This window comes from Athalia rosae, chromosome 7 (assembly GCF_917208135.1).
Source record: "Athalia rosae chromosome 7, iyAthRosa1.1, whole genome shotgun sequence".
Classification (NCBI taxonomy): domain Eukaryota; kingdom Metazoa; phylum Arthropoda; class Insecta; order Hymenoptera; family Athaliidae; genus Athalia; species Athalia rosae.
The window spans coordinates 2,970,090-3,091,985 of record NC_064032.1 but is presented as its reverse complement, the minus strand read 5'-3'; the positions used below and the strand labels follow the sequence as shown (position 1 = coordinate 3,091,985).

Sequence of the window (121,896 nt, the reverse complement as noted above, 5' to 3'; positions counted from 1 at the left end):
TTTGTAGAGAGCTCGTTTTCGAAGGTAGCGAGGCTTCTAATCCCCGACAACGAACGGCAAATTGCAACTTAATTCCTCCACTTAAACGTATGAAGTGGTATTATTATCAAAGCGACGGAAAGCTTTTCTCACGATTTAGTGCCAGGGGCCGGGTTAATTTCGCGGTGCGAACGTTTTGGAAATTTCTTCATTTTCTTTTCTTTTTCTTTTTTTTTTGCAATAAAACCATTTTCGATGAAATTATCCAACGAATTTCGACGATATAAGTAGGGTACATAGTTGATTTTCTACGTATATACATATACCTGTAAATCGTTTATCAATTTAGCATATGTTAATTTATAATTATCAACGTTGGTCAAATTTGAATTAATTGTACAGAATAATTTTCATAATTAAAACGACCCCAGAGCATGTTGTGAATATCGATAAATGAAATTTATAAACATACCTACCTCTACACACACAACGGTTTTCCTCTGCTGGATTTTGCCTAGAGATAAAAAATTGAATCTTCGCAATCCTAGCGAACCATATTTGGTTTTCAACCCTCGTCTCGAATCTATATTCACTCTCGGTAATAACCGGAACGAGTGAATCCAAACCCGAATCCATTCGGATTCCGAAAACTCGAAAAAAGCAAAAATTAATACTCACCCCCGCAGACGCGGACACGGTGATTACCTTTGAGAATTTTGAATGTGGTCGGGCACCGACCTTCGATCCGACGATCTCGTCCAAATAAATTAAGTTCGACGTAAGCAATGTTTTCGCCCCTTTGACGAAAGTAAAAAGATCGGTCGAGAGTCTGGAAAGAAAAGGGGATGAGAGACGCTGGAACGTATCCGCGCCCACTGACAAAATAGTTTCTCATGTCCCCCAAGCGCGCTATTCGCCAATAAAGTTTGCAGTTGTCAGCGTAGAAATTGTCTTTGATTGATTGTGTTTTTCTCTCCACTCTAACCCGACGACGCCGACCAGACGACGAGGACTAAGTACCGAGATGTTTTTCTCACGCGAAATGTTACAACTCGCATCACACGTGACGCTCTTTGCCCGCGAATTTCTTTCCTTTTTTTTTTTTTTTTTTTTTTATCCGCGTGCATTATTTTATTTTGCGATCGGCTTCGTCTGCCTTTTAAGTTTTTTCGGACTAAAAAATCTTCTCCGACTATCGTCTTTTTTTTCTTTACCTTTTTGCGTGCGAACGAGCCCGATTTTATGGTGACCATAACCGGGAATAAATCGATATTCGGCGGATGGTAATAAGATTCCGGTATTGTTAAATTTATCGGGGTTATTATTTATTCGATAATATCTTAAGGAAATTCTCTTTGGCAGGAAAATCATCGCTGGTAGTCAATTTTTCTTTATTTGGAAGGAGAGCCGTTCCGAAATTTTATAATCCGCTGTAAAAAAAACTTCGTTAATTCGTTGTCCCGTGCCTTGCGTTCGAATGTCCTGAAAGTATTCTCCTGAATGAAAATTCTAACATTCGAATAAAGTTGGATGAATTTTATTGAATTAAAATAATTATACATGTACGATTGAAAAATTTTATTTCAATTCATCCGACACAATTGAACGAAGCCTTTCTCATTTTTTTTCTTTCCGTTATTATTGATATTTTTTTTTTTCTTTCTTTACATACAAACGTGAACAATAATAATATCAATTAATTAATCGAGAGGAGATTTCTAATTAATACTATTTGCATTTTTATTAATCAAAGAACAGAACACATGCCTTTGCAATTGATGTATATAATTGGGTTTTTTTTTTTTTTTTCCGTTCAGTTTCTTCCATCGACTTTGCTGTAATTCTTCAACTCGTTTTTTTCTACTTATCGGAGAGGTGGTTAACGGTTTATTCGTTCTCGCGATCCAACTGACTAAATACGATCGAACCTGCAGCACGTTGAATCGTACGTGGCAATATATATCTCAAGTTCGATTGATAGTTTTATTTGTTTATTTGATTTCTGTTTAAAATTGCTTTACCATGATTTAAAATTATTCCGGCACTCGCTTTCGTTCGGCAATTTTTACTAAAAACTGTACAGAGTAAGGCTGGCTCAAATTTATCTCTTTATTTTCTTCAAAAGCTGCAGCACTTACGTATGCATTCATATACATATATATATATACCCCTTGGGTTCACCTACTTCTTGGCAGAATTCTGAAACAAAAATTAACAGAAATTCCATCAGCGGAGAGCGAATTTTTGATTTTTTTTGTTTGCGAACAAAAAAAGCTCAAATTTCGGATCGATAAAAAATCCTGAAAAATGAATCGATTTCGGATAATTTTTTTCTTCTATCGGTTAAAAACTAGACGAACAAAGCTTGCAGTTATTTTTTGGAAAAAACCGATATAATGTCTCTGTAAAATTTATACAGATATGAGGTATTGAAAAATTGTCTGAAAAACATTATAAGCAATATGAAAAGCGAGACCAACCTGCAGACTGCAATTTAAGGATATTATTTTCACACCCTATCAACGTTATACCGGGGGATGAAGGATTATTATTCATTCAACTTTTCAGAGTTATTACACCAAGGAAAATTTCGGATAAATTGCTTCGCTATAAATTGCCTGCCGCATTACTACTTCGTAGGAGTTTCCCTTGATGGCACAGGTGTCCGTCAAGGGAAACAGGCGGCCGTTTCGTTGGGTTGATCTTTTTTTTTTTATCCGCATCTCTCTCTTCATCCCCCCTCTCGCTCTATCTCTTACCCCTTATAGGCCCCCCCGTATGAATTGCAGCTGATACCGAAACGTGGTGAGAAAATGTAAGACGTCAAAACGTGAGGTGAATTTTATGGGAATTATTATATACCTGAAGAAAAACATTTCCAACACGACGATCGCGTGCGCATAGGCACGTGTATGTACGTACGGTATTCACATAAATAAAAACGTACATGAAAATATATATCACGTGTCATCGCGATGCGCGGTGCAGTGCCGTTAAATTTTTTCCAGAGGAAATTTCCCTTTTTTCTCATTTAATTCATTGATTTATTTATTTTATTTATTTTTTTTTTTACTTCGTTTCGCGCTTTACCTCGCCGGAATCTCCACCGCCCAGAAATACTAAACCAGCGGCTCCTGCGTGGGCGATTAGCGTGTCCACGGCCTGCTGAGTTTCTAATAAAATTCTAGCCTCGTTCATCCAGTCGTTTGCCACCGCCCTCGACGCGCCCTTCAACAGATTCATGTAACGAAGGGTCATCTTGAAATTACCGCGGTCCACCCAGTACCTGAAACAGAAGTGGGTTGTGTCTCCCTGAAATGAAATTCCGCGACGGAGGACACAATAAAAACAACAAAAAAAAACAATGTATCGACAGAAAGAGCGACGAGAAATTTGAGGAAAGGAAAGGGAGGGGAGGGATTGAAAAAAAAAAAACCTGCTACTACTCCATCTATTTGCTGAGATAATTTACTCCCTGTGTAGCCGTGTTGATTTCATTGAAAATAAACCCTCGTTTTATTAGATGTAATGAAAATCGACCCCCTCGTTCGGTGAGATTATCCGTTTCATTCAATAAACGATCGCGACGGGAGCTTTTCAATCGTATTCGTATACCCTTACCATCCCCGTCCCGTGCCTCTCTAGCCTTTATCTTTACATTCTTTCGTTTTCCTTTCACTGCAGGTGGGTGTCAATTGATTGATCGCGCCCCCCCCCCTTGTTTAATCTCCAACGCGGCATATGTTTCTATTCAAAAATTTATACGAACTTCGCGAACATCTTGGTCTGGGGTGAAGAATGGAACATTTTATTAATTTTCTCTTCCTTTTTTTTTTCTTCACCTTCTTTACGTTCATCGTAAAACGGCTGGAATAGCCAGCCACGTGAGGAATAAATTTTTTATTTCAGCGAAACAGGTCGACGAAGTCGAGTGGAATTCGATAAAAATTTGGCGACGATTGGCGTTAATGAATATGGCGAAAGTGGACATCGGAGAGCGATATCGAGCGACGTGTGTACATAAAATATAGACGCGATAACAAACAGTGGGAAAACGAGGGGAAAATCGGAAGTTAAAAGTTTGATAGTTTGGCACCGAATCTGGAATAGCCGGCGTTATTTTCTGGTTTTACGAATCCCGGAAGACCATGCGGAAAGTTTCAAACCAAGCGAAAACCGTTGGAAATAAACGTAACATGGATATACAGCCGTATGTAGAGTCGTATATAATAAGGCACGTAGGTATATGTATATAGGTGTACGTTACGGCAGTCCAGGTTTGACTTTGGCTTATTGTTGGGTAATATAGTTTAGAAACAAGCAGAGTAGGTAGCTAGGCTGCGGTTAACTGCACCGGGTCCACCGTTACCGCTGAAACTATTTACGCTTTATTGACCACAGGCTGCGATAACTCGATGGAGAAACGCTAACGAATTCTTTGCTCAGGTTTTTCACTTGTTCTCGTTTTGCCAATTTTTTTTCAAATTTTTCATTCCTCGTTTTGCCCGAAACGTTCGCGTCTGACGAGGCGGAACGACTAGCGTACAAAAAATCAAGTTTTTCGGTACAGGTATTCTCATCCCGATCGTCAAATTCTTTTTTATTTATTTTTTTTTTCAAACTCCGACCTTCTACACAGGGTAGCGTGGATACGGAAAAAGCTCTTGCTGCCGCGGACCTCGACTGAATTCTTATTTCGGATTTTCTATTTCTCTGAAAAATTGCTTTGCCTCGGAAAAATATCTACCCAAGTTGGCGAAGTGTTCGAGAACGTATATATCCGGCTACTGAATTTTTCAAATTCTTAGCGCACTGCAGAAGTATCACACCTCTCTACAGAATTTTCGACGCACCTACGAGAATCAACGGCAAAAGGAAGACATCCTCTTTCACCGGTCGTACGAGGTGTGTCCTCGCAGTATTCCGAGGTAAGTTTTCTCGCGCTTGCAATTAGTAGATAATTAGTTTCAATAATTGATCAATCATCAGTCGATGGAATCGTAAAAATTTCCAATGCAGAGTCCTCTTTCCATGAAGTATTTTTATTTTATACATAAAAATACGCGGTAAATTTTTCAGCCACGTTATTTTTTCATTTTTCACATTTCAAAGGAGTTTTCCGCGGTCCGGTTGAAAATGCGAGAAACAAAATTGAGGGGTGGGAAAAAAAAACAAAAAAAATAAATGAAATAAAACAAGGGTAAGGATAAAACTAAATTATGCAAAAGTTGTGTGTGACGATAACCCGACCTGTGGTTTAAGCGTTCATCTCCCTTTTCCTTTTTCATTTATTTTTTTTTCTGCTCTGCTCGGATTTTTCCTCAACTATACCAAAGAGGCAACGACTCAAAAAAAAAGTTTCTAGACCAGAACGTTGTTTGATCACAGTTCGCGGAAAGTATTTTGGATATTTCATTCCGGTGTAGAGAGTTGAAAAGTGAGGGAGAACGGCGAGCAGAGATTGCCAGTACCTAGCTATACCCTACGCTATGCTGGAATGTTCATATTTCCCCAGGGGCATTTGCGCCATCTTTTCTTCTTGTTCTACTTCTCCCTCTTCTTACTCTACTCCTTATACTTTTTTATCGTGATATATACGGCGCACGGAAGCTCACCGACAAAATGGAATTGAAGATTTTTAATGGATACTTTCGTGTCTTCCATGTGTAGCACACATCGCGTTATTTTTTTCTCTTTTCTTTTCTATTTTCTTTTCTTTTCTATTTTTTTTTTTTTTTTTTTTGTTCGCGTCTTCTGCAGCACGCGATTAGGTGATACTTTATTTAAGATACATTTATGTGCGCTGTATCGCGTTCAACGTGAACGTGAAATAGGAAAAAAAAAAGTACAAATCCACCACCCTCAAAAAACGAGGGCTAAAAAAAATTACGAACAGACGAAGTGAGAAAACGAACCAAAAATGAATTTCGAATACGATCGAGCGGCGATATTTTCTTGCCATAAACCTACTCCACCATGTGTATATGCATAAACTGTACATAATTCGCGTTGCGGATAAAGAAAGAGGACTGAAATTTACCTACCTCATATATTTCCCATCTTCTCGTGCATTCTTCTTCTTCTTCTTCTTTTTTTTTCCAACGGGCGGAAAATGGAGAACCGCGGGGTAGGAACGGGGAGAAAGAAAGATTGCGGTACTCTACTTACCTAGCTCGCTGCAGGACGTCGTAAGTGGTGAGCTTTTCGGGATCAATGGGCTCGTCGTCAAGCTCCGCCTTGGGGATCGGGCCGATCGCCTTAACCAGGAGGAAATTCTGAAGGTAGCTGAGCAGGTAAATTGGTAAGGATGCGCCTTCTTCCGGTACCAGAGCCAGCCTCCTCGCCATATGTTCTACCTAACCGTTCGCAATTTTTTTTGAAACAGAGAACAAGAGAAAGAAAGCACAATCAATTATTCGCTTCATATTGTTCAAAACTCGCAGCAAGTTTTTCGAACTTCTCAAACAAGAAAAGCGATTTCAAAACGGGGCGCAATTTTTTTTTTTTTTCAAGTAACCGACCTACATTTTTCGCAACGAAACGAAAAAATATACTCTCTCTCTCTCACCTTGAGGAACCTCTCCCGAAGGATGTCCTCCGGGAAGACTCCTCGCTTCGAAGCTTCCTCGGGGATGCCATTGATAACCGCTTTTACCAGAGGATCAGAACCAGCTGTGAATTGAAATTCAATTAATAATACTTTGGTGCTGCAGATTCTCAGCGCGTGTGAAATGCTCGACGAGCAATCGTACAAGGATAACAAATATTCGACCGCAATTTTTGACATGGTTTTTTTGTTCAATCGTTGTCAACTCACATGCGGATTTTTCCACTGCTCTTATCTCGGCGTTTAACGGCCTGACGACGTCTTCCGCTTTGGCACCAGGTGGTGCGACCTTAACCGCCCTTGCGAGGGTCTGGCAGGCGCCCCAAAGCAGTTGGGCGTTCGACGATGACTTTTCTTGCTCTATGCGGGCTGAAACGAAGATGAAGAAGAAGAAAAAAAGTGAGGTTTTAAATACCGGAGCGTACTCGAGTTACGAAACGACACGTGCAACGCTTTGAAGCTTTTGGAGGAAAATTAAATATTTACAAAACGTAAAACTCGCGGGTTTATATATCTGGGGGGAGGGGGAGGGGCAGGGAGGGGGAATAGGGTAGTGTGGAATGACGAAATCGCATGAAATTTGCCACGAGATGTTAAAACAAAGCCCCAATAGGAGGCTCGTACCCCTCCCCCCTTTCTCACCCCCATAGTGAATATGCAAAAATGCAAAGTGCCTTATATATATATAAATATATTTTTAGAATTCCACTCGCAAAGGTCCCAGAGTTTCGCATTTATGCTTCCGTTTATACGGGGCGAGGGTGGAAAAAAAAGAGAATAAAAAAAAAAAGAGAGAAAGAAAAAAAACCACGAGAAAAGCAAAAATAAAAAAAACGAAAAACAGCTGCCGCTGTTGCTGGTGAGGTTCGCGTTGCTAAACTCCTGAAGGAATGAAGTTAAAGTTGACGGTGTAAATTTGTATAAATTTATAAGTTTCCTTTATACATGAAAAATCGAATCTACGAGGCAAAAGGAGGGAGATAAAGAAAAAAAGAAAAAAAAACCGTACGCTACAATTTGCCATCGACGGTGTACATGGGAATAAAATATTGACGATCCCGCCGACAACACGTATACACAGAGACGAAATTGGTTTTATTTGCCTTTCCGAATCAGTGTGGAGTTGAATAATTTAACAATGTTCAACGAAAATTGATGTTTTTGTAACCCGTATTTCTCCCTCATCGAAGAACGGACGTCAACCCGTTTTAGCTGCCTATGCACGTGTATACCTACCGCGATGAGCTTTCGATCGGAGATGGTTCTATATATATATATATATATATATATACACGTTATATATTATGTTATATAATATAATATGAGGTATATATACACGTCATCAAATTATCTGTTTTCCTAACCAGATTGCCCGATGGCCATAAACTTCTCTACACAGGGTTACCGTACTGCAATATCAGAGAGTGGAAGGGAAGGTTGCCACGGTTAATTTTGAGTGACATTTTTGTCAATTACGATCGTCCAGGCGAACGTTGTTCTTCGGTACATGGTCTGCCGTGTACGTACATAGGATGGTAAATACGTTTATAAATACATTTATATATATACATGTATGTGTATACATCGATAAAACCGTTGCAATGGTAACGTACACACGGAACATTGGGATCTCTATGCGGTTATAATTCAACGTCAAAATGTCGGTCGCGAATTTAGCGCTGATTTAAATACACAACACAAAAATCACTTTTGTGGTGTAGCCGATTATAATTGTAAATTTATCCGCGGATAAAATGTTTAAAAAACTGCCAGACTTGGATATGCATTGATTCGTCTATGAACATATTCATTGTACGTTATGTACGTACGTATACGGATACGTATGTATATATATATATATGCAATATCTCCGCAGAAATGCACCAGGTATTATGTAGTCGCAGTCGATATTTGACAACGGTATTAATTTCGCGTCGCGTTCCGTTCACAGTCCGCCTGATTTAAACGGATGAAAACTAATCCCACGCTAATCTCGAGCCTCGTAGAATATACAGGGAGGACAAAAACTGGATTAAAACAGCTGGCCAAACCTCTATAGCGTAGGACAGTTAATAGTTATGTTCAAATATATACCATGTACAAGGTATACACACAGTACATACGTTATATTATGTACAAAAGTGTTTATATATATATATATGTACTGCAAATACAATACGTGTTAAATACACCCACGGGACTTCCTGCTCTCTCGCTCTTCGATCGTATTTTGCATCTTTTTTTTTTTTTTATTTTTTTTCCTCTTTTCTTTCTCCTTTTATAAATTCATCCCTCTCCCTCGCGTTGCACCGTTAATTTATCGCCGCGTCACATATCCCACGGGGTATTTTATGGTTTATATTCCCGTGTTTTAAACGATACCGCGGCATCGCCGTACCTACGTGTACTCATTTTGGTTTTTTAGTTGTTTTTTTTTTTTTTTTTTTTTCAAAACAAAACCAAAAGCAAAATAAACTATTTTGAAATTTTCTTTTCTTTTTGTTTTTGAACACTGTTCCGTGTACGCGTAATTAATTACAAAAAACCTATCGTCCCTATATTATATAAAAAAAAAAATATCGATTACATTAAATATATTGCACGGGGTGAATTTTTGATTCGTGTAAGGTGGTGCTATAGGTGACGTAATGTTGGATATTTTCCAAGCCAAAATTTTGCGACATGATGTTACGTATTTCTATTGATATATATCGCTTAAATATTCTATACAAAGATACATTCGGGCACGTAAATTTGATCGCTGGATGTGAATGGTTGTAGTTCGTTGTACGGGCTACCGGTATTTGTACAAGTTCGATGTTATACGAACGGACGAACGAATTTATCCGCGTATCAGCATCATCGGAGGGGGCGCGAATTTGACCGCAATATAAATTGTTTCGATCAATCAGCTGCGCCGGATAATTTTCGCTATGCACGCGCCCTTTATCCGTGAAATTCAAATAGGACTTGTAAATATAATTGCACACGTAGAGGTATAGCTGTCCGTGTGCTTTTTCGGTGTGCACAGTTGATTGATTATTGATTGTATCGTTATCGTTATTTATTTTCTCAATCCGCGCTGACGAGATTCACGCGCCGTAAGATTATATCCCATTCTGATACGAGACGAAACGAGATGAGAGTCACGGTGATTTCTAAATTCGTGCGGCGAAACGAGCGTGCGAAATGTGCATTATCACAGCTTCGCGGAAAAAAAAAAAAATAAAAAATAAGACGAAGGAAACGAATCGAAAAACAAAAAGCCTGATCGATTTCCACTCGTGTTTTAGATAAGATTTTTGAATGGATGTTCGCGAATACACGAGATTCACGTTAAAGGATCCATCTCAATCTCGAGTCTGACTGGAGATCTTCGTCTTCCTTTACCCCTACAAGTTGAAATTCCGATCCCGATGGTTATGTCCCGAACCGTAAACAAGGATAAAACCAAATAAATACGATTTCATATCCTCGAAATCTGGCGCTCCTCTTTTATGGGGCGGATTTCTTCGACTCTGATCTTCAAGCCGCACCTAGACGCATGTTCTCGAAGGAGACGATTTTTCTCATTTTTTTTTGAAAAATAAATAGATAAAAATTCTCCCCCAAAATCTCTGCGAAACTACGGTATCTACGTTAGTCAGGGGGGCGGGGGGGGGGGGGGGGGCGGGAATTGCATGCCAAAAAATATACACAACTATTCACTGTATATACCATATTTGTACAACATGACAAAAGAGGACGATGGGAAGGAGCTTGCAGAAATTAGTTCGTTGAGAGCCCGAGGGACTCTTACTCCCGTGGATGACACCCTTTTTCCCTTATACACCCTTCCGCGCTACGCCCTTCATTCTTATCACATGTATACGCGTACACATACACACGTGTGTTACACGTACATACGAATAAGGTACGTAGTGTACATATAACACTAGCCAGCAGCATCATCCGCTCGGAGCAACGGTGCTTCGCTAATGATACCTACCCTGGCGCTAAGATAAATGTTGAAAGTTATAATTGCAACACATGCTGCATACATTTCACCCTTTCGTATCGCCCCCCCTCGCGGGAAGCACTAGCTCCCGAATAGAAGAGTTTACTATACAGAGTTCCGTTACTACATCTAGTTTCAAACTTTGGAACACAAGAATACAAAAAAAAAAAAAAAACAAAACCAAAAAGAAATAAACGCGCCACCAAAAAAAATTAGTACAACGAACGGAGTGCAGTGGTGCAGCAATTATCGTCATCGACAAGGTTCGCTGCTGCAGCACATGCAAGTTCGGCAAAAAATGATCTTTGAAATTGCCGTTAGCGATACGATATTTACATCACTTTTTTTCGATCGGATCTTTTCCTTTTTTTTTTTTTTTTTTCGACAAGTATTCGGCAGTGTGTGCGAGTGTGATGTTTTTCTTGAATTTCTGTACACGGACGACCGGTGAACTCGTACTCGATCTCGTTTCATTTTTTATAAACGAGAAGAAAGAGGAAAATGGAGTAGCTCGAGACAAAATAGAGGAGAAAAAAAAAAGCGTAGCTTCGAGTCGCACGTATATCGTCCATTATTATATTACCACCACTGTGTATCGCACGTTACAACTATATACCACCTCCGGCCCAGGGGGACAACTAATTCAATAGTTCCCAAGGGATAATGGGGAAGATCCGTTAGGGGATTCTCCAACAATTTTCCGAGGATATACGCGCCGCGAATTCTTTCCACAATAAGGTAAGAAATGCCGCTATTAGATGCAGAAATTCATCACTTCGCGTACACAACGTTGTTGTTTCGGTGCGAAATGCACGGTGAATTCATTTTATCATTTTTCTTTTTCTTTCCTCACCTCATTTTCTCCATCCTTTGTCAACTCTCCCACCAACGAGACGCCGACTCTTATGCGTTGAAATATCATTTAAAAAGGGAAAAAAGAAAAATCCTTCGGTCCAAAAATCTTTAAAAGCGATATCGTACGGATGAAACGATGATGATAAATCGGGAGTTGCGCGATAATTTAATTAGCATTCGGCCGAAGAGATGGGAAAACTTGGGTAAAAATTTCCCCGCTTTTTCCATAAAGCGTAATTTCTGGGAAATCCTTAGCGCCGACGGATAATCAATCACGATCTTATATATATATACATCTGGGGCGGATAAAAGTTTTTGTTAAAACTCACCCTTGAGTGCGGCGTCGAGTCCTTGAAGTCTACCGACTACCGCGGCTAGCTGTAATTTGTATTGGGCAGCTTCCGCCTCGACCCGTTCGTTCAAAGTTCGATTGATCAGCCTCTGGGTTTCCACGTTCTTCTGAGCCAACGCATCGCGCAAATGATCGGCGTGTATTTGCGCCTGCAGTTTCAACTGCGTCCTCAACTCCTCGTTGAACTTCCTCTTCTCCTCGAGGCTCTGCGACGAAAGGACGAGAAAAAAAAAAAACATACATGCATTCCGATTATTTTCGACCAGGTCACGATCACCTGCAATTTTTATGCCAGAGAGAAAAAAAAAAAAAAACACAGACAGGGCGACGCGATCCCCCGTTTTAAAATGGGACACCCTGTGCGCCAGCCGGCGGATGTGGATGTAATTTTCTGGCGTGGATTCCTTGGTGTAAGGGAAGCGGAGAGGGAAGAAAAGGGAAGGGAATAGAATAGGGACGTGGATGTTAGAGCGGGCTACGGTACATATAAGGGTATAGGTATGTACAACTGTTGGGAACCTCGCTTGGGGAGTTGCGAAACACGCACACGGTGTTAACTGTTTACACTTGACCTCTGTACACACGGGGGTCATCAGGGGCTGAACGGGGGAGGAGGAGGAGGAGGGGGGGCGGGTGGTATCAGTCGAGGTCCGTAGAGGCAGAACCGACATGCCTCTGCGTCGCGGCGAACGGTGTCGTGCACACAAAATACATCACTCGGCCGCAGAATAGGGTTCGAGGGCGACAGAGGAAGGTGAAGAGAGACGGAGAACTAGATGGAGTGTGGAATGAAAAGGGAATGGCGGAGATAGAGGCGCGGAGAGAATCCGGAGAGAGAGAGGGAGAGGGAGGGAGGATTTCGCCTGGGTCACTTACCAACGAGGGCAAACTTGAGCTCCGTGCAGCACAGATTGGGGGGGTAATTAATCAAAATTTCACTCCGGTCTCTTATACCTCCGCACGTTATCTAATTTCACCGATCTTATTATTACAAAGTCGCGTCGAAAATTTTGCATTCGTCTTATTATCGCGAGTGCTCCCCTTTACGGCTAACGAATATATATATATATATACATATGTGCGGATCGCGCGTATATACCCAAGTAACACATACATATATACGTATATATCAGGTAACTTGAGTTATGAACTCTGTAGATTAATTTCTAGAGCTGAATCTCGTGATCGTCGAGCTGCAACTACAGAGTTTATCGAAGTGTCACCGTCCCGGCGTTTTCTCCATTCTTCCATATTCCGTATGCTAATTATCCAGACTTTCAACCCTTAGTTTTATTACTATTTTTCTTCTTACTTTATTTTCATAAAAACTTTTACCTCCACACGCCCTTTCCCTTGTATTTTTACGTACCTACCTATACACGTACACTTGTACACCTCGAAACTTTGCTACCCCGTAGGTTGAAATTCATCCCTCGAAGTTTCTTTTTTTCGTTATTACTTGGACTGACCCCAACCCCTCGGTGTAAAAAAGTGACAGATTTTTCGCCGCTGAAATTTTCCTCTCTTTTTTTTTTTTCTCTCTCTTCCCAATTCTTTTTTGATCGAAATTTTATTTAGTCCGTTGACAAAAATCGCGCAACATTCGGAGAATGTTATCCGAGCGCTCGTTTAAACTATACGTACGTACACGCATAACACACGTCGTACGTAATGTAATATGTACTTTGCCATTTGCGAGGAATTTGCAGCTTTATCATTAGGTATACGTATACACGTGTGTGTGTCGTATATACGTCTAATATTTTACTCGCACCCGGGGTTAAAACAATTCTGCAGTAATAGCAGTGCCACCCTTATTAAATTGCCGCTATTTCATAAACGGGGTATTTAACGTGGAATCAAAATGACCAATTAATTATAATGAGGTCAAATTGATGTCGTACTGAACTGAGTAATTTTTTTTTTTTCTTTTCTGTGCGACTTCTGATTTCGAGGAGAAACTATTATTCATGAAACAAAAATTCTACCATGTAGGGAAAGTCCGGGCACCCCGGGCAAATTGAAACGTCATTTTTTTTCTCGCTGATTCTTTTTCATCCAATCAGTTTTGATTTTATTTATATATATTTTTTCATAGTTCAGATAGTTAGGATATAACGGAGACTATTCACTTTGCCCCGGGGTGTTCGCCGTGCCCGAACTTCCCCTATTTGAGAATCGCGTAACTTTGATGCAACGGTCAATTTCACGCGGAATGACCCATATACATACGATACACATAGTATACTTATGTATTCGACGTGGTAGTACATATCTGCACACATGTACGCGGTGCTAAATTGCCCCACGTTATTACACCCATCCCTTTAACGCGTACGCAGGGCAACGGCACCCGGAATCTGTGAACATCGTGTCCCTCGTTTTTTACCCATCGCTATACGCGCACCGATTCTTTTTCGATTTTTTTTTTTTGTCTAGCATTTTTTGAAAATTCCTTTACTTTTGAATTCCGGGTAGATACGAGCGCGCTATTCCGAATAGTGGCGGCGTAAACCGTAGCCGATTAAATTTCCAAGTTGGTGTATTATGCGATATTTTAGCGATCGGAGTCGAAACGCAGCGCGAGCTTTCGATCGTCGTAAAATAAGATATACGAGCGGCGCGTATAACTTTAGATAATTTTACGCGCAGCCGTTTCACATTCGATCCATTAATATAATCGGTATATTCGGTGGGGCATAATAATAATAATAATAATAATGTACATCGCTCGCGGTACACAGCTGCCCTTTAATCTACGTTTGATATTTTGGAAGTCCTTTCTTTTACGGATCATCGTTATTTCGTTCTACTTTTTCTTTCCTTTTTCTTTCTTTCTTTTTTCCCTCCACTTTATTTCATCCTTTCGACACACTATCGGAGCTTAACGATCAAATGATATTATCACTTTTGTCGGATCCCAAGCTTTGTACGCGTCAACGTTTATTGGATATGCGTCGAGAATTCCAATTTTTTTTTTTTTCTCATTTTTTTATTATATACATGTTTTTTTCACATTCTGGCCCACCTTATATTTACCGTTTCATATATGTATGTACATCTGCAGGCAAGTCTGCTGCAGCGACTCGACAACTTCAGGAGATAATCAATCAACCGCCAAAACTTGAGATTATTCAGTTATACCGTACACACATAAACTTCGATCGACGTAGCGGAATCTTTTCAATTTTTTCCTCTCTTATCGATTCGCAAATAGAAAGAAACTACTGTACGACGATACTTTCCAAGTGACAAAAAGCAACTGAGTAAAAAAATGAAAGTGAAAAGAAAAAGAGGGCAAGAAAAATTTCCTATCGTAAGACTATGAAGTAACGAACATAAATAATTAAAAGTTTCCGTAAGAAAGTGTCGTAGAGGTACTTCTTGATCGTCTTATAGGTAAAATTCTGTCCAAGAGGACTTGGGGTATAAAGTTTTACGATGCAAATACTAACTGGTAACGGTTGGTTGGTCGAGGATCTGCAGTTCGAAAGTCCTTTGGCAAGATGTACCAACGGCTTCATTAGCACTGCAGAAATACAAAGTTGTTTGCTATTTTGTCGGACGTCATTTGGGGAAAGTTGTCGGAAAACCGCGTAAACTATCGTCGTGTTTCACGAACCGATTTCCCCGTGACGTTTATCTTGTTTCGAAGGATTTTCTTGCTAAGGGAGTTTGCGAACGGAGAAATAGCCGTGCGTTTTATTCGTTGAATTTTTTGTTTCGATATTTTTTGGCCACGTCAACGTGTTTGATGAATAAGGAGAGCGGAAGAGCTGATAGAAGCGAGGGGCGACTCCAGGTTTTTGGTTTTTCTGGATTTGGGAAGGAGGGATCGTAGGGAGTCCCTGGATATTTAGACAATTGATGGCCTACAATCGCTGAATGCAACCTGCACCCTGTGTACTTCTATTAGTTGCTCTATCAATAATAGAGCTCGTGGCTCTCCTGGGTCCACAGGATCTCCGGAACGGTGAACTTTTTATCTATTTCCATTTGGCCCCAGGCCAATATTCCGGGAGGGTGGGAACAGGGAAGAGAGAGGAAGTGGAAAGGGGTAGGAGGCAATATTATCTCTTTCGGCAGGAAGGGGGGTTTGGCTCAGTCGGCTGTACCTATGGTCTCTTCCCTTCTATCTATACTCTTTGTAATATCGTCAGCTTGCAAAAGGCTACAGGACGACCCTGTCTGTGTCTCTCTATGCCTCTGTGCTTCGATCCCTCCGCCCTCGCCGCTCTACCCTCGTCCGCCCACCTTTTCTATCGCTCGCTGCGCGGAGTTGAATTGCGAACCGTGTAGCCCTAGGTGTAGGAGATAGTGCTCTGGGTTTATGAATGTTACGTTTACGCGGTATGCCGATGATATTTTACTCGCGATGTTATTTTTCCACGATTTATTGTTAGTTTTTCCAAGTTTCCTTCTATGTTTTCATTCACTTTTCTCATACCCTTCTTGCGCTGTCTGCTGATAAACTATTTCCAGTAGACGCTCCGTTTAATTAGACGACTATCGCGTATTGAATAACATTCGCTTGAACCGACGCGAGGAAAATATTAATAAAAAGAAACAACTGGAAATATCCTGCACTGCTAAATCGAATTCTTATTCGTTTCTAATTTATTTTCTTAAGCAAGAAGGCGGGTGAAATCAATCGCGTATGTTCTCGGTTGAATACACGTAGAAACTAGCGATCAAAATAATGGCAATGACTTTAAAGGACAGCGTGATGTTGATAAACAAGCTCTAAGCAAAATTATGCGAGGGCTGCTAACGACCGTTTTGTTTTCCCTGTGCCGGATCAGGGAGGGGGGAAACCGCAACAGTACACATCGGAATTCTCATTTCATTTCAGTAAAATAGCTTCGATTTGTTTCCTTCTGTCGAAATCAACTTCTCCGAGAAATCTGCATTTCATTGCATTTCATTGCGCGTTCGCACATGCGATTTTTATATTAGAAAATTAAATGGTACTCACCTTCTTCGAAAACTCTTCGTGAAGGATGCGCTTTTGCTTGTTAATTTCGTTGTTGATTTGAGCCTCGATCTTCGCCAGCTCGGCCTCGTCGCCACCCGATCTCAACGCCTGGGCCAATTTGATGTCGTTTACAGTCTGCAAAATAGAAAACACAAAAATTTCTGAACGTGAGTAGACGATCCTCTGAACAACTATTTTTCCTTTGAACGAAAAGTAGAAAAGCGGAATAAAATTGAGAACAACAGCGAGTAAACTATCATAAGAATAATTCATTCGAACACAGTTTTGATTGCTACGTATTGTTTCTCACCTGAAGTCTTTCGAGTTCCTTTTGAAGCATGTTCACTTTGTTGTACATGTGCAGAACGAATAAATCAAAGGACTCCGCGTCTACGGAGAATTTTTTCTCGGCAATATTAACGTTGGGAAACAGGATTTCGAGCTCCTCTTCGAACTTACTTCTTGCTTTCGCTACTTGCTGCCAGTACCGCTCGGTGATATTTGAGCTTTGAACTTCTTTTTCGAACTGTTGCTTAGCCTGATCTACATCGTCGACTATTGTCTTGATATTTCGCCGTGCGACTGCTTTCACAACTGGCGTAGCTTCCAAACTCGGATCATCGATTAAGCTGTACATAGTTTTCAGAGACTGCAAAGCTTCTTCGGCACTTGATTCCGCCACTTTCAGCGCCTCTTTTCTTTTGTTAGTTGCCTCCTTTAATCTATTGTAACGAGAGGCGCATACGTGAATACGCGATACCAAAGTAATTTTGAAATAGTTTTAATGTGGAATTCTCTTTACCTGTCCCAAACTTGTCCTCCAACCATGTTTCCAGAATTTTCGACAATTTTGACTACTTCTTTGTTATAGTCTTGAATGGCACAAGCTGCTTTTTTGTAGGCTTCGATTGCCTGCGAAGCTGACTGCCCGCAACTAGCTTCTAGTTCGACAAGGTTGGCCGGCAATAATTCAGTCCGGACATCCTTGGGCGGCGGAGCAGGCTTCTCAGCAACTGGAAAATAGAACATTGGATTACTAACAGGTGGTCACATTATCCTGTGCAAGATTTTAGGTACCTTCCGATCAAAATTTCTATAGAAACAAAAATATTATGCGGTATTACACACCGACTTTGATTTCCTCTCCAAGTTCACTGCTCAAGCGTATTTCACTGTAAGGTTCATTGATCGGCGGCTCCTTTTTACCAACCAAAGGTTCAAAAGCTGGTTTTGGTGCTAAAGCAAACGCAACACACAGAGTTATGGATCAGTTGGAGCTGTTATATAGTGAGCAAATAGTCACGTCCTTTCAAAATTGCTAATTAGAGATTATGAATATTAATCGATTATGGGATGTTACAAGTGGAACTAAAAAGGATGGGAAGAGGGGCTCACGTGTATAATTTTCTATCTGTTTCTTACAGTCTAATCTTGGCTTGTCCTTCGGGGTCTCTTTTTCTTCGCCAAAAATAGCCCCTAGTAACCTGCAATAAGTTTTGAACAAATAGTTGGGTAAATTTCTAGTAGAAGCCACAAAATATTCGAGAAAGATAGATAAAATAATTATATAGAAATTACGTTTGCTTGAGCGATTCGAAGAACTCAAGAAGGAAGTTCAAGTATGAATCTTCCTCCTGAAATATTATTCGAATCGCCTTATTTGTACCAGGTACCCATTCTTCTAAAGTTGCTCTGAATGATGGGTCATTTTTTGCATATGCTAGGATTCCCAGTGTACCAAGAGTGAGAGCCCCTAACGTTACTAGACCACCTGACCCTCGAGTTTTCTCGCTGTGAGGGAAATTCAACAGTAATTATATGATCTGGTGGAAAATATAAACTCTGTAATAAAAATCAGGTAATTAATAATTCTAATGTTGGTTATCAGCATGGTACCATTTATTGCAGTGAACAAATTGAATATTTGGATGGGGTGGAGTCAAACATGCATTGACAGACCAATTCTAAATACCTTTTTGAAGATTCGGTCGAATACTTAGGTCCAGAAAGTCTGGACATAAGTTTTACGTCCTTGAGAAGTCTGAAATAAAAAACTAGCCATTATGATCACAGTGCCAAAGAAAGAAAGCTCTTTCGTACAGATATTAGCGATCAGAGTATCGAATCAAACGTATATTAAAATTTAAATAAACCCATAGCAGTTGAGTTGAGTAGATTCAGACAGCAGATCATATATAATTCGATTACTGTATTGATTCAAAACTTAACCTCCAGTATCGAAGTGACATGTCGAATGAATAAAGCAATGATAAAATTGACTCACCTTCCTTCGGGTTCACATTTTATGCGTACTCGTGTTTCGTAGTACCTTGCAGTGAGGTAAAGTCTCGATAAGCCTTGTTTTTTTACCTGAAATAAACCGTTGCAGTACATATTCAGTAGTTATTAGGTGGATTGTTATTATGTAAGCTCTAAATAGACCGAATATTTTGTCAGAATTCAACGTCAAATCGACTCAGCGAAGAATTTCAAAGATTTCACAGACTCTATTTTATTACCAGTGATCTCAAAGCATGCAGTCACTGTCAGAAATAAAATACAAAGTCCGAAAGAACAAAATAGTATGGTTAAATTTTAGCTGTCGACAGAAGGACGAGAATGGCTGAGCAATGTACAACGACGGTTTTTGGATTTTAATAACACGAATATTCACCAGAATTTATTTGTAGCTGTAAGTAGTAATGTCAAATCATTTTTCGTACCTTACATGCCCGATTTATACCGTTGCACGGAAATTTTAACCCAATTCGAAACATTTTCAGGTGGCCGGTCGGGCAGCCAAGGGAAAAAGGGAACGATGGTAACAAACAGCTGATCACAGACGACACAGACGGAACTGAGCAAGCAAGGAAAGAATGTTGCGCATTGTTGCTCCGATATTGCGAGGTAAATATCTGAAAATTTATTGAACATAATCCATTCGAGACAAGTTGAATCGGTACATAATTTCTGACTCTTGAAGCTTACGGGTGAATCATGGCCGTTTCATTCCAAGCTTAAAAGTTTGAATCCTTTTGCTTTGGTTTTTTGGTTAGACGAGCTATTAAATCTCCATTTTGATTATTTTCCAGCAGCCGGAACGGCGCACGCAGTTGCCACAAGCGCGAAAAATTTAAACCTTACTAAGCTAAGCAGCTTTGCAAATTTTGGGGCAACGCAATCCAGGTGTTTCAGTGTACTTGCACCTTATATTCACACTCGCAATAACACCATTTCCTCTGTACAGTCAACGCTTCTGAGGTAAGAGGTTTCTTAAATGATTGTGGCTGTTCTATTTTTTACACAGAAAGTCTTTTCACTCATCCGCAGCGAACCATTCACCAAAAGGATCTTACCTGCCGCTCTCCAACCCCTTCAAACTCCAGTTAGAACAGTGACGAAGTTTTCACTCAAGAAAGGAAAAAGGAAAACTGTGAAAGCTGTTGTGGAACGATTCTTCAGACTCCACTGGTAACATTTGATTTCATCTGATTCCTGAAGATAGGAAAGTCGTATTCTTTGAATTAGAAACAATTAATATAAAATTTATCTCCAGGGGTGGTTGGATCCGAGTCAGAGCGGGGCGTCACAAAAGACTGTGGAAGAAATCGCCGGCATTGAGAAGACGATTGAGGCAGCATGTCTTTGTAAACGCGACACAGGCTACATTATTGGATAAAATGGTAACTCAATTTTGGCGGAGAGAAAAACACTACATAGACGATCCCTATGCCCCATATCACACACGGGAAGAATTTGTTTTCACCAGGAAAAAGCCTGCGCTGGAATAATCCTCTAATCACAAATTTTAACTTATAGAAACTGTCATACGTTATGGAATAAATGAATAAACGCTAATCAGCTCCATTTTCCTCCCCATCCACGCGTGAATTAATTTTACCATGGATAAGTAATTTTTTGCGATTTTCTCTCAGAGCAAAAAATACAGCTTCAAATTACTGCAGTTTTTCACGTCATGATTAGATCCTACGAATAATATTGAGTAACGTAAAGAAGCGATACGAAAGGATGAACTATCGACTCGTCGGTGATTATCGTCTCTGAAAGTTGCGTAACCCGCATTTTAGAGCAGAAATAACTCAGTGGAACGAGTGCCATGCTATAGCTACGGTAATTACCTATCGCATACATTACTGTGGATCATTATTTTCGCTTTTAAGATTTTCAAAGTGTACACGTGATTGAAACATCAATAATGACATCGTTAAAATGCAGGACAATTACCCAGTAATGTCTGTTTTCTGTTGTCGCGGTAGCGCAGATTTTTCAAAACCGGTATAATTATCTCCTCTGCACGGTATTTGAAAGCACGGAGAAGCATATTGGAAAGTATGCAGCAAAACTATAAGAAAAACTTGAAGAATCTTTTAAATTTCACAAATTAACATCTGCGGATCGCTATACTCAGGTGTGAATATTTTCTTTACACAAAATTCGTCTGGTTTAGCGCGTTGCACTATCGCGTGAATATATGGGCGTTGCATCATATAATTTTCGGAGTTGTTAATTAGATAACAGAAGACTCATTTCGTATCTAATTGGTTTTTTTTAATTGCAGTATTTATCGCTCTCATATATAATCGTCTAAGCTTTCCCTTCTCTCCTCTATACTCTTCCGAAACACCTATTCTTTCGCCAGCTTCTCCTTCGAGCCGGCCGGCTGGCTCTGCCTTACCACTTACTGCCGTTACTACTGCGAGAGTTTTCAGTGAATTCAGTCCGAGTTGGTCGGGCACAGCGAGCGCGTCTCAAATTATATTTAAATTGGGATTTCGATATTCTTCCCGATAAAAAAAAGGTACGACCAACGGACCGGCGAACGATTCGCGTCGCGCAATTACTCGACAAAATAACTGTACTTCATAAAGTATTAATACAGTGCAAAGATCAGAGAAAAAAAAATATTGAAAATAAAAAAAAGTTGCTAATAAATATTGTCATGCCACTTAAAGGTACGGTAAAGGTGATAGCCAGGGCGTGTCTTACATCAAGAGCATCCAGTGGAATAGATAAGAATAATATGACTATTAAAACATCAACGACGCATTTTCTCAGAGTTGCTAGCAGAGCTTTTTCGACCAGCGGATCACAGAATATGAGGTAAGTGAGGGTCCGTAGGCGCAAAGTGAATCTCACACTTACTCCGTTTCACGTTATCACAAAATAGTGTGTTAAAAAATATCAGCGTTATTATAAACCCATAAATATCACGAGGATGATTCACATTTCGCTGAACCGATTATATTTATTGTTTCATCAATGTTTTTCTCGATAAATTTTCAATCTTCACTCTCATCTTATTAACTACAGTACGTTCTAGGGTTTCGCTTGCATTAAAGCATTAAGAGCTGCACAGAAAAAAAAATATCCAAAGGCTGCATCGTATAGTACAAGAATATACGCACCGGACAATCATACTGCGTATAGTTTGAAGAAAAGCTCTCAGCTCATTCGAGGGAAAATTCGTTTATATCTTCTATCTTTTTTTTTTTTTATAATTCATCCTCGGATAAATTTAATACGCTCGAATATCGCGTAGTTTTATTGGCCACAACTGGTCAAACACGTTCATTTTTATTCCGAGAATCGTATGTGATGTCATTTTTGGTATTCATTTACCAAAAGAGTTTATCTTTTTTTAGTTTTTATTTTCCATCTCTCCCAACTATTGCCAGAGAGAAATTGACCCTTAGAGCGATCAATAACGCTCCCCTCGTCGTAAAACCCACTGGCATGTAATACAGGTAGTTTCAAAAAAGAAAAAAAAAAGTTATCGTATTGTTCCGCAAGAACAAGACTTTATGAAAAAATTTCAAAACCAAAGAACAGTCGAGACGTAATTGCTTAGATGTATTTTTTTTGGCGATGGGGGAAGTGGGGGATTTTGGGCAAAATTCCAAACTTGCACGGTTCTGTTAAATTGTCAAAAAAAATCGGAGCTATCTATATGAACTCAACGTAATCGGATGATATTTGTGGTCGTGAGTTACGGCGATAATGATTTTTTTTTTTTCCACAATATTTCAGGTTTGTGCAATTCGTGAACAAAAATGGAGGTCCCCAGCACCTCGGGGTCCAACTACGACCAGGAGGCGATATTACGGATGTTTCAGCGGTCGATTCAAGAATGCCGAACAATCTGAAAAAATTTTTAGAGGGCGGTGAAGATCTCTTGAAGAAGGTGAAAAGGTGAATAAAATATTATACTTGATCTAGTCGTTCTTAAGAACACGTGTACAAGATTCAGTATACATCAGACACCTGCGTTTTCATAAATATTGAAAAAAATTAGTATGATGTTTAATCAATTGCTAAGTTTTCTAATGCTTTACAGACGTGGCTATAAAGTCTATAAATAGTACGGGGATCTAATCACTTCACGTGGCGATCCATTAGTTAATTTGGTAGACTTATAATTCGTGTAAGTATTACATGGATTGTTTGAAACTGATCGCTATGATTCACATTCAACCGACAACACACAGTGACTGATAGCCTTACGCAATTAAATTAATCAATAATTGTTCAACTAGTTTTAATTAATTCAGTCAAGTTTTCCGTCGAATTATACAAAAGTAAAATTGAAACTCTGGCTGTTGAGCGGAGCGTTCTTTCGTTTTATTTTTTTTCAATGAAAAAAAAAAAACCAATTGAGGTAAACTACAAGTTTTTTACTCTCTGGATTAATGAATGGAATATTTGCAATATTGCTAGTTAAATATTTTGATGGATTTATATTATTTGAATGGTACTTTTGTGACTCGGAATTTTTCAGCAGCACGTATTTTAGTGATCGCGTTGGTCGCGTGTAGGAAAACCACGTGCGACGTTCGTATAGAATAGAATTTGTCGTCATATCCAAACCTTGAATTTAAAATTGCGATAATATAGATATACACAGCCGAGAGACTTGAAACAACAGCTGTACATGCTGTTAACTTTTCCACACATGTGCTGCCTTTATAGAGGAGAAAAAAAGATATTATTTGATTCTTTTTTTCTGTCATATTGAGAGAATGATCCACAGATCATACCATATACATATATTATATAATAGATAACTCACAATCTACAGTTCGGCTAGGATGGTCCAGTTTTTTTTTGACATTACTAATTCGCGATTTTAATTTACAATCAGACACAAGAACCATTTCTCTACGTACCGTTACGCGAAATCTTTTCTCTTTATTTTTTAAACATTTTTTCCTCTCAATCTATTCGTCGAACTTTTTCTGATATCACGACAACTAATTTAGATAACGAGCTCCGTCCGTAAAATATTACGCAACTTTTATAACGTAAATTGATAAAATAATGTACATATAAGTGTAAGTCAAGCCATTATTATTTTTATTTTTCTATTTATATAATTATTTTTACTATCATGATTATTCACAGAATGAAACTGTATTCTCTCTGAAAATGATTGTAGTATATGCGACTATGTATCTATATCATTGAGTATAGCGTTGCGTAAAGGTTGGTGATCTTCCCTCGTTATTTACCAGAGATAATTTTATCACTTTATCTAAATTTGATCTCTGAAAGCTTATATACATTATAATCTTCGCAGCTGCAGGGGACGTTACAATCTGATTTTATTTTTATTTTATTTTTTTTCTCCACGTCGTTAATTATTTGTTTTTTTTCTCTCTGATTACAAAAGCGAATGAAATAAAATTTCGAATTATACATTTGAGTTATTTTTATCTTTACCTCGGAATACCAATTTCAACCCTCATCAGTACGAACAATATTATGCGTATATTTGTATTTTCTTTTCGTGTATAAAGTGCATGACAAGGTCAAGTTCTTTAACTCGGATTCAAGCGTGCTTTGACTATGCTCTTTTAACTTTGGGCTATGGAACACAAGGTCATAATTTGAATAAAAGTAAAAGTAAACTGCGCCCATGGCGAAGAACAGACCGCATAACAGTTTATTTTTATTATTTTACTTTGTCTGAATGAAAAACCTCGAATAATTATTCATTCATTATTTTCGGCAGTCTCCATTCTGTTTTCCATCGGTCTACGATGTTGTAATAAAGATTTTTAATCTGTTAAAATCCGATTGTCCCGAATTTCGATTCTTTCATCGACAATTCCGATTTCTAAATTTGCTGTACAGTTGATTTTTTTTTTTCAGGATAGTCGTCGAGGGTCGAAGCATTGTGTCGGAGGCTGACGTAAACTTTTTAGCTCCGGTTACACGAATGGATAAATTGGCTTGCATCGGTTTGAACTACAGGGGACATTGCAGCGAGCAAAATCTTGAACCCCCTAAAAGTCCCGTAATTTTCAGCAAATTTGCAAGCAACATCGTTGGACCAAACGACAATATTGTGCTGCCCAGCATATCTGACGTGCGTTGATATCGAGCTTTTTTTAAAACTTTTCTGGGATTCTAAAAATTTTTGATTAAAATCCTAAGCCTTATCTCATTGAAATTATTTTAGAAAGTTGACTGGGAAGTTGAGCTTGCGATAGTGATAGGAAAAAAAGGTAAATCGCTCAACAATCACGAAGCGGAGGATTACATCTTCGGGTACACAGTTGCTCAGGATATTTCAGCGAGAGATTGGCAAAAGGGAGGAAGGAATGGGGGTCAGTTTCTCCTAGGAAAGGGAATGGACACTTTCTGCCCTTTGGGGCCAGCGGTTATTACAAAAGAAGCCATATGCGATATCAATAATCTCGCAGTAAAATCCTGGGTTAACGGTCAGCTCAAACAAGACGGTAATACCAGCGAGCTTATCTTCAAACCCCACGATATAGTTGCCTATCTTTCACAGTAAGTCACAAGAATCAATACATCGTTTTTTCATCCAAGCTGATAAAATCTTTGGAGCATATCTCAAGTGAAGATTTCACATTATAAAATTCTTCTAATTTTAGATTTGTAACTTTGCTACCTGGTGATGTAATTTTGACTGGTACACCAGCCGGTGTAGGATTCGCGCGTAAACCACCAGAATTCTTGAAGGTTCGTATGATGAATCATGACATGATTTTAAAAGAAGCCTCGTTGTGCGTCGATATTTATTCCCTTTATTTAATACCTCTGCAGTTTATTTAATTTTTTCATATTTTATAATATTACAGAAAGGAGATATCCTCGAGTCCGAAATAGAAAGTATCGGCCGACTCCGCAACACAGTAGTTTAATCATAAATCATCGATTGATTTTTATTGATACAATCGGAAATGATTTTCGTTAAAGAAATCATGAAATTTAAAATCGCCACAAGATTGATCACTACTACGCAATGCTCAGGAAGTTTGAAAAACATTTTATGAAAGGAGAAGAAAATTGGAAGAAACAGTAAGCAAAGAGACCCAGCCTAATTGCATATGTTAATGCAAATATTGATATAGATATGAATTTTAATAATTAACGAGTTGAAGGTTCCTTTGTAAAGGACCCGAAGAAATTTTAATAGAAAAAAAAAACGTTCAAACCGAAACTGATTCGTACCAACGATGTATTTATTAGTCGTAAAGTTCCGAGTGCCGGACTGGGGTGCAAGTAAAGGACGAACTGTAAGTTCCAACTATTATGTATAGATTTTAACGTTAAAACTAAATAGGCAAGAGATTTTTACATTTTATTAGTTACTTAATTTCTGTATCTTCAGTTTCCTAAACTAGGTATAAATCCGTCGTCGAATGTCGATCATTTATGTATTTGTTATAAATTTTCACCGATATGTTGCTACATAAAAACATATTTCTATAGAAAAAGCACTGGTTTTTTACTTACCTGGGACATAAATCGGAGATTTTTTTTATAACTGCGTATAAATCCCTTGAGATCCATATTTCCAGGAGAGGGAATTGAGGAAAAGGTCGGAGAAATGGGGTTTACTTAATTACTTATCCAAGAAAAAATGACGTCACAATCTGATCGTAGGATAAAATTTTATTTGCGATACACCTACGACTGTATTAAATTTATGTACACAGTTAAACTTAGGATTAGTTGGGTTCACTGTAGATTCGTTATTTCAGCCTTTGCCGACATCAAGATTGGCTCCAGCTGTTACTTGTCGTTATCAAGAAGGCTTAGATCGAGTTTTCCCAACAGATTACACCGCAACGGTTTCATCTCTGAAGAACTTATCGTATTTCAATCGGTACGAGCGTCTGGGAGAAATGTAATATTCTCCCATACATCCAGCCACTACTTGCAACAGCTGCAGAAATACAGCTTTTTCGTTGTACAGTAACAAGTTCGATCACTGATGTAGGTTTATTCTGTCTTCGCCAGCGTTTTTAATTCTAAGTTTTTTAGAAGGGCTTTCGGATTTGGATCTCTCCCTCTAAATTTCCGGAATAATTCACTGGGATGACAACCACCGCCGGATGACAAGAAAGTTTCTCTATATCTTTTGCCAACAACCGATTGCTGTTCTTCGTTACCAGGTGGTAGTTCTTGGAACGCGCCGTAAACATCCGCGGCTACCATACGCGCCCACAAATGGCTGTAAAATGTAATTGAAAACATTTGTCATTGTGCTCGAACTCTGTACAACTGTGACTCGGTCGAATACCCGGTGCTGGAATTATTCTCGAATAAATAGTGCAGTTGGATACCTGTAATATGCCGCACCCCAGTCTCCGCTGAATATTTCACCGAACGTACAGGGATGAGCATCATAATCGTAAATTGGAAATCCTATGTGTTGCGGCCAGAGATCTCGTATGATGTCTCGCCAAAATTTCTCACTGGATCATACGGTAGTACCGTTAAATCGTTGGGAAAATTTATTCGGTGTTAAATATTTGAAAAATGCTCACGTTGAATGCAACTCCATGTCGAGTCTCCCCAAATAAATTTCTTTGCAAAGCGAAAAGCCGGCCAAGTGAGATCTGATCTTTGTCAATCCGTCGATTACCTCTTTGGGCAATGCTTCTCCCGTTTCGTAATGAGCCCCAATATCTTTCAACGTCGATGGTTCGTACAGCCTAGAGATCGATTTTCTATAGAAATATTTGCTTAGATTTGTGCAATTAAATGAAAAGGTTAGATTTTTACCAATTCAACATGAAATTGCTACTTATTTCAACGGCATCCCACTCCACGTTTGATAATCCCGCAACGTCGGAATAATTTGCTCTGGTTAGCAAGTGTTGCAGGGCATGGCCAAACTGCAAACGAAGACAGATTGAACTCAGAAATCGCGCAAGGATTACACGGAGAAAGAAACAAGCTTCAAATACCTTAGAAAATAAAACCTGTAGATCTTTAAACGAAAGTAGACAGGGTTTTCCCTGTTTGGGGGGTTGGAAGTTAAAAATTAAAGCTGCCAGAGGGTTGCTATGTGTTATGACACTCTTATTTCTCATGGCAACCATCCATCCAGAATTTTCTTGAATTCCCGGCTTTTCGTTCGGCCTTTCGTAAGGATCTAAATAAAAACTGGCCACCGGTTCTGAACTGTTAGATTCTAAAATGTCGAAAAGTCGGACATCCTGGTTCCACACATCGACTGTTTTTCTTTCCACGAACTTTACGTCGAATATTCTTTCGCTCAGTCTGAAGAGACTAGACAAGACTTGTGGTAGGGTAAAGTACTCCTTCAGTTCTTCTTCCTTCAAACTATTTGGATACACATAAAGTTCGAGCAGTCACAGAATTAGAATGCTCGTTTATATCAAGTCATTAGGAAAAATAAAAAAAACGAATGCCGTAAACAGTGAATTCATAGCTACCTGTATAATGTACGTTTCTGTTTTCTGCCCCAGTATGGTACATCCCAAATGTTGAGGTCACCGAAAAAACCTCTGTCTATCGCGAATCCTTTCAGATCGTTCAATTCTTCAATCTGAGCAGGCTTTGCTGAAAAAGTCCATCAAACGGGAGTTGCGATTTCGATTCAGGAAGTTATTTGATTTCTAATGAACGTACAATCAAAATCTGCAAACACCTTACCTATTTCGAGTATCGTATCGAAAAAATTATAGACGTTCTCTATGCTTCCTGCCATTTTAGTTTCCATGCTCATGTGGGCGAATGATTTATACCCTAAGAATTCTGCCTTGCTTTTACGGTAGTCTCTGATGTGTTCCAGAGTTGTGCTCGTTTCTAAGAACCTGTCGTTGAAATGTGCACACCGGCGAACGTCAGCCTTCCAAACAGTCTGTTTTAGCACACTATCAGGACAGTATTCTGAAAAAGTTAAAGTTCATGTTAGAAACTAACAATCGATTTAAAAAAATGCAAGTATAAAGCAAAGACAGTTACGAAATATTCAGTTATTACCATAGAAAGTTTCCTTTATATATGGCTGTAAAGTTACTGTCCAAGGACCTTTCTGTGGTTGTGATGGATCTACAGCTATGACTTTTAAATACTCTTCTGGGAAGTCTTTCATAACATTGGGATCTCTGATTTTCTGGTTAAATTGCCGGGTAGCAATCTGAAAAAGTTGTAAAATTAATTTCCATAATAATAATTCAAAGTATAACTGATATGATCTTATAACGTTAAACGTTAATTCACGAACTTCAAGTTTTTGCGAGAATTCTCCCTGTCTATTCGAGATTTGATGGTTGCCCTCCACAAATGCTGGCATTTTATCGGTTGGAGCAATCTCAGCACCATTCAATTTTCCTTCCAAGACATATTTCCTGATAAGTCTTCTCTGTTCTTCGGTCAAATTGAGTTTCTTATCTTCCATGGCATTTTTGAAGGCTTTATAGATTGCCAGACCTCCATACCTCGAAGATTTTGCAGCCTTTGACCTATTGTGGATATTTGAGTAACATTTTGGTGGCATCAGACTCTGGTTACCAAGATACAGGGCCTTTGCCAATCCCCATGTGGTATCCAAAGGAGCCGTAGCCTCTTCCAATGGAATTACCACATCCTCAAATACATCGGTATTTTCTGATTCTGAATTTACAAAAACGATTTACATTTAAAAAAATATTAACTATCCAGAATGCTACGAAACCCACGTAAAGGAAATTATCTCACTTCCAACAGCCTCATCTATCAATCTGATACGTTGCTCATATTCAACTGCCTGGGTTCCCACCCAAGCTACCCATTTTTCAATAGTGATCCGATTGAACTGGGGGAAACCATCTTCTTTTAGTAATGGATTTTTCTCAGGTAGATCTTCTCCAAATTCAGGTACTCTGTTTAAATGACATTTGAGGTAGTGATTTAAAGGGACTATCAAATTCATTTCCATGGTTTACAACAAATCAGAATTATTTTTTTAAGTCATAAAATTAGAAGAATTCATGAGAAGACTGAAATCGTTAGATTTTGAATAGAAATTTTTTAGTAGACATGTAAAAGGTCTATTATTTATCAGGTGCAATAGAATAACCTTAAAAATATGAGTGCCATAAATTTGTAAGAATAAATCACTCACAATACGATGTATCCATTTCTTTTTGGAGTTCTTAGGAGACTAGATCTTGTCAGAATCAATCTTTTACCACAAAAGGACACTGCCATTTTCAATGATCAAACTATTAAAAATTTTTTAAATCAATCAGTTTTCCAATTCATTTTCAACGCCGGTAATTCAGTTTCTTCGCCTTGGTCTTCGTTCTTTTTTATCAGTCTTAAAAAACAGAGCTGAAAATTTACACTTGTTTGAGGCATCGACCGATCGAGGGCGTACCATAATTGTGCACTACTGGTGCAGTGGATAAGGCGGTTTCAAGTTCGAATGAATCAAATGCAACTACTTTTTCTTTCTGTCGTTTTTTTCAATCAGTTTTTCGTTTTGCTTTGGAAAAAATTGGAATTTATCATTGAGATCTGACGGATAATAAATAACCTATTGTTAAAAATTATAAATTAATCGTCTTCACATAGAAAATCGATATGGTTTCGAATGCCGTTCTGCGGGCATTGATGTCTCCGGAAGATCTTTCCAAATTCGCGAAATGCACTACCAAATTCATCGCTACTTGCATGAGAAAAATAATGTAGAGTCTATAGATAATTCTCTATAGTTTTCTAAAATTTTTGTTCGAATTCTCCTAATTTTCTCCACTATGTTTTCACATACGTTCTCAAACCGACATTCTAACGCAAAAATTTTGAAAGTATTTAAAAATCTTACAGATTCAGAAACGGCAGTATTGAATGTGAATGCCTCGAATGCAAGCAAGATGATTACTATGTGATTAATACTTACTAAATTCAGCTGTGTATTTAACAAAGGCTTCATTTTCCAGCAGCAACAGATTTAAGCAAAAAAAATATCTGATGGGCGCAGATATCTTGGACTCTCCAGCCGACAATCGTAGCATGAAAGAATATCGTTCTAATAAAGAGTGAGTCCTTCGAATTTATTTAAAAAATGAACATGCTCGTGAAATTTAGTTATCACTTTCTCCCTTTATTTGAAGATTGCAAAATCACCGGGAAGATAGGGTACAAAAAAAGTAAGTCCATAATTATCAACCTTGACAAAATATTAATCAGGAGAAAAACTCCTGTTTCTAATCAAAAGCTTTTTATTACAGTCAAGAGACGGATTCCGAAAAAAGTAACGATTCAACGTCCAAGATTTTTAAGAATAACCGTCGATCGAACATCACGGACGTGTACTGTTTCACTTACATTCTCTACGTCGTTTTCACTTTTATTCTGCATCTGATTGCAAGATTTTTTCTTGACATAAAGCCGTGTTAAATTATATTTCTTGTGATACGAATACGATCTCCAAATTTATTATGAATTTCATAAGATCTGGTCGTATGCCTGGAAAATCTCTTGGGTTACTACAAATACAAAATGCTTTTCCTAAACATGTTGACGTCTGGAGAACGAGTCTGTGGAGTGAGTTGAGCTAGGAATGAGCCCTATTAGAATACATAAAAAATTTCGGCCAGAAGTCGCAATCTTACATTAGCGATAACTCATCATTTAATAATTCTGCGATTTGATTTAATCCGCCAATCATTAACTTTTTTCTCTTTTGTTACAGAAAAAAACTTGGCAGCTTTGGAGAAACTTCTCCCTGCAACTAGAACACAATACTCGTTGGTGCATCTGCATGATTATTTATTACATTTGTGCATCTAATGGAAATACATTCATTATCTACCATTTAGTCATACATCATGTACTTTCTGGAATAATTGAAATCGTCATGCAATGAAGAACCTCTATGAATTTTTATACTAGCGTTTTTGTTGTAAGAGAACATTATTCTGTAGGAATAAATCCATAATATTCGTAACAATGCGTTGAAATTCATTTTCAATCCATCCCTGAAAATCCCCCCCCGAATTTAATGACCATTGAATACATCATCAGGATTCTTTATGAGCAACACATCACAGCATCAGGCCCTGACTCGGTGAGCCTCATTATACTAGGTGTTGTATGTCTCCATCGTACGTTATAGAAATAGGACTGAATACACAGGATTGAATGCATGCACATGATGAGGCACCAAGTTTCGGACCACCTCCTCGGGTTTCCTGTTCTCCTGATACAAATCTCCACTTTTCGACAAACTTTCAATTTTCAGGGCCGGCATTCTAGAGCTCTGCATTATCGGTTCCGGTTTGAAGCATGATTGAACGATCAAAGGCACAGGCATGCATGCAATCAGTCCTGCAATGCATCAGTTGCTCTCTCTTTCATACTAGGAATAAAAAAACAGGGTGGAACGCAGGCACATGATGAGGCACCAAGTCTCAGAATACCTCCTCGGTTTTCCTGTTCTCCTGATACCCAGAAAATTTTTGGGCCTAAATTCTAAATTCCGAAATACCTCCTTGGTTTTTCTGTTCTCCTGATACCCGGAAAATTTTTTTGCCTACATTCTGAACTTCGGAAACGCTGTTCTAAAGCTAGAAATTATTCTTTTCCTCTTGTATCTACGATTTATTGAATAAAGAAATACATAGACAGGCATATAAGTAGTCCTGCAAAGAATCAGTCGCTCTCTCTATCAGACTAGGAATAATCATGAAGGATTGAATGCATGCACATGATGAGGCACCAAGTTTCGGACCACCTCCTCGGGTTTCCTGTTCTCCTGATACAAATCTCCACTTTTCGGCAAACTTTCAATTTTCAGGGCCGGCAATCTAGAGCTCTGCATTATCGGTTCCGGTTTGAAGCATGATTGAACGATCAAAGACACAGGCATGCATGCAGTCAGTCCTGCAATGCATCAGTTGCTCTCTCTTTCATACTAGGAATAAAAAAACAGGGTGGAACGCAGGCACATGATGAGGCACCAAGTCTCAGAATACCTCCTCGGTTTTCCTGTTCTCCTGATACCCAGAAAATTTTTGGGCCTAAATTCTAAATTCCGAAATACCTCCTTGGTTTTTCTGTTCTCCTGATACCCGGAAAATTTTTTTGCCTACATTCTGAACTTCGGAAACGCTGTTCTAAAGCTAGAAATTATTCTTTTCCTCTTGTATCTACGATTTATTGAATAAAGAAATACATAGACAGGCATATAAGTAGTCCTGCAAAGAATCAGTCGCTCTCTCTATCAGACTAGGAATAATCATGAAGGATTGAATGCATGCACATGATGAGGCACCAAGTTTCGGACCACCTCCTCGGGTTTCCTGTTCTCCTGATACAAATCTCCACTTTTCGGCAAACTTTCAATTTTCAGGGCCGGCAATCTAGAGCTCTGCATTATCGGTTCCGGTTTGAAGCATGATTGAACGATCAAAGACACAGGCATGCATGCAGTCAGTCCTGCAATGCATCAGTCGCTCTCTCTCTCATACTAGGAATAAATAAACAGGGTGGAACGCATGCACTTCATCAGGCACCATTTTTCGGAATACCTCCTCGGTTTTCCTGTTCTCCTGATACCCAGAAAAATTTTTGACCTAAATTCTAAATTCCGAAATACCTCCTCGGTTTTTCTGTTCTCCTGATACCCGGAAAATTTTTTTGCCTACATTCTAAACTTCGAAAACGCTGTTTTAAAGCTAGAAATTATTCTTTTTTCTCTGGTATCTACGATTTATTGAATAAAGAAATACATAGACAGGCATATAAGTAGTCCTGCAAAGAATCAGTCGCTCTCTCTATCAGACTAGGAATAATCATGAAGGATTGAATGCATGCACATGATGAGGCACCAAGTTTCGGACCACCTCCTCGGGTTTCCTGTTCTCCTGATACAAATCTCCACTTTTCGGCAAACTTTCAATCTTCAGGGCCGGCATTCTAGAGCTCTGCATTATCGGTTCCGGTTTGAAGCATGATTGAACGATCAAAGACACAGGCATGCATGCAATCAGTCCTGCAATGCATCAGTCGCTCTCTCTCTCATACTAGGAATAAATGAACAGGGTGGAACGCATGCACATGATGAGGCACCAAGTTTCGGACCACCTCCTTGGGTTTCCTGTTCTCCTGATACAAATCTCTACTTTTGGGCAAACTTTCAATTTCCAGGGCCGGTATTCTAGAGCTCTATATTATCACTTCCGGTTTGTATTGAAGCATGATTAATCGATTGAATGCACATGCACGCATGTGATCAGGCCTACATCCCAGTATATGATATCTTGATGATTCAGCGAATGAGGTGTGGAGGGTTGTTTCAGATAACAAAGTAACAATTGTGCATTGGTAGTAGTCAATGTTTATTGATAAATCAACTTTAAAAATACATGTTGGGACATCGTCATGCCTATAATAGCTGCATTCTTACAGAGACATTCATCCTTGTATGAGTATAACGACTTACAATAGTGTGGTTTACAATACTTATACAATGATATTTGAAATACTTCTAACATAGATATACATAAATATACTTCTTTAATTAACATTAGATTTATAATCAGATACGTGTAAATCAAAAATCAAAATGTATTCAGCATGTTCGTATGTAGGTATATCATAACTTATTCATCATTAATAGTTTTCAACAATACTTCTGTACTAATTAACATTTCATTAACAATTCATCTATTTTTGACAACAAAAGAGTGCATAACTCATTTATACAAATTTCGTGCACCGAACATACGATGATAGGCCTTGCAGATGCTACGAGGATAGTCCTGTATACCTCATGAGAACCCAAACTGCTTCGTAGGTTGTTTTCTCGTCTCCTGAAAAAAAAAATCAAACGGAGGTGATTGTACATGATAAACGTAAAATAAAGCTGCAGAAAAACGGAGTCATTTCAGGAAATACTATGCCTAGTTTCATTCGCCAGACAAATTCATGTTCCCCAGGTCAACACCTTTGATTTCCCTCTCGAAATTTGTACCAAAAATTAACTATCGTTTTCACAAAGATTAAATGCGGTGTTCTCATTTGTATCACTTTGTCATGAATATACGCTTAAATTTATGCACCTGAATATGGCAGATGTTGGTCGTTAATAATTTTCCAGTCGCAAGCAAAAAATTTTATAGCCCACTATGAAGTACACATCAAATGCGTATGTGTCAATTATTTCTACAAAAATGCGACGTTTAATCTACCGTTCGCGATTTCTCATGATCAAATTATAGTCCCAGATGTCCAATATCAAACTCTCGTAAATCGGAGAGAAATCTAAAACGTGTAAAATTAAAATCGAAAAAAAAAAATAAATCAAATAATAAATCAAATGATAAAATATGCGGGAAATCGGTGTCGCAATTTAACGCCATTCCACACGTTCCTGATATTATCCCTTAATCGGACTAAAATTCTATAGAAATATGGAGAAAATTGAAAGTGAATTAAAGATGAATGAATTATCTAGCTGCATGGATAATGTTATGGCAATCTATGCGTGGATCGATGAAATTCCTTTCTCAAGACCAAAGAAAAATCTTTCGCGGGATTTTTCTGACGGAGGTAAATTACAGCGAACCCTCAATTGATTCGGTGTAATATTCGAATAAAATTTTCAATTTCAATAACTCTGTGGAATTGATTTTTATGACCAATTGATTACAGTTCTCATGGCAGAAGTTCTCAGGTTGTATTTTCCGCGTCTCGTCAACGTGCACAACTACATTCCCGCAAGTAACGTAGCATCAAAAATAGAAAATTGGAATACCCTGAACCGTAGAATACTCTCTAAAATCGACATGAAACTCGGCAAAGAAGTGATAAATCAACTAGCAAACGCGCAACAAGGAGTCATCGAAAAAGTTCTCATGGATTTGCGAAGAAAAATAATCGCGAAAGACTCGAACGATTCCAATAACAGCCTCGATGGAAGCATCCGAAAATTCATTCCGAATACCGAATCGCGAACTTCGCAAAATTGTGAAACAGAAAAAACGTCAAGTTCTCAAAAAACTGGTATCGTAAAATCAAACGACGATAAAAACCTGCCCGGAAAAGCTCACGGTTGGTTTCCAGGCTGGATGTGGCCGTTCGGAAGCCATTCAAAAAGTTCTTTGAATCAAGGATCCTCACCCGGTACCCAATTTCCTTTCTACCCCATTTCGGTATAATCAGAATAAAATTTACCAAAAACTTTATCGTCGTTCCAAAAGCTTCGAAGGATCCGGTTAAGAAGTCTTCATCCCATCCGATCGGAGCCGATGTGGACGACACGGATGACTCGAAGGAAATGATTTCTCGTCACGAATTCAATCAGCTGAGACAAGAAGTGGCGGAAAAAAATTTGGCCATCGGTATGCTCAGTAGAAAGGTGTCGTGTTTGGAATCTATGATGAAACTTAAGGACCAGAAAATCGGTAGCTTGTCTGCCAAAATCTCCTCATCGGAAGCAGCGCAGAGTTTACGTCCTCACGTCATGGGCTCGAGTATGGCGAGGCTCCGACCACCGAGCAAAAAAATGAATAAGGAGTGTAAAATTTGATTTCAGGTGCGAAGGAAAAATGAAATATTTTTTCATATTGTATGCGTAAATTCTAAATAAATCGGTTAACTCGCGCGTCGCAAGTTTGTGCGTTACCCTCCACCTTTCGTGTGTCGTTACCCCCGTCAAAAAAAAAAAAAAAAAAAAGAATTGTAGAAAGTAAGACTGAAAAAAAAAGTTCTCCAGGAAGCCGAGTAATTAATGATAATTTTTGAAGAGACGCCGTTGCCACCGAATTCCTCTGCGTCGCTATTTTAGCCGGATTTATGAATAACAATCCAATTTCTTTCACTGGTTTAATAATATTGTCTGGGAGAGATTGATTTTCAAGGTCGAAACTTTCGAAGCATTCATCGCATCCATTTGCACCGGTACCGGTAGACGTACGCGAAATATATAGGTATGCTTTACCTACATAAAGAGAGATGCTTCGAAAGTGGGGACTTCGAGAAGACCGAGCTCTTCAGTCGTCAAGAAAATACCGTACGAAAAGCAACGGAAACGAATTCAACAAGGACAAAAAGAAGGTCATTCCTGACAAACGATACATGTGAGTAAAATTCACCGTAGAAAATTTTAATCTAAATTGAAAAATTCACGTTTATTCAAAGAGAAGAAAAAATAGAGAAATTAATGAAAATAAGATGTGAAAATTCGAATAACTGCGATAACCAGAGCATGTACGGAAACTGAATAATAAGGCCATTTTTTTTTTTTTCAATTATAACACTTACACTGCATATATAGTTTAGAAATTTAATTCTCTCTTTGCGTGAACGCCGGTTAGAATATTCAGGATTTTTCAATAGAAGGAAAATGCACGTAAATGGATAGCGTGGAAGAACGAAATTATAGTTCTAACTTTTATGCACATATCAATTCATGTGATCGCCTTGTTTGTCTCAACGTTTTTTTGCAGGACACTTAATCGATGAGTGGTAAACCTCCACGTCAAGGGGTCACGGTTAATTTCATTATTATTCTGCTCAGATTTCCGAAAGACAACGCGACATAATAAATAATCGTAAAAGTTTCAAGTTATCTCGACTCGGTGCAGTTTGATAAAAAAAGAGAAGGAATAAAAATAATCCATCCTTCACAAGGACCACGCGAAATCATCGATGAATAATAATTGTATTTGAAAAACTGAAAAACCAATCAATTCCTATGAAAAACTGAGGTGATTACGGTTATTCATTTTTCGTTTATCAAGATAGTGTAAAAATAGCTCATCCGGATCGCTCGGGGCGACAATTTTGAAATGAATTTCAGACGAAACACATTTTCAAATTCTCCGTAATCCGATGTCCGTCCGGAGACAAAATTCTTGAAATGAAAGTTCTACGGTTGTTCTAAAACCGGTGGAAAGAAGAAAAAAATTTCACGTTACAATAACTTTGCTTCACCGTTAAAATTTAATACATGCGTATATCCTCGTGCCGATATACCACGCAGTGTAATTGTTACGATCTAACTGAAACGTAGAAAAATTCGTTTTACAACAAAAAAAAAAACTCGTTTTAATGTAATTACAGATAATGACCTTCGCAATTTTTTCCTGCCCCCTCCTGTGCTGCTTGGCAGTCGGGGGTCTAATTGTCGGAGGTATTTTGCTGCTGTTGCTTATCGGACTGCGAATCTTCGCTCGTCTGACGCTGGGCACTTGCAAAAGTAAGGCGAAAATGGAGGGAAAAGTAGTGATAGTTACCGGATGTACGTCCGGCATCGGAAAAGAAACCGCGAGGGACCTGGCGAAAAGAGGAGCGAAGCTTATCATGGCTTGTAGAAACGTGGACAACGCTAACGCAGTCAAAGGTAAATGGAAATGAAAATGAAAATGAAGCAAAAAAAATAAAAACCGAACTTCATTTGCATATTCATCGATGATAATTCGCCGTTCAGACGAGCTCGTTAAATCTACTGGCAACAACAAAATCGTGGTGAGGAAATTGGACCTATCGTCATTGAAATCGATAAGGGAATTCGCCAAGCAGATCAACAGGGAAGAATCGAGACTCGACGTCCTCATTCATAACGCTGGGACCGCCGAAACCTTTAAGAAAACCGTCACGGAAGATGGACTGGAAATGACCATGGCCACCAATCACTACGGGCCGTTCCTCCTGACTCATTTGCTGATCGGTAACGAGTCGTCGTTATTTTTCTATTTTTTTTCGCGGAGAACGAAACTTATTTCGCTATGGAAAAAAAAAAAAAAAAATTGGAAATCTTGGTGCTTTTTTTGTACAGATCTTCTGAAGAGATCGGCGCCGAGTAGGATCGTCGTCGTTGCCTCGGAACTCTATCGGCTCTCCTTTTTGAACCTGAACAATCCGAATCCGACGACGACGTTGCCCGCGTATTTGTACTACGTTTCGAAGTACGCCAACATAGTTTTCACCCTGGAATTGGCGCGCAGACTCCAGGGGACCGGAGTGACCGCGAATTGTCTTCATCCCGGAATGATCGATAGCGGAATCTGGAGGAACGTGCCGGCTCCGCTTTCCTGGGTGTTGAATTTGGTGATCAAAGGATTTTTCAAGACACCCGAACAAGGGGCGCAAACTACCATTCATCTGGCTGTTTCGGACGAAGTCAACGGCGTCACTGGAAAATACTTTCTCGATTGTCACGTAAGATTTTTAAATCGGCTGCAATTTGATCTGTGATTTTTATTCCGTGACAAGAAACTAGTTTCTACGTTTGTTCTCTCGTCGACAGGAATTTCGACTCTCTCAAGGCGCAAAGGACGAGGCGAAGGGAAAGAAACTGTGGGAACTGAGCGAGGGATTCGTGAAATTGGAATCGTCCGATCCGAAGATATGAATGAATCAAAATAATTGTGACTAAACTTAAAAAGAAAAAAGAAACGTTGTAAAAAAAATACAGGCAACATTTTTAAAAATCTTTTTCATCGCTATTGATGATCGAAAACTTTTTTCCGCTCTTGAAAAAGCTTCTCTTCCAAAACCAAAACGAAAGTTATCAATTAACTAGAAAAATATTCCACGAATAATTTCAATTGCTTTCGTAGTTCGATTGCGGTGCCGTATACAACTGCTTAGAAAGTCTTAGATTTTCATAGACTCATTGGTCCGAAGGTCAACGACAAGGTATTACAACCGGTCTGCCTTGGGTATTGCCATTGGTTGAAAAACGAAAAGTGGGGCTAGAATTTCGAAATATCTTAGCAGATCGTAAATTAATAAACCATAAATGCACAGGCTTTTCGTACTTCGTGTGCAAGAAATGATGATAATTTATACAAGACGCGTTGGGTGGAGGATATTTCCGTCTAACAAACGCCGCAGTTTCGATCAGAACTTTGAGAAAGAAAGATCAAATTTTCCGGTGCCGTTTCGAGTGGGATAAAAAAGAAAATCAAATAATGTAGAGTTCCATTCGTGGGTGTGATTTTTTTTTTTTTAAAGCTGTAGTGAAAATTTCACGTATACCAAAGGATCGGCGAGTCTTCGAATCTTCGAAGAATAATGGAAACTAAAACCGTTCTGATAACCGGCTGTACCTCGGGTATCGGTAGGGCGACAGCCGAAGGGATAGCAAAAACTGGTGCTAAGGTGATAATGGGTTGCAGAAATATCGAAATGGCTAATAGAGTGAGAGGTTTGTGAATTTTGTCGAAAATCCCCGTCGAACGCGAATAGATTGAAGAGTTTCATTCCGCTTTGCAGATGAAATAAAAAAATCGACCGGTAACGGAAAAATAATAGTGCGAAAATTGGACCTGGCGTCCCTGAAATCTGTCAGAGAATTCGCAGCCACTATCAACCGAGAAGAAAATAAATTGGACGTTCTGATACACAACGCTGGCATCGCACTTTCCCTTTGGAAAAAAATATCCGAAGACGGTCTAGAGCTGACGATGGCCACGAACCATTACGGCCCTTTTCTTTTGACCATTTTGCTGATCGGTAACAACGAAAAGATTTTTCCACAAATTTCCTGAATTATTCACGTTTCTATTACTTCGTTTTCGCGCCTTCGCGATTCTATAGATATTTTGAAACGTTCGGCACCGAGTCGCGTGGTGATCGTTACGTCGAAATGGTACCCCATGGGAAACGTCGATCTCACCAGCAACGCGAATCCCACCCAATTTTGGAGGGCGCATTACAATTACTACGTTTCAAAATACATGAACGTTTTGTGGACGCTGGAATTGGACAGGAGATTACAAGGATCTGGTGTCACCGCGAATTGTCTTCATCCGGGCAAAGTGTTCACCAATATTTGGCAGGCCAACACGCCGAGGGCCTTTTATTTTTGCATGAGTCCCGTGCTCGAGAAGCTACTAAAATCCTGCGATGAAGGTGCGAGGACCACTACGTACCTCGCGACTTCCGACGAGGTAGCGAACACCTCCGGTGCCTACTTTAAAAATTGTCGCGTGAGTCTTACGATCGATATCTATTTCACCTGTGACGAAGAACCGGAAATTAGCCGATCTGATTTTTCTTATTCTTGTGACATCCAGGTAGCCGAAATAGAGCGGAGTGTTAAGGACCCGGAAAAGGGGGAAAAGTTCTGGAAATTGAGCGAGAAGATGGTAAAATTGGGTCCCACTGATCCCCGAATTTGAGAACCGATTGCCCTGAAAAAACTAATTCAGACGAGTAGGCCAGAATTTTGAAGAAACGAAGCGTCTGATTCAACTGTTCGATTCAGAATTTAAATACCATAGACGAACTGTCAATTCAAAATTCAAAATTACATTAATATCAACATTTTTGGCTAAGCGATTCGGCGATCTTTGGAAGTCCAACAAAAAAAGAAAAAAAAAAACTATACATTAAAATGATTCCGGCGATTTTAATTTACTGAACAAAATTTTGTATTCCGTTAATAAATTAATTTATTACAACCACGCGTACGTTTCTTTGAAACTCTTCGAGCATGCCTGCACGATGGAATTTAATTGAATAATTTTTTGCGATTGAAACTTGTCGAAAAATCGGTATCGAAAAATGCCACCGAAAACTGCACCTGCGACGAAAACCAAGCCCGCTGCATTGAGGGGGGTGAAGGGAAAAGGAAAAGGGAATAAAAAGTAATTAAATTAATCTTTCAATTTCATCGAATTCCCTGCGAATAATTCGTCGTTTTTTACGCAAAGCAAGCAGAAAAGGCACAAGCTGAAATTGAAGGGATGGTTGAAAACGGCGGCTGATTGGGCGAGATTTGACGCCTGGGCGAAGGTCAATGCCTTGCCGAGAAACATCCCCGAGCCAGAACCGATCGTTAGTACGAAATGAGCACGGATTTTCCAAGATTTTAACGAATTCATTTTCACTGCGTAACGATACTTCAGGTTCGAGTGGCAAAACCGTTGAGTCACTTCAAGAAACGATTGCTGGTGATATCGCAGCCAGCGGTCAAGTCCGATCCCGGTTTATTGTGCAGATTGGACTTGAGCGTTTCGAAAGCAGCGCTGAAAGCTAAGCCGTCAAAGCGAACGAAGGAGCTCGCGAAGTTTATATGGAAAGACGAGGACTGCGGAAGAGAATTTCCCACCCCTATTTCGAAGGCCGCTTTAAACTACAACCCGAGTCCGCGGATCTTGGAAATAGCGGAACCTCATGTACGCGAAACACCGAGCTGTCGAGGTTTGGAAATATCGAAAAATGCTCTCAACCACAAAACAACTAAGCGGGAAAAGAAAATGTCACTGGCAAAAAAAGCACGCCTGTGTCCCGAAATGCTGACCGATGAAGAAATGGCCAGACTTCTGACCCCGGACGGCGTAAAGAAAAGCGCTCTCAAGTACAAGGCGAGCTTGCCTTTTTTAATCCTAAGAATTTGATTCTTATTTTACTTACGAATGGCGTTTATCTCCTTCGCAGATCACAGATTGGGTTTCGGTCCTGGCGATACCTTCGTACAGATTTTTGAAAGATCGCCGCGACTCGGATGCCAAGGAGATGAAAAAACGGCTCGAAGAAAGCGACAGCAGAGGTAAGAAGGTCCTCGAGGAACGGCGCAAGAAGGAGGAAGAGGAGGCTGAAAAGAAGTCCAAAAAAAATAAGAAGGATCAAAAAGCTGGCTCAGGGGATAAAGCCGCTGAGAAATCGAGCGACGACGATGGAACCGGTAAGGAGAAATCTGATGAAGACAAAAAACGCGAAGAGCAGGAAGCAAAAATGGCCGAAAAACGGAAGAAATGGAGGAAGGAACCGGGACCGTGCAAATTAAATATAGGCGTTTCAAAAGCCGCCCTCAACGCCACAGGTGCTTGACTCGTTATAAAACTTGACATGGGCGCAAGGATGTTCGAATCGACGAAATGAAATAACATTTCTTGATCCGTTTCCAGCGTCCTCGCGTACGGAGGAAATCGCAAAGCCTCATATTCACGTCGGCAAATCGTGCAGACAAAATGCATTTGCCGTTAAAAAAAGCGCCCTCGGTGCTTCCGCTTCCGAAAGGGTTGCGAAACTCGCGGAACCCGCACATCCATCTGATCCCGTAGAAAGACCGCCGCCACGAAAAAAAGACGCCTATGGAATGCCAATTTTTCCGAAACCGGTGCGTATACTTGGCAGTAATTTTTGAATCATTTGATTGTTTGTTTCATATATTTTTTTTTTTTTTTCGATGGCCTTCCAGCCCAGGTTACGTAATCCGGTCTGTAGTTTTACGGACATTACAAATGTTCATGATTATTCATCAGTTTTTATCAACGGCTCTTTTATTCATATCCACGAGCAAGGCGAACCTGTCGCTAAAGTTTTTGATCGATTCGAGATGACCCATATTCCTTGAATTCGGAATGATATTTTTTTTTAATCTTTCAGAAATACGGGAAACGATTGCCCAAAGCGAAGCCTTACAAACAAGCGGAATGCAAGGATGAAGATGATGAAAAAAAGGAGAAAGAAAAAGATGCGGAGAAGAGGAAGGAAGAAGCTAGAAAAAAGAAGTTAGAATCCGTACCTCTGTTTCCCAGCATAGATCCGATCATCGATCCGAAAGGGGCGAAGAAACAGGCGGAAGCTAGGAAAGCTGCCGAAGAGAGAAAGAAAGCCAAGAAAGAACAGAAGAAGTAACCTCAGGGTCTGCATTCGCTGAAAGAAAAACGAGATCAAATAATGAATTGTAATCGACCACCGTTGAATATAAAGTAACATATCGTAAAGCTGATTTTAAATTATTCAATCGTGAAGATAATGAACTTGTGGACGGTGAGACATTTGAATAAAAATCGCATAACTGACCCGATTGATATTTTAGCTTCCCTGCAGAATTATGAACCCGAGAAATGGATTTTTTGAAAACTTATTTCTTAGAGCTCCATGACACCTGAAACAAATCCACCGTTTAAATATATTTTGTCGATCTCATGGTCATTGCTATTCCGTAAACCGCAAGTTTATATGTATGAATGGAAATTGCAGTCTCGTTGGAAGAACATATATTATTGTGTGGTTTTTCAACAGCTACGATCGAACACACGATGTTTATTTAAATACGCCTGCAATAGATTCGCTGTTCTACGTGCATTGAATTTGTTGTAATACCTTGGTGCGGTATTACAAATGGAAATACTACACTACAGCGAATACTGCTGGCTTGGTGGGAATTGCCGCGTACCGGGGCAATAACAATCAAGAATACTGAGAACAAATAAATTTCTTGGTATCGTATAATAATTGCGAGCTGTTAACGCGCACTTTCCTGCTTTCGATAAGGTATATATAAACGCGAAAAGTTGATCGTTTTCTTAGTCCGTTCCTAGCACCGAATTGGCTGGCTTGCGGTTTCTCGCTAATCCACACGTTGTTTTCGACGCTCGAAGTTCTTCAAGTTGCGAATAATCCAGACACAGGGACGATTCGTAATAAACGATTATGAAGGTCCCGATTACCCTTATTTTATTCGCGGGCTTTATCGCCACAGGATTTTCCCAAGATGTGCAAAATCAGGAGGCGGAAGTCACAGCACCGATCGGAAGAATTAGGGGTAGTTTCGCTGAATCCAGATTAGGAAGGCGATTCTTTTCCGCACGGGGTATCCGATACGGCGAACCACCGATTGGAGAAAATAGATTCCGAGTAAGCAAAAGATCGGCGATTAATGTATCGTTACACATGTATTTCAAATTGTTATTCTCTGGACGTATCGCAATCGTGTAATCTTTTTTCGCAAAACAACGTTACGATTCTATTCTAAAATTAATAATCATGACTCATGTGGGAAAGGATTAGTCATAACAGATAAAGCACGAGAGAATTTCAATTGACGTGTTCTTTTTTAGCAAGCCATTCCAGCGATACCATTCGACGTATTCGATGCAACGAAAGAAGGTCCATCGTGTCCTCAGCCCGGAGGAGTTCTCCAGTCGGAGGACTGTCTCAGACTGAACGTTTACACACCGGAGGTAGAAATTGGCTGCTCGATTAATTCGGACTAGGTTTTGCGATGTGATTTTCAGTTGATTGTTTTCATCTTTCGATATAGCTTCCTAGTCCTGGAAAACCGGATGTTGGGAAACCGGTGCTTGTATTTTTCCACCCCGGAGGATTCTACGCGTTCTCTGCCCAGAGCATTAGTTTTGGTCCTGAATATTTGATGGACACCGATATCGTCCTCGTCACCGTCAACTATCGACTCATGTCCCTGGGTGAGTGAAGGATAATCTGAGGGCGAAATTGCGGTGTTACAAAATTTTTTCTCAACTCCCCAATCCACTCTTCAGGGTTCATGAGCACCGGAGACTCCCAAGCACCTGGGAATCTGGGGCTCAAAGATCAGGTGGAGGCTCTTCGATGGATCCAGCGAAACATAGCTGCCTTTGGAGGAGATCCAAATTGCGTTACGATATCGGGATACAGTGCAGGTGCATGGAGTGTATCTCTGCATTTGGTTTCACCGATGTCCAAGGGATTATTTCACCGTGCGATTGCGATGAGCGGTTCGGCGACGACACCGGAAAATCTTGGTGGACACCAGAGACACTTGGCTGTAAAACAGGCTGAGATTCTCGACTGTCCTACGGATACGACGGAGAACATGATCGCTTGTCTCAGAACGAAACCTTTCGAAGAGTTTGCAAACTCTTTGGGAAAGTTCTTCGTGAGTTTTATGAGAAATCGAAAAATGAACGGAGTTCGTATTTTTGCATATGAATCCAGGAGGGTACTTTGAATTCTAGGAATGGTACGGCCTCCCGATACTTATTTGGTCACCAGTCGTTGAACCTGTGGTACCAGGAGTTGAACGTTTCCTTACCGCAGAGCCTACAGAATTGATCCGACAGGGTAAAGCGGAAAAAGTTCCTGTGATGACGGGAATAACGAAAGATGAATTTGCGGGAGTGACCGTCTGTGAGTTATTCGCTATTCGAATCGATCGTAATCGGTGTAATTAATTCGAACGTGCGAATTATCTACCGTTCGATTTGTACAGTTTGGGTGGAGATGTCCAGAAATGGAAACAATTCGCATTTCGAGGATGTCGACGCTAACTGGGAAGAAATTGCTCCGATAATATTCCAATATCAGAGGGGAACGCCGCGTTCGAAAGAAATTAGCCGGGCTCTGAGAACGTTCTATTTCAAAGATCAACCGGTATCTCTAGCCACAGTCCAGGGACTTGCGAACGTGAGTATTTCATAATAACTTGGCAAAAATTTTTTAATCATTGAATGTTATTCTAATTAATTCTTGGGCGATCCGTTCAACTTGTGCAGCTGTTCCGCGATTCGATTATTGGATTTCCCGTTCATCGTTTCGCAAAATTGATGTCGGAAGTTTCACCACAGCCAGTCTACTATTACGAGGTGACTTATCAGGGACGATACAGCCACAGGGTATGGAATGATACCCAAAAGCCATACGGTATGATTATTTTCGCATTATCATTTCTATTCCGACGTAGACAATTTTAATATTAATTCAGGACGTATACCTATTTCTACAGGTGTTGTGCATCACGATGACTTGTTGTACCTATTTTACTTGAAATCAAACTTCCCATACTTCAAAGTAGACGACCCCGAGTACCAGACGGTCAAGCGAATGACGACGATGTGGACTAATTTCGCTAAGACTGGAAATCCGATCCCTGCGAACAACCAGGACTTTGAAAACGTTACTTGGGAACCGTTGACACCGTCAAATAAAAAATACTTGGAAATCGGAGATAATCTCACTATGAAAACCGGGTTATATGCAAAGGAGAACGAAGAGTGGGACAGATTATTTCCCGTAGCTCCGGCGCGTAACACTAAAACCTCAGTTAAGCATTGAAGAATTTCAATTGCATCTACCTCAGTCATAATTTTGAAATTCTAATATCATCTTGTAATATTTATCTGCAATAAAAAAAAAATCTCTCCTAAATCGGCGCTGTTACTGAACCAAACTGATCCAATTTTGAAATCAGAAAATAATGAGAATTTATTCAACAAATAATTACAATAAATTGGTAAAAATGTATATATTTATTTTTTAGAATTCACGCTACAATATTCATAGCGCTCATTTGTAAATTTACGATATGAAAATTGATTTACAAAACTATGTAATTATTCTCTTACATGTTACAAATTGTCGATTTGCTAGTGTTCTCCATCTACTGCATGAATAAGTCACAATTGGTATCCATTCATCACTTACTTCGATCATTATTTTCATCCCTAAAGCATTAAATTGCCAAATCACTGATACCTTGAAGTTGTGCTCATAATGTGGTTGATGTAACAGCGTTGAGACCGTGGACTAAAATAGTCGGTGGTAAATTCGTCGTCAACGTAGTTAGTGCCTGAAGATACTGAGGATAAATCGTATCCTCGTTCCAATTGTTAGAATCAGGCGGTGGAGAGAGATAGATAAAAACTACCGCAGTGTGTTCGGAGTTTTGCCGAATAAGCTCGTTAACGCTGTAAGGATCAAACGATAAAAACATTAGCCACGTCAGTTGAGCAGTGTATAATAATTTTCGTGCTCACCTCAACAAATAGGATTCGGGTATGTTTGGGGCAGAATCAGTTTGCCCCATAGTTGGTGGGTAATCGTTTCCCGTAGATAGGGACGTCGTTGAATTATGTTTCAGCTTTTGAACTAGCCTTGACCAATCAGAGATTTGATTTATCGACGCAGAAATACGAAGCATGTTCAAAAGAGCTCTCAATTTCGGTTCGTTTGACGACCTTGGGAAATCTGTTGTAGAGCCAGAGCTCTCTGCAATGCTCAAATTTGAATCACTTTGCGAAGTCTCGCAATGGAACACTCGGAGATGTAGATTCTTCCATACCGGTACCATGTTTATAATGCAAGCCAACTGAAGCATGAATAACGACGATGTATCGAAGGGATCGCTATCGGTTGGTTGGAAAAAGTTAACCGGCCACACGTCGATGTACTTGATATTAGGATTCCTGTGAACGAAAATAAGTTCGGTCGGAATATCATCACATTGATTTTAAAATACCCAATCATTAATTTTACTTACTTATGAATGCTCGATTTATCTAGAGTGTGGAAATTTCTGCAGAGACATAGATTTTTCCTCATTTTTAGAACATCAAGGCACATTTTTACATACTGGGTTTTATCCAGTGTTCTCGCAGTGCTGGTATCCCTCAGAGGGAAAAGTTTGATAGTTGTCATTGAAACGACACTATCAAACATTGTCGTAGCATATTGTGAGTTTTGAAAGAAGTCCCGCGGCTCTTGCTCATCATAAAATCCGAGTATTATGGTATTTGGTTTCATCGCACCCATACCTGATAGTCGGATAAGCTGGTGGAGTCCCTCGCGAACAGTTGGCGCAATAGTCATTTCTATGAACGCTTTTACTTTCATGTGATCGACAAGACTCAACCAATGTGGATATTCTTCTATGGTAGAATCTGATCTTTGCGTAAAAAAATCTCCGACTTTCACGTGACCGATCACGTACAGTCCCCCCTTTTTCAAATCATTTACAAACTCTATCAGTGGACATGCGGATCTCGGTGATGCGGTCATCAATAGTATTTGTGGTCGCCAGAATTTCACATGGTCCTTTCGCGAATCCAACATCAAAAGATATTTCCTGACTTGATGGAATATTAGAGCTTGCGAAATGCTACCCCAAGGTGCATTTTTACTGGGCGAAAACAAGTGCAGAACAATCACCAAAATCAGGCAAAGTATTATGCTGCTTGACGCATATATGCTGTTTATAACGAACATCATGACTAGGGTACCTAGGAGCCCTATCGTTGCGGTGTGCCAAGTGAAGTAAGTGAAAGTTGGCCTGAAAAAAAAAACAAATTTTACGCAACCGACGTAGTTAATCATACAATTATATTACCTGAAATTCGGAGCACTAGCCAGTTCAAGACCCAAGCAGGCCAAGTTTGTAGCCAAATAGCTAAGTAAAAACAAAACAGAGTTTATCTGCGCTATGGTATTTAGAGATCCAACTAGTAGAATAATCTGTACTAGGAGCCAGGATGTCAAAACTGCGCTTATCGGGTTGTTGCGCCAAGTTCCCTGTATGACATAATTCAATCCAGACCCTGAAAGGTTTTATTAAATTTGTAGAAAAAGGAATTCTCAGTAGCACAATGATAACGCAATGAAACTAATATTTTTCGTTACCAAATACATTGTCCTTTGCCAATGCTTCTAAGACTCTGCTAGAGCCAATTAAATTGCTGAGACCCGCGCTGAATGTAGCAGTCAAAATACCGATGGCTACAAAAGGAGGCCAGATATTAACGGGCATCAGATATATGAAATTGTTCTGTAATAGAAAACTGCTACTTGTTGCCGCTGTTAATACAGACAGTAGAATGTAGCACACAAATGTGAAAAGAACGGCAGATAACGTTCCTCTCGGTATATTTCTACCCGGATTTCTCAATTCACCTGAAAAAATGTGGGATATTATTAGATGAAACCTTTGAGCAGCTTTACGATTCGTAAAGATTTTTAATTACCACTCATATTCGCTCCAGCCATTATTCCGGTAACACCACTGAACAACACACCAAATACGCTGGCAAAGTCCGCGATTTTGCCATTGCTGGAGTAATCAGCCGTATAATTTGCATATAAGTTCTCTGCCAAAGTGGTTGACAATAAACCTGTGTATGTTCCATTTACATGTTCAGTAGCATTCTGAACCAGAGTGTTTGCCGCTGGGATTGGTACCTAAATTTAAATAGCTTCTTTTACCATATCGCGAAAGTTGAAAATGTCAAAGTGGAACGCAACAAAATCAGTCAACCCCAAGGCTTGTCTTGGAATTTGTCTGGGCATATGAAGCATTATGAAATTTTCAAACAATGATAGAAAAAAAAATTATTCAGCTTTCAAAGCAAGCCTGTTCAAAACAATCAAGGCATTCTCGTGCATGCAGTATAAAACCCCAAGCTATAGAAGATATTCTATAGATTAATGTCATAGGGATAAGATCAACTCAATTTACTTCAATTTTTGGTTTTATACATCCACTCCTCTTTTTCCCAGTTTAAGTCTCTCCCGATTTTGTAGGAGTTTTTTCTCGCATTTAGGTACCTCCATCTCCAATTTGTATATTAACTGTGAATCAAATAGTAAACATTGTACCTTGGTCAATGTTTCATAACATTTCAAATTGAACTTTGACTTGATGACTAAATGACCATATATAACATTATGTTCAATGGCAATTATATCACAGAGCATTATATTCTATTCTGGAAGATTGAACAGATAAATATCAGTTGCTGAAAATTAGATGATTAAGAAGCTGGAAAAGCTTCTAGATAAACAGGCTTGCTTTCAAGCTGAGTGAAAGTAAAAAATACGTTGATCAAAGATAGTGATATCACAAAGTGTGATATTTAACATATGTTGTAATTATTTTTTGAAGTTACCTCAAGCTCACTTTGTACGAAGAAGCTGATAAATACGCTGCCGAGGCAAATGCAAACGACTGCTAATATCACTGCGCTAGTTTTGGCAAACATAGCTGGTCCGATTAGGCAGATGAATAAATTTGCTGTGTTGACTATAGAGCAGTAGAGAAATCTCCACCATCTTCCATCAGGAAGAAGGCCAGCCTCGTTTACCAGATAACCAGCTGGCCCGAAATTCTCAACCAAGCCTTCCGCAAATCCGGATATGCACAGCCCGCTTGAAACGATATTTGCCAGAAAAAACAGTGTGCCGATTGACCCACCAAACTCTGGACCTAGTGTCCTGCTTATCATGACTATTTTTTATGTTCAGGAAAACTTGTAGATAATGTATTTAATATACAGCCATCCAAATGTCCAGCTCTAAAATCGAAATAGGTAAAAAGAATCAAGGATACAATAAGCTCCACCACCTTCAACTGCGCCATTTGTTGAAATTGCACAAACAGAGGCAACGGTGAAAAGTAAAATTCCATATGCAATTACAAACTGCGTCAAAGTTATCAGTAAACCTGCATTACCCACTATGTAGCCTGAAAATGAGATACACAAATAAAAATAAGAGCAGATGTTTGGTTGAAAAATGTATCAGATATTTTTTGTGAAATCTGAATTAATATAGTCACCAATTCGGATGAAAACCAAGGCACTGAACATGGATAATGTAACAGGGCTGAATACACCAGCAAAAGTTCCAAGGGTACGTCCAGTCTGTGGTCCCAATGTTCCAAACTCGACATACCCATCACTTGTTCCTTGAGGAGATCTTTTGAAGCTAAAGATTCCACCGAGTCTTTGAAATACTCCTCTTCCCCTAATGAGTGGTACTTTTTCATTTTTGACATGAACATGCACTCCATCTGGATTTATCGAACCAACATCAGGGGCTATCATCTTCCATAAGTTTCTCCTGGAATATAATAACCTGTTGGGGATCAAGATTTTACTCCCACATTAGATACAAGCAGTAGAGACTGCTGTAGTTTCACCACTGACGTGGCTAATTTTAAGTAATTTGAGTCGACTAATGAGCAGACTGGAGTACCAGGGAATTAAAACTGAATCACTGATATGCTGTGGATTATTGAAACCAGTTGTTATAACAAAGGTTGAATTAAAAATGACGTTTGATAATTATTTTTATAAATAACGGAACTATAATTACTGCCTCATTTTAGCTTACCAAAGGATACAGCCAGCTGGAAGAAAGAATCAGTTTTCAGAATGAACTGTTACTGATAGAGAATCGATGAAGTCACAATTTGACAGTTCTAAACGGTGACACATGCACCAAAATGTTGACATTTACCTAAACCTCAACGCCCAGTGCAATGCCCGCCAATGTCCGCGTGCAACACGAATTCTTGAATGCCAGTGATAGCTGACATCTGACGAGCAGCTGAAACAGCTCCAGTGGGAGGAGGATTTGAATTTTTATCAATTTGTTCTAGCAATCCTCGATTAACGCTTCAGTGAACGCACTTATTGCATCAAGTTCTATTACGACAGAAAATCTGTTACTAAAGAAATCAAAGTGAAAATAACAACAATCTTCAAAAATGAAGAAGGGTAGTAGGGATGGGAGTAAAAAAAACAGCGGTCAGTTGATTACAAAACTTAATCTCATTTTTTTTCAATTTGTACATACAACAAACTGAGGAACCCTTTCGCAGTTCAATTTTAGAGCCATGGCAGTCAAACAGTCATTTTTGTACACTACATATCCGCAGTACTCCACTTATAGGCTTCTTCTTGTACAGCTTTCCTAGCATTCTGTGCATCGAACCATTTCTTCTCATATCCATTACTTCGGTCTACTCCGTCCCACCGATACCCCGGACGTATCCCAAACCGGTTTGGTATTGATGGACCATTGTACTTAGGCTTTTCTGTAATTTCACATTAATAATGCTTGTTTCGATAACTTTATACATGACTTGAAGACTCACAACTCAAAAGCAACCAAGGGATAAATACCTGGTTCCTGTTTTCCTTCTTTCACTTGCTTCCGTTTCATGTAGGCCAGCATAGGGTCTCCTTCTCTTTCCTGCGCCTTGAGCTCTCGCTCCAAATCTGCATCATCTGCGTACCTTGCAAGGGGCTTGGTCATCTCGTATAAATCTCGATCCAATTTCTCCTGGCGATCTTCGACCTGCTTTAATCTAGAAGTAACGGAATTGCAATCTCATGGGAAATCAACATTATCTATGATATATTATTATCGAACAGCATTAATGGTGATGAATTGTGAAGCCCGGGTAATAGATGTACTAACCCTCTGCCCCACTGAGCATATTTTTCCTCTAATTCCTGTTGTTTATCGTCTTTTTCTTTCTTCTCACGAGCCTCTGCAGCAAGATCTCGTCTCCTTCCAGTTTTACGATCACGTAGTACCGGAGCCTGTCCAAATCCGCTCGATTCTTCTGTCATCTGGAAAGTAATCAATGTCCAAATGTTGATATAACATTAACAACAAAATATAACAAATTTGGTGATCAAGGTGAGTTGCAGTGCAAATTGAAGTGTTATCAATAAGATAGGTACCATTTGATAGTTCTCGTTTCTCTTCGGGGGAAGGCTGAAATCCGAATCAGAGTTCCTAGATTTTTTCTTCGGCTCTCTAGGGGGGCTCAAATCGGAATCAGAGTTATTCTCAACTCTCCGGGAATGCTTGGTTGAGCTTTTTTTTTCCTCGCCTTTTTTCCTATCTACTAATAAGCCAGATTCATCTCTACGGCCACCTCTATCTTTACAGTTTGCAGAATTATCAATATTTTTCCTTGATCGGTCATAAATTCTATCATATTCAGTTGGATTATTCCCACTGCCATATTTGCTTGTTCTGTGCGAATTATCTTTGCCCCTTTCTGCAGATCGTGAGACAGGCGACGTTCCCCAACGAGTCCTGCTTTCATAATTTTCATGCCGAGAACTCTTAGAGAGGTTTTCACGATCTTTAGAATGTTTGCTTTTTAGTTTTCTTTGTGATTCAGAATTAGAATCCTCACGATATTTGTATTTCTCATTTCCCCTGTGGAGATCTGGATTCTTAGATTGTCTAGGAGGACTCAGATCAGAGTCAGAGTTTTTCCTGGGTCTGCGTGGTGGACTAAAATCATCGTCCTGAGAATTAGAAGGTTTTCTACCAGTGGCACTACTTCTGTGTTGATGTTTTTTTGAGGAGGCTTTGATTCGACCTGATTCATACGTGTCAGAATTTTTTCTGGGTTTTCTGGGAGGATTGAAGTCGCTATCTTCAGAGCCAGAATGGATTTTGACAGGTTTGGAATTATTGTGTTGACCTTTTTTTGACGATCTTCTAATATTAGAATCATCTGAGTCGGAATTTTTTCTAGACTTTCGAGGTGGGCTTAGGTCACTGTTTTCAGAATCCGAACGATTTCTGGTAGACCTAGAAACTTTACGATATTTCTTGTTGGAAGATAGGTTTTGAGGATTCGCTTCATCAGAGTCAGAATGTTTCTGAGGTTTTCTCGATTTTCGTGATAGGCTAAGGTCACTATCCACAGATCCAGACCGGCTTCTAGAAGCCCTGACTACTCTACGATGTTTCTTTTTTGGAAGCGATTTTTTACAGCTTGGTTCATCGGAATCAGAATAGTCATTTTTACTAGAAGCATTAACCCTGCTTTCCTGCTTAGATTCATCAGCAAGTTTTCCATTTCTGCTAACACTGGTGACGGAAATTTCGCCAAATCCATCATCGGTGATGATTTTCCATCTTTTTTTGTCTGAGAAATCAACAGGGCCTCGTTCATCAACTATTCCTGCAATTTGTGGCCCATCTTCTGCGTTAGCATAAATATCAAATTCCCCATCTTCAATCGCTCGCATGTTTTTGAGATCAATATCATCATCGATGATTTTAACACTAGAATAAATCAAGATGGTCAGATAATGAGTAAAAAAAAAAATTACAATCTTCTTGTATTCAAATAAAAATTTCATCTGCAGAACATGCTCATCAACGTTGTATTAAAACTTAACCTATACCATACGGATTCCAAGTATATCTACGCCAAAATAGTTGTATAAAATAAATATTCACGTTTTAGCTCCCACATTAATCTTCTTTTTTTTACTCTTTTTCTTATCCTTGCCAGATGAGAGGTACTTTTTTAAATAATCCTTCTGATTTATAACTTTTTTCTCCATTGTAAGATCGCAGCTACAGGTTATTTTGTAAATAATATATAACCACAAAGACGACCCCCTACGGGACACTGGCAAATGAAACTGAATCGTTGCCTGCACGATAAGAAATTCGATTATTCGATACTATAGAGATATGGATTCAAGGTATGAAATAATGAGCGTATATCTTTTTGTTATCACTCAATTAATTGTGAATTATTTTTTATTTGGTAAAAGTGATAGCCAAAATATTGTGCTGTATTATGCGTGAAGGACTCATTTGCCAAATCTCTATGCAAGTCTCTCGAATCAATATTGTGGTCAGATTAGCGATCCTAATGACTAGAGAACTCAGCTTTTATTCAGATGGCATCAGTATTTAATTTAAGATAGTAGCGATTATTATCACAGTTATGGTGCCAGTAAACAAATCCAATGATCAATAAAACCAACAATATCAAGACTAGCACCAGGGACGTCAATACAGCTGAAAAAAATAAGAGAAATTTGAAAATAGTCAGGAAATCATTCATAATAAATAGCAACAATTATAGAACAAAATGAATTCACAAACCAACAATGGACGATGTGTTAATACTGTGTTCATATTCTTTCCAATTCAAGAGACACTCTTCTTCCCAATTATCAGGGATAGTATCTTTAGTTAACTTCACAAATTGTTTCAGAGGGCATGCTACTGTGCAACCGGGCAGTTTCAGTAGCCTTGGTTCACCAGATGAATTCTTGTAGGAAATCTGAGAAAAAATTATAGCTTACATAGAAATGAGAGTTATTGTGAAGCAAATAGTTTCAATATTTCATTTTCGTTTTCAAGAGTGGTATGAAATTGGTTGCCTACCGTAACAATATGCTCTTTGAGTAAGTTTACTCTCAACTCCACAAGCACGGTCGCCGCATATGGAGGACTGTGAGGTTCAAACAAGTTGAGACTCATTAAAAAATTTGATATTGTATTATCATGAGCACTGTAAATCCAAACTTTTCTATCAGGGGTTAATGTATTTTGTGACTTTCTCACAATGTGGTCCACCATTTCACCTATCAATAGACCTATTACAGGGAAAAAAGATGACCTTAAACCAAGCCTTAAGCATATACATCGTAGGGTATAAAGGATATTCAATAATATTTGAATGCTCAATTTGCACTTGCCTGATCTTAGCCGTTGTAGAATTTTGGTGTGAGCCTCTAGGGTAAAAGACAATTCTGCAAGAGGCTTCATTTTCTCTGGGTATACAGATTTCGTCCATTCTGGCAATGTGAAATTGAACAGCTCCTAGAAATTCATCAAATCTATTGGTGGAGGGATGACAATAAATGATGATCCATGTCCTTGCTAGACATAGCTGTGTAATACAATAATATGCTATAGAAAAAAGTAACAATAAAGATGAACATCGCAGAATAGCATAACAGAAGAGTTGAACATAGGGGTGGGAAAATAATTAATTAGGAGAAGGTATGAAAGCAGGAGGGAAAAAATCTATCAATTGAAGATCGTTTTCTAACAGTTGCTAATACCGTGGCAGAAACATTCAGTTCTGTCACCAAATCAGACCAATATTCAAAATCTACAAATATTTTAGTGTAAAACAACAGAGGACACACTCATGCGTAAGAATTTCTGTACTAAAAGTGGAACTGATGTGAAATTTGATTTGAAAAACCAGGGTAATAGTAGGGATGACTGACATTGAATGAATGCAAGCTATGAAGAATGATGAGAAAATCAAATTAATCAGCGTATTACTTTTCATAAAATATCGTTTTGATTTCTTAATAAATTGTGTCTGGACGGAAAAGCTTTTGTTTTCTTTATTCACGACATTGACACGATGCCTTCACTCGTGCGATATCTGTAGCACGTGTTTCCTTGAAAAGGTTATCAAGTTCATTCAATTCTGACGTGCAATAGTGATTCGCGCACATTGACCATCACGAGTAAGACATGATTCAAGAAATGCAATTACACTCAAAGGTTGTCGATTGTACTATGCCCGCTGCATGTGTATCAGTCAACATTTTTTTTTTTCACAGCGTTTGTATTTTTACTCATGGATGAAGAAGAGAGTGGTAAGCTGAAAATAGAAACCATAGGGGCCGTTTCTTTTCATTGATTATCGATTTGTAGTTATAGCCAAAGGAAAAAATATGCATGATTCAATTTACTAATCGTAATATTCTTACAAATACCCTCCAACTGGTCCTGAACCTTGATAAAAGATCCACTCTTTCTGCATAAGATAGTTTTATTTCGATCAGTCATTGACATACATAGAAGCTCCATGAAATTCTCATTATCCACTTCTTTTTCATCTGCATAAATCGTAATGAAACTTCACTGATCTTTTTAACAAAACTTTCTTCTCTGTCACTCTACCTGAAATATTATCTTCAATTTCAGAATACGACATTCATTTTTGTTGAGCTTATTATTTTTTATGTATATCAGCAAGGTAACTCAAATTTCGCAAGGTGTTCTTTAGCTGAGATACTGTGTAGTGCCTTTCAAACTAGGAACGAATTCCACATATACATACCTACATTTGCTGGTTAGTAAATATAAAATTTATCTACTTGAGTACCGTGTACCAGCTCAAGTAATTGAATGAATGATAAGATTGTCTTTTTAGTGCATATGTCTCATATCTATTATGCTCTGATTCAAGATTAGTAATGTCAGATTAGCAGCAGATAATGTGCAAAGGTTTAAAATTAAAGAAGGAATGACCAAATATTTTCTTGCATTATAATTAGTCGTTAGAGCTTCTATGTGGTTTGCTTTTATTACAGCTGATATTTGGCAATGCTAAGAAATTGTTTAAAAAAGTAATAAGGATTGTCTTCACATGATGGAATATTAGAATCCCTTTATCTATCCTATATGAAATTAACATTTCGTGCAATAACATTACATGATGAGCATTATCTACCCGGGCAATATTAAACTATGAAATAGAATGGGAGTGTTAGATGATTAGTGAGTTCATGATCTGAGCTGATGATCAAAGTTTGTGACTTTGTAAAGCAAATTAAAAAATGGTGCTTAAGTAGAATAATAATAAATCAACTAATGATTGATTTCCAGCAATGTATGAAATATGTACAGCATACAGCAATTCAAACACAAAAAAAATAATATACGTCACTAGATCACACGGGTACATTTGGAAATAGAAAAAAGTGTCCCAAGCATGCATCATCATTCCATACCTTCTAACAAAAAAATTAAAAAAAAAAATTGGTGCATCAAGAAATAGATTATACGTAATTGGCAATTAGTTACCTCAATGAAAAGCGTATCATACACCCTTTCGATGTCAAGAATTGATGTAATGAGATTTCCACTATTTTTAGTAACATACTCATAGAGGTCTTTGTTCCTTTCATTAATTTCTCTCATTTCTGGTGAGTTTACCACTTTCTTGAGCTCAAGATTATACCTAGGGCACTCTTTCTTGCCAGCTAAAATATTATCTTCCAATTCTGGTACAGTGTGCACAGGTATGGGTAACCATTTCACTTTATCCCAAACTTGATTTCCATAAGGTGGATAAAGACCTGCTAAATTAGCTTCGGCAGACATTAAGGTCCTATCAACGTCTGTACTCCTTACATAAATGTCGTACCGACTATAGGTCTGGGGCAGAAGATGAGAGTAACGTTCTCTGAACGAGCGGCCTAGCAAAAGATGTTCTTCTTTTCCTAACTGAAACATGAGTAGAATATAATTTTTTCAACAGGTTGTAGGTAACATCTTTTTATACACATACAATATTCAAACTTTCAGTTTCATGAATTGCTACCATCATGTTTTATTACAAGAAATTCAAGTACTCACATTTGTCAAATCGCCGAATGGCACAGGCCACAGTGATTCATTAGCATAAGGATCAGTGGAATAAGGATCAACGGGTGTCCTATCGCCATGCCTGAACAACTAGAGTTAAAACCAATACTATCATGAATTTCTGGAGTTCAAAATTTGACTAGTTTACTACAAGTAATATGTTGAAATATTTGCTTACAATATTTGCAAAGATCACACTTCCCAGATCAATATGTTCTGCGAGAGATATTCCCAATGCACAGATTATGATAACAAAACTTTTCTGAGACATCATTGTACATAAAAATGACAAACTGAATGCTCTAATATCTACCAGGTTTTACGGAGTGAGAGCAGTTATCCGGAGCTGCTCATTTAAAGCTAACTACTCATAGAGTGAATGAGTAAAGGCAACGTAATTTGAAGTTTGAAGTCGTTGTAAGAGAACCAGTGATATTTAAATTTCTTTGGAAGGGTCGAAGGAAAATCTAGAGATTACCACACACCAGGCTAAGAATGATGCAAAAAATAGAGTATATAAATACTTTCACTACGTTGGTTCGGTGCATAGGCAAGAATTCCGCTAGACTAAGCCCCGGAGAAAGTGAATTTTTGGAATATGCAACTCTGACGAGGTGATACGATTGTAGAACCGATAAAACTAATAAAATGCTTCAGAAAGTGACAGTTGTTTGTAACCAACACACCGCTTTGTTACCGTAACCAAACCGTAACTACACAAACACATTTCATATCTCACCGAACATAAACATACGCTACGCGAATATCATCATAAACGCGATATCCCGGTGTAAAATCGCTTTATCAAAATGGTAATATTCGATTACATTGAAATAAGTCATGTATTTAAAGTCTACTGATAACACACTACCGCAACAACGATTCGCACTTCCAACTGAGTAAACATTTGGAGTAAATAACATGAAAGGGGCCATTGCCAACTGTGTAACAATATAGATATAGTATAATGTTTGGATCAGTTAGGACATATTAGGACATTAGGAGCTTATCGACTGGAAAAGTTTGAATAATTTACAGGATTCGGTAAGTTCTACGGTTCTTTTAGGATCCATAAGGTGTTTCATTTATTCTTTATTTCTTGTTAATCAATATTGCAAGCGTTGCATCGGAATAAACATCCATGAACATGTTCTGTGGATTGAAGTTGTAGCGCATCGAGTAACTCATGCAATATCTTCTCCATGAATTAGATGAATTCATATTTTTTTATAGGCGTACACTTTGCAATCACTATGCAAGTCTTTCAATTATCTTCTTGCTGCATTTGTAGCTCTCGCAAAAGTTGCGCCCTTTGCTTCTCCAATTCATCTTCAGATAATTCGTGATGATGTGCACCCTCATTCACCGAACCAGTTTCACTGTGTGCAGACGTTCGCCTGTGCTTCTCTTCCTTCCGTCTCCTGTCAGGGGATTCTTCAGAAGATTGGACTCTGGAATAGGAACACTAAATACAAATATTAGAAAGAGTTCAAATGAAAATCTGTTATTGTATTTGCTGATAGTTTACTTACAGAACGACTGCGCCCCCTTTTCTTCTTACTTTTCTTGCGTTTAGATTTTTTGATATCAGACTCGGAGCTGTCCGATTTACTTGGGGGACTAATGGACCGTGATTTCTGAGCCTTCTTTTTCGCTCCTTTTTCACTTGTATCAGATTCCTAGAAATTATTTTCATTATTTATCATAAGGATGGGGAAAATATCGCACGAAAAATTACGACATTGATGTTCTTACGCTGTGTGATCGCGATCGAGATTTTCTCTTGGTCTTCTTCGTTTTCTTTTTCTTACTCCGGATATGATGATGGCTACAGCTTTCTTCGATTTCATGTTGATACTCTTTAAAGATTCTGACTCTTTCGCTTTCTAGGGTTATCGCTTTGAAATCTGATTCACCTTCAATCTTAACCCTTACATCTTCCCAGGACATCTGGTAGTCCACGTCCAAGGTTTTAAGCAAATTCTTGAAGCCAGTTTCTAGCTTCTTGAATTTCCTTGTCTCCTCTTTAATGCGCTCTTTTTCTCTTGCCTCTGCTTTTTCGAGCAGAAGATTGAACGTCAGTTTTACGTTCCCAGCATCCAGAGTCGCGGATTTTCTGTCCTCACAAACTACAGTTGCAAACTCTTCAAACGTTGTGTTCACCTGGACTTCAAAGTTTTTACCCTTCAAGATTTCTCTAATAATCTTTTTCTCATCATGGAAACGGGATTTCAAATCTTCCACGTAAAATTTAAATAGATCCAAAGGTGTCGATCCTGGTTGACCAAGCATTGCTGAAAATCTTATGTCTGCCGACAGCATGGGGTAAAGTTCCACCCAAAGTGACATAGACGTCAGTTTTCCTTGCTCGTGTAACTCATCTAACAGGCTCTAAAAGAAAAAGGTAAGCAATAGTTTGAATCAACGAAGACTTTGACTTCGAAGAGTACATGAATTTAATAGACGAGGTCTTACAATGAAACCATCTCTGTTTTTTCTCTCTAGACGTTTTCTACGCTTCTTCTCTCTCTCTTTTTCCTCCTCTTCATCCTTTTCTAACTGTCGAATATGATTTTCAAACACTAGCAGAGCATCCTCTTTGTCCATGGCCAATAAATCAGCATCCTCTGCAAATGCAGAATGCTGTATGAGCAGCGCTTGTGCCTCTTGCCAAGTAGTTTTGTAAGTCACATCGGTCATTGTGTCTAAAACTTGGGCCAGTCGTTTCGTGTTACGCTTTTTCATAACCTTTGCCTCTTCTTTTTCGCGTTTGGCCAAATTAAATATTACATCCTCATAAATATCCCGGCGATCTGAGTCTCCAACCGATCGCCATAGTTCCAAATTACCATAGAGCTCTTCGCACTTGTAATACTTAGTGTTACTTGTCATCCTATCATGGGTGAGTAAAAATTGTTCTAAATCCTCTTTTGCTTTTTTGAGTCTGGAAACGAAAGTAATTTGTTTCAAGTTAATTAAAGACGAATTACGAGAACTCATATATTTAGACTGTTAGTGAGATACTGAATTATGATTTCTACCTTAGCCTTTCCTGTTCACGTTCTTCCTTGAGTCGCTGAGTTTTGTAAGCATTGAAGGCCTGTTTTCTTTCATTTAATTTTTTCATTTGTGGATATCTTTGGTCATTTTGTATCATTTTGACTGCTTGTTCCCATGTAGCATTGGAGGGAACTTCGCGCTCTTTTAATAGTTCTTTGAAAGCTTCGATAGCTTCTTTTTTATCCTTGTACTGAACCTTTGGTTCTGGAGTGCTATTACGACTGCCATTAGCAGATCCTTTTGTCGAATTACTATCATCATCTGGCTTTGACGGAGGGGTAGGAATATTAATAGCTGCAAGTGTGGCTGCCATTGCCTGTTCAATAGCAGACTTGCAACTGGGCTCAGGTGTAGTAGCCTGTGGCATAGTTATATTGGGTGACACGACTTGAAGGGCTGGTGAAACAAGGGTTCTGAAATCAAATTGACTATGTTGTAAACCTTACCAGGAAAAAAAAAATGCGATTAATAATGTGGAATATAAATATGCTTACGAATTAGCAGTGGTTGGAGCAGTAGTTGAAGCAGTGGCTGATTCTTCAGCAGCAAGCTTAGCTTTTAATTCTTCTAACTCCGGTGGAATTGTCCACCTTGATTCCTTGGTTGTAACATTATGATAATAGATCTTGCTATTATCAGATTTGTACTCTTTCCATGGGCACTGTGACAAGAGTAATTCACTTGGAGTCTTTAATTCATCAGGTTTTTCCCACAATGATTGCTTAGTCTGACTGTTGTAATAGTAGGTACGTCCATCAGGAGCCTTGTGCTCTGTCCACTCGGATTTTTTTTCTACTGTGGGTGTCGAGGTAGTACTGGTAGACTCAATTGTTGATGGTATAGCGGGTGCTGTTACAGACCCTGTGATTTGTGGCGGTGCAGCTATGGTAATAAAGAACAATCAGAAAATAGATTATTTGATGATTTATGTTAATGCATACCCTTAGTTAGATTCTGAATATGTTATTTGTTTAACATTCTCAAACTGACCAATGACGTTAATGTCAGGAGGTGGTCCACTCGACATTGGAAAGCCAAATCCAGGTGGAGGAATAGAAAACTGTGGTGGCATCATACCAGGAGGTCCTGGAGGCAATCCTGGTGTCGGTATAAATGGAGTTCCAGGAATAATAGGCGGTACGAAGCCTGGTGGTATGCTCGGAGGCACCGATGGGAAGGCTGCCACGGTCCCAGGTGGAGGAATACCCTCACTGGATGCCTTAGTTGTAAAATAAAATTTGAATAGAAATGGACTCCTGCTTTACAGGTTAAGCTACCGGCACAGGACTTGGATGCGCGGTAGCTGTTACTGAACAATGTAATAGATGAATAAAATCTCACCATAATCCTTGCTTTTGACTAAGAAATGAATATCATGAATTAACTAGATCACCATACATTTGAACAAACGTAAACAATTCGCACGCTCTTCGATAAAACGAGCACTCACAACTTGGTCACAACTTTACGCATTCGCCACGAAATATGAATCGAATATCCTATAGAATTGAACACAGCCATTGGTCCCTTTAATTGCTATGTCGATAGTCTTTGCATTGGCAGCAGACTTCATAATATTCAACTGACAGTTCACAGGTTTCACTGGATGATTCTGTGGGACTTGAAAATATGATAAGACTGTAGAGAGTGTAAATTCTTCTCTGTCATCTGTCACCTGGCATTTGTAAAAAATAGTATTTTATTTCAACATTTGACCTATCTCTATTTTTTTGAAAGTTGAGAAATGATGTTTGAAGGGAGTAGACTGTTAGAAGTTCTGTTAAAAGTATCTGAGAAAGCTGCAAATATAGCAAGGGTTTGTCGACAGAACAATCACTTGTTCAAGCTCCTTGTACAAGAAAAGTCACAGGATGAAAAAAACCCAAGGTTTGTACAGGACTTCAAAACCCTCGCCGATGTTTTGATCCAGGAAACTATCAAGCACGACATAGGAATTGAGGTAAACATATTAGTCATAGTAAGAATCAAAGACCAGTCAACTACATGTAGGGCATCATATTGACCCAAATAAGTCGCTGTGAAAATTAGGACAGTTTCCAGACTTAGCTGAACATATCAAAGGAGAGGAAAATAATACCTTCAGCAATACTTTGGGCGAGTCTGTCACCGTTAAGATTTGCTCTACCTTTGAGGATACAGCAAAATTACTTGAAAGAGTCTTAAACAATGATTCAGAAGCAGCTACCCTTCTGGCAATCGAAGTACACCGAGATATTGGAATGGAAGATGTTCCAGGTAGCAAAAATCTACATAATAATCTCCAACTTGCGGTTGACCAGCTTGGAATATGGATAGACCCAATTGGTAAAATTATATTTATTGTTAGTATCACATTGTGGAGTCTTTTTTCTGTCGGATTATTGCACACAAAGTAGAAAATATTGGTTTGGGGTTTTAGCACTTGAAATTCTCAAATCATTTCGTTATTGGTTGATTTCTGCACTAAATTCTTCTAACTAGAAGAAACACTTTCACACCAGAATTTTTTTGTAGATTTTTTCCCTCATGAGTTTTATGCACAATCCATACAATTGCAGATATTGTTCAAATTTCTTAGATTCAACTGCAGAGTATATTCATGGGGTAGAAAAAATAGATGAGGTGACGGGTGTGCACTTGGGTGGTTTGCGTTGCGTTACTGTACTAATTGGGGCATTCCACAGAAGCACTGGGTGTCCAGTAATGGGTGTTATAAATCAACCATTTTATGAAAACTCAAATTCTGGGTAAGTAAAATGCAGAGAGCTTAAAGTCTGGCTAGGACTTCAAAAATCCTTTGATCAAACAGCAACCATCAGATGATATGTGTAACTTGGAACTATTATTCACCATCCCAGGAAATTTATTCCTTTTCACTGACAGGTGGAAGGGGATTTCATACTGGGGCTTCAACTCTAATGGTGTTAAGGCATCCTCGTTGGATAGCTCCGAACCGAGTGCTAATCTGGTGATTCTCAGTAGTTCTGAGAGTAGAGATATAAAATCAAAATTATCGGAAAATGGTTTTTCTTTTTTGGAAGCAGCTGGTGCTGGCTATAAGCTGTTGACGATAATTCTGGGTCAGGCAGATGCTTACATTTTATCTAGCGGGTCAACTTTCAGATGGGACACGTGCGCGCCTCAAGCAATTCTCGATTCCTTGAACGGGGGTGTGGTAGATTTTGCAGATTTTGTCAAAGCCGATTCATTGGGTCATACGAATCTCACGTACTTAACGGAAAATGGTGATTTCTCCAATCGTGGAGGTCTCATCGCTTACCGTAGCACGAAAATACTGGAATCTCTTAAACAGATCTTATCTAAATAACCTGAGCTTTAAAAAAGTACCCCTAGAAGTTTTCACAGATATTAGATACACCGGAAAAGGGGACATTTTACCTTTTGGTACATATTGCTTCTAAAGTAATTGTACATATTCACGTATATCTAGTCCACAATTTAATCAAATGGGTTCAAAAATAGTGAATACTCCCCTACCCAGAGACGATATTTTAATTACAATGTAATTTTCATTTACATTGACATGACCATTCATTGCACTTAATAAACTAGGTCTCAATATGTATGTTACAATTATTGATAAAAATTTTATCTTCTTAATCGAATATAGAAACATATAAATGAAGAGAATTTACATTCCTAAAAAAATGAAAAATAAAAAACCCACCGCCTGTACTTACATTATGTTCCAAACTGTGTACTTACAAATCATACACCTTAATTTTTAAATGATTATGATAAGTGTTGGAAAGTTGTGAAAAATTTTATTAGCTGGAATATTTGTATATTATATCCATGGTGAAATGTAATGAGAATATTGCAATAAAAAAATAAAAAAATGAACGTTCCCTCGTTTTTCTTAAGCAAATAAATATATCACAAATCCTCCTAAATTTTCGATTGAATTTCAGTTTGCGTTCAAATAAAAATAAAGAAACTATAGGGATTTTGGTCTAAGGATTAGTTACTATTCGAAATTGAAGTCTATCTCCAGTAAATCAGATTTTGTCAAATAAAAACTCCTTCAATGACTTTCAGCGGAGCACGTTTACGAGCTAAATACGGAAGATTGATCGTCCGAAATCGTGGTATATGAATTCATCCTGCCATCCACTTGACAAAAACACCTGCAGTTTCCAGTTTGCCGAGAATTTTGCGGTAAAACTTTTCACAGGAAAAAAAATCTCCTCTTGAATCTTAGTTTTCTTCCTTTCTTTTTTCTTCTTTCTTTAATTTTCAGTTATCGAAATTTTCTCGAGAATGCTATCGGAGTAACTTAGATTGAAAAACAATTTATCAACGTAATACTTTTAGAAAGTATAAACTGTAGGGCTCTTAAATATCTGCAGAAAGTGTCTACAGTAGTATTGAAATTTGTACATAGATAGAAAATACCATTATTCGATTTTCCCCCTTCACTTCGGCAACTCCCGTTCATTCATTCTCTACTCGCAAAAACACCAGACCGTGACGATACGTTGCTCCTTTGGGAAAACCCAAGAAATTCTCCAAGGGGATTCATTTTCGAAGCTCCAGGAGCCGCACTCCTGATAAAATTCTATTTTACAGCCATGTATGTGTATAAATATAACAGAAGTATGCTGGACTTTGTGCGAGATCTCTTCAGCCTCACAAGTTCCATCCGTCCCAACATCACCGATATGAAATATAGAAAATATGTTATCATTTTAATAATTTGTTTAATGTAAATTTTTCTTTTTTTTTTTTTTTCTCACACGACAGCAGTGACAGTACATTTTATATTTATAACAAATCGAGTACCTCGTTGATAATTTATTTACAGTCCTATCATATATACTTATAAATATACGTTCATGATTCAATCGTACTTATATTCATTTGATTTTTACGATGATGAAAACTTCAATATAAAGCGTTACAAGACGATGATATATCGATCACCAATATAAATGTATCTTATACGACGATTTAAAATAAGTTCGATTATTTTATTTTAATATTGATCTTCGTGATTATTAAGATTACTCTTATTTATACATATATATTTATCTGATGACCAGACACGATATCTGTACTCTGTAATGTATTTTATGTATTTACATTTAAACATAATATAATCGGTGTTATCCTATCTGATTTATTATCATGTATTTTTATTAAGCGATACAAATATTCCCACGGGTAGATTAATGCGATTGATCCATTCGAACCGACGTTACAATTGAGTGAAAAGACATCTAGCATCGGAACTTCCGGTTGTGCAGAACCCGAAAGCACCGCTGTATTTTTCTGTATACATATGTACGTATATACTTAATTAGTATATATTCTTATATATAATATAGACAGTCAATCAATGTACATTATATAGTATAGTATGTGTATAAAACAGTATATAAGACTGCTCAACATTTAGAAGAAGGGAGAAAAAAAAAACTCAAGTCTTGCAGTAATTATTAGACGTCGGTTGAGGGTAGAAAAAAAAATCATATCGTATAAACTCGTAGATTTTGATTAAGTATGATCGGAGAATTTATCGCTAAATTTGTTCTTCGGGATGTGAATCGAGTCGAATAAGTCGTCTATTTTGAACCTGAACGGTCCTAGAGATGAGATCGGTGTGTCGTAAACTGGCTGAACGCGCGGGTGCGTAATGATTTCCAGTTGTTTTTCTTCTAACGCTAATATAAGTACTGCAAGTGTTGATCCTCCTTAGAATAGAATTCTCTGGACCATCTAATCCTGCAACGCGAGGCAAGGATCATTTCTTCGGATCGAACGAAGATGCTGCGTCTGTAACGAACCGTCACTTTCCAATATCAACTAAGTTCCCTTCGTCCGATTCCGGAAAGGGCTGAACAGTATTCGATGATATTCCTATATCGTGTGTTTAAATTTTCATTATTTCATATAAATACCATTCCTGCAGACATAAAGAAATATTTCACTCATTTTATTTATCCATATACCATAAAAAGGACAATACATGTTCGTTAGTCACCTCATCGAACACTGCACCCGCGCAAAAAATGCATGCAAAATATTTTTTTTTAACTACAGATTAACAAGTCAAGTAAAATGTATTAATTATTTGTACAACTTTTGTACGCATAATAAAAATCGAATCGAAGAAGAAGAAAAAAAAAACTCTCCCCCTTGCTGCGCGATTTAATGATATTCAAAATTTACCGTTAGTTTGCCTATATCAATTCTCATGCTCGGAGCGATATATTTTCGGAATTTCTGTAGGGAATTCACACGAAGTTACTGGTAATTTAGTTTAAGATTTCAGAAACAGCAAAGTCACGAGTAAGAGGAGTGGAGTAAGAAGATCCATTTTCTAGCTTGTTAAGACTCACGTTTCGCTCGGCTGTTAATTAAAGCGATGCGTAAACTGAATCAATAAAGCGCGTGTGAAATTTGCATATAACATTAACGAGAAAACTGCGGGTTTTGCCACACAAGTTGTCGATCGGTACTGATTGCCGTAGGGTCTACGGCAAATTGCAGATTAATCGCTGACTGATTGGTGGTGAACGATGATAACCGGCGAGCAAATTTCCGCTTTAATAATCGACCCGCACATTGACGTGTATCAGCTAAGCTCGATCTCAAAACTTTCTCAATTAAGTTGTTAACTATACACCATTATCCGTACACAGACTGGTGGAAAGCAACATCGGCTGATTAACGGCAAAAAAAAAAAAAAAAAATAAGCAAAAAAATGAAAAGGAAAAAGCAGCGAAAGAGAACAACGAATCGATCACGGAAGATTGGAAAATTCCATATTACCGGTCAAAGCGATTCCCGCCATACTTGTGTGATGCGTTCTCCTTCCACCCTCCGGAAGAATTCTTTGAATGCAAGGAACCCTTGCCAAGGATTGTAAAAATCCTGCACGAAATCTCGCGTTCATCCAACAGTATATCACCGGATTGTAGCAAGAATGGGACATGGAGAGCCAGTGGAGAGCTGCCCAAAGATAGGGTAATCCCAACCACTTGTGAAGCCTCTCGTCGTTGTCCAGAGCCAGCTTAATACGTTCAGTAAAATTAACCAGAATCAAAAACTGTACACCTTCTCGTCGTATAATTACCAACAATAAGAAAGTATCCTTTTGCGGGTAAACTAATTAGAGTTTTTTTTTTTTTTTTCATTTTGTTCTGTGGAGACTGATCGATATTCCGGTATGTTATTTAGCGAGAGAATAATTTTGGTTTCCTTTTACTCTAACTTACGGTAAGTTTTCATCCCGAAACTTTCGACCGCCCTCAAGCGTCTCAAAATTTAACATTAATTTCCAGCAAAAGTTTCAGACATTTTACATCCTACTTCGTGTCAATAAAAAGAAAGAAAAGAAAAAAAAGCGCGGAAGTATCTAGATTTATAAAAGAGTTGAGGGAAAATTTTTCTTCTGGTTCGATATCCGGTTTTCCGAGCGAAAAGAATTCGATCTTTAAAGAATCGCACCCTTATTCAACGGTTCAACGGTTGATTTCATTCTCTCCGAAGATTCGGTTACATCTGACTCTACTTTAGGGAGGGTGTAAACACTATTTGTACACGTGTACGGATCATTGTTAGGGCCCATGTAACCTCGTGAAAATCATCCCCCGGATCACAGGATTTCCTGCAAAATACCGAATCCGATCGAAAATTCCTTCGCACGTTTTGTTCGTTCGGTATTTTTTTTGTTCATCGTCGGAAATCTGAGAGTGAAGAACTTGCAGAAATATACGTCACCCGTGCTCAATCCGATGAGTTTCGGTTTACGTAACAGTTGAAAAGGCCAGCCGCAACTCTATAGTTGGAAAATCAATCGTTTCTGCATATATACCGACGATAAACTACTTGTCCAGTTTTAATCCTATGACTAATGCACATTTAATCCTTATTAATCCGGGACATTTATACCCCAAAGAGAAATCTGATCACGTTGACTAATCACGTTCGTCTGCTTATATCACGCGTCCGATTGATTCCGTTTGGGTATCGCGCAGCTTCGTGGCCGAGATCTGATCAGTGTCTATTACGCGTGTAAATAAGGGATTATTTCCAAAAAACTTACTATCAGCACGTTGAAAGGTAACCAGCAAATGGTGAACACGATCACAACCGTCATCATCATTTTTACCATCTGAAAAAAAATTTTTTCAAGATTTATAATAATCAACCATTTTTTCCAAATGTATGTTATACAGAATTCTCTCCAGCATCCTCGTATCTGATACTGACAGCTGATTGGGAATCAGGCAAAGGGTGGAAAATATTACGTATGCATTTTCTCGCGACGTCTGTGACAAACCGCGGAATCACATCTCGTTCCCCGAGATTTGAAATATACACGGGATCCTAAAAAAAAAAATTATATTATACGTGGAAGCTAGTTACTTTTTTCTTCATTTTTACACCGTCAATTTCATCATACCGTATATTCCTATTCGTCGCTGTTTTTTTTTTTTTTTTGAACAAATGTATAAATTTTTCTTTTTTCTGGACAAAAAATTTCGTTTTCACCTCTCGTTCGGCGATCCGTAATTGCACGCGAATTAGAAACTAGATAAAGAATTTTTTCGCTCCCGTGGGAACGAGGAATCGAGTGCGAAATATATCGTACGATACGTACGAAAGAAAAGGCCAGAAAATATTCAACCTTCGACGGCGCACTGAGCTATGTCGATTCGGATTCGATGGGACAGAAAATTTGGACGAAATATTTGACGGATTTTTTTCTTCTCCATTCTGTTTTACGTAAGATGTGGTCCACGTTTGTGTCTTTATTCGCGATATCGCGTCGCTCTGTACCCCACAAAAAAAGAGTCACGGTGTGCGACATCTGATATGACTGAAAAGTACGCGCGAGATATGACTTCGAGGAATTTCCGCCGATTCATATAAAGTATTGGCAGCCATTTTCGATGCTGGTTTGCCGAAGAGGAATCTATGAACAAAAAAAAAAACAGAAAGAAAAAAAAAAAGCCTTAAAATTCTAAAAGTTCAAACACGTCCGATATTTTTTACGATCGAAACGTTTCGGGGCACGTACCAGACGGGGAGATAAGTTTTTTTCTTCTCGAAAAATTTCGGTGCAATGGGAATCGAATGATTCAATGAATCTTACATCTGCATTAGAGGGGTCCCTGATTTCGGAAGACGAATTTGCGCCCGATAAACGAAAGTAAAATAAAATGAAAAAAAAAAAAAAAAAGGATCGGGGAGACTCGGATCTGATTTCTTTTTTATTTATATCTTTATTTTTTTTATTTTTTTCTTCCTTCGGGCGCTCGATTCTGGAGACGCATTAAACAATTCCATCACGCATGACGAATGATGATCGAGAGTTACAGGGGAGAAAAACCTGCTGAGTTGGGTTAGATTTGTACGCCGGAACGGAGTAGAATTACGTCAGTTTCCCAACAGTGGTTTCTGGTGTACCTATAATTGCAGGATTCGCGCACGTCCAGCTCGCACATGAATTATCGCTTTGGCGTTGAATTTCGCGAAGCGTTGCCTGTGCAGGCCTTTTACGCAGAGACGGAGGAATACGCCAACGTGTAGAGCGTAGGTATATAATAAATAGCACATACAACCCCTACGCAGCTCGCACCGGATAAAGTCGAGTGGAGCATAAAATCTTGTTACATTGATTTCGGATCGATGGGTTGATCTATTTTGAACTCCCGTTATCCAATTTCGCGTCACGCTCCGAAAAGAATTAACCAAAAAAAAACAAAAAAAACAAAAATTAAATGAAACACTTTTCCGTATCAATGAAAGAAAAAAAAATCAAATAAATCTGCACAGAAGATTGACGATGCAGGTGCTGTACTTTCGTCGTTATTTTCACCAAATGCTGGCTCGAGTTTCTAGACTACAGATGTGTCAACGTTGGAATTGAAAATTGAAAAAAAAAACGGAATCAGGTTGAATCCCAAGTCTCGATTTTCCTCAAAGGATGCGCTCCTCTTATTTCTTCCTGTAGTCGCGCTGAAGTAAAAGGAAGAAATAAAAACGAGAATCAAAAAATCGAACTGAGCGACCGGTGGCAATTTCCAAATATGTATTTCTTCTAGTTGATATCTCATAATTTTCGTTACGAAGCGACCCGCACGCCTAATGCGACCGGATGAAACGAGATGCGAAATTCGGCGCAACAACAACCGTCGAATTATCCGTAAATTTATAAACAAAGCAATGTTCCACCTCCATGTTTCAATTTTCGATTAATATTCTCAACGCGTTTACCGGCGTCCAATATCATCCCCGGTACAAAATTATTACCGATGTACCTGCAACGTGTAATCTCATTGCACCTCGTTACATCTCACGTTGACATAACAACGTCATCGGACACGCTTTTCTTTTTCATCCGGTTACTTCTCATCCCCCAACTACAGATCAAACTACCCCATTGAATAGTGTTCTAATTACTATCTCTGGCTAAATTTCCCATCATGCAACGGTGAATATATTATAATTAACAAGTATAATTTTCGACGAAATTAAACCCCACCCCGTTCTCGACTCGACGGTAGTCGCGGCTGCACACGGGTTAATCTACACGGATCAAATTTCACTCTAATTTACAACTAGCTTTTCTTTCTCTCTATCTTTTTTTTGCCTCGAATTTTCTCATTTTCACTCCTAAGAAAAAAAATAAAAAAAATGATGTAAAATATTATTTCAACGCGTAACATATCGCGATAAACGAATCAAAAGAAACTAAGTTCTGACCTTTACGACCGTTTCAAATTGAACTCCATATAATATTCTGTGCGCAGAGTGATAGAGGGGTAGAAAGAAATCGGGTACACGGGGAAAGCGGGGGTAAAGTTTATTCAACTTATGACTCTTGAGTCGGTTGTAGACAGGTAATTTAAGGGTGATTAATCATCCGCATATTTCGTACACACTCGCGTTGTACGTGTGTCTCTCTACACATATACACATATATGTATACATGTGAGAGTAAATCGCTGTTGCACTGCAAGATAAATACGTTGTATATACTTTTGCCATTATATTATAACTATTGAACTCGTGGAGCGAATAATATATCTCCGTGCACGCACACCGTACGCACGTAACTTCGACTTGCTCCTATAATAATAATATCAGCCGATTTTCGAACGTTTGTCATCGAGACCCAATAATATGATCATTAATCATTCGCAATCTAGTGCAAATTATATGCAGAATCGAATCGAACTCGCCTACGACTTGTTTCAATACCGATGCTGCGCACGGAGAAACAATAATGATGCTGACGATATTATCAAAAAAATTGCATGCCAAAAAAAAAACTAAATTAATAAATAAATAATTGCGGAAAAAATTCTTCACTTCGGTTTTTCTTTTTATTCTTTCAAATTCTTTCGAATATAAATTTCAATTTATCGTTCCCCACCGAAATCTTTTCTTCCTATAGGAATATGATAGGATGTAATGGTGCAAGATAAATTCCGAATTAATGTATATATGTATTAAAGATACTCCGGGAGCGGATTCGGGGGGTGGTTCTCTAAAGAAATGAGAGTAAGAAAAAAGAAAATCAAAAAAAAAAAAAAATGACAGGGGGGTGGAGATGACGTACATTTGATTCTCTTCGTCCTTAGCTTATATTGTACACCTGAAGTGTGAACGGATATATCGTAGGAGAGTAAATTTTCTTTGACAGAGTACGAATTTAATCAACTGGGGTATAATTTACTTTATCTTTTCATCGTTTCGCGCCAATAAATGCTAAAATAATTTTATCCCTTCGGATTTTACATCCGCAGTACGTGTGCTCGTAGCGTACGAGTACGCGTTGTACCGGATATAAAATTACACGGCTTGTAAGAGCCTCGTGAAAAGGGAGAAATCACTTGCATGTAAAGAGTTACGTGTCTCACCATTTCTCTGTACATCTATCGCGCCTGCATTCGTACAATGGAAATCTTATATCGAAGGAAATTTCATTTCCTTCGAATGGTACGTGAAATGAAGAAAGAAAAAAAAAGGAGAAAAACTGGAAGAAAAAAACTAAAAAAGGGGTAGAAAATATGTCATGGGGGTGTATCGAAATATTTTTCAGGTGAAAATTTTTGCATTTTTAAAGTTTGCATCAGTTTTCTTTTTCTCATTATTTTCTTGTCTCTCTCCTGTGATTTCGCGTAGATTACAGGTTGATTTTAAAAACGATTTCAACGACAATTCGTCACCCTGGATGTATTTTTAAAAAAAACCTTTGAAAAACCAATTCGTTTGTCTAGACTGCAGTTATAATTATAATATAATATTTCCATCGTCGCACGAATTCGTGTAAAATATTACAGTGTGTTCGGTAATGATGTTAATAATCACAACATGGTTCGACCGAATGTAAAAAATTTTGAGAATTTTTGACACTTGGCTCAATTTATTACACACCTTGTTAAGAGCGAAAGCCAAAAAAATATTTTTCTCAACCGCGTTACGTGATCGGTATCGGAGACTACGTACGTGGGTATGTATCGATTTTTTTTTTTTTTTTTCTCTCCAAATTCTCCAGGGGGACGCTAATATTTTTGTAAAAAAAATAATCTACAGGTTTGAAACGCCGCTCACGTACCCGCAACAACCGAGGTGTGTATCTGCTCTCGTATATTTTATTGCAGTAAACGAACCCCCAAATGCAAGAGAAAAGAAAGAAACGAAGAATACAAAAAAATTTCATCCGAGTCGTACAAGGTGTCTTTCATAAATTTGAATTTTCGAAAAGGGGTTGTTCTATTTTCACATCACACACGGGATGTGTGTGCATCGCGAAGTGGATGAAGATCCTGAATTTCCGGTCTGAAAAATTGAACTTTCAAGCTTTCTAATTTTTTTTTTTCTCTCTCTCTTCCTTTCCAAAACGAGCAGATGCACGTACGTACGTGCGCGCCCGAATTTACACAAAGTTGCGGGGCTCTCGCCCGCACCGGACGAGGTTTAATGTTAATGATTCATGAAAACGTTGGGTAGGGTGGTTGTGTACCACGTGCATGATGTATACAATGCCACGAAGATGAACGAACTTAACTTGACGTCTGCAGCGAATTCTTTGGGGGGGGGGGGGGGGTAGTAGGAGTTTCAAAATTCATGCGGTAAACCGAAGGGACGGGCGCGGTTTGTACATCGGTGAGCAGCGACTGCGAAACGTGTCGATCCATCACCGAAAACAGTGCAGGTTATACCTGTTCCCAACGCCGTTACCAACGTTTCAACGGTCTATAGAAATAGCTGAAGAAATGAAGATAAAAATAAAAATAAAAATAAAAATAAATAAAATAAAACGGAGAGGCCGAATATCTCCCCCCCCCCCCCATTGTACCTTCTACCCTTGCCACGTGTTTTTCTTTTGCTTTTTTTTCTCTTCATCGTCATTTCTTTCCTTTTTCTCCTCTTCCTCGCGTTTTTTTTTTTTTTTTTTTTTATTTCAGGGGTAGAAGTATGAAGCCGAAGCTACACCACCAACGCGCTCCGTTAAACAACGCGAGACATCAACTTTCTTATACCTACGTTAGAACGTCTAGACTCCAAACAAGAAGAAGAAGAAGAAGATACCGGGGAAGAAGAAGAAGAACTCAAACTAACCAATAGCGAAACGCTGCATTCGAAGAGTGTAGCTGAGAAACGAAGAAGAAAAAATAAAATGAGTGTTATGAAAAATAAGAAAAAAGTAAGAAAAAAAAATGTTGTAGGTACAACGTCAAATTTACGGAGGCTGATTATTACACCGGAGGGTGATTTATGTCACTTGTCAAAAAAAAAACAACTGTACAAAAAACGGTCGGCTCGTTACGGACGTGAAGATTATTTTATTTTACAGCTAGTTATTCACAGGATTAGGTCGTCGTAGCTTTTTCCGAATTTCCACAGCAAGGATGAGCCGAGTATCAGGGAATTTTGCAACAAAATGGCGATTCCCAGATAAACCGGCGAGACGGAATAGTACAAGACTTCGACCAGTACGTAAATCGATGATATCAGACTTCCGAAGCCCAGAAGTAGCGCGAGGAACATCAGGACTCTGCATCCGAGAACTCCGCGTTCTTCAAAATTTGTCGACTCGCCGTACAATCCCCCCATAGGGATTCTTTGTACCACGATAAATGACAAGGTATTTATAAATCCGGGGAAGAAATACATCCTCTCTTTATCCATAGCACCGGCGTAGTACACCCACGCGTCTATCGCTATCCACCAGCCCAAGGAGAACAGAATTCCTGATACAGAAGTTATCCGGTAATTTCTGCTCGTTGGTTCCGCCTTGAACATAATTCACTTTTTCTATTTATTGTAAATCTACCTTCGTTCGGTTTACGTTATAAATTTGGTATATTGCTCGAAGTTTGCTTCGATTGAAAATGAAATGAAAACGGAAAAAAAAGCGAATCTATGTTGTTACCAGGGTAAAAATATCGATCTTCGAAGGATCGACGAGGTCCGTTCTCTGTCTTATTTTTCATCCCTTTCATTTTCTAATAAATCACCGCCATTTTACGACAAGTTATATTTATTCGATGGTGCGAGTCGTAGCCGTTGAGATAAAAAAAAAAAATTGTACATCCAGCTGTTTGAGCAGCGAATCTTCGTCGCAAATATTATATTATAGGGAGAACACGATCTCTCCTTTCTTTTCTTTCTCAGCTTTTCTCGATATTTAATCGTGCGGAAAAAATACACTTCTTCTAATCTAATCTCCCGTCGATTTCTTCTTTCATTTTACTTCGAAACGTTCTCAAACTCTCGGCTGATTTGCATCGGTTACATAGCCAATTAAAAGAAATATTCTGATCAGATAGCGTCTGCGAGATGAAAAAAAAAAAAAAAATTTTCTCCTTCTTCTTCTCTTTTAATTTTAAGCGGTTCGCACTTCTCTTAATTTTTTTGTTCATACATTTTTTTCTTTCCTCTTCTCTTCATTTGTAAGGATCTCAAAGAGCGTCTAAGTTCTTTGCTTCTGTGCGGAGCACCGAAAATAAATATGTTCTATAATTGATTCGTCATAAGATCGACCGAAGATCATTGGTATCGGTCAACGGTGAGGTCATCGACCGTCGTTCGGGTCGCGATCGGTCGGGGAAGAAGCGAAAAATTCAGAAAACCGAACCGATTCGAATAAAACGAATGAAAAATTGATGCGCTCTTTTGATCTAGTTCCCTCTGATCGACTCATCTGACGTCGTAGCGTCAGTTTTACTTTTACCGATGCACACGTATACTCCGGACTCTTATGTGCAACGTATAGGAATAGGAAAACGGATTCTCCGTGACGTCAAGAACACGCCCTCGGGCTGGCGATAGCAGAAGAAGAAGAAGAAAAAAAAAAGAAGAAAATAAAAAAAATAAATGGGGAAAAGAAAAGCTTGTTTGCCGGCGAAGGAAACACCGGCATTCTAATGGACGACGCGATCGCGACAGAGTTCATAAATAAATTCACATATTAATGAGCGCGAGGGTAGCGGCTCCTGATAATTACAATAATTACCGCAATTATTTTTGCCACTCCTAAAAATTACTGAATATTAAGGAGCAGTTCGTCAAACTCGAGATTCATTACCCCCCCTCCCCGCGACTCCGAACTCCCGGTTCTCCCTTTCCTCCGGCACGTTTGCAGCAGTTAAAAAAGATTAATTGTCACTTTTTTTTACGTTCTCTCCTTTCTTTTCACCCCACTTTTGCCTCCGTACCCAAAAACTACGTATACGTACATACATATATGTATGAACTACCGACACCACCATAAATCACTCGGCACACCTACTTCCTTTTTCTTTTTCATTCTCATAATCAATTTAATCCCAGCGAATTAACCCTTCCAGCCTAAGATTTAATGATTAGAAAAAAAAAAAAAAATATCTCTCAACGTCTTGTGCGACACGTGGATGAAAACGGTTTGAAAATACGTATCGATAAGATCGATAATTTTTGCCAACTCGTTCGCTTCCCGATCACGATCAGACGAACGTCATAGCTAATTTACGGAACGTAACTAACATCGTCTTCGTCAATGTACAGAGTTCCGTAGAACTTTACGACGTGATCGAATTGATAACAGCGACATAGGTGTGCACGATACACGTATTTAAATGGCTTATAGGTTCGATATATATCTATGTAGTTCGGTGTACATGACTCTTGACTCAAAATAATACGATATAGTCCGAAGCCATCGAGTAACTGAAGATCAGCTTTACGTTATCCATGACGTTAGATACTAAAAACGAACGTCGTATAAAATTATCTTCAGACAAATTTAATTGATTGAAAGAAAAGTTCTCATCGAAGATCAATCGATCGCGATATAGCTGAGCGATATTTTCGAGGAGGGATAGTGAGAAAAAAAAAACGAAAGATTCGAATGAAAAGAACTTAATGAGACGTTGAAATATTTGGGATATGGTATTCTTTAAGATCCTATCCTCGAATGAAGAAAATGTGCATACCTACGTAGGTAACTAATGCGCTGCAGGACGTCTCGAAAAAAGATAAAGGTTGGAAAAGAATGAAATAAAACTAAAGTGGGTAAATAAAAGGTACTGCGCAGAAAGAGATATATTACGAAAAGGATTTGCGGAGAGCTTTCTGCGGTACGTAGGTACCCGATAGTTAGGTGTGTATATATATGTACCTAATGCAACATTATTCTTATATTCTTTTTCTTTATTAGTTTTCTAAAAATTCCAACGGTCTTAGGTATATCGTATCTGTCCACTGATTTTACAAATGATATTTTTCTCGCGAGTGTTTTTCCCGATTCTCTTTGGAGACTAACAACGAAAATGAAAGAAATAAATAAATAAATACCTGAAAAGGTAGAAACTACAAATGACCAATTATACAAGAGATGCGCATGCACATCCGCCAATTCCATTATAACATCCTTTTGCTTCGGATAGAACGAAAGAGCACTTCATAATACGGGACTCTGAATTTCCACCGTTCGTTGCAAATTGGCTTCGCAAAGCTTTCAAGAGAAGTATCCTCGTATTTAAATCCCTTGTAATTCGCTGCACATCAACTTGCGACTTCGATAAACGTTACGCGATTGATATTTTTTCTCATACCCTCGTCAGGGGAGACGATAAATTATGAAAATCTCTTGCATTCTCTTTCCTCGGATCGAATGAAAAATTTCGAAATTCAAAAATGGTCCGTTACAAACGTGAAGAGTAGGTGTCTCGTGTCTACATGATAATTATCCAAGAGTTTGCGAGAAAGCTCTTGATTTTAAAATCGATTGATGACATGAAACGCGTATACCTCATTTTTATAACAAAAAAAAAAAAAAAAAACAAGGAAAAAAAGAAGGAAAAGTCGATGTATATACGCGTCGCGTAATATAAATCAAAAGCTCTCAGCGCGAAGAGGTCGGAATCAAGCTTCAACAGAAAATATGAAAAAAAAAAAAAGAATTACACATCGAGAGTGCTTGCGCGAATCAAAGTCCAATAAATAACAGAATAATGATCACGATGGAAACTTGTTTTTTTTTTTTATTGTCAAAAATGGTTTCCATTTTTAATTCTAGATCAGCTAATAAGTGAGTGAAAAAAAATTTGACTGAATTCGAACCGATATTTGAAGTACATTTTGAACGGCTTTCATCCACGGAAAGGATAATTGACATACGTACGCACAGATGGATCGAATATTTTCGCGCTGTTGACTCATTTAATTTTAGTTTTTTTTTTTTCGCTAACTTTTTTTCATCGCAGAAAAATTCGCGCGTATTTTTTATTGGCGGAAATTGTCACGTAGCTACGTGACGATACGGTTCGAGAGTATTGGAACGAAACTATTTCCGGGTTTCTTGATTTTCCGATGGCACACGAGCCCCGTGCATCGACGAATACAGGTACACGCGGTGTACGGTATATTATATACAAGGTACGCACGTATTCATCGACCCGATAAATATTCAATCTGATTTTTCAATAAATAAATTCACATCACAATGGACCACTCCGAGGCAAATGTAGAAGAAAGTAATGTGAAAAAGAAAAATTTAGCCCAGCCCTTTTTCTCCTTCCTCCTTTCTCTCTCTCTCTCTCTCTCTCTCTCTCTCTCTCTCGTCTACTTTTCTTTGTGCATCGTAATGTGCACTTTACCGGTGAAAAAGTCTCTATCTTTTCATTTGTGATACCGTGCGATATTTTCTTTCGAGCTTTTACCTCACATAGGATTAGAAAACGAACGGAATCAGAATTACGCTAAGAACGGAAGATTGATGGAACATTGACAAATATTTGAAATAGAAAAAACATATGACTTACACCAAATTTTCATTCATCCTTTTGTTTTTTTTTTTTTGGATATTACTTCGTCTATCTACGTCCATTTGTAAAAAGGTGAAGAAAAAAAAAAAACAGAGAACAAGAAAGATAAGCAACATTAAATAATATTAACGCTGATAAGACGACAAAAACGACGTAATCTCCACGTTAACATGTCGATGGCTGGTTGGGACAATTTTTTTTTCTTTTTCTCTTTCATTTTATCTTTTCTCATTCCCTTATTATTGTAATGCGACATAATTAATTTTCATGTAATACCGGCTTGTTGCACCTCACGATAGATTACACGATGATAACGAGCGAATGAAATAAAAAATAATGACTTCTTTTACACGAAAATAAAACGTCGGATAGTTTTCAATTTGTTGTTGCTTTTTGGTCTTTACCTTCCACTATTTCTTATCTATCTTTCGTTGTACCGGAAGGAATTGTTGCGCTTTTAGAAATTATCGGACGGTCTAATAAATCGTGTAAAAACATTATTTTACTAATTAATTAACCGCCTTTTTCGTTTACCTAATTTTCCAAGTTCTCTTAATTATCGTTAAGCCTTTGCCGAGAACAGTGCAAACAATTCGTTCGTTATAGCGTAGATATTATGAACATTATAGTAAAACGCGAAAATCAATCGCAAACTTTTCAAGTATAATATTTAACGTAGATACTGTATACCTATGCCGTACTTACATTTGCATAGAATCATATCTAATTTAAATTGCGGAATGAATTGTGAGCGAGGTAAGAAATTTTTTCTACAAAATCATCATTTTCACCGATCTCATTCTCTACCTCCGTCTTATCCTTTCGTAAGATCCTAAGCTCTTTTCAATAATCCGGAAGAGAAGATCGGAAAAACAAAAACTTGATAAGAAAAGCTACGAAATGCAAAAAACGAAGAACGAGTTTTTCAAGTTGCGGTAACAAAGTTTCTCTTTGAAAAAATCCATTACGGTATTATCTATGTATACACGTTATGTATAGTAATTGGGAAATAACTTACACGTGAAAAGTGTGGCGTATACGTACGTAAAGTATGTAGCCCATTCGACTTGAGAAGAAAATTCGTTTAGAATATTTTTCGCAGAGTTTTCTATAATATAGAGAGAAGGGGCAAAGAATGGGGGCTGGGGAGGGGGAGGAGAGGAGAGGGATTTTGGTTATGGTATACGGGATTCGAAAAGTTGGCAGAAAAGCTCAGTTACCCCGAACAAGAAAAAAAAAAAGGAGAAAAACAGAAGGAAAAAACGGAAAACGAGAAAAAAAAAGAAAAAAATCAGGAAGATTGAAACGAAAATCTCGAGGGATGGAAGGATTGGAGAAAAACAGGAAGGAAGAAAGACAGTAGGAGCTAGAGAATCCTCTGCATTCACCGACTCCAAAACGAATCAAACTTTGACTTATTTTATTCTTTTTCCCCCGTTACTTTCATTTTGCTTTTTTTTCTCCTCTTACTTCTTCTCTACTTATTTTTCTTTCACTCGGGCTCCTCTCGCCGCTGACTTATGTACAGGTATACAAGCTACCCAGCTACCCAGCGTTTTGAGGAAGAATTTTATCCAGACAGAAAAAAAAACAGCTTCTCTTTTTTCCTTTTTCCTGTTTTTTTTTTTTTTTTCCACTAGGATATCAATTTACACGGCTCGAGTTTTCCTCCAACGCATCTGCGATGGCTCATAACGACGCCCCCCGCGGAAATTGAAAGAAAATAAAATTAAAGAAAACTCGAAATAAATGAAAATGGGTCGCGGTCAGAACGATTTTGTACGAAATCTACCGTATACGTATGTGACCCATTCGAGTTCATGTATCCGCAATTTTTTAATCCCGACTGAAAATCGAAAATTTGTAGCCGTGCGTACACAGCAGATGTGTATCTATTTACACAGAGACTAGCATATTGCACACCCGCGGTGCATTCGATTTCATTCGTCGTTCAAAATTTTTGTCCCGTATTTTTTTTTACATTTAATGCTTCACTGTAATTAACACGCGTGTAAGGAGTTTTTTTTTTTGCCAATCTACGAATTTTTCTCATGGAGATATCTCAATTTTTCTGCTCCAAAAAGTTAAAAATTGGCGATAACTCAATCCTGTGATCAAAATACATAAGATTAGCATATATATGCAGAGATTATCGAAGGGTGGTAGCGATAAAAGATACCGGAAATTTATCTGGAAACGTGTACCATTGAAATTATTGTTATTTATTTATTTATTTATTTATTTATTGGTTCATTTTCGGGTATATTCTTCAGCAAAATTTGATCAGCTGCGGGGAGGAGGAAGTAAAATAAACAAAAGTTCGCCTAAAATCTGAAGTGAAGTTATTTTCATTCTTAATTCATCTATGGGGATGAAATAATTGTTTGCTCATTGAGAGGAACGAGCTCGATTTGAATTTTATCGATAAATTATTCATCGGGCGATGCTAACGAAAAACTATATCAACGAACAGTCGATACACCGTGCCCGTGCACGCGAACAATATCGAGCGGGCGAATTTATGGAAAAAATAAAATTGACCGTTGGAAAACCTTTCGTAGGTGAGCGATAACTGGAAATTTGAATAACATGTTTTTCAAATATTGCAGATGCGAAATGTTTTTATTATTTTTGGAAAGGAATTATCCAATATTTTTCGCGGCAATTACATCACAGACGTTTCGAACGAAAAAGGGATCAAAATGTGGTGAGAAGATAGAAAGAAAAAAAAGTGGGGGAAACCTGGTTGCTGTAGATTTGTCGTGTCGTTGTCAGAGAAAGAAGCAAGAATAAAACCGGCTCGGGAAACAGCCGGTTGTAGATTTTCATGGATTTCCGTATACCCGGAGTATAATATCACACGATATTCATGCGTGTAACGCAAAAGACGTGTGAATAATGTCCGGGTAAACGACACACGGTGCGATATCGTTAAAGTATGCGATACACATGCGTTACATTTCGAAGATTTCCATACTGAATTTTCCTACGTAGATAAAGTAAGGTGGAAAAAAGACAGCGACGATCCGGCGGTTTTAATATTATTCTACACCATGAGATGATGTGTTGAACTACGCAAATTGATAATTTACGACTTTCGCATAAATAAAATAAGCGTAATCACTGAACGACACGTACAAGGTGATTCGAGCGCAAAACCGAAACACGTCTTCGATTCGCTTCGCGTTAAAAAATCCAAATTTCTTTTTCTAAATTTCGAAAAATTTTCCAAAAACTAATTTCCAAAATGTCTACACAGAATAGCGAAAACTGTTGTACCAAAGATCATTCTCCTGTGAAGCGAATATAAAAATCTTCATCCCGCATGAATTGTTCTCAAAATTCACTCTACAAAAAATGTAAAAGCTCCAAATAATTTTTTTCGACGATCGTTGGAAAAATTGGGGGGGTAAGGAAACTCTTATTTGCGAATCACCGTGTACGTACAAGCTTGCACGTACGGTATCTCATGTCCATAATTATACGCATATTACGATAATGCAGCAAATAAGCTGCACATTTTTATTTTTTATTTTTTTTATTTTTTTTATTCTTCGCTCGTTGAATGCAGCTTTAATTCTTGCGATACACAACGTTACGACTTTACACCACGAATAATTGAGGTGAGAGATAAGTCAAGTTTAAAAACGCTATAATTTAGAATACCAATAGCGAAATGGAGGTCGTAAATAAAATGCGGAATAAATTTTACCGTTCGCAAAAACAAGGGAGAGAGAAGAGAGAAACAAAAAAAATGGAAATGAAAAGGAAAGAAAGCATTCGCGTCGATGGGACATTCGCCACATATATAATCAACGATTCGTCGCCCGTACCGCATATCAGACGTATTGGTCGGGAAAAGAGCCGATGTTAAGTGAATAAAAAAAGGAAAACAGATCAACGAGTTGAATAACAAAAAAAAAAAAAAAACTATCAATCGGATTCGAATTCTTGGCATGCCGATACGAAGTACATCAATTATCGGGATCGATGCCAATCGCACGTTGTTGCGTTTTAAAATTTAAAAATTCATAATCGTGCAAAAAATCATACGCATAATTCCTCCCTCGTTTTTTTTTTTTTTTTCTTCTTCTCTCTACCGTCGCTTGCAGTGATTAGTTCATTAACGCACTTCGTTTAACGACCCTAAAGTACCTCGACGATGAGCCGTCCGAAATCGTCGTCGAAAATGACGGAGCTCCGACGACCAATTTTCGGATGCAGCGTCGGTTTGCTTTTTTATTTGCTTCTCGCGACCCGACCCACGCCCGGTAAGTGCACTTCTTCTCGTTATCGAGAAGCAATTTTTTCGTTTCCAAATATTTTTTTTGTTATCCCGACGATTTTTCTCATTCCCTCGTTTTCCTCCAGGCGAGAGCGTGACGGAGGAACTGCTCTCCAATATCTCCATACGTCTGTACTTGGGGTGAGTTTATAAAAAAATCACGTAAGCGCAAGACAAACAAAAAAACAAAAAAAGTTCATCTCGTAAGTTCTTGAAAAAAAAAATTTATGTACTTCAGGGAAACATCCGAAGACGGTAACTTCGCCGAAGAATATGTCGGAAGCGCGACCGAACTTCTTCAAAAAATGGATTTGAAGAAACCGACGATTTTGTACGTTCACGGTTTTACCGAGAATCTGAATCGGACGAGTGTTCACACAATTGTGAACGGTAATTATAATTTACGTCTGTCACGATCCGTTCGGATACGAAGACCGAAAAAGGCATGTTTTTTCTTTCTAAATTTTCAAAATTTTTTTCCCCCATCTTCGGTCACCGCGGCTAGAAATCATAAAACGGCTGCGTGTCATTCGAAAAATTGATCGTCGATTTTGCGTACGCGTACATACGTTTCGCGCTCGGGGGAAAGGGTTTACGGGTTATATCGAGGATTAAGCTTAATTGAATATGTAAATTTATTTGCGTCCGACCGTTAAACATCCCGCCGAACGTCCAGTTTCGAAGGGGATATTCGGTTAGTCCTCCGCACGTCGGTTCTATAGACGGTGTGTTTTTACATGCAAATATTAAAAAACAAAAAAAAAAAAATGAAAAATTGAAAAAGAACAAAGAAATTTCATTCCCCGTGATATTTCCGTGTTCGCAAAACGAGTAGAAGCAAAATCGATATAAAAATCGAAAGAAAAAATTCGCCGTTCAAATTTTGATTAAATTTTTTTCTCTCTCTCCATAACTCCAGGTTACTTGCAACGTCGTGACCACAACGTACTCGCTGTCGACTGGTCGGAGATAGCCGGCCAAGATTATGTTTCTGTTGCATTCAGCGCTCCGGACGTGGGGAAGGCTTTGGCCGGTCTTTTGAACCGAATGGTAGAAATTTCCCTGGATTCAACGACCCTCCACGTCATAGGTCACTCCCTCGGAGGTCAAATAACCGGATACATCGGGAGAAACGTGAATTTCACGATACCGAGAATCACCGGTAATAAAAAGAAATCGACACTTCCATCGCTTACACATTTTTCGAACGCATCTTCCCGTCTATTTTTCTCCCCATTATTTTTTTTTCCATCTATTTTATTACCTATATATTTTTGCCAACTCATTCGATATGTTTCTCTTCTTCCTCCATTTCACAGGACTCGATCCCGCTGGTCCTGGATTTAACATACTCATAGATCATCTCGGTCCTGGAGACGCCAAATTTGTGGACATCATTCACACCGACGCCGGTGTTTACGGGTACACCGGTACCGGAGACGCAGATTTCTGGCCCAACGGAGGTCACCGAATCCAACCCGGGTGCCCCTTATTTTTCATACCCTTGGACATCAACGGTGGGCCTCGTATTTCGATTTTTTTCTTGCCCCAAAAATTTTCAATTCTTTTTCTGAACGGCGTCCGTTTTCTTTCTTTTCTATTTTCAATTTTGTTCGTTTGTTCGTTTGTTTTTTTTTATAGATTTTTGCAGCCACCACAGATCTTGGGAATACTACGGAGAATCATTGAGGAACGAGGAGGCCTTCGTCGGTGTTCAATGTTCCGGGGAGATTAAGTTTAAAACGAGGGGATGTAAAAATAAGAAGAAAGTTCCTATGGGTATCGCAACGCCGACGGACACGTGAGTGAAGTTTTTCGGTTACGCGATTGACTCGAGAGTGAATCTATCGCGACCGCACCTTATTACGTGACTTGTGGTATGTACTGAAATTTTTTTTTGTTTACACGTTCCAAAGGAGGGGCAGTTTTCATCTGGACACCAACAAAAATTCGCCCTTCGGACGCGGCGAGGACGGAACGAATCCGAAATCAATTTTGGAAAGCTTTAACGGACCGTAGCGAAAAAAATCACCCGATCAACGCAAATTGTGCTGTACATTTTTTTAATACATTACCTACACGCGAATTTTAAAAAAATATTTGAGAGAAAAATTGTACCCATGTATGGAATACTTCCTCGATAATATTTCCACTTCCTTAGCTAATTTTACATTCCAGTAGACTCGATGACGTTGGAAAAACAAATCGTTTCTGGAATATCGAAAGAAATAGATAAAAGATCAATAAAACGTTCAGCTGCGCGCCATCCAACCTACGCATTTAACGTGACACGAAAAATTTGCACAAGTGCGAAAAATTGGCGAAAAAGAAAATATGATATATGTTCGACAGTTTCAAGTGGTTATCATTCGTGGATCGTTCGATCGTCGTTGGATTTTAATTCGGTCGAACAGTCGTGAGGAATTTCAGAAATTTGAATGAAAAAAATTCACTTCGCTTACCCGAGTGCGCGGTTTTTTGAAGCCGGTGCGTGAATCGTGATGAATATCAAAAGGCGTAGCGAAAACGCAATGATTTTACGGGGGGGCTGAGAATCGCTGGGGACAAAACGGCTATTTAAGCGCAAAAATTTGTCGGCGAGGAACAGATTCAGATTTTATTTCATTCGAGACACTGATCATGCGGTGCGTGAGTTTTCTGATTTTCTTCGCTCTCGCGTTCGTTGCGGTCAACGCAACGATTTCCGCCTACGAACCGTGCGAGTCGAAGAGCTGCTCCAGTGAGTTTCTTGACGCAATAAATATGTTCAATTTTTCTCATCACCTCAGACGCATTCAGGCTAAACCTCAAACGTTATTTTTCAGGTGCGAGAGCGACGTCGGCGGATTTGGAAAAAATTGCGATACGCGTTTACAAACGGTAGGAATCGATCGGGCGAAAATATCGAAGATTTGATTTCTTTCAAAATTCTACGATCCCCTCAATTTTTTTTCCAGCGAATTGAACGGCGACCACCAAGACGCACTAGTCGGTAATGCGATGGATCTGTTCGAGAATTTGGATCTGAACCGACCCACGGTTCTCTACATTCACGGGTGGCGCGAAAATTGCGACATAGAGGACGGAAGTTCCCTGGGGGTGGCGAGGGGTGAGAATCTGGACCAAAAAAAAATAAAGAAAAAAAAATGGAGAGCGAAGAAAGGAGATGCTAAATTTTGAATTCACCATTTTTAGCGTACCTAAAACGTGGCGACCATAACATCATTTTGGTAAATTATCCGAATATTTCTGAACGGGATTACGTGAACGCGGCGAACAGCGCTAAGGGGATCGGTTACACGATCGCCAAGATGTTGGATAAATTCGTGAGGGCCGGTCTGGATCCGGAGGATCTTCACATAGTCGGACATTCGTTGGGGGCGCAAGTCGCGGGATTCATAGGAGCTTACACGGACTTTGAGGTGGAGAGAATTACAGGTTTGTAAACAAAAATAATTCGAAGCCAATTCGGAAAGGGAGGTAGTTCTAAGGTCAAAAATCGTACAGGTTTGGACCCAGCCGGTCCCAATTTCAACTTCGCCGAGGAACGACTGACCTCGAGTGCCGCCAAATTCGTCGACGTCATTCACACGGACGCGGGTGTTTTCGGGTGCAGTTACAGGGCGGGTACCGTCGATTATTATCCCAACGGAGGATCCGCCGCGCAACCCGGATGCATACGGGACCTCGTTCGCCTCGATGGTATCGGAAATTTTTCGGTGAAACGAGAGTTTTTTAATTTTGAAAATTTTACTTTCCGAAGAACGAAGGTTACAAAGGGGGGAGGGAATTTTTTTTTTTTGTTTTTTCAGACTACTTGATAAGCGCCTGCGGTCACGCGAAGTCGTGGAAATATTTCGCCGAGTCCGTGCTGAACGAGGAAGCTTTTTTGGCGCAGCCTTGCATTTCGCTGAAAGATTTGTTGTTCAGCTGGAATTTGCCGCGAATCACCGTCGCCATGGGCTACGGCGCCTCCACGTCCACACCGTAAGCCTTTCGGCGCAAAAATGAGAGCCTCTATTTTTCGTTTTCGTACAAATAGAGGAGCAATAATTCGATTCAATAATCTCGGACTTTCAGGGAAGGAAGCTACTGCCTTTATACAAACGGAGCGGTCCCGTACGGGAGAGGTAAATCCGGAGCTAGATTCCGTATGTCAATAGAGTAAAAATTGTCCGGCCGCTTTTTGCGACGAAAGAAGATGGGGAGGGCTTCGTCTACCCGGGACCCACCGTCGTGGGATCGAAATGAAATTCATAGATATGTACAGAAGAGTGCGAGAGCCCAGGTTTTCGGGGCATTGGGAAAGCAGCTGAGCAAATTCTTGAGCGGCCATCAAACCAGAGACGGAACTTGGAACCGGCGATATTGAGATATGTAGCGTGTATTCAATAAACTCTCGTTAATCAAAATTTCGTTGTATACATCGAGTCGACGAATCGACCGAGGTCGGACAAACAGACCTTGGCACAAATTTGTTTTTTTTTTTCGTCACGGACGATAAACCGTCGAGTAGCGTTCGCGATCGTCAAACGAATCACTATATAATCCCGAAATTAGAGACGTCGAAGAATCAACAACAGCCGGTGGATTTTCTCTACCCCCCGTTTCGAAGCAAACAGAAGGAAGCCAAGGTGCTTCTGTCGGCCGTGTTCTTGAAAGAAAACTCCGTATCATTGCTCAACGTTTTCAATGCGAATATTTGCACTGCGGAGAACCAACTTTCGGCACCCTGAATAACCGCTGAATAACGAAAGCCGCATCTATACATATATAAGAGTCGGCATCGTTACGCGGGGGACTTAATCCTAAATTGAAAAGTTACGAGCTTCCGATACTCGGAGTATTTCATAAGTTTCCACACCTTCAATTATGCGTCCCGAGAACTTCCTACCAGTCGTCTGTATTTCCTTATTCGTCACGAGTGGTCGGACAATCGAGACTACGGATAATAAAAATGAAAACTACGCCACAGGTGGTTCGTACTCTGAATCGATCCCGTCTCCACCCTCGTTTCCCGATACCTTCGCGATTTCGATATACACACACGTAAACTTGGATCGATTTTTCCAGATGCGGAAAACGCCACGCGGTCCGGTGCGGAGAGCGTCACCTTGCATCTGCACATAAAGTGCGTCGATTTTCGCATTACAATTCAGATAAACTAACGGAACATATCCGAGTGAAAAATATAAAATTTTCCAAACAATTCCAGGGGTACGGAAAATTCTTTCAAGGTCGCGTCGGTCCGCAACGCCGGCGATCTCTGCGCTTTTCTGGACTTCGATTGCCCCACGGTAAAGTACATTCACGGTTGGAACGGAAACTGGACGGCTCGCGACGTGGTGGCCGTTACTCGCGGTGAGAAATTGTCAAAACTCGCGAGATTTTTCGAAAAACCCCGAAAACGTGCGTGGGAAATTTTATAAAATTAACGCTCTTTGGAAAAAAAAAAACAGAATACATCTTACGAGGCGATCACAACGTGATCATAGTGGACTGGGGTGAAGTCGCCGGCCAATTTTACCCCCTGGCCGCCGCCGGTACGAAAGAAGTCGGTATCGAGGTAGCCAAGGGTCTGGACGTCCTTGTGAAGTGCGGCCTACGACCGGAGAGCCTGCACATCGTCGGTCACTCGTTGGGCAGCCACGTTGCCGGACACGTAGCGAAAAATGCGCATTCCCGTTTGAAAAGAATCACAGGTAATCGAGGCGGACGAAACCGGAGCGACGAAGATCTCACGAGCCTCCCGACGGCTTCATTTTTCAGCTCTGGATCCGGCCGGACCTTTGTTCAATATCATATTGGAACCCCTTACCAAAAACGACGCCGAAGAGGTCGTGGCCATTCACACGGACATGGGTGTTTACGGGGTGAAACTCAGGACGGGAACTGTCGATTTTTATCCGAACGGCGGCCACCGATTCGCTCCGGGTTGCCCCAAGATTTATGTACCTCTTTCCGAAGAAGGTACGACGATCCCTTGCCACCACCCCCCCCCCCCGAAACTAGGTCGACTCCCTGATTTTATCTCGTCCTTTTTTTTTCTGTCTCAGATTTCTGCAGTCACTGGAAATCGTGGGGGTATTACGCGGAATCTGTTCGAAACGAGACAGCCTTTTACGCCGTATCTTGTCATTCCCACAGCAAATTCAAGGTCGGTTTGTGCAAAAAAAATCCCTACACCGTAATGGGCTTCGCGACACCGTCCGATGTGTAAGTTTTTTCGAAAAGTATATATTTTTCTTTCGAGCGGATGATAACTGTGCGGAAATTTTGAAGAGATCGAGCGGAAATTTTTTTTTTGCAGAACCGGTAAATTTTACCTCGATACAAACGCCGATTTTCCGTACGGAATGGGCAAATCTGGAATGAGGAGAACGTCGTGATTCGATACGTCGAATTCGGTCGATCGTCGGTCGAAATTTTCCCTTCGGAGTGGCGAAGTTTTTATTTTTTTTATTTTTTTGTTGTTTTTTTCACTCGACATTGACGAAAGTCGTCTTGAACCAGATCGCGCGAAACTTGTCTACGACAACGAAGAAGAGAGGGAAGACGGAGAAGCGAACAAAAAAAAATTTTTTTTTTTCCAGATCTACGGATCAACAAAATCGTGCCTCAACGAGGGACGTGTCATAATTATTTTGCGCGATGTGTGTTGGTACAGGTGGGTGATTGTGAAAAACTTCGCTAAGAAGTGCGGGATATTTAAAGCGCGAACAACCTGACCAGATACTAATAGAAATTCCGGCGTTGGCGAGGTCTGAAAAAGTTTTTCGTGTGACGCAAAAAAGTTTCGACGATTGTAAAAATGCGATATTTAACCGTACTGGTCTCATGGCTGACGATATTCGTTGCGCCTCAGCAGGTCCGTTCCGACGCAACGAGAGGCAAGAATGTTTTCCAAATTTTTAAAAATAAAAAAAAAAAAATGATTATATCATTCAACAGTGAAATTTCCACCACGTAGTATCCGTTACTTTACTCCGACCTTTCGTTCTCTCGTTGAATTTTATTTCATTCTAATCGCTCGCGATTTTAATCCGACCTCTTCGAAACGATTTACAGCAGACGTCGCGACGTCGTTCAGCGACCTGGATCGGATCACTCTTCGACTTTACCTCAAGTACGACGTCCGAAAATTTGGGACAATTTACCCACAACTCCTCTTCGTTAATATCTCGATTATTTCAGCAACAAAATCACCGACTACGTCACGGTGCTGATCGGCGACGCCCTCGATCTTCTCGGCAGGATGAATCCGCGGCGAAAAACGATTTTGTACTTTCACGGCTGGACGGAGAGTCCGGACTCCTTGAGCGCTGTCACCGTATCGAGCGGTAAACGCACACATGCGACGTTAAAATTGCGTGAGTTAATTTTGAAACCGACGGCAAAATTCGTCTAATTGATCATGTCGCCCAGCTCACTGTAGACGCGGTCACAACGTGATAGCCGTGAATTGGAACGTGATATCGGCCAGGGATTACGCGACCGCTGCCTACAGCGTCGTAGAGGTCGGCAAGACCGTGGCTAAGGCGTTCAACGAAATGGTAGCATCCGGTTTGAACGCGAGTCTTCTTCACGTGGTGAGTCACTCGATGGGCAGTCAAGTCGCGGGTGCTTTCGGGAGACACTCCGATTACGGAGTACGAAGAATTACAGGTCCGCAGAGCGCTCGATCGTCCGACGAAATATAAAAAAACTCGACGAACCCCCCTCCCCTCCCCTCTCCCCCCGAAGAAGCTTTCTCGCATTGACGAGCGTTTTGTCGTCCTCAGGTCTGGACCCGGCCGGACCGGGTTTTCACGCCTTGATACCGGATCTGTCTTACAAGGACGCCGAATTCGTCGACATTATTCACACGGACGGCGGAATCTACGGGAACGAGCGCAGGACGGGGACCGTCGATTTTTGGCCCAACGGAGGGACCCGCTTCCAGCCGGGCTGCCCCTCCATCTACGTGCCCCTGACGAACGAAGGTGAGACGCTTCGAAAGAGCCGTTCCGTGGGGTCCGATAATTTTTGACGTTCCATTTTTTTTTTTTTTTTTTTTTTTTTTTTTACAGACTTCTGCAACCACTACAGATCGTGGTACTTCTATTCGGAGTCCGTGCTGAACGAGACGGCTTTCCTGGCGGTGGAATGCCCTTCGAAAAAAGACTTCGAATCGGGTCTCTGCGACGGAAACGCGGTGACTTTGATGGGCCACGGGACGCCCGCGACGATGTGAGTTTTGGCGATTTTTTTCTGAACCGCAAATCTTCGCGTTTCCTCGAACTAAAAATTTGAATATTCTCAGCGCTGGCAACTTCCATCTTCAGACGAACGGCGATTCGCCGTTTGGAAAAGGTTACGCGGGTACGAAGTTCGTCTCGTCGGGTTCGACTCCCGTTCATCAGACGGTTGGAGAAGGCGTCTGGAGCGTTGGCTCGACGATTTTCTATCGCGGATCTTGACTTTGCGGGGTAAACACGTTGTAACGCGATTTACTTCGTAAAAATTATTTTACATCAACGTAGACGAGATACCGAGAAAAAGTTCACCGTGTCTCTCCTTAAAGACTCTGGATATTGTTTTAATTAATTGAAGGGCTCGAAACCTCTCCGGACAGATTTTAAGCCGAACTTGACAAGCTGCGAAAGTTTCCGAGGACCGAGGCGCCTCGAAAAAAAAAAGAAGACGAAGAAAACAAACGTATCCAATGTATCAAAGTGCTTGAAATATAAAAATGAGAGCGCCAGCTGAGATGACGTATTTCTTTCGGAGTGTCTAGCTGCGTACGGTTACGCGCCGAGGTTCTTAATCAGGAGGGATTATGAGCAGCGCGGGTATAAAAAGTACCTTTTTTTTTTTTTTCTTTTATCCCCCCACCCCACCCTTTAGTTTTTGGTATTTTTTCCCTACTCGTCTCTCTCAAGGGTTCGCCCGAGACTGGAAAGAAGCCTTGCAGTAAATCGCACACCTAGTGTAATAGTGTCAGATATAAAAAGTATAGCAATTACGTACGCCGAGCCGACGCTGCGTTGCACAAGCCCAGAACTTATTACGCCTTATACACACGCCTTAAAGAAGTTATACATATAATACATCGCCACGCGCACACCCCACCCCCTTCCCCCCCGCTTGACGGATTGCCAAAAGGATAATACCGGGCAGCTCGTACTCGCAGTCAAAATTCATAAGGATTTAAATTTTTTTCTATAACACGAAAGAAAAAAAAAAATCAACCTACACTATCTCGTTTCTGTTTTAACGCTGCACCCGGAGGCAAAAACATTCTCGAAATCTTTCAATTTTTTTTTTTCCACCCCTCCGCACGTTATTACGTGCATGCCTATAAAATACAAAAATTGACGTCTACGGTTAATAAGGGTTGGTTGGTCGCAAGGCGCGTAAGCGCGAGTTTTTCTTTTTCGGTTTTTCCGGCGAATTTCCCTTTTTTTTTTTCTTCTTCTCCCTTCTGCCAAGTGAGCAGAAGGGGAGTAGTGAGAATCGCGTCGGTGGTGGTTTATAACTTTGAAGTAAAATCTGAGCAACTGCCTCGCGCACAAAGCCCCGGCAATTACGTTCGAGGGCATAAATTATACGATGTAATGAGAAGAAGAAGAAAAAAAAAAAAAAAAACCAAAAGAAATACAGTATAAATAAGTGTACGTAAGAAAGAAAAGTGAAAATGAAAAGTTGGAGTAGAAAAAAGAGAAAAAAAAAAAAAAAATATCAAGTAATCCCGTTGAAAAAAAGTCGGCGAAAAGGGTTTTGGTATGGGAGTTATTTTTCTCTCAGCTTTTAGGGGACGTGGAAAGGAAATCCTCAAGTTTTTTTTTCATTACTGAGATTTTCGAAAATTTTCAGCCCAACGTGGTAAGGTGTAACGAATCCGCTTGGGAAATTTTCGATAGAAAATCACGTGGGTTGCTCAATCTTCGCGGCATGTTACAGAGAAGCTTGTGAAATTCAGAAGGATCAATTCAGTTAACAAAGTCCTGATGAGTTTATCGCTAATTAAATTGTTTCGTACGGTACGTGGCAGTTGTGCCGATTGCAGTGCAGAGCGTTCGGATAATGGAGATTTTCGGGAACGCGTTACAGCACCGCGTCAACGATTTTCCGACCCTCGAAATTTCACTCGATTCGAGACAAGGTAGGTAGGAAGAAAAAAAAAAAACAAATAATCGTCGTCATCGCTCTTCAGCGTATTCAGCTTTTCCAACTGACCTTTCTTTTCGACCTCGCCATCCTCTGGTCCCTCGTGTTTTCCGCTTCGCCCGGTATCTGCTTTCCCCAGACGACCACAGCGATACTCGTGTAAGTAAACATCAGTACGACTATCGGTATCAGGTACTGCATCACCAGCAACGCCATGGAGTAATAGTATCTGAAAGTCGTTGGAAAAAATTTTCGCAAATTCAGAGCTGAAGAAACCACCGCCGAAAGTAACAACTTGTTTTTTTCTTTTCCTAAAAAAACAGAACCGTATCTCCTTGCCGCTGATCACTCGCGAGTGATCAGCGGGAAAATCAAGTTCATTTTTCACCTGTGATGATTCGTCGGCCATTCTTCGTGGCAGATGTAACGACCGCACTTGACGAATTGGGGTTCGGGTTGGGCGAGCCTCGAAACTACGGCTATCGGGCATGCGGTGAGTAAAGCGATCGCCCAAACCGTGAGTATCACGAATTTCGCCTGACGTTTTGTCATACGCGGTTTCAGCGGCCACATTATAGCCATGTATCGGTCAACGCTGATGGCCACCAACGTGTAAGCGCTCACCAGTACCGACACCGCCTGAAAACATCAAAGGCAAAAAACCTACCTGAACACCGGAAAAAAGATTGAAGGAAAAAAAAAAAAAACGGGAACACGAAAATTCGGAAAATCCATCCGTCGAATTTCATGGTCCGTGGAACGGCTCGGTATTAAAAAAAAAAAAAAAAAAAGCACATTCGTATATTGGCGAGAAAAAAGGAATCGGATTTACTCACCTCGAACGAAAAAACAAATTTGGAAAGTCGTCGGTGCTTGGAGATATATATTTTTTCGACGATCGATCGCCGTCGAATTTTTCGATTGACGAGGGATTTGAAAATATCGTGGGGGGGGGGGGGGGGGGTGTTCGGGTGATAAATTTCGACGAGAATTACCTGCGAGTAATTAACGCTCGGGCAAAGTTCGGCGCCGAACGGCCAGTACTGCAGTATAAGCGTGCTGACGAAACTCGTTGGCACGCAGAAAAGCGTCACCAAAATATCGCCCACGGCCAAATTGGCGATAAAGTAATTGGTGACAGTCCTCATTCTGGGGCTGCTGTACACCACGTAGCAGACCAGTCCGTTTCCCAGCAGAGCCATCAGGAATATGGTGCTGTAGAGGAAGTATATTATCGCTTGGAACCAAGCGGTTCCCAAAATTTGATTTTCGAACGGCAATTCCTCGCATCCGACGTTCCCCAGGGAGGTGTTCAGGGGGCCGAGACTCCCCGGTACGTGTTGCTGCGCCGGACCACCCTCGAAATCGAGCCCCGCGTACCCTCCGTCCATGGATATCGAGCTCATGGCGCTCAGCCGCCGTCGAACGAACGCATCTGAAATCAAACGCGGCGGAGTCCTTTGAATTTTCGGAAAAAAAATTAACGACGACGGAAAAATTTGGAAAAATCCCCCGCCGATTCCGAATTCCGCCCACTCGTTGTTAACTTTCCTATTCGCACGGGGGGGGGGGGGGGGGGGGGGGCGAAAAGTTGAAAATGAATAATTTATGGCGCGGAAAACGAGGACGGTATAAAGCAAACTGGTCTAGGATACGCTGAGTTTGTAACTATCCCCGACGGTCATCAGTCATTGAACTTGACCGCGCTAATTCTCAAACGTCAGATAGCAGGGCGCGGATGTAACATCGGTCAACCGTGTCAAGGGTCTTAGTTAGGGACGCGATCGGTATGCTCGGATAGTTTTAATCAAAGGCCGATTAGAACGCCGATCAGTCAATGGCCAGCTACGGGGATGGGACTTAAAATCACTTCCACGAGCCGTCGCGGAATAAACGCCGATTAACGGCAGACCTCGCGTATCACCTACGCCGCGACGACGACGACGATGACGGTTTTTTTTTTTTTCTTTCTTTTGTCAAATTTTCCACGAGACGAAAAAAAAATCTTCTCTTCGGAGAAAAATTTTCGACCCTCTCATTTGTTTTTTTGGGTACGAATAAAATCCGTCAAATTCGCCTTTTGGGATTCGATTTTTTTTTCAGCAATTTAGATCGCAGTGCACACCTGTCTTCGTGACGCACGACGCATCCGGGATTTTGAGGTTTACGTTACAACGGTTTGATATATTTTGGGGTCGTCGAGGATCAGAGTGCGGATGACCTACGACCTACCAGGGTCTGTCGGTGGGTTGGTTTCGGGCTGTACACGCGTTGTACGGATGTGGCCGAATCACAGACGAGTCGGAAGGGCAAATTCGTACGATGAAAAGGAAGAAGAATAAGAAAGAAAAAAAATCTTTTTGGCGAAAAAGAATTCCGTGATCAGAATAGCTGAGAATGAAAACCCCCAAAAAAGGTACACGTCCTCGTACGGGTATCTAGATAATAAAATAGAACCGAGCGAAGAAATTAGGTTTCACGAAGTATTCAAATTCGGAAAAAAACCAAAAGAAGCAAACTATTCTTTCATCCCTCGCGAAACACGACTCGAATTTGAAAAATCTTGGAAAATCTTCGATACGAAAAGTCGATTTGATTTTTTTTTACGAAAGAAATCGAACTCGGGCCACCGAGTGAAGCAAAAATCATAAAGCTGGATTAATTTTGTAATTAATAATTAATTACTTTGAAAACTGGGTCGTTATTATGGATTTAAAGCATGAGCGATTCGGATCAGGGTTCACCTCGATGCACCTGCAGTTTAGCGTGGTTGTGGATCGAGCCTCGGCGTACACCGGCGTTGTGAAAAGCGATTTACGTATAATGTAATTATCGCAGTGAAAACTTGCGAAATTCTAACCCCGTTATAGAAAATTATGCATAGCGTGTATTACGTACGGCGAGCGAGTCACTTCAAACTTCGAATATAGGAGTAGTAGCCATACAATTTGTCAGACTGTACTCGACTTCCTATATGTACATTAATTTGGTACTCGTTGTTCTCGAGGTTCGACGGCTACCGCCACCGACTTCTCTTCATTCACCTTAATGTATAAAGTCCACAACACCTATGTATATTTGATAAACGTTCGATGTGCGAAGTCCCCGAGTTCCTCCCTGCTGCGATCACTAAACGCCAATAGAATCTATTTTGATAAAACTACCCTTCAAAAATTAATCCTACGTCGATACCAGAGTGTCGTAAATATTAGAGACGTCTGTTTTCCGGAATCCCGAGATCCCGTTTCAATAACTCAACACACCTCGGACCGTTATTAATTCTACCGATGTTCGGGAAGCGGTCAAACCCTTGTTTCAAATTAAACGCGAATCACCGACGCCTCGCGATCCGGATCTATGGGTGAGAAAGCGCCCGTCAGCGCGGCTAGAAAACGAGGGAGAAAAGTAGAACGAAAAGAAAAGGATGAGGGTCGATTTTTATCCGTGAAAAAAATCGTCGGTCGCACACGCGGGTCGTATCAGGTGTGAAGAGAATTTTTCAGTAACGTGATGTTTTTCTTTTTTATATATTTTTTTTTTCTCCTCCTTTTTTCCTTTTCGTTTCATTTTGCAGGATCGTCGGATGTATTTCTCTTACAAATAATGTGGGCGGATCGTTGAGGCCTGTGACAGGTTTTGGGACGAAATTTCAATGGATTTTCCCAATTTCCGTTCATTTATTAACCCACGTGGGTTGTACACGCGGTGTGTGTGTGTGTGCTGAGGTATGTAAGTACATAGATATATATATATATATATATATGTACGAAGGTATGCGTGCAACACGTACGCGATAAGTTTGGTATTTTATATGCTACGTACAACCGATACACGTACGAAAGGTAATAAAAAGCACTCGCTCGTGAATTACACGCGCTTAGAAAATTTTACGGTAAAACCTCGCGTACGATTTAAACTACGTTGGTTATACGGTGGGCATACGTACGTGTACGGGGTGTGCTTAATCCGCCTCCCTTCACTCGGTTGAATATGAAACCGTATTTTTTTTCATGAAGCTTCGTTTGAAAAATTTGGGGAATATAACTGATTTCCGAATAATACGAATAACGCAATCGTTGCAAGGATCGTCGATGATTATTGTAATTTTTCATCATCGAACTTATTTTTTTTATCATATTCGTCTCGCAAAGGTATCTCATAAAATTCGACAGACAAAAAATAGACCAGAGCCACTTGAAAAGAAAAAGAAAAAACGAAATTGCCCGTCTCTATTTTCAAAAAATATTTCAGAACGTAGAATAGAAGAATTCTTTTTAACAGATTTTTGGCACTGCTGAAAAAACGAAAAGAGACGAATCTAACGAGGATGGCGATCAACGATCGTTTAATTAACAAATAAGGAAAATGTCGGATGTGTGAGGTAACAGGTATTGCAAGGGTATGTCTTAGTGCTTGTAATTTAGGCGAACACGCGATCCACGTCAGACTAATTATACCTCGTGAAAAGTATCCCGAAGGCTAATCATCCCCCCCGCCCCCTCCTTCCCCACGAAAATTCTGTGAGTCGATAAAATACGTTTCGCGTTAGGTCAAATATTCATTAGGCATCTTGAGTTATTTTCAATGATCACGGAAAACCTTACGTAATTGCGCGAAACGCAACGGAACTGGACCGAAATTCTAACTCGGTGATAAAATCAAATTAATTATATTCAAACGGTATTACCCACATTCACGTATTTCAAAATATCGATCGCATCGCAGCTGTTTTATTATGTATACATACCTATTAATTGGGGTGTAGCGAAGGTACAAAGATGACGGAAAGAAAGAAGACACTTGCATATTTCTACTTCGTTTTTTTCGCGCAAATTATTCTGCATTATCCAATTATCTATGACGGTACGTGCTATACGTTACAGGGAACTGTTGGGATGTTTTTTTTGTTTTTTTCTCTTTTTCTTTTTCTTCGCTCAAGAATCCTGCGCCACGTACATCTAACGATCAATTATTACTTCATACTTCGGCCTAGACACAATGAATTTGAATAGAAGAAGAAAACAGTGAGAAGAAACGGAGACGGAGAAATCTCCTTATCGAAATCAGGAGATGAAGAAAATTCGACGAGCGACGAAGGGAAAAAAAATGCGATATCGAGATGCCCTCGTAACGAATTTACAATAGTGCAATAACGACGATCATCGTCCCCTTTCCTTTGTTCTCGGAATCCTCGACTCGGGAATAAAATCTACTTTCCGACGGAAACGGGGATGGGGGATTCCAGAAACCGTAGACGAACGCGACTGCAAACGTGGATTGGCGAGGGTGAAATTGCGACTGTGTATCACTCCTGGTATAATTATTCGGAATAACCGAGTATCATCGATGACCCTGACGCGACTGAAATCCCCTTTACTTTTTCCCTCCCCTTCTTTCGTTACGTGTGGTACAATAAATGTACGGCCCCCACGATATTATAATTGCATATCGAACGGAGGAGAGGGACGATCCTTCGATCTGATAATCATAAAAACAATAATCACGATGATAATAACGAAGATGTTTCATCACAGTCTTTATCGAAGTGCAGGGCGCGGCGAGGGCCTGAGACTCGTCGGGGTGAAAAATGAAAAAAAAATCATCTCGCGAAAGATTTGGGGGAAAAAAAAAAGGAAGCGGTTTTTTATTTTCGGGAGAAAAAAATTTCTCCAATTATTTAACGATCAGCGGTGTCGCGTGATGAAAACGGTTAAAAATTCTCCTGCTCCGAGAAGAATTGACGAAAGTTTTTTCGTACCGTGCGACGAGCGGATCTGAAACGTACGCGTGTAGGCGCGGATATTGAAACAAGTATCGGAGAATTTTCAAAGTTTTAAAACCACAGTATATCAGAAACGTTTGGAACGATATGCTCTCCGAAACTACCGCGGCGCGCGTTCCGCATTTATCATCGGATGATTTTGAATAAATATTTAAAAACCGGCGTCCGAAATACGCATTCTATCCGTTTCCAGTGTGCTTCTGTTAATTTTACGCCGTATATTCCGAGCACGAGATCGATTCTAAAATGAAGATTGATTCCCGCCGAACACCCGGATTAAAATCGAGGACGAAAGGAAAACGAAATTCGTATCGTTTCGATTTTCGAAAAACGAAACGACTGACGGTTGTCGAAAATTGTGCGAATATTTTTGTTCAATTTTATTAAAAGACCGGAAGAACGAAGAAAAAGTATTTAATCGATCAAAAGCTAAATTTCTCGGCGAATTTCACGCTTCGTTAGTCGATACGTTTATATGAACACGATTGAATATATGTAGTTTCGGCTGAATTTATCGCCTCGGATCGGATGCCGATGTATAATAGAGAAGAAAAAAGCCAAAAAAAAAAGGAAGGAGAAAAACCCTGAGTCGAAAAACGTGTTTTACTAACAAGACCAACATTGATGATAATTTCGATCCGTGGTATTAAAGATATAGAAAAAAAAACGAAACGATATGGAAAAATAACTGAAATCAGATAACAGGTTGTGCGATCATACGATGCCTACATTTAATTCGTGCAAACAAAAAACGGAAATGGGTTAATAAACCGAACGATTAACGATGCCGTATCATAATGTAACGTACGTGAATGACGGGTGAACAAAATTAATCTGTTTTTTTTCTTCTTCTTCTCTCTTTTTGCAACAATAATTTAACGAGTAGATTTGTAGTAAGTTTTTTTTTTTGTTTTTTCTCCTTCTCATTACCAATTAATTTCAGTAGCGATTTTTCGCTACGGTAGCTGCGAAAAAAGATTTTCGATAATTGTACCTATTACGGAGATAAAATTAGCCGAGAAGAAGGTGAAGCGATGTGAAACAAGGAATTTGAATTAATTAATCCTTACGGGATGTGTAATTTATTGTTAATCCTCGTAATAGTGGGCGTGATAATTCGGGCTAAGATTTTCGAAGCATTCAACTGTAACACCCGGTCGATCCACTCGGCGAGCTTTTCACTTTTTTATTTCATCTTTCCTCTCTTTCTTCGCTTTCAAGGGAAGTGTCTGTCGGAAAAAAGGAAGAAACGAAATAACGGAAAACAAAAACGTACGAAGATTTGAAAAATGGGTCAGGAAAAGTCGACGGGACGAATTTTAACTGTTGCCTGTTGGCGCTGGTCGTACTTAAGAAAAAGCGGCGAGGGAAAAAAAGTGAGAATAAAAAATAAAGCGCCACTTGTCACTCGTCACTGTCTTCGGGTCGGTTGCCGTACCGCCTTAAGAAAGCGAGCTTTGAAAAGCTTCCTATTCAAACAAATGTCAAAACCTCCTACCAAAACTTTCGAGGGCCACTAAAAAAAAAATGTTCCTTCGATTTTTCTCAAACAATTTCGTTACACGCGAAGTTTGAACACAGTTTTCGAAAAAATTTGTTGCTCACGGAAGTATTTGAACTTTGCGAAAAAAATGAAAAGGAAAAGAAAAAAAAATTATCGTGCGATAAATTCCGGCACGGTGTCTGACGAAAATCGTTCACAGTTTTTCCCTATTCGCCGAATGTCGGTAGAAAGAAAAGAAAAAAAAAGACTCGTATTCGTAATTTATACAACGGAATTATACACGCATATACATATACATAATTACGATCGCGAGCGGTTCATTATCGAAAGTTTATTTTTCCTTTCAACAAACTTTCGGATTTATATGTTATTAAAAGTCTAATAGGTACGGAAAAAAAATCGAGGTCACATCACAGGTCTTACATTATATACTTAGGCGAGTTAGTATATCGTAGTTGAGCAGTCGTTACCGAGGCTAGCCTTTTTCTAAGTATTTCTTTTTTCCTCTATTTTGCCGGAGCTTTTATCGTTCTCAAAAAACTTCGCTGCCCGTACCGCGGGCGAACCTACCACCTACTTGTACATGCGGCAATTTCTTCGCTTGCGACGAGAGCAGAAAAAAAAAAAAACTCGGCGTACGGGACATTTCGTGCCGAATACTTCGGAAAGTCATCCTCCTGGACTGTGTGTGTGTTCGAAAAATTTGCAAAGAAGCGAAAAAAAGAAGAAGGAACGAACGAAAATCCACTTCCGTTCGTGGTCTGGAAACCATCCTCGAGTCACGGAGTACCGTCTGAATTATTTGATTCAATTTTTTTGGTTTTTTACTCGCGAACCCGAACCGGGTTATGTAAGGACTAATTGAAATGGGAAAAAAACAATTTCTATCGTAAAATGGTCGAGGGCTAATCGTGAGTGATTTAACGTGAAATATGCCCCTCGTGTATTTTTTGCGGCTCGAAAGGACCCTCGTCGTTATACGGGAAGGGAGAGAAAAGCTTCGTTTTTTTTTTTTTTTTTTTTTTTTTCTTTCGCCTTCTTTCGTCGCAAAAGTATGCGGTGAAATTGTCACGTTATACGTATACATACACGTCGATCGTACACGCCGTTCGTGTCGAACCACTAACAATCGTATATAATCGCAGAATTAGCGTACCTGTTGTGTATGCCATTAAATTTGTACAATCAAAGGCGAACGAAATTGTGATCTGTACGGATGATACGCGTACAATAGGTGTGCGCGCGGTATATTGTAGAGAAACGTGCAGATGGCATAAGCGATGTGCTTTCAAGATGGATTAGAAGCTGTTTGCCAAACTATTTGGGCATTAGATATAATAACGCGAGAGTATTTACCTCATTAACAGTTCATTGAGTTGTACGTACATACGTAGGTGTTGCGCTACATGGATTTTATGTACGTACGTACATAGTACATACGGTCTCCACGACGCGTCACAAATCTAATAATCCGCATCTGAAGCTTCGCTCCGGACGTCGTTTTTTTTTGAAATTTTCGGACTCATTTTTCGTCCCACTCGACCGAAAAAAATAGTCAAAATAAACGAGCGCTGAGGTAACCGATTATTTTTTTTTTTTTGCTTTTATCCTTCCGAACGTCGAAATAAAAATCTGATCATAACCGCCTCGGATGTTTGAGTTACAAAAATGTCAAAAACTTCATCTCGTAAATAAAAAGGAATGTATGTATGCGTACATCGACGAAGGGTGCTTTTCCGAGGAATTTCCTGATTATTCAAAAATTCTCGGTTCACTTTGACGCAGAAATTGTTGACCAGAGGCAAATAAATTTTTTTGTAAATGTGTTTTTTTTTTCTCATCAACTTCCTAAAAATTATTAAAAAAAAAACAAAAAAAAAGGAAGAAAACAGACCATCGTAAGTGAATTTATGGCGATGAAAAAAGAATCGGTTGTATACTCTGTATAATAAATGAATAATAATTAATTGCATCGTAAAATTGAGTGGGGAAAATTCAGTCAATCGTGCGTTATGATGTAAAAGTGAGTTTGTGCGGCGGGGATCGATGTTTCACTTAATCAAAGTTGTTCAAACAAAGAAGGGGTTATTTTTTTTTTTTTTTTCTTTTGCACGGGAATACGCGCGATGTATATTTATGCGGGGATCAAACGCTGCAGGTTTTATTACGGCTTATCACGACGTATCCCATTATATTATAACGTTTCACGCGACACACGTCGTTCCCGCCGATTTTTATTATTACAAGCACGCTATTTTCCCGTTTAATATCATCAGCATCGCTAAGCTATCGGGCAACGCACGACCTTCGACCCAAACTGAACGTCCCTAATCTCTCAATTATTGCTTCTTAACCAACAATTCTGTCTGATGTAGGTTTTTACTTTTTTTTTTTCACGCTTTTTTTTTTTGCACGCCTCGATTTTCCTACCCTCCTAATTCCGCAGTCGCGCTATCGCGATTATAATTACAGTCTACTAATTTCATCGAAGTCACAGACAAAAGAATTTAATTTAATTTACCTCGTTCGTTTTTTTTTTTTTTCTTTTTTTATTTAAGATGAGATGGGCGGATGAAAAAATATGATTAAATCTGACTTAAGGCTGATAAAATTCGACGACGTTTATCGCGTCGTTCGTCGAACGACTTTAGTATTTTCATTGATTTGCATTCATAGAAAAAAAAACTTCATTTCTGTTCGTTTCGTGGATTTGAAATAGTAGACAGTCCTTTGGGCGATTGACGATAGCAATTATACAGGGAAATCAATCGTTGGAATTTTGACGGTTTGCCAAAATCCAAAATTACATATGACACAGGTTTTACATATTTATATTATATATGTCTATATATTTATTTACGTTGTCGTTTGTGTACAGCGAACATCCGTTTGTCGTACTACGGGTCGTATAGTTTGCGCGATACGATTTACGTGCGGGTGATGCAATTTGAAAACGAAACGAAAAATTTTTTTTCAACACAAATAATGAACGATGAGATGAGAAATTCCGGGACTTTTACTCGGGCGAAAGTTTCCTCGAGCATACTGTCCTGTAATTTACGAGGCACGTAACGTATATGCATAATAAACCTACCCTGAGCGAAATTGCTAACGATTTATCCTAATGACTAAGCGGGATAGTCGTTAATTATAAATGTATGTGTTGTACTTCATCGGATCACTGATGATCGTTCTAATCGATTGAAATGATTAACTTCATATTACATTTGATGACGCAAAGGTTAATCAAGAAAAATATACACCTTTTCTGTGCGAAACTTTTTCACAAGACCGTGTAAAAACTTATTGAACACTCAAGAAAAAATCATTCTTATTTTTTTCTATTTTCAAAAAGCGACGAGTTTATACAAATTTCATTACTCACCTGATTGAAATTTTCGTCGATAATTTCCCTGTGATTTCTGCAGATTCGTTGGAGATTTTCACATTATTTTTTGTTCACTTTTTTACGGTATATTTTTTTTTTATCGTTACTATCAAAATAATTACGTTTCCACGCACATATCACATGGACGAGAAGAAGATATTTAATATTTGGACGTTCCCATAAACTTCACTTTTTACAATTTTCTTTTTTCCTTTTTTTTCTCAAATCCATGCTACCAAAATTAATGCAGTTCGGTAGCAGAGAATAAGATGAAATAGGAGAATTATTAATTGATTATGAAAATCTTCTGTTCGTTTAATATTTTTTTGGATTTTGTTATTTTTTCTGCCGACTTGCTGTGTTACATACCGCAGAGAAAACCACCTGCGGCGTCATCGTTTGAATAACTCAACGTTTCGTATTGTTATTTGAATTCTTCTCTTCTCCATTTATTTTCAATCAACTTATAGATGATTATATTTCGTCGCACATACACGTAAATAATTTAAAAGAAAGTTTTTTTGTTTTTTAATTAATCAATCAATTCATTTGTTCGATCACTCCTTGATCCATTAATTGATTTCGATTGATGAATAATAATGTACGTACGTACCTAATATTTTGATATTCAGGTACGTGCTGCAGATTATGTATGTTCAAACGCAAATTGGTGTACATACTATAAAATATTTAATAGCAATTTCAGTTGGGTTGGGATAAAATAATATTAATCATTCTACGAAATTATAAAAATAATGAAGATATATAATTCAAGGATAATAACTATGCGCCTCGATTGTCAGCAGTGATAATTCAGCTCTTGATCGTTGATGTCATTTTGATTGGAAAAAACCGAAAACAAAGATTACAGAAAAAAAAAATAAAGCTTTCAAAATATTTAAAAGTATACCGATGAAAGAATTGTGACTTTAACAAAAAATTCCTGCGCTTTTTGAAAAAGTTTTGTCCTAGAAAAATCCTTTCAGCGCCGCATGTACAACCAGTAATTGTGATTATTATAGCGTTAATAATTTTATCGCTAATCTGCGCAGGAATTTAATGAAGATAGTTGACAAGCCGGTCGAGGGAAAATTAGAAAATTAGGAAAGTATGTAAATTATAATTAAATATGCGCGGTAGGAAGGTCGCAGCTAATGAAAAATTAGAGTGGAATCGGAAAAGAGAAGAGGAAAAGAGAAGAGGAGTGCGAGCGATATCCTGATTATGTTTATGAGCAAAGTTCGGGAACAACGTTCACCTGAAGCCGGTCGGACCGGGACTGAAAGTAAATCACTGGAATCCATCCCTACGTCGAATCAACGGCGGTTTCCCTGCACAGACGCACGGAGAAGAACGTGACGGATGTGAAATACGATGCGCGACTTGGAAGTTTCGAAAATTCCGTTCAAATTAAAGTCAACGAATTTTTCGACATTCCTCTCGGACGGCGTATCCCGATTAAACGAATCCCTCGCCAACACACGCGCGAGACCGCTGGCGTACATCCGCGATTATTTTTCGCTCCCGCAAAAAAGTTCGAAATTCACGCACCGGTTTCACGCGGTTTTTTAATTCGCCGGTCGAGTCGCACGTACGCGCGAACAACTTCCTTGTTTCAAAGGCTCCGGTGTATAATACGGAGAACTATGGATGTGACCAACGTCGTTTCATCTCACGACAGTAAATGCTTCCATTAGGCTTTCCTTTCTTAATTTCGTTAGCGCATAACCAACCCAAATTACCGCATGGCGTGCGCCACGTGACTTGTCAGAACAATCGGTATATCGTACGTACGTACATGTCTCACATACACTGCGAATAGGAATCCCTCTTCCCTCTTCCACTTTTTGCTTGGCCAACTTTCTCGATTACCTACCTCAGAACTACGCGGATTTTATATCTACCCGCTAACGTACTGGACGGAAAAGAGAGGACGCAGAAACGATAGAAATTATTCGGCAAGATGCGGATGGAATTGATTTTTTTTTTTTTCCATTTCGCCATTCTGTGACGATATTTGATCGACCGCGCGTTAGTTACGTACCTGTATCTTCAAGATCTGAAAATGAAAAATGTGCGTTATATGTATCGCGCTGAAAATTAACGACGCGTAAATGAAAAAATCCACTAGAGAATAACGACGTTTGCAAGGGGTGTTTCGTGCTAAATTTTTAGCAGCAATTTTTAATTAGAAATTTTTCTTTTTCAACCGATTAGCCGCACTACGGAATTTGGAATCGTTTTCGTTTCTCGCTGCTGCGACTTTCTTTTTCTCTTTTTTCGTTTCGGAAATACTATTACTGACGCAACCGAACGATTAATTAGTAAATTTTTCAGCTAAATGCCCCATACACGCTGCCCGTTTCGCGAATTGATTCACTCTAATACCGATGAATTTCCCACGTGGTTTTTCAGCCCGCGTTTACCCCGTGGGAGATGAAAGAAACGGGGGGTTAAAAAAAAGAAAAAAGAAGACAAAGAAATTAAGAAAAAAATAAAACTCTTCTGGTGCGTAAACGATTTTACAGACCATAATTTTTACATTGCTTCGGCATAATGTCCGTCGACGATACTTCATTATCGTTTATAAAAGGTTACGCGCATGCATGGGTTCCCTATCATCGCGCCTGGATTTATGAAGGCGCACGAAAATTTATACCTTCCATATTATACACAATACGTGACTTATTTATAGAGGCATCCATGAGTGAGGAATAAAATTTCATAGGACGTTAGTCAAGTCGTCATTCTCTCTTCATTTTCTTCTCAATTATTTTTTTCTTTTATTTTCGAAAGGAAATTTGATTTTTGAGCAAAAAACAAATCATTGTTTTAATTGGGTTTACTATGCTTTTCTTACGTATTTTGATCTCAGGAATCCGAATCTGAAAGAAAAATTGATCTATCTATAGAATTGACCGAGTTATAGCAGATTTTCAGCTTTCTGAGGTCAAAGAAAAAAAATTAATTTTTGAGTCTATCCTTATGGAATTTGAGCTCAGAAGTTCGAATCTGAGAGCCGAATTGATCTATCTCTAAAATTTACCGAGTTATCCCAATTTTTTGACATTTTTTGGCTCAAATTTGAGGATATCTCGGAGGGAAAAAATCGTAGCTCAATTTGGACAACGGATTCGTGTTCCTGAGGTCAAAATACATAAGAAAAGTGCCATACGATCAATTCTTAGTGTCTCAGATTCAAATTATTGGGTACGAACTACATTAAAATAGACGATAAAATGGATTTTTTATTCTTGATCCCGAGAAGCTGAAAATCTGCGATAACTCGGTCAATTCTAGAGATAGATCAATTTTTCTTCCAGATTCGGATTCCTGAGGTCAAAATACATGAGAACGGTGTCTTACGATCAATTCGCGAGAAAAAAAAAAATTCGCCCAAAAATCCCCAAGGGGATTTGAACCCGCGCAAATTTATCGATTTTTGGGTCGAAAATCAACATTTTATTTTCTTGGGTTCCCCATGCTATTCTCATGTATTTCGATCTCAGAAATTCGAATCTGAGAGCCAAATTGATCTATCTCTAAAATTTACCGAGTTATCTCAATTTTTTTGGCATTTTTCGGCTCAAATTTGAGGATATCTCGGAGGGAAAAAATCGTAGCTCAATTTGGACAACGGATTCGTGTTCCTGAGGTCAAAATACATAAGAAAAGTGCCATACGATCAATTCTTAGTGTCTCAGATTCAAATTATTGGGTACGAACTACATTAAAATAGACGATAAAATGGATTTTTTATTCTTGATCCCGAGAAGCTGAAAATCTGCGATAACTCGGTCAATTCTAGAGATAGATCAATTTTTCTTCCAGATTCGGATTCCTGAGGTCAAAATACATGAGAACGGTGTCTTACGATCAATTCGCGAGAAAAAAAAAAATTCGCCCAAAAATCCCCAAGGGGATTTGAACCCGCGCAAATTTATCGATTTTTGGGTCGAAAATCAACATTTTATTTTCTTGGGTTCCCCATGCTATTCTCATGTATTTCGATCTCAGAAATTCGAATCTGAGAGCCAAATTGATCTATCTCTAAAATTTACCGAGTTATCTCAATTTTTTGGCATTTTTCGGCTCAAATTTGAGGATATCTCGGAGGGAAAAAAATCGTAGCTCAATTTGGACAACGGATTCGTGTTCCTGAGGTCAAAATACATAAGAAAAGTGCCATACGATCAATTCTTAGTGTCTCAGATTCAAATTATTGGGTACGAACTACATTAAAATAGACGATAAAATGGATTTTTTATTCTTGATCCCGAGAAGCTGAAAATCTGCGATAACTCGGTCAATTCTAGAGATAGATCAATTTTTCTTCCAGATTCGGATTCCTGAGGTCAAAATACATGAGAACGGTGTCTTACGATCAATTCGCGAGAAAAAAAAAAATTCGCCCAAAAATCCCCAAGGGGATTTGAACCCGCGCAAATTTATCGATTTTTGGGTCGAAAATCAACATTTTATTTTCTTGGGTTCCCCATGCTATTCTCATGTATTTCGATCTCAGAAATTCGAATCTGAGAGCCAAATTGATCTATCTCTAAAATTTACCGAGTTATCTCAATTTTTTGGCATTTTTCGGCTCAAATTTGAGGATATCTCGGAGGGAAAAAATCGTAGCTCAATTTGGACAACGGATTCGTGTTCCTGAGGTCAAAATACATAAGAAAAGTGCCATACGATCAATTCTTAGTGTCTCAGATTCAAATTATTGGGTACGAACTACATTAAAATAGACGATAAAATGGATTTTTTATTCTTGATCCCGAGAAGCTGAAAATCTGCGATAACTCGGTCAATTCTAGAGATAGATCAATTTTTCTTCCAGATTCGGATTCCTGAGGTCAAAATACATGAGAACAGTGTCTTACGATCAATTCGCGAGAAAAAAAAAAATTCGCCCAAAAATCCCCAAGGGGATTTGAACCCGCGCAAATTTATCGATTTTTGGGTCGAAAATCAACATTTTATTTTCTTGGGTTCCCCATGCTATTCTCATGTATTTCGATCTCAGAAATTCGAATCTGAGAGCCAAATTGATCTATCTCTAAAATTTACCGAGTTATCTCAATTTTTTGGCATTTTTCGGCTCAAATTTGAGGATATCTCGGAGGGAAAAAATCGTAGCTCAATTTGGACAACGGATTCGTGTTCCTGAGGTCAAAATACATAAGAAAAGTGCCATACGATCAATTCTTAGTGTCTCAGATTCAAATTATTGGGTACGAACTACATTAAAATAGACGATAAAATGGATTTTTTATTCTTGATCCCGAGAAGCTGAAAATCTGCGATAACTCGGTCAATTCTAGAGATAGATCAATTTTTCTTCCAGATTCGGATTCCTGAGGTCAAAATACATGAGAACGGTGTCTTACGATCAATTCGCGAGAAAAAAAAAATTCGCCCAAAAATCCCCAAGGGGATTTGAACCCGCGCAAATTTATCGATTTTTGGGTCGAAAATCAACATTTTATTTTCTTGGGTTCCCCATGCTATTCTCATGTATTTCGATCTCAGAAATTCGAATCTGAGAGCCAAATTGATCTATCTCTAAAATTTACCGAGTTATCTCAATTTTTTGGCATTTTTCGGCTCAAATTTGAGGATATCTCGGAGGGAAAAAATCGTAGCTCAATTTGGACAACGGATTCGTGTTCCTGAGGTCAAAATACATAAGAAAAGTGCCATACGATCAATTCTTAGTGTCTCAGATTCAAATTATTGGGTACGAACTACATTAAAATAGACGATAAAATGGATTTTTTATTCTTGATCCCGAGAAGCTGAAAATCTGCGATAACTCGGTCAATTCTAGAGATAGATCAATTTTTCTTCCAGATTCGGATTCCTGAGGTCAAAATACATGAGAACGGTGTCTTACGATCAATTCGCGAGAAAAAAAAAAATTCGCCCAAAAATCCCCAAGGGGATTTGAACCCGCGCAAATTTATCGATTTTTGGGTCGAAAATCAACATTTTATTTTCTTGGGTTCCCCATGCTATTCTCATGTATTTCGATCTCAGAAATTCGAATCTGAGAGCCAAATTGATCTATCTCTAAAATTTACCGAGTTATCTCAATTTTTTGGCATTTTTCGGCTCAAATTTGAGGATATCTCGGAGGGAAAAAATCGTAGCTCAATTTGGACAACGGATTCGTGTTCCTGAGGTCAAAATACATAAGAAAAGTGCCATACGATCAATTCTTAGTGTCTCAGATTCAAATTATTGGGTACGAACTACATTAAAATAGACGATAAAATGGATTTTTTATTCTTGATCCCGAGAAGCTGAAAATCTGCGATAACTCGGTCAATTCTAGAGATAGATCAATTTTTCTTCCAGATTCGGATTCCTGAGGTCAAAATACATGAGAACGGTGTCTTACGATCAATTCGCGAGAAAAAAAAAAATTCGCCCAAAAATCCCCAAGGGGATTTGAACCCGCGCAAATTTATCGATTTTTGGGTCGAAAATCAACATTTTATTTTCTTGGGTTCCCCATGCTATTCTCATGTATTTCGATCTCAGAAATTCGAATCTGAGAGCCAAATTGATCTATCTCTAAAATTTACCGAGTTATCTCAATTTTTTGGCATTTTTCGGCTCAAATTTGAGGATATCTCGGAGGGAAAAAATCGTAGCTCAATTTGGACAACGGATTCGTGTTCCTGAGGTCAAAATACATAAGAAAAGTGCCATACGATCAATTCTTAGTGTCTCAGATTCAAATTATTGGGTACGAACTACATTAAAATAGACGATAAAATGGATTTTTTATTCTTGATCCCGAGAAGCTGAAAATCTGCGATAACTCGGTCAATTCTAGAGATAGATCAATTTTTCTTCCAGATTCGGATTCCTGAGGTCAAAATACATGAGAACGGTGTCTTACGATCAATTCGCGAGAAAAAAAAAAATTCGCCCAAAAATCCCCAAGGGGATTTGAACCCGCGCAAATTTATCGATTTTTGGGTCGAAAATCAACATTTTATTTTCTTGGGTTCCCCATGCTATTCTCATGTATTTCGATCTCAGAAATTCGAATCTGAGAGCCAAATTGATCTATCTCTAAAATTTACCGAGTTATCTCAATTTTTTGGCATTTTTCGGCTCAAATTTGAGGATATCTCGGAGGGAAAAAATCGTAGCTCAATTTGGACAACGGATTCGTGTTCCTGAGGTCAAAATACATAAGAAAAGTGCCATACGATCAATTCTTAGTGTCTCAGATTCAAATTATTGGGTACGAACTACATTAAAATAGACGATAAAATGGATTTTTTATTCTTGATCCCGAGAAGCTGAAAATCTGCGATAACTCGGTCAATTCTAGAGATAGATCAATTTTTCTTCCAGATTCGGATTCCTGAGGTCAAAATACATGAGAACGGTGTCTTACGATCAATTCGCGAGAAAAAAAAAAATTCGCCCAAAAATCCCCAAGGGGATTTGAACCCGCGCAAATTTATCGATTTTTGGGTCGAAAATCAACATTTTATTTTCTTGGGTTCCCCATGCTATTCTCATGTATTTCGATCTCAGAAATTCGAATCTGAGAGCCAAATTGATCTATCTCTAAAATTTACCGAGTTATCTCAATTTTTTGGCATTTTTCGGCTCAAATTTGAGGATATCTCGGAGGGAAAAAATCGTAGCTCAATTTGGACAACGGATTCGTGTTCCTGAGGTCAAAATACATAAGAAAAGTGCCATACGATCAATTCTTAGTGTCTCAGATTCAAATTATTGGGTACGAACTACATTAAAATAGACGATAAAATGGATTTTTTATTCTTGATCCCGAGAAGCTGAAAATCTGCGATAACTCGGTCAATTCTAGAGATAGATCAATTTTTCTTCCAGATTCGGATTCCTGAGGTCAAAATACATGAGAACGGTGTCTTACGATCAATTCGCGAGAAAAAAAAAAATTCGCCCAAAAATCCCCAAGGGGATTTGAACCCGCGCAAATTTATCGATTTTTGGGTCGAAAATCAACATTTTATTTTCTTGGGTTCCCCATGCTATTCTCATGTATTTCGATCTCAGAAATTCGAATCTGAGAGCCAAATTGATCTATCTCTAAAATTTACCGAGTTATCTCAATTTTTTGGCATTTTTCGGCTCAAATTTGAGGATATCTCGGAGGGAAAAAAATCGTAGCTCAATTTGGACAACGGATTCGTGTTCCTGAGGTCAAAATACATAAGAAAAGTGCCATACGATCAATTCTTAGTGTCTCAGATTCAAATTATTGGGTACGAACTACATTAAAATAGACGATAAAATGGATTTTTTATTCTTGATCCCGAGAAGCTGAAAATCTGCGATAACTCGGTCAATTCTAGAGATAGATCAATTTTTCTTCCAGATTCGGATTCCTGAGGTCAAAATACATGAGAACGGTGTCTTACGATCAATTCGCGAGAAAAAAAAAAATTCGCCCAAAAATCCCCAAGGGGATTTGAACCCGCGCAAATTTATCGATTTTTGGGTCGAAAATCAACATTTTATTTTCTTGGGTTCCCCATGCTATTCTCATGTATTTCGATCTCAGAAATTCGAATCTGAGAGCCAAATTGATCTATCTCTAAAATTTACCGAGTTATCTCAATTTTTTGGCATTTTTCGGCTCAAATTTGAGGATATCTCGGAGGGAAAAAATCGTAGCTCAATTTGGACAACGGATTCGTGTTCCTGAGGTCAAAATACATAAGAAAAGTGCCATACGATCAATTCTTAGTGTCTCAGATTCAAATTATTGGGTACGAACTACATTAAAATAGACGATAAAATGGATTTTTTATTCTTGATCCCGAGAAGCTGAAAATCTGCGATAACTCGGTCAATTCTAGAGATAGATCAATTTTTCTTCCAGATTCGGATTCCTGAGGTCAAAATACATGAGAACGGTGTCTTACGATCAATTCGCGAGAAAAAAAAAAATTCGCCCAAAAATCCCCAAGGGGATTTGAACCCGCGCAAATTTATCGATTTTTGGGTCGAAAATCAACATTTTATTTTCTTGGGTTCCCCATGCTATTCTCATGTATTTCGATCTCAGAAATTCGAATCTGAGAGCCAAATTGATCTATCTCTAAAATTTACCGAGTTATCTCAATTTTTTGGCATTTTTCGGCTCAAATTTGAGGATATCTCGGAGGGAAAAAATCGTAGCTCAATTTGGACAACGGATTCGTGTTCCTGAGGTCAAAATACATAAGAAAAGTGCCATACGATCAATTCTTAGTGTCTCAGATTCAAATTATTGGGTACGAACTACATTAAAATAGACGATAAAATGGATTTTTTATTCTTGATCCCGAGAAGCTGAAAATCTGCGATAACTCGGTCAATTCTAGAGATAGATCAATTTTTCTTCCAGATTCGGATTCCTGAGGTCAAAATACATGAGAACGGTGTCTTACGATCAATTCGCGAGAAAAAAAAAAATTCGCCCAAAAATCCCCAAGGGGATTTGAACCCGCGCAAATTTATCGATTTTTGGGTCGAAAATCAACATTTTATTTTCTTGGGTTCCCCATGCTATTCTCATGTATTTCGATCTCAGAAATTCGAATCTGAGAGCCAAATTGATCTATCTCTAAAATTTACCGAGTTATCTCAATTTTTTGGCATTTTTCGGCTCAAATTTGAGGATATCTCGGAGGGAAAAAATCGTAGCTCAATTTGGACAACGGATTCGTGTTCCTGAGGTCAAAATACATAAGAAAAGTGCCATACGATCAATTCTTAGTGTCTCAGATTCAAATTATTGGGTACGAACTACATTAAAATAGACGATAAAATGGATTTTTTATTCTTGATCCCGAGAAGCTGAAAATCTGCGATAACTCGGTCAATTCTAGAGATAGATCAATTTTTCTTCCAGATTCGGATTCCTGAGGTCAAAATACATGAGAACAGTGTCTTACGATCAATTCGCGAGAAGAAAAAAAATTCGCCCAAAAATCCCCAAGGGGATTTGAACCCGCGCAAATTTATCGATTTTTGGGTCGAAAATCAACATTTTATTTTCTTGGGTTCCCCATGCTATTCTCATGTATTTCGATCTCAGAAATTCGAATCTGAGAGCCAAATTGATCTATCTCTAAAATTTACCGAGTTATCTCAATTTTTTGGCATTTTTCGGCTCAAATTTGAGGATATCTCGGAGGGAAAAAATCGTAGCTCAATTTGGACAACGGATTCGTGTTCCTGAGGTCAAAATACATAAGAAAAGTGCCATACGATCAATTCTTAGTGTCTCAGATTCAAATTATTGGGTACGAACTACATCAAAATAGACGATAAAATGGATTTTTTATTCTTGATCCCGAGAAGCTGAAAATCTGCGATAACTCGGTCAATTCTAGAGATAGATCAATTTTTCTTCCAGATTCGGATTCCTGAGGTCAAAATACATAAGAACAGTGTCTTACGATCAATTCGCGAGAAGAAAAAAAATTCGCCCAAAAATCCCCAAGGGGATTTGAACCCGCGCAAATTTATCGATTTTTGGGTCGAAAATCAACATTTTATTTTCTTGGGTTCCCCATGCTATTCTCATGTATTTCGATCTCAGAAATTCGAATCTGAGAGCCAAATTGATCTATCTCTAAAATTTACCGAGTTATCTCAATTTTTTGGCATTTTTCGGCTCAAATTTGAGGATATCTCGGAGGGAAAAAATCGTAGCTCAATTTGGACAACGGATTCGTGTTCCTGAGGTCAAAATACATAAGAAAAGTGCCATACGATCAATTCTTAGTGTCTCAGATTCAAATTATTGGGTACGAACTACATTAAAATAGACGATAAAATGGATTTTTTATTCTTGATCCCGAGAAGCTGAAAATCTGCGATAACTCGGTCAATTCTAGAGATAGATCAATTTTTCTTCCAGATTCGGATTCCTGAGGTCAAAATACATGAGAACAGTGTCTTACGATCAATTCGCGAGAAGAAAAAAAATTCGCCCAAAAATCCCCAAGGGGATTTGAACCCGCGCAAATTTATCGATTTTTGGGTCGAAAATCAACATTTTATTTTCTTGGGTTCCCCATGCTATTCTCATGTATTTCGATCTCAGAAATTCGAATCTGAGAGCCAAATTGATCTATCTCTAAAATTTACCGAGTTATCTCAATTTTTTGGCATTTTTCGGCTCAAATTTGAGGATATCTCGAAGGGAAAAAATCGTAGCTCAATTTGGACAACGGATTCGTGTTCCTGAGGTCAAAATACATAAGAAAAGTGCCATACGATCAATTCTTAGTGTCTCAGATTCAAATTATTGGGTACGAACTACATTAAAATAGACGATAAAATGGATTTTTTATTCTTGATCCCGAGAAGCTGAAAATCTGCGATAACTCGGTCAATTCTAGAGATAGATCAATTTCTCTTCCAGATTCGGATTCCTGAGGTCAAAATACATGAGAACAGTGTCTTACGATCAATTCGCGAGAAGAAAAAAAATTCGCCCAAAAATCCCCAAGGGGATTTGAACCCGCGCAAATTTATCGATTTTTGGGTCGAAAATCAACATTTTATTTTCTTGGGTTCCCCATGCTATTCTCATGTATTTCGATCTCAGAAATTCGAATCTGAGAGCCAAATTGATCTATCTCTAAAATTTACCGAGTTATCTCAATTTTTTGGCATTTTTCGGCTCAAATTTGAGGATATCTCGAAGGGAAAAAATCGTAGCTCAATTTGGACAACGGATTCGTGTTCCTGAGGTCAAAATACATAAGAAAAGTGCCATACGATCAATTCTTAGTGTCTCAGATTCAAATTATTGGGTACGAACTACATTAAAATAGACGATAAAATGGATTTTTTATTCTTGATCCCGAGAAGCTGAAAATCTGCGATAACTCGGTCAATTCCAGAGATAGATCAATTTTTCTTCCAGATTCGGATTCCTGAGGTCAAAATACATGAGAACAGTGTCTTACGATTAATTCGCGAGAAGAAAAAAAATTCGCCCAAAAATCCCCAAGGGGATTTGAACCCGTGCAAATTTATCGATTTTTGGGTCGAAAATCAACATTTTATTTTCTTGGGTTCCCCATGCTATTCTCATGTATTTCGATCTCAGAAATTCGAATCTGAGAGCCAAATTGATCTATCTCTAAAATTTACCGAGTTATCTCAATTTTTTGGCATTTTTCGGCTCAAATTTGAGGATATCTCGGAGGGAAAAAATCGTAGCTCAATTTGGACAACGGATTCGTGTTCCTGAGGTCAAAATACATAAGAAAAGTGCCATACGATCAATTCTTAGTGTCTCAGATTCAAATTATTGGGTACGAACTACATTAAAATAGACGATAAAATGGATTTTTTATTCTTGATCCCGAGAAGCTGAAAATCTGCGATAACTCGGTCAATTCTAGAGATAGATCAATTTTTCTTTCAGAATCGGATTCCTTGGATCCAAATACGTAAGAAAAGCATATCAAACCCAATTCAAAAAATGTTTTATTCTTTGCTCAGAAATCGAATTTTTTTTTGGTTCTCCAAGAGCACTAAGACATATCGATTGTTTTTAGTCGTAGACCCACTATGATTCATCGCAATCCATGCATGGGTCGAAATATTCGAATGTCTCGGTCTACGAGGGGGCCCAAGCTTAGCTGGAGTCAGGTAGCCAAGAGCGCGCGGTTTGTTTTGAGGCGTGACCCCTGCTCAGCCCCGAAGGTGACGTCTCACAACAAAGCGCTACGCTGCTAGCTACCTGACTCCAGCAAAGCTCGGGCTCCCCGACTCAACTTCAATTTTAAGTCAAAATAATAGCATGTCATTCTTTGATTTTATACTTAGGACAATGATTTACGAATTGAGAAACGAAGAAACTTGAAAAACATACTGTCAAATATCGAATCTTCAAAAACTTGAAACTTGGAAACATATGATTGAAAAATATTGATCGATTGAAAAATGGTATGATAATATTTAAGATTACGGTTATGCCCTATGAATGAGTATAATTTACGTATATGCTTTCTGGGTTTTTTCATGTCAGCAGACAACTAAAATGCGAGGAACTAATTTTTTATTCCGATCAAAATGTACTTTACGTAAAACCGTCGAGATCCTACCTCGAATTTCTTCAGGGCCCGATTCCTTCGGGGCTTTGCCAAAGATGTGATCCCATCAGAAAAAAGAAAAATGAGAAAAAAAAAAATCCCAGCGCCGTCATTCGATTTTCTCGCGAAATCGGTGGTCCTTAACTGATTTCACCCCGTCACATAAATCAGGAGTCGACAACTTTGATCCCAACTCTTTTCCGCGTATATTTCGTCGCTTTTCGTACCCCCAAAAAATTTTATCCCCCAATTCAAAAATTAGACATTCTACACGATACGCGACAGAGACGCGGAAAATCTCGCTCAATTGATACGTCTGTATCGGACGGATCAAACGCGGTTCGTACCGTATAAATTCGAACTACAAAGGACGTGGATACACACGAGAGGTGAAAGAGAAAATCTGTTCGGTGGGTGGGGGGGAGGGGGGGAGGGGAGGGGAGGTTACGCTTGATCTCAGAAAGATGTACGCGTACAACACGAATTTTCCTCGCGTACCCCAAAGGTGAATCCGTAAACGGTTGGGGGCAGATACGTGGGATACACTCGATTCGAAAATACTGGCAAGACGAATGGAGCTGTCTTTCGAAATAATTCCGCCAAGGCATCCCGGCCTGACCTAACTTTGTACGTACGTTAGAGGCACGCGATGCCATCCGCAGGAGTCACGATATTTTCACCCCTCGAAACTCGTTGGAGAAAAGAAATTTTCTTCACTCGCGTATCGACGTATATTTAGAACCCCCTTTAACCAAATCTTTGCCAAATAAAATAGAAGGGAGGGAAAAACTGAACATCCGAAGTTAATTGATTTTCGCGTTTACACGGATCAAATATTACCGAGATCTTTGACGATATTGAAAACGGAAAAATTGAAAGCATGAGGATTGAATAAAAAAAGCACCAGTGGTAGAGCTTTTCGGACGTTACCTATAACCGCAGCGAAATCGAGACGGAGAACTGATCGCGGTTGAAAAATATTCGTGTAAACCGTCAGTCAAACGGTTAGAAAAACTAACAACTGTATATTTAGACGTATCATAAGGTATACGCGTAGTTATTACGTATCCAAATATCTGGTCGCGGGTTCACCTACAGTAGAAGAAGACGAGATACGATTTTATTTTCATCGAAAGAGAAACAGAAAAAGAATTATCACACACATAAAATATATGTACACGTACAGCTATCGGATGAGCCTAATATTTGTGAAAATTTATAAAAACCAGAATCGAAAACGGTGAATTTTTATGCCGATCACGTAATAAAAAAATGGAAACGCTGAATGCGAAAAAAAAAAGACTTGGAAAAAGTGATTCCATGTAACGAACTTTGGAAGAATTGAAATTGGAAATGTATCGTTGCTTGATCAATTCCGATTTTTCCAAATTTTAATTTCTTCCTATTCGTTGTATCCATTTCCTGCGGCGTGAGCCTAAAGTTATAGTGTACAGGGTTTAATTCCAATTGATGGCACCCCCGATGTTAGGTTAGTATTACATGGGATTATAGGTAATATCCTCATATACGCGATAAGTTATTGCCAGACTGTCAAAACCCCCAGAGCTGTGGGCTCCGAGCGATGCAAATAGCCCTCAAAATTGGTCTTCGCTTTGGTAAATTGTGTCTAGATATCACTGATCGTTTCTCATTTTACCGTAAACGTTGCAATATTAATCAACCAACCGATGTATAATGAATATATGTAAATTAGGGTGTGTCAAAAACCAACAGCCTAATTTTCCACTTTTTTCTGTCGTTTTATTGAAAATTTTTTGTTCCCAAATATCGTCGGTTCTTGAGCTGAAAATTTCACGATCGAAAGAAGCAGAACAAAAAGTTTGTTTATTTATTTTAATTTTTTTATCTAACAATTCTTTTTTTTTCTAATTTCTAATCATCGTATGTGGATCGTCGTTACATATATACCTATATTGTATCGGGTTTTCGTATTACGCGTATTAAAGTTTAAATTAGATTTAAAAATGATCGACGACCTCGTATAAAATATATATATATATAAATCCACGTATCCGGATTTGTGTATTTTACAGTTTAATTAATCACGATATGTTGTATAGTGATAATCAATCCTCTGTCGAAAGAGAAACTATGCTTTAGTCTCATCTTTTTTTTTTATTTTCCAATTTTTAAGGCATTAAAATCAGGCGATCGGGGACGATGGGTAGGGTTTTTTCCGGCTAACGAATTAGCACGCTGCAGAATGTGGAAATATATGTATTATATAAAAGTAGAAAAAGCAATTACAGTACGTTATATCGCGATGATCGATTGTTCGCGATTACGCTACACACCCGTAACAATCTCGATATAATAATTTATTAGGTGAAAATAAAAGATGAAAAACTGGCCCCGACATATGGGGTATATATTTTCGGTGAGATCAGCCGCGGCAGCGCGGCTACGTTCGTTTCGAAACGTTTTTTTTTTCATTTCTCAATTATTCAATGTTTTCCATTTCCTCCTTTTAACGAAGATCGATAAATTAGGTACGGACGAATGACGCGTGTCTGAATGCTTGTCCGTAAAATTTTTCGGATTTTCCTAAAAATTCTAACGTACGATTCTAAAACGGATCGCAGGAACGGGCGCGCGTCTTACGCGACAGAGGGGGATGAAGATGAACGCCGGTCGAGGGCGTATGATGTAAGTATATTTACTCGGTATATTGGTAAACGAAGAAAACTCGCCGAGTATATTATCGAATCCACTTGAACGTAGCTCGTACCGATATTAATTTTTATCTCCCGCTACGCATGATTTCAGTAAAAGAAGAAAAAAAAAAAAAAACGAGAAGAGTGGATTAAAAAAAAACGAAGGATGAGGAATAAAAAACTGTAATACCGAGTAAGAGAAAATTTGAAACCGATCATCAGGGTTCGACCCTCCTTGTCCGGGGCGAAAATTTTTTGAAAGATTTTTTCTAAGAACAAAAAAAGAAATAGGGTGTTCGCTGTTTTTGGTTTTTTGATTGAACGAAAAGAGAATTAATGAATAAATCAGGGTGAGAGACTCGTGAAAACCGGAACGTGGTTCTAATTAGTTTGCAATTCGAGGTACGGAGAAAAGCATCAACTTCTGTTTTCGGGAAAACAACAATTAAAGGCAAAATCACACAATGAAATTGAGAACAGCTATGTTGTGCAATGTACATACATGTATCTTTGCTTTATCTACCACCTCCAACACATTCGTTATTCAGCTGCGAGGTTAAACGATGTCCGTACTCTGGCAAAAGTTTTAAACAGGATGGGGAACCGCAAAAAGAAGTAATCGTAAAAAACAAGTAGCTCGTGATTAAAAAAAAATAAAAAGGGAAAACAAAGATTTGTTTCGATGGGTATAATGAACCAGCTACTCTGGATATTCCGCTATACATCGTCTCAGTTTTATAGTTCGGAAACTAACTAACCCGGAAACAATTAAATCGGATAATTTATAGGTTTACAACGAAATTTATCTAGAAAATATTTTAATAAAAATGAAGAACGGACGAAAAAAATTTTATGTAAGAAATAAATAATTCGCATGTCATGTGATTAGGTGAATAAAAAACTAGAAAACTATAAGAAATAAAAAATGTATTGAAAATGTTATTGTGGAAAGAAACTTTGGTTAAATTTTTGGAAATTTTCTCATTGTACACAAAAAAATCTAGAAAATCAGTTCCTTCTTTTTTTGACAAAAAATCTCCAAAAATATGGCGGAAGTTGCGAGGTGATTAAAGAAAATCCAACCGCTAGATGAGAACGAAAAAAAGCTGTTTAGATTTTTGGC

At 39.0% G+C, this 121,896-nt stretch overlaps 19 protein-coding genes across 30 annotated transcripts in view; 11 read left to right on the top strand and 8 right to left on the bottom strand.

The window, feature by feature from the left end:
- Positions 1–1,638: 1,638 nt before the first annotated feature.
- Positions 1,639–19,641, bottom strand: LOC105693238 (MICOS complex subunit Mic60). 4 transcript variants are annotated; one of them, XM_048659093.1, is made up of 15 exons: positions 19,489–19,641; positions 19,050–19,135; positions 18,738–18,806; positions 18,344–18,556; positions 18,188–18,249; positions 17,894–18,001; positions 17,568–17,778; positions 17,076–17,487; positions 16,766–16,900; positions 11,768–11,996; positions 6,797–6,955; positions 6,548–6,651; positions 6,148–6,335; positions 3,053–3,265; positions 1,639–2,178 (listed from the first exon to the last, which is right to left on the bottom strand). In XM_048659093.1, exons 1-15 carry the CDS (start codon positions 19,540–19,542, stop codon positions 2,157–2,159), a joined length of 2,265 nt encoding a protein of 754 aa, XP_048515050.1. In that variant the 5' UTR covers positions 19,543–19,641; the 3' UTR covers positions 1,639–2,156. The 4 variants fall into 4 exon arrangements, with proteins under 4 accessions (XP_048515050.1, XP_012268475.2, XP_048515052.1 ...); XM_012413052.3 differs by having other exon boundaries at positions 3,070–3,265; XM_048659095.1 differs by having other exon boundaries at positions 19,050–19,133; positions 19,486–19,504.
- LOC105693259 (39S ribosomal protein L35, mitochondrial) lies at positions 19,368–20,623 on the top strand. Of its 2 annotated transcripts, none has more exons than XM_020853980.2 (5): positions 19,368–19,457; positions 19,549–19,672; positions 19,861–20,026; positions 20,096–20,236; positions 20,322–20,623. In XM_020853980.2, exons 2-5 carry the CDS (start codon positions 19,642–19,644, stop codon positions 20,554–20,556), a joined length of 573 nt encoding a protein of 190 aa, XP_020709639.2. In that variant the 5' UTR covers positions 19,368–19,457; positions 19,549–19,641; the 3' UTR covers positions 20,557–20,623. The 2 variants fall into 2 exon arrangements, with proteins under 2 accessions (XP_020709639.2, XP_012268499.2); XM_012413076.3 differs by having other exon boundaries at positions 19,373–19,457; positions 19,858–20,026.
- Positions 20,624–21,431: 808 nt separating this feature from the next.
- Positions 21,432–26,529, top strand: LOC105693250 (fumarylacetoacetate hydrolase domain-containing protein 2). 2 transcript variants are annotated; one of them, XM_012413065.3, is made up of 7 exons: positions 21,432–21,584; positions 21,739–21,886; positions 22,814–22,975; positions 24,935–25,151; positions 25,245–25,579; positions 25,684–25,771; positions 25,891–26,529. In XM_012413065.3, the coding sequence occupies exons 2-7, from the start codon at positions 21,807–21,809 to the stop codon at positions 25,951–25,953; spliced, it is 945 nt and encodes a 314-aa protein (XP_012268488.1). In that variant the 5' UTR covers positions 21,432–21,584; positions 21,739–21,806; the 3' UTR covers positions 25,954–26,529. The 2 variants fall into 2 exon arrangements, with proteins under 2 accessions (XP_012268488.1, XP_020708478.2); XM_020852819.2 differs by having other exon boundaries at positions 21,467–21,886.
- A 158-nt stretch (positions 26,530–26,687) lies between these two features.
- On the bottom strand, positions 26,688–30,345 carry LOC105682973 (probable cytosolic oligopeptidase A). The gene is made up of 11 exons (XM_012395280.3): positions 30,174–30,345; positions 29,768–29,931; positions 29,295–29,683; positions 29,051–29,207; positions 28,721–28,957; positions 28,501–28,627; positions 28,009–28,387; positions 27,824–27,936; positions 27,586–27,753; positions 27,382–27,513; positions 26,688–27,269 (listed from the first exon to the last, which is right to left on the bottom strand). The coding sequence occupies exons 1-11, from the start codon at positions 30,257–30,259 to the stop codon at positions 27,038–27,040; spliced, it is 2,184 nt and encodes a 727-aa protein (XP_012250703.2). The 5' UTR covers positions 30,260–30,345; the 3' UTR covers positions 26,688–27,037.
- A 4,532-nt stretch (positions 30,346–34,877) lies between these two features.
- Positions 34,878–36,216, top strand: LOC105684824 (sperm flagellar protein 1-like). Its single transcript, XM_048658797.1, has 2 exons — positions 34,878–35,605; positions 35,708–36,216. Exons 1-2 carry the CDS (start codon positions 35,467–35,469, stop codon positions 36,211–36,213), a joined length of 645 nt encoding a protein of 214 aa, XP_048514754.1. The 5' UTR covers positions 34,878–35,466; the 3' UTR covers positions 36,214–36,216.
- Positions 36,217–36,944: 728 nt separating this feature from the next.
- Positions 36,945–39,491, top strand: LOC105693781 (retinol dehydrogenase 14-like). Its single transcript, XM_012413927.3, has 5 exons — positions 36,945–37,134; positions 38,120–38,399; positions 38,487–38,726; positions 38,835–39,217; positions 39,306–39,491. The coding sequence occupies exons 2-5, from the start codon at positions 38,123–38,125 to the stop codon at positions 39,408–39,410; spliced, it is 1,005 nt and encodes a 334-aa protein (XP_012269350.2). The 5' UTR covers positions 36,945–37,134; positions 38,120–38,122; the 3' UTR covers positions 39,411–39,491.
- A 145-nt stretch (positions 39,492–39,636) lies between these two features.
- Positions 39,637–41,466, top strand: LOC105693776 (retinol dehydrogenase 14-like). The gene is made up of 4 exons (XM_012413913.2): positions 39,637–40,208; positions 40,277–40,516; positions 40,601–40,992; positions 41,080–41,466. Exons 1-4 carry the CDS (start codon positions 40,076–40,078, stop codon positions 41,182–41,184), a joined length of 870 nt encoding a protein of 289 aa, XP_012269336.2. The 5' UTR covers positions 39,637–40,075; the 3' UTR covers positions 41,185–41,466.
- A 43-nt stretch (positions 41,467–41,509) lies between these two features.
- Positions 41,510–43,816, top strand: LOC105693768 (DNA ligase 1-like). Its single transcript, XM_012413899.3, has 6 exons — positions 41,510–41,652; positions 41,719–41,842; positions 41,914–42,372; positions 42,446–42,830; positions 42,916–43,127; positions 43,397–43,816. The coding sequence occupies exons 1-6, from the start codon at positions 41,570–41,572 to the stop codon at positions 43,646–43,648; spliced, it is 1,515 nt and encodes a 504-aa protein (XP_012269322.2). The 5' UTR covers positions 41,510–41,569; the 3' UTR covers positions 43,649–43,816.
- A 490-nt stretch (positions 43,817–44,306) lies between these two features.
- On the top strand, positions 44,307–46,942 carry LOC105693352 (esterase E4). Its single transcript, XM_012413202.3, has 8 exons — positions 44,307–44,653; positions 44,857–44,979; positions 45,060–45,222; positions 45,298–45,674; positions 45,754–45,925; positions 46,008–46,201; positions 46,291–46,438; positions 46,521–46,942. The coding sequence occupies exons 1-8, from the start codon at positions 44,450–44,452 to the stop codon at positions 46,847–46,849; spliced, it is 1,710 nt and encodes a 569-aa protein (XP_012268625.2). The 5' UTR covers positions 44,307–44,449; the 3' UTR covers positions 46,850–46,942.
- Positions 46,943–47,024: 82 nt separating this feature from the next.
- On the bottom strand, positions 47,025–51,926 carry LOC105693337 (solute carrier family 12 member 9). 2 transcript variants are annotated; one of them, XM_012413190.3, is made up of 10 exons: positions 51,677–51,926; positions 51,120–51,403; positions 50,892–51,026; positions 50,452–50,789; positions 49,531–49,744; positions 49,190–49,459; positions 48,900–49,107; positions 48,054–48,842; positions 47,551–47,979; positions 47,025–47,481 (listed from the first exon to the last, which is right to left on the bottom strand). In XM_012413190.3, the coding sequence occupies exons 2-10, from the start codon at positions 51,385–51,387 to the stop codon at positions 47,283–47,285; spliced, it is 2,850 nt and encodes a 949-aa protein (XP_012268613.1). In that variant the 5' UTR covers positions 51,388–51,403; positions 51,677–51,926; the 3' UTR covers positions 47,025–47,282. The 2 variants fall into 2 exon arrangements, with proteins under 2 accessions (XP_012268613.1, XP_012268605.1); XM_012413182.3 differs by having other exon boundaries at positions 51,120–51,418; positions 51,677–51,925.
- A 171-nt stretch (positions 51,927–52,097) lies between these two features.
- LOC105693288 (BUD13 homolog) lies at positions 52,098–54,811 on the bottom strand. The gene is made up of 5 exons (XM_012413123.3): positions 54,563–54,811; positions 53,038–54,385; positions 52,769–52,923; positions 52,471–52,655; positions 52,098–52,382 (listed from the first exon to the last, which is right to left on the bottom strand). Exons 1-5 carry the CDS (start codon positions 54,667–54,669, stop codon positions 52,210–52,212), a joined length of 1,968 nt encoding a protein of 655 aa, XP_012268546.2. The 5' UTR covers positions 54,670–54,811; the 3' UTR covers positions 52,098–52,209.
- A 23-nt stretch (positions 54,812–54,834) lies between these two features.
- LOC105693297 (prostatic acid phosphatase) lies at positions 54,835–59,505 on the bottom strand. The gene is made up of 7 exons (XM_012413135.3): positions 58,698–59,505; positions 58,511–58,609; positions 57,956–58,378; positions 55,822–55,945; positions 55,508–55,719; positions 55,223–55,403; positions 54,835–55,135 (listed from the first exon to the last, which is right to left on the bottom strand). Exons 1-7 carry the CDS (start codon positions 58,791–58,793, stop codon positions 55,011–55,013), a joined length of 1,260 nt encoding a protein of 419 aa, XP_012268558.2. The 5' UTR covers positions 58,794–59,505; the 3' UTR covers positions 54,835–55,010.
- Positions 59,506–59,579: 74 nt separating this feature from the next.
- On the bottom strand, positions 59,580–63,075 carry LOC105693279 (pre-mRNA-processing factor 40 homolog A). Its single transcript, XM_012413111.3, has 8 exons — positions 62,921–63,075; positions 62,570–62,798; positions 62,074–62,461; positions 61,561–61,992; positions 60,995–61,463; positions 60,275–60,910; positions 60,052–60,198; positions 59,580–59,984 (listed from the first exon to the last, which is right to left on the bottom strand). The coding sequence occupies exons 1-8, from the start codon at positions 62,921–62,923 to the stop codon at positions 59,784–59,786; spliced, it is 2,505 nt and encodes an 834-aa protein (XP_012268534.2). The 5' UTR covers positions 62,924–63,075; the 3' UTR covers positions 59,580–59,783.
- Positions 63,076–63,168: 93 nt separating this feature from the next.
- LOC105693436 (inositol polyphosphate 1-phosphatase) lies at positions 63,169–65,443 on the top strand. Its single transcript, XM_012413364.3, has 4 exons — positions 63,169–63,539; positions 63,634–63,904; positions 64,158–64,326; positions 64,463–65,443. The coding sequence occupies exons 1-4, from the start codon at positions 63,324–63,326 to the stop codon at positions 64,905–64,907; spliced, it is 1,101 nt and encodes a 366-aa protein (XP_012268787.2). The 5' UTR covers positions 63,169–63,323; the 3' UTR covers positions 64,908–65,443.
- On the bottom strand, positions 65,166–107,759 carry LOC105693449 (RYamide receptor). Of its 4 annotated transcripts, XM_048658791.1 has the most exons (8): positions 106,236–107,759; positions 104,975–105,656; positions 95,299–95,738; positions 94,692–94,942; positions 94,373–94,532; positions 69,651–69,719; positions 68,375–68,615; positions 65,166–67,324 (listed from the first exon to the last, which is right to left on the bottom strand). In XM_048658791.1, exons 3-8 carry the CDS (start codon positions 95,707–95,709, stop codon positions 67,122–67,124), a joined length of 1,335 nt encoding a protein of 444 aa, XP_048514748.1. In that variant the 5' UTR covers positions 95,710–95,738; positions 104,975–105,656; positions 106,236–107,759; the 3' UTR covers positions 65,166–67,121. The 4 variants fall into 4 exon arrangements, with proteins under 4 accessions (XP_048514748.1, XP_020711828.2, XP_048514750.1 ...); XM_020856169.2 differs by having other exon boundaries at positions 104,975–107,759; XM_048658793.1 differs by having other exon boundaries at positions 67,211–67,375; positions 104,975–107,759.
- On the top strand, positions 83,699–88,566 carry LOC105693442. Its single transcript, XM_048657922.1, has 14 exons — positions 83,699–84,140; positions 84,241–84,295; positions 84,393–84,544; positions 85,074–85,316; positions 85,474–85,671; positions 85,796–85,955; positions 86,071–86,169; positions 86,689–86,894; positions 86,980–87,034; positions 87,112–87,263; positions 87,350–87,592; positions 87,662–87,856; positions 87,967–88,141; positions 88,235–88,566. Exons 1-14 carry the CDS (start codon positions 84,032–84,034, stop codon positions 88,320–88,322), a joined length of 2,130 nt encoding a protein of 709 aa, XP_048513879.1. The 5' UTR covers positions 83,699–84,031; the 3' UTR covers positions 88,323–88,566.
- On the top strand, positions 88,716–91,094 carry LOC125501820 (lipase member H-A-like). Its single transcript, XM_048658796.1, has 7 exons — positions 88,716–89,132; positions 89,228–89,285; positions 89,370–89,515; positions 89,614–89,856; positions 89,924–90,124; positions 90,211–90,370; positions 90,465–91,094. Exons 1-7 carry the CDS (start codon positions 89,027–89,029, stop codon positions 90,541–90,543), a joined length of 993 nt encoding a protein of 330 aa, XP_048514753.1. The 5' UTR covers positions 88,716–89,026; the 3' UTR covers positions 90,544–91,094.
- Positions 90,911–92,897, top strand: LOC125501819 (pancreatic triacylglycerol lipase-like). 2 transcript variants are annotated; one of them, XM_048658795.1, is made up of 7 exons: positions 90,911–91,044; positions 91,223–91,280; positions 91,349–91,494; positions 91,580–91,819; positions 91,936–92,136; positions 92,224–92,383; positions 92,457–92,897. In XM_048658795.1, exons 1-7 carry the CDS (start codon positions 90,966–90,968, stop codon positions 92,611–92,613), a joined length of 1,041 nt encoding a protein of 346 aa, XP_048514752.1. In that variant the 5' UTR covers positions 90,911–90,965; the 3' UTR covers positions 92,614–92,897. The 2 variants fall into 2 exon arrangements, with proteins under 2 accessions (XP_048514752.1, XP_048514751.1); XM_048658794.1 differs by having other exon boundaries at positions 91,349–91,524.
- Positions 107,760–119,922: 12,163 nt separating the features above from the next.
- The window catches only part of LOC105684436, a 6,567-nt gene continuing 4,593 nt past the window's right edge, over positions 119,923–121,896 (bottom strand). For both annotated transcript variants that reach the window (XM_048657963.1, XM_012397806.3), the window contains exon 6: positions 119,923–121,896. This exon is cut by the window's right edge and continues 553 nt beyond it. The gene's annotated coding sequence lies outside the window, so the exon portion shown is untranslated.

Excerpts from the sequence above, each read along its gene's own strand:
- LOC105693238 (XM_048659093.1), bottom strand. The coding sequence starts at position 19,542 with ATGTTTCGAATTGGGTTAAAATTTCCGTGCAACGGTATAAATCGGGCA. Across the intron at positions 18,807-19,049 it reads AAATGTGAACCCGAAGGAAG|ACTTCTCAAGGACGTAAAAC; the intron begins GTGAGTCAATTT and ends TTTTTATTTCAG. Across the intron at positions 17,779-17,893 it reads TGGAGAGGAAATCAAAGTCG|TTGCTGAGAAGCCTGCTCCG; the intron begins GTGTGTAATACC and ends TCTATTTTCCAG.
- LOC105693259 (XM_012413076.3), top strand. The coding sequence starts at position 19,642 with ATGTTGCGCATTGTTGCTCCGATATTGCGAG. Across the intron at positions 19,673-19,857 it reads TGTTGCTCCGATATTGCGAG|CAGCCGGAACGGCGCACGCA; the intron begins GTAAATATCTGA and ends ATTATTTTCCAG. Across the intron at positions 20,237-20,321 it reads CGATTCTTCAGACTCCACTG|GGGTGGTTGGATCCGAGTCA; the intron begins GTAACATTTGAT and ends ATTTATCTCCAG.
- LOC105693250 (XM_020852819.2), top strand. The coding sequence starts at position 21,726 with ATGCCACTTAAAGGTACGGTAAAGGTGATAGCCAGGGCGTGTCTTACA. Across the intron at positions 21,887-22,813 it reads AGCGGATCACAGAATATGAG|GTTTGTGCAATTCGTGAACA; the intron begins GTAAGTGAGGGT and ends ACAATATTTCAG. Across the intron at positions 25,772-25,890 it reads AACCACCAGAATTCTTGAAG|AAAGGAGATATCCTCGAGTC; the intron begins GTTCGTATGATG and ends ATAATATTACAG.
- LOC105682973 (XM_012395280.3), bottom strand. The coding sequence starts at position 30,259 with ATGGCAGTGTCCTTTTGTGGTAAAAGATTGATTCTGACAAGATCTAGT. Across the intron at positions 29,932-30,173 it reads AGAAATGGATACATCGTATT|AGTACCTGAATTTGGAGAAG; the intron begins GTGAGTGATTTA and ends TCATTTAAACAG. Across the intron at positions 28,958-29,050 it reads TATAAAGGAAACTTTCTATG|AATACTGTCCTGATAGTGTG; the intron begins GTAATAACTGAA and ends TAACTTTTTCAG.
- LOC105684824 (XM_048658797.1), top strand. The coding sequence starts at position 35,467 with ATGGAGAAAATTGAAAGTGAATTAAAGATGAATGAATTATCTAGCTGC. Across the intron at positions 35,606-35,707 it reads GCGGGATTTTTCTGACGGAG|TTCTCATGGCAGAAGTTCTC; the intron begins GTAAATTACAGC and ends AATTGATTACAG.
- LOC105693781 (XM_012413927.3), top strand. The coding sequence starts at position 38,123 with ATGACCTTCGCAATTTTTTCCTGCCCCCTCCTGTGCTGCTTGGCAGTC. Across the intron at positions 38,727-38,834 it reads CCTGACTCATTTGCTGATCG|ATCTTCTGAAGAGATCGGCG; the intron begins GTAACGAGTCGT and ends TTTTTTGTACAG. Across the intron at positions 39,218-39,305 it reads AATACTTTCTCGATTGTCAC|GAATTTCGACTCTCTCAAGG; the intron begins GTAAGATTTTTA and ends TCTCGTCGACAG.
- LOC105693776 (XM_012413913.2), top strand. The coding sequence starts at position 40,076 with ATGGAAACTAAAACCGTTCTGATAACCGGCTGTACCTCGGGTATCGGT. Across the intron at positions 40,517-40,600 it reads TTTGACCATTTTGCTGATCG|ATATTTTGAAACGTTCGGCA; the intron begins GTAACAACGAAA and ends GCGATTCTATAG. Across the intron at positions 40,993-41,079 it reads CCTACTTTAAAAATTGTCGC|GTAGCCGAAATAGAGCGGAG; the intron begins GTGAGTCTTACG and ends TGTGACATCCAG.
- LOC105693768 (XM_012413899.3), top strand. The coding sequence starts at position 41,570 with ATGCCACCGAAAACTGCACCTGCGACGAAAACCAAGCCCGCTGCATTG. Across the intron at positions 41,653-41,718 it reads AAAGGAAAAGGGAATAAAAA|CAAGCAGAAAAGGCACAAGC; the intron begins GTAATTAAATTA and ends TTTTACGCAAAG. Across the intron at positions 42,831-42,915 it reads AGCCGCCCTCAACGCCACAG|CGTCCTCGCGTACGGAGGAA; the intron begins GTGCTTGACTCG and ends ATCCGTTTCCAG.
- LOC105693352 (XM_012413202.3), top strand. The coding sequence starts at position 44,450 with ATGAAGGTCCCGATTACCCTTATTTTATTCGCGGGCTTTATCGCCACA. Across the intron at positions 44,980-45,059 it reads TGAACGTTTACACACCGGAG|CTTCCTAGTCCTGGAAAACC; the intron begins GTAGAAATTGGC and ends CTTTCGATATAG. Across the intron at positions 46,439-46,520 it reads TGATACCCAAAAGCCATACG|GTGTTGTGCATCACGATGAC; the intron begins GTATGATTATTT and ends CTATTTCTACAG.
- LOC105693337 (XM_012413190.3), bottom strand. The coding sequence starts at position 51,387 with ATGATAGCCCCTGATGTTGGTTCGATAAATCCAGATGGAGTGCATGTT. Across the intron at positions 49,108-49,189 it reads GGCAAAGGACAATGTATTTG|GGTCTGGATTGAATTATGTC; the intron begins GTAACGAAAAAT and ends AAAACCTTTCAG. Across the intron at positions 47,482-47,550 it reads CCCGAATCCTATTTGTTGAG|CGTTAACGAGCTTATTCGGC; the intron begins GTGAGCACGAAA and ends TGATCCTTACAG.
- LOC105693288 (XM_012413123.3), bottom strand. The coding sequence starts at position 54,669 with ATGGAGAAAAAAGTTATAAATCAGAAGGATTATTTAAAAAAGTACCTC. Across the intron at positions 54,386-54,562 it reads ATTAATGTGGGAGCTAAAAC|TGTTAAAATCATCGATGATG; the intron begins GTGAATATTTAT and ends GATTTATTCTAG. Across the intron at positions 52,383-52,470 it reads AGAAGGAAAACAGGAACCAG|AAAAGCCTAAGTACAATGGT; the intron begins GTATTTATCCCT and ends GTGAAATTACAG.
- LOC105693297 (XM_012413135.3), bottom strand. The coding sequence starts at position 58,793 with ATGATGTCTCAGAAAAGTTTTGTTATCATAATCTGTGCATTGGGAATA. Across the intron at positions 55,946-57,955 it reads ATGATACGCTTTTCATTGAG|GAGCTGTTCAATTTCACATT; the intron begins GTAACTAATTGC and ends ATGAATTTCTAG. Across the intron at positions 55,720-55,821 it reads TCTACAACGGCTAAGATCAG|GTCTATTGATAGGTGAAATG; the intron begins GCAAGTGCAAAT and ends TCCCTGTAATAG.
- LOC105693279 (XM_012413111.3), bottom strand. Across the intron at positions 62,462-62,569 it reads TCCTGACATTAACGTCATTG|CTGCACCGCCACAAATCACA; the intron begins GTCAGTTTGAGA and ends TTATTACCATAG. Across the intron at positions 59,985-60,051 it reads AAAGGGGGCGCAGTCGTTCT|TGTTCCTATTCCAGAGTCCA; the intron begins GTAAGTAAACTA and ends ATTTGTATTTAG.
- LOC105693436 (XM_012413364.3), top strand. The coding sequence starts at position 63,324 with ATGATGTTTGAAGGGAGTAGACTGTTAGAAGTTCTGTTAAAAGTATCT. Across the intron at positions 63,905-64,157 it reads AATATGGATAGACCCAATTG|ATTCAACTGCAGAGTATATT; the intron begins GTAAAATTATAT and ends CAAATTTCTTAG. Across the intron at positions 64,327-64,462 it reads TATGAAAACTCAAATTCTGG|GTGGAAGGGGATTTCATACT; the intron begins GTAAGTAAAATG and ends TTTCACTGACAG.
- LOC105693442 (XM_048657922.1), top strand. The coding sequence starts at position 84,032 with ATGAGCCGTCCGAAATCGTCGTCGAAAATGACGGAGCTCCGACGACCA. Across the intron at positions 84,141-84,240 it reads CGCGACCCGACCCACGCCCG|GCGAGAGCGTGACGGAGGAA; the intron begins GTAAGTGCACTT and ends GTTTTCCTCCAG. Across the intron at positions 87,035-87,111 it reads GCGATACGCGTTTACAAACG|CGAATTGAACGGCGACCACC; the intron begins GTAGGAATCGAT and ends TTTTTTTTCCAG.
- LOC125501820 (XM_048658796.1), top strand. The coding sequence starts at position 89,027 with ATGCGTCCCGAGAACTTCCTACCAGTCGTCTGTATTTCCTTATTCGTC. Across the intron at positions 89,286-89,369 it reads ACCTTGCATCTGCACATAAA|GGGTACGGAAAATTCTTTCA; the intron begins GTGCGTCGATTT and ends AAACAATTCCAG. Across the intron at positions 89,857-89,923 it reads CCGTTTGAAAAGAATCACAG|CTCTGGATCCGGCCGGACCT; the intron begins GTAATCGAGGCG and ends TTCATTTTTCAG.
- LOC125501819 (XM_048658794.1), top strand. The coding sequence starts at position 90,966 with ATGCGATATTTAACCGTACTGGTCTCATGGCTGACGATATTCGTTGCG. Across the intron at positions 91,820-91,935 it reads CGGAGTACGAAGAATTACAG|GTCTGGACCCGGCCGGACCG; the intron begins GTCCGCAGAGCG and ends TGTCGTCCTCAG. Across the intron at positions 92,137-92,223 it reads CGTGCCCCTGACGAACGAAG|ACTTCTGCAACCACTACAGA; the intron begins GTGAGACGCTTC and ends TTTTTTTTACAG.
- LOC105693449 (XM_020856169.2), bottom strand. The coding sequence starts at position 95,709 with ATGAGCTCGATATCCATGGACGGAGGGTACGCGGGGCTCGATTTCGAG. Across the intron at positions 94,943-95,298 it reads CGAGCGTTAATTACTCGCAG|GCGGTGTCGGTACTGGTGAG; the intron begins GTAATTCTCGTC and ends TGATGTTTTCAG. Across the intron at positions 68,616-69,650 it reads TACCTTTCAACGTGCTGATA|CTGGCTCTGGACAACGACGA; the intron begins GTAAGTTTTTTG and ends GAACGTATTAAG.